This window comes from Corvus hawaiiensis, chromosome 15, assembly GCF_020740725.1.
Source record: "Corvus hawaiiensis isolate bCorHaw1 chromosome 15, bCorHaw1.pri.cur, whole genome shotgun sequence".
Taxonomy (NCBI): domain Eukaryota; kingdom Metazoa; phylum Chordata; class Aves; order Passeriformes; family Corvidae; genus Corvus; species Corvus hawaiiensis.
In genome coordinates this window covers 2,528,786-2,670,489 of record NC_063227.1, presented here as the reverse complement: position 1 = coordinate 2,670,489, position 141,704 = coordinate 2,528,786, and the positions used below count along the sequence as shown (strand labels likewise).

General features: G+C 47.5%; 6 protein-coding genes across 8 annotated transcripts; 1 reads left to right on the top strand and 5 right to left on the bottom strand.

Annotated features, from left to right (window-relative positions):
* Positions 1-7,562: 7,562 nt before the first annotated feature.
* NKX2-5 (NK2 homeobox 5) lies at positions 7,563-10,037 on the top strand. The gene is made up of 2 exons (XM_048319966.1): positions 7,563-8,032; positions 8,710-10,037. The coding sequence occupies exons 1-2, from the start codon at positions 7,735-7,737 to the stop codon at positions 9,315-9,317; spliced, it is 906 nt and encodes a 301-aa protein (XP_048175923.1). The 5' UTR covers positions 7,563-7,734; the 3' UTR covers positions 9,318-10,037.
* Positions 10,038-26,342: 16,305 nt separating this feature from the next.
* On the bottom strand, positions 26,343-31,268 carry BNIP1 (BCL2 interacting protein 1). The gene is made up of 6 exons (XM_048320237.1): positions 31,161-31,268; positions 30,988-31,080; positions 30,565-30,656; positions 29,606-29,707; positions 28,782-28,900; positions 26,343-26,971 (listed from the first exon to the last, which is right to left on the bottom strand). The coding sequence occupies exons 1-6, from the start codon at positions 31,242-31,244 to the stop codon at positions 26,775-26,777; spliced, it is 687 nt and encodes a 228-aa protein (XP_048176194.1). The 5' UTR covers positions 31,245-31,268; the 3' UTR covers positions 26,343-26,774.
* A 916-nt stretch (positions 31,269-32,184) lies between these two features.
* Positions 32,185-58,701, bottom strand: CREBRF (CREB3 regulatory factor). 3 transcript variants are annotated; one of them, XM_048319792.1, is made up of 10 exons: positions 58,598-58,701; positions 48,993-49,170; positions 48,560-48,875; positions 47,914-48,039; positions 45,938-47,021; positions 41,623-41,817; positions 39,741-39,930; positions 39,214-39,287; positions 38,708-38,830; positions 32,185-38,097 (listed from the first exon to the last, which is right to left on the bottom strand). In XM_048319792.1, exons 4-10 carry the CDS (start codon positions 48,022-48,024, stop codon positions 37,982-37,984), a joined length of 1,893 nt encoding a protein of 630 aa, XP_048175749.1. In that variant the 5' UTR covers positions 48,025-48,039; positions 48,560-48,875; positions 48,993-49,170; positions 58,598-58,701; the 3' UTR covers positions 32,185-37,981. The 3 variants fall into 3 exon arrangements, with proteins under 3 accessions (XP_048175749.1, XP_048175748.1, XP_048175747.1); XM_048319791.1 differs by lacking the exon at positions 48,560-48,875; XM_048319790.1 differs by lacking the exons at positions 48,560-48,875; positions 48,993-49,170; positions 58,598-58,701 and adding an exon at positions 48,191-48,516.
* Positions 58,702-61,112: 2,411 nt separating this feature from the next.
* On the bottom strand, positions 61,113-71,714 carry ATP6V0E1 (ATPase H+ transporting V0 subunit e1). The gene is made up of 4 exons (XM_048320030.1): positions 71,571-71,714; positions 69,414-69,461; positions 64,227-64,354; positions 61,113-61,614 (listed from the first exon to the last, which is right to left on the bottom strand). Exons 1-3 carry the CDS (start codon positions 71,672-71,674, stop codon positions 64,261-64,263), a joined length of 246 nt encoding a protein of 81 aa, XP_048175987.1. The 5' UTR covers positions 71,675-71,714; the 3' UTR covers positions 61,113-61,614; positions 64,227-64,260.
* A 1,912-nt stretch (positions 71,715-73,626) lies between these two features.
* Positions 73,627-76,906, bottom strand: RPL26L1 (ribosomal protein L26 like 1). The gene is made up of 3 exons (XM_048319477.1): positions 76,739-76,906; positions 75,694-75,834; positions 73,627-73,798 (listed from the first exon to the last, which is right to left on the bottom strand). The coding sequence occupies exons 1-3, from the start codon at positions 76,904-76,906 to the stop codon at positions 73,670-73,672; spliced, it is 438 nt and encodes a 145-aa protein (XP_048175434.1). The 3' UTR covers positions 73,627-73,669.
* Positions 76,907-79,917: 3,011 nt separating this feature from the next.
* Positions 79,918-138,362, bottom strand: ERGIC1 (endoplasmic reticulum-golgi intermediate compartment 1). The gene is made up of 10 exons (XM_048319476.1): positions 138,240-138,362; positions 116,491-116,552; positions 110,276-110,348; positions 100,742-100,836; positions 100,005-100,129; positions 97,549-97,653; positions 94,340-94,400; positions 93,150-93,250; positions 90,371-90,493; positions 79,918-83,676 (listed from the first exon to the last, which is right to left on the bottom strand). Exons 1-10 carry the CDS (start codon positions 138,257-138,259, stop codon positions 83,569-83,571), a joined length of 873 nt encoding a protein of 290 aa, XP_048175433.1. The 5' UTR covers positions 138,260-138,362; the 3' UTR covers positions 79,918-83,568.
* Positions 138,363-141,704: the final 3,342 nt, after the last annotated feature.

Sequence of the window (141,704 nt, the reverse complement as noted above, 5' to 3'; positions counted from 1 at the left end):
AAGCTGCAGTGTCTCCCCAGGGACCTTTTCCCAAATCAGAGAGCTGGAGACACAGGACCTGGAGATGGGGCCCCAGTGGTGTTTCTCCAGCACCATCACCCCCGTGCTCTCTCTTCCCCCCACTTGCAGCAGGTGCTGCCCCAGGAATGTGCACTCCTGCACATAACCCTGGAGCTGCAGAGCTCTGGAGATGCTCAGCCGGGGGTTGCAGGGAAACTGAGCGCAGCAATTACACAAACAGGGGCTGGAGATCCCTGTCCTGGCTTACAAAATCAGCTCTGAAGGATTCCTGCCGCCTCCCTGCCCCAGACACCCCTGGGTGACACAGAGCCCCGCATCCCAAAGCCAAGATCCAGCAGTCCCTTCTCCTGGGCAGCTCCTCGGGATTCATCCCTTCCCGCGGATCCCCCCTTCCCAAAACCAGCGCGGCTCCCGCCGGCTCCTCTCACTAATTTTAGATTCCAGGGACGGAAGATGCGATGTAATTAAAAACCATAAGTAACTCCCGAGGACCGCCCGGGAGAAGAGAGGACAAAAGAGTAAGAAAGTGGCACCAACCAACCCCAAACCCTTTCGATTCTACAGCAAATAAACCCTGCCCGAGAAATTAAAGGGCGATTAACGTTTTGTGCGTTTCACTTGGATTTTTTTGCCCTTCAATTGGCAAATAGAAAAGGCGGCGGCTGGGCTTGATCCGGGCAGGGATCGCACAGAGCTGGCAGGGAAGAAAGCACCGAGGCACTTTTCCCTCCTTTCCTCCGGTTCTTTTTGTTGGATTGCCGGTGCTCCAAGACAAAAAAAAATAAAGGCTGCCGTTTAAAAGGTGCTTCCCCCTCTACCGCTGAAAAACGGGCTGATAATTAATGCAAAATTTAGGGAATAAAAATTCAGATCTGGTTTTATTTATGCGACATTCCTTTGAAATAATAATAATAATAACAACAACAACTCTCGAAGATATCCAAAACTTGAAAATTTTACCCAGAATAGGGAAAAAAAAAGTAAACATTTTGAAGAACTTTTGCAAGGTTTTCGTTTCTTTCTACCCTTTTCTTCTTGCCATGCACTTGAAATTTCTGTGTTTTATATACAGTAAATTACACATTCATCAGGCTAATGAAAACCCTGTCTCGTGCGTGTGTTTACGGGTTTCTCTTTCTTATCTATTTTAATTTTCCAGGCATTTCTTCCCAAATGCTTTCTTTCTGTAAAAGAAGCCGCGGGAGCACCCGGAGATTTTGCTTTCCGGAGAGGATGCAAAAATGGAACAATTCAGAGAAATCGATCCATTCCCCGTCAGACCTTTACAAAACCCAACAACGGATAATTTCCCCGCTTCCAAAAAAAAAAAAAAAGCCCGGCTCAAAGTCCTGATCCTGCTCCGGCCATGAATCGTCCGGGAGCCCCGGCGGGGCTGAGCTTTTCCCGATGCCTCCGTTTGCGGAATTCAGGAGTAGGAAAGGAGGAACCGGCTCTGCCAAACGTGCCCCTCAGGGCAAAAATAATCGCGGGTCCGAGAGCTCCGCGGTAGCGGGGGGTATTCCTTCCTTTCTTCTTTTTTTTTTCTTTTTTTTCAAATTTTGGTAGTTGTTGGTTTGTTGAATTTGGAGGGGATGTTGGCTTTTGAGGAAGGGTTGTTGTGGTTTTTTGAAATTATTATTACCTGAAAGAGGCGCGGCTCTCCCACCAGGACCGTCACCCTGGGGAGCGCTGGAGCATTTTCCAGGACAGCGGGGAGGCTCCCTCGGGGCAGCCCAGCGCCAAGTGCGGCGAAAGAAGCGGGGCCGAAGCGGGAATTCTCTTTTCTGGAGCAAGGGGACAGGCAGGAAAGGCAGAGCGGCCATCCCGACCAGGCCCCGCGGGAGCAGCTCGGCGGGGACGGGGAAGGGGACAGGAACACACACCGCTCCCGGCCGCGGCTCGCCCGGGACAGCCGATTTCATGGCTCTCCGGTTGTGGGTCACAGGCTGGGAGCAAAGGGGACACGGCCGGGAGACGCCAAAGAGGAGCCGGGGGTCACGGCTCTGTAACTCTACTCGCCCGGGTTCATCCTCCCATCCGTCTCGGCGGAGCTGATCCCTCAGGAAGGGGCTTTTCCAGAGGGTAGGGTCCGGCACGGATCATGCTGCGGGAGCCCCGGGGGAAGGCGCAGTCCCCGGACAAAACCTGCCGCAGCCCGGCGGGGCTGAGCCGGCACCCCCGAGCAGGGCAATACCTGGAACGCGGCCGGTCCCGCACCTCTGCGGGTGTGACTGGGCGAGGACAGAACACTTTTAAGACAAATAAAGCCCAAACATCGTCTCATGTTAAACGTGACCCGCCCCCCCCCCGGCCGGCCCTGCCCGCTGTCCCGGCCCGGCGCGGCCCCCCCGGGCTCCCGAGGAGCGCCAAGCGCGCACGGTGACATCGCAAGACGGATCGCATTTTACACGGCCAGCAGGAAGTATCCGAGAAGTCAGACCTTTTATCTCCTCTGGAAAACATCGTGCGGACAGACAAGCCGCAAACACCCTGAAATCTTGAGGCAGTTTCGGGCTTCCCGGACAAGAGCTGCTCCCGTTCCCACCGGAGCCAGTGGGAACCCTCTGCCCGAGGAAGGCAGATAGGGACAAAGTCCCGCCGCCCTTGTCCTTCGAAGCAGCCCAGACTTCACAGTGCCCGGAAGGGATTTCGTTTTTGAAACACTTTTCCTGTCCATCACCAGACACCGGTGTGCCCTGGCCGCGGGAGGCGTGTGACAAAGCGTTGTCGCATGAAAGTCTCTTCGGTCGTTTAATTCCCCGTCCCTAAAAATCACCGTGTAGGTCTTGCCCTGAGTGAGTTCCCCATGGAAACGTAACGAACAAGCGCTTTGGGGATTACCTGGACGCGTTAAAAAACTTTTTCTGGAGCGCAGAAAAGCGGCGGGTCCGAAATAAGCGCAAATAACGCGACCGCTGCCCAAGAACGGGGAGAGGGCGACGGGAAGGTTGCAGAACTCCCCCATCGCTCTCTCTTCACGAGCGAATCCAGCACAGTTACAGGCAGGGAAAAGAAGTTACAGGCAGTATAAAATTAAAGCTTTTCATCTATCTGCTCGGCTCCCAGCTTTCGCTTCAGCCTGGGGGCAAAACACTTCCAGCACCCGAGGTGCAAGAACCAGCTGAATTGTCAGATTCCAGGCACGGAGCCCAGGGCAGGAGGGAAAACTCTCCACGGAGGCATTTGCTATCCAAGTCCTCCTGCCCAACTCACCCCACCCGAGTCACCGACGGAGGCGGAAAGAGGCGACCGGGCCACCCCCGGGCGCGCCCCCCTGGCCTGCCTGGGAGCGGGGCTGGGGGTGCCCAAACCGAAACGGCACCGGAGAGGTTCATCCGCGCCTTTGCACCAATTGTCCTGTAATAAAGGAAAGGCTCTTTGGTGCCGTCCGGCTGCTGCGTTTCGTGCTGTGCCCTGACACCCGGCTGCCCCCGTGCTCTCCCCTCCGGTTTGCACGGAGGGAAGGGGCCCGATTATCTCCGAAATGCCAGGCGGGGTGAGCTGGGATCGGGAAGCGGCGGGCAGGGGGAGGCCGAGCAGCGGTGGCGGGGATGGTGGCGGGGGTGGCAGTGGCTCCCCTGGCTCCGGCCCTGCCGCCCGGTACCGGGGGTGTCCCGGAGGAAGCCCCGGGCTCGCAGCGCAGCAGTCCCGAGCACCGCGCAGAGGAGAGGCCCCTCTCCAAGGCCGGATTCACGTCAAGGTCAAAACTCTTTTTTTTTTGACGGCTGGAAAAGGCGAGCTTCGTTAGAGCTTGAAAAGACCGGGAGAAAAGAAAAGAATAAAAAACAAGTTTTTAAAAAATGGGGGAAGAAAAGGGGGGGAAAAATGTAGGAAGAAAAGGAGATTTTAGCTGAGGCAGAGTGAAGTGCCTGGACAGCTCCAAAGCCTTTTCCCTCTACAGAATTCGAGAGGGGTGAAAGCAAAACCTTCCCTGGCCCCAGCCGCCCCCCGGGACCCTCGGTGGGACCCCGCCACGCACGGCGGCCCCGCGATCCCGCCGGCAGAATTTATTCAGCCAGGGCTCGCCGGTTCGCAGCACCCCTTCCCAAGCGTTTGAAAGGAACAGCTGCCCAAAAGAGCCTGGGGAGCCCTCGGGGATCCGCGGAGATCCCGGGGTCCCGGCGGCTCCCGGCGCCACGATGGGAACCGGGAGATTGGCACTGGTTCTCGCAAGGAAACCCTAATAGGCTATTTCTGGACTACTGGCTCTTAACAAATCTATAGCACCTGAAGTGTTAGCACTCAATTAGTGACAAGGTTTCAAACCCCGGCGTTTACTGGCGAGGTATAAACAGAGTCCTCGGGAGATAGCTGGGAATTAGAACGGGAGGGGGCCCTGGACGTCTTAACCGGCTGGGATTAAGAGGAAAACTTTTTTAAAAGGTGCCATCTCTCTCTCTCTAAACAGTCCGAGGTGTCGAAAGCTCGGAGGGAGAGAGGATGTGCCCTCTGGAGCTAATTGCGGGGTTGGGAATTTTTTCTCTTTGTTTGGTTGGTCTCAGCAAGAAAAACCTTTGGTGTCTTTTTTTTATTTTTTTTTAAGAAAAAACAGCACAAAAAAAAACCCCAAAACACAAACCCCAAAATACAAAAACACAATAAATCCAGCACTAATCACATTTAGCAATCCCGGAGAGAAGCAACGAGCGGCTGTGGGCGACAAGCCTCGCCTGCGAGGAGCCAGGGCAGGCTCAGTCCCGAGGGGGCAGCGAGAGCTGCAAACAGCGTGAAGCCGGCGGGGGACGGAACAGGACATCCACATTTTCCCCTGACAGTCAGAAAAATAGCAGCGCGTTTTTCGCCCCGTCTGCCTCACTTACACCCCTGGGGCCTGGATCTGCAGAAAGTTTCAGGGCGCTGCTCGGGGTCCTGGCTCGCTTTACTTTTTTTAATTTTTTTTTTTCATTTTATTTAAACGCAATCAAAAACGAGCCCGCGAAAGGTAAAAGTGATGAGGGAGAGTTCAGGGTCCCTCTCCTCTGCCCCCGACCCGCGCCTCCGCCGGGACACCCGGGCAGGTCCCCCCGGGCTGGGCAGGACCCTGCGGGCTGCGAGCAGAGTCCGGAGCTGAGGGAAGCAGTCGCCCTTGTCCCTTCCGCTGGACAGCCGGAGCCTGGCTTCAGCGGGCTGCTGGAGAGCCCCGGGAAAGAGAGAGAGGGGGTGGGAAAGGGGGGAGGAATGGGTGCTGAGCCCCGACCCGGAAAGTCCGTGAGCTGCTGTATGTCAGTAACTTATTCATCAATCAGCCGGACACAGAGCAGACCTGGCCTCTCTTTGCGGAGTGTTTGCTTTTTCACCAATTATTGCGGCCCTGCAGCTCTTTTTGTTGATACAGTAGTTCTAAAAAGTGCTAATGTTCATTTATCAGGGGGCCGAGCCCGGGACTCCCACTAGTTGTGATTCTTCCAAAAATATAAACACGAAGAGAAGGGCTAAGGCTAAAGCCCCCATTTGTTTCTAAACTGCAGTATTAAAAGTGATGCATTGTTGAAGATAAAGCGGAGATAACGCTGTCTGTCTCCAATGAATGTCTCCCCGACGCATTAATGACATTCCAAATGATAGCTCCGGCTTATCGTTCAATTAATCACTTCCACCCTCTGCAGTCGGGCCCACATCGATCGGCAGCCACGGTGTGACTGGGGGGCTGGCGGGAGCCCGGCAATCCTCAATTAATCCCGGATTGTCGGCCGGCAGCTCCCGCCCCGCCGGGATGCGCTCCGGGCCCGGAGGGAGCCAGGTCGGACCCCGCCGAGTTCCCCGGGCACACGGAAACCTCCGGGGCAGGAACTGCCGTGCGAGCTCCGGGCCTGACCTGGGAAGGGCGTTTGGCCCAGGATAAAGGAAGGGAGCGCTGGAAGCCGTTTCTCCCATCCCGTGGGATGGGGATGTCACCAAGGCGAACCTGAGACGCGGCTCTGGTTTTGGGGAGGATCGGGATCACTTTGTTATTTTAGCCTGTATCTAACCCATCCCTATAAGCGTACAATAAAAAGGAGGCAACGAGGTTAAGAAAGCCCGCGGAGGGCCAGGGGTGCCGCAAACACTCTGCAAAGTCCCTCCACAGGTCACTCTCCCGAGGCTGCCTCCACCTTCCCCTTTCTCCTCTAACGGAGGAGCATCCATCCCCTCGAGCTGGCTCCCAGGGAAGTCTGCAGCAAGCGCAGCCGCGAAGATCGAGCTGGCCGCTTGGCCGACCCCTCCCCTCATTAAATCCCAATATTTCAGGCCTCTCCGTACACAGGGATCGCTCCGACTGTCATCGCCAGAGCCGGGGCTGGTTCGCCAACAAAGCGCTCCCAGCAGAGCCGCAGGCGGCTGCAGCGAGGGGCTGCGAGCGCCGGGGATGCTGCGGCTCCGGGCAGCACCGCCCGCAAAAACATCCAGAACTAAAGTGCCCAGAAGGGAGACCAAGGTGCAGCGGCGGGTCCGTGCCGGAGGAAGCAGCCCGGGGAGGGCAGCTCGGGGTGGGCAGGTGCTCACCTTTCCACCCGCCCCGGAGGGTCCCTTCCTGCGGGAGGAGAAAGGATTTGCACAGCTGTGACCCCGCCGTTTCCCGGCGCAGGGCTTAGCCAAGGGACCCCCAAACTCACCGCATCCCTTTAGGGTTTCCCCTGCTCTGCTCCCACCGCCCGGGGCCGTGGACCGGTAAAAAGATTTTTTTTTTTTAAATTTTTTTTCTCGCCCCCCCAACCCACAAAGCCCGGAAACGCCCCTACTCAACCTGATTTTGCTGCTAAGGTTTATTTTAGCGACTCCACGAGAGTTAAATGGATGAGCGGCCACCTCTGCCCCATGAACCCGAGCTGCGGGGACCCGGTGGGGACAGGAGCCCCGCGGCCGCTTGCTTGACTTATTCCTCTCTTACCCCTGTATATTTTGCGACACCTTCAACCCGCGCTTGTTTGGGTTGATTTTTAATTCTTTTTTTCCTCCAGACAGTGCTGGCTTTTTGTTTGAAAGCTTCACAAATAAACGGGAGGAAAACCCAATCGGCATTTCCCTCTCCAAAGCCAAGCAGGGGCTGCTCAGGGTCTCTCTCCTGTCAACTGGACATTGCAAACACGGTGTTGCTTCAGAATATCTGTATAAACCCTAGGGGCGGATTTCCCCTTGAGCGCGCTTCACACAGCAGTGAACTCCCGTTTTTTGGTTCCTGCCATCGGATATTGCAGATTACTAAAAACGAAACCTCCGTTCTCTCGCTTAAAAAAAAAAAAAAAAAATTAAATCAGCACATATTTGGTTGATGGTTTCCTCCCAGCCTGTTTATTTAATCTGACTGTATGATAGATAGCGTCAGATAGTGACTTTGTACACATTAGGCCATTCTGTTCCTTTTCTTTTTTATTTCAAATGGATGAACAAACTCGGCGCTGAAAAGCTGGATAAATGCAGTGCCGCCCCTTTAAAAGAGCGGAGCTGTTTTTGAGATGTATTACTATATTAGGTGACATGGAACTTTGCATCTCTCATACCATCACCGCAATGTTGGCCAATAGAAAGCTAAAGTCACCCAAAAACTGCCTAGTCCCTCCTTCCCTCGCCTTATGGTCCGCTCCTACCTGCCTGCAGTGCACAAGTCAAGGCTACTCTCGGGAATGCTATGTGCCCCCTCCGGGAGCCCACGCTCCACCACTGCTCCACCTTGGCTGCTCCCCACCTACTTTTCCATGACCCTGGGCTGCGGCCGCTGTCCCGCTGTCCTCCGCAATGTTTCCTAGCCCTGTGACAACGACCCCCTTCTCGGTGAAGGATATTCTGAACCTGGAGCAGCAGCAGCAGAGCGGCCTGGGCTCCATGGAGCTGGCGTCGCTGTCCTCCCCGTCCTGCATGCTGGCCACCTTCAAGCAGGAGGCGTTCAGCGCCGAGCCCCCGGCCCTGCCCGACCTGCGGGAGGAGCTGCCCGAGCCGCCCCCCAGCAAAACCAGCGCCGCCTTCCCCGGCTCCTACTACGTGAAGAGCTACGTGGAGATGGACTCGGCCAAGGAGGCCAAGGCAGACAAGAAAGGTAAAGCCAAGTGCTGCTGCCCAGCCGGTGCGGAGAAAAAGGGAGGGCAGGGGGATGGTGACCACCAGCCGGTGTTGGGCGCTCGGTCGGGGGGAACCAGGGCTGCGGGGAACAGGGAACAGTGCGGGGCTGCGCTCGGTCTCGGTGAGCAGCAGCATCTCCATCCCCTCCCGGGCCCTGCGCTGCAGGAGCGGGGCTGACGGCACCGCGGGGAGCGTCCCGCTGACCCCGGCCCGGAGACCCCCAGGCGGGGCCGGGGCTGTGCCCCTACCCAACGGGACGGGCAGAGCTGCAGGGTGACACGCGAGGCCTCGAGTTTGTACAGAAGCCAGGTGACAAATCCGATTCCTGACTCGCTCGGGGGTCAGGGTGGGTTTCAGCACAAAGCTACGTGCGATAAATCCAGGCTGGGGCACAGGCGGTCGAGACTCGCATCAGTGCACGGGGCACGGTTGTTTTCAAACAAAAAAGACGGAGAATTTGCTAAAGAGGTACTTAAAGAGCGGGGTACGGCCGGTCCTGTTGCCGCAGGAGTGGGCGGCCACGGCGGCCTGCGAGGCCGAGGAAGAGCCGGGGCTCGCTCACGTTGTACCCTGTTTATTAAATATTGATTTAGAAACTTTTTGCACTATTTTTTCCCCTCCCCCTTTTTCCTTGGCCCGTTTATTTTGCTGCAGAACTGTGTTCCCTACACAAGAGCCTGGAGCAGGAGAAAAGAGACCTGGAAGATCCCGAGCGCCCCAGACAGAGGAAAAGGAGGAAACCTCGCGTCCTCTTTTCTCAAGCCCAAGTGTACGAACTGGAGAGAAGGTTCAAGCAGCAGAAATACCTCTCGGCCCCCGAGAGGGACCACCTAGCGAACGTCCTAAAGCTCACCTCCACCCAGGTGAAAATTTGGTTCCAGAATCGAAGGTACAAATGCAAAAGGCAGAGACAGGACCAGACGCTGGAAATGGTGGGGATCCCTCCCCCGCGGCGGATCGCGGTGCCGGTGCTGGTGCGCGATGGGAAGCCCTGCCTGGGGGAATCCTCGCCCTACAGTTCGCCCTACAATGTCAGCATTAACCCCTACAGCTACAACGCCTACCCCACGTACACCAACTACAACAGCCCCGCCTGCAACGCCAACTACAACTGCAACTACCCCTCCATGCAGCCCATGCAGCCCTCGGCGCCCGCCAACAACTTCATGAACTTCAGCGTGGGGGACTTGAATTCGGTGCAAACGCCCATCCCGCAGGGCAACGCGGGCATCTCCACCTTGCACGGGATCCGAGCCTGGTAGAGCCGCCCCCGCCGCCAGCCCGCTCCCCCCGTGGAGCGCCGGGGATGGAGCGGCTGCGGCCGCGCCTGCGAGCCGGGCTCGGGACATTTCCAGGCTGTAGGGGGTGAGGACGGTTCAATGGAGCATCCCGGCGGAGCTCACGAGTGTGGTGGCCATGGACGGGGCGGGTTTGGGTATTTCGTGCGGTGGCTGCGCTCCGTGCGGGGCCAGGCAGGCCCCGGTGGGGTTTGCCCGCATTTCCCGGCCCCTCTCGCTCCCCCCCCCCGGGTCTTCACCCTGATAACTCCCCTCCTTCCTTCCTACAAAGCAGCCAGTAATTTCGCTTGACCTGTTCCCAACAACACCCAGCCAAAGCCCTGCAACTCTCTATTTTTTTTTTTTTTTTTAACTTTTACTCTATACTAATTATTATTGATATCCACATTTAATTTTTGCACTTCCCATACGGTCCCCACTGTTCGGTCAGTTCGGCATCTCGCCACCCCCAAGTCTCCCTTGCGAGGCTGCTACCGCCGGCCTGGGCAGGGATGAGGACAGACCCCCCAGCCCCCCACCCCCCCGGCCGAGGGACACGGACACTCCGGCCCGCCAGGTCCCGTAGGGTTATGCACTAAAACGTGAGTTAGTATGGAAATGCACTGTCCGCCCCTTCGTACGTGTTGCCCTTTGCTGTACAAGCTGACGGAGATCAGCGAGTTGTCATTAAAGAGAGTGGCTGAACCTTGGCGTCCCTGGCGTTCCTTGCGCATCCCGGACATCCCAGGAGGGGGACGGTGGATGCGGAGTCGCCCGTCCCGGGGGCTCTCCCGGGCCGCCTGCCCGCTCCGGGAGCCTTTCCCTGCCGGTCCCCCCCGGGTTTGTGCAGCCCTCCCGTGCGTTCGGCATTCCCGTTTCGCCCCTTACAAACTGTGTTTGTATTTTAAGGAATTTAAGAAATAATTTTTAAAGCCGCTTTCCGAGCTCACCGCCTGGCAGAACCGCTAAGCACTGGCCCCTGGTCCCGGGCTGGGGTTGGGACCGACCCCGTTGTTCCCAGTCTCTGGGAGCAAGGTACTGATTTCTTCCCTGCATAAAAAAAAGCAATGCAAGGAGAGGTACCAACACCCCAAGTCATAAACCAAAGCCCCCAGACTATCCGCGGGAGGTTTCCACAACCCCTCCCCATCCCGTTCCCATGGGGAGAGGGGCAGAGGACCCTGTGCCCACCCCCAAACTGCCCAGGGACAGTGAGAGGGGCTCCCCAGCGCCTGGCTCCTGCCTCTCCTCTGCCTCAGCCCCAGCCTCTCGGCCGCTTTTACAGTAGTCGCTATCAAATGTCAATTATTGGGAGTGAGAAACAACAAACATTGTAATTCAGCGCAGTCACAACATCCTCTGAGAGTGTCTGAGACTGTCCGGCCGGTGACAGGGCGATTAAGGGGACTTGCAACCCCTCCTGCCTCGGCCGTATCGGCCCCATCAGTAAACAGGGATGGAGACAGGGTGGCTGTGGCCCTGGGACAGAGGATGAAAGGCTGCCGGGGAATGGAAGCTGCCTGCAGCCTCCCTCCCAACCCCACGCAGCCCCCGAGGTAGGATGGCACAGATAAGGAGCTCCCACCTCCTTCCAATGTCTGCAAATGCAAGAGGAGCCCGGGGTGCTGCTCACAAAGCCCCCTAAGGCAGCTGGAGTGTAGGCCCCTGTCTGGGGCTCAGGGCTGGGCAAAGAGGGAGCTTCTGCCTCGTCCCAAAGAGAATCTGCCTCGAGGTGCTCACCCCAGAGAGCCAGAGGGACATGGGATCTGTGACAAAGGGGACCAGAGTCTGCCATCCTGAAGCAGGGCCATCCCTCACCTGTGCAGGTCAGGGAGAAGCAAAGGCCACTTGCCCTCATTTGGAGCCATCTCTGAGGCTCTGTGATGGCTTTGCCATCTTCCCACATGGGGCTTTGTCCTGGGAGGACGCAGGCTCCAGATGGGAGAGAGGCAGCAGATTAACCAGAAACTGCCCTGCCTGAAGACAGTCAAGAGTGTCCACCTTCCCAGAATTCTGGGAAAAGAGAATAGAGGGGGCAGGAGAGACCTGGGTTTAAACTGATGAGTGGTGGGGGGCAGTCACAGTTTGCCTGAGCTGTCAAATGGTCACAATGGTGCCGTCCCACTCTGGGCACCTGGTGTCACCACCACAGGGCCTGGCCAGGGTCAGAGCACACAGGGAGCCCTCAGAAGAAGGACAAGTCATGAGGGAAGGCATTAAGATTTAGCTAAAACTTGAACTTTCAGAAGCTGGCCCTGAGGAGGGCCCTTCACTAAGTGGACAAACAAGATAGACAGCAGTGAAATTCAGGAAAAGCCACAGGAAAAAGTAACTTCCCACATCAACATAGAACCCTTCTCACATACTCCCAACATCCTTTCCCTTCCTCAGACCCCGCTATTTTCTTCAAACACGTTTATATTTTCCTCCCATAATATCTCAGAGCTACAGCTACCAAGAGATCTGACTGCCCAGTGGGATTTTCCCTGCAGTGGCCGTTCTTGGCACCAGCTTTGGGTCCGAGCTCCAGGACTGCACTGTGCTCATTCTCAGCAGGGATGCGTGTCCTGCAGCTCCTGCTCATGCACTCCCCTCCTCCCAAGGCTTCCCAGCTCCTGAGGGAATTGCATCACGAGCAGATGCAGGGCAGGATAAGATGGGGGGGCTTGGAGCAGCAGCCGGAGCCTTGGAGCCCGTTCAGAAAGCGATTTAGGCAGAGGACACGAGCACAGCTGGCTGAGGCCAGGCAGGCAGCGCTGGCAGGGGCACCATCGGCCACGGCTAAAGACCTTCCATCAGCTGGATTAATGGGAAGTGCGAGGGAGATACAGCAGGAATTAACCCCCTGCACACTGATGTTGGCCAAGGGGGGCTTCCCTGGCTTCACAGACACCCCATTGCTCCCATTCCTGCTCTCCAGCTGCAGCTCCACAGCAGCTCAGCCCACAGGGTCAGGCCGGGGCAAAAGGTCCCCCCCAGGACTTCCAAGGCACCGCGGCTATGCTCCTCTGAGCCTCTCAAAGGCTCAGAAAAACTGCACGTATCAAATCTGGCGTGCTCCTGTCTGAGCCCAAAGTGTTTCCCATCTAGAGCAACACGAGAAAAGGTTGCTTGAAAAGGTTGTTCCAGAGGAAAGTGCAGGATCCTGGCGTTTCCCCAGGGAATATGAAATCAGAGATCCTCCCAGTGCCCGGGGGCATGCTAAGGGGTGTAGGAAAAAAGCTTTTAATAAGATTTGCGCTTGGATTTGATCTCGCTCTTCCCTCAGATTTTTTGGGGATTACGCAGCCTGGCACTGGCATTCACTGCTCTGTTCAAGCCCAGCTTTTTTTGGAGAATTCAGTGCTCCAGCTCCACCTGAAGGTGACAGGGCAAGAGCAGCTCGGTATTCTTGAGACGAACTGCACATGGCAAGTTTATTCAAACTATATGGAATTCACACAATTTGTACAGAAATGAGTTGTCAGCTGTCAGGGACGGATACCAAATCCCTTGCCAGTTTCGTAGGAACTGAAGTAATTGTTTTTCCCAAATAACACCCCTGCAGTGCCAGAATTTTATTCCTTAAGTTCAAGGAGTTTTCACATCGGAAGTTATTCTCTGGAGTCTGAAAACAAGATACGGTCCTGGCAGGAATTAAGTGTTTCAATGTTCCTGAGAAGCTCGGCAGGAAAACAACAGATCAACAACCCTCTCTCGCCAGCCCCTGCTCCTAATTCATCTCACTGACATCGCTTTAGATCAGTATCAGCAGTAAGTGATTTCTTGTTAATGGGGATTATTAAGAAGAATCAACACCTTTAAAATGCCACTCCAAAGCGAGAAAGGGATGGGCTTTCAGGCTGGAGTCCGAGGTTTCATTCCCAGGTGGTTTGTTATTGCCTAACCCACGAAATTAACGTTACATTTGGACGCAGAAAGAGAGGGAAGCAGAGATTTCTCCCAGCAGATCAAGCACGGGCAGTGCATTTGTGAAAGTTCATCAATCAAGGTTTAGCAAAGTGACACAGAATACATTACCTGAAGATCTCTACCTGTCTCCCGCTGTCATCTTAAACCCTGACACTCCAGCGTTTCATGCAGCAAGAAAGACCCATTTAGAGACAAGATCACCCCGAGCAGCCCATCAGCCACATTTCCTATTGTAGTCCTGCACAGACTGGCCCCAGACTGGTGCTAGAGCTGATGGGCTGCTGAGATGACCAAAACCAGGTGAGTTCCTCTGTCTCTGCAGGAAGGAGTTACTGGAACTTCAAACGAAATATAAATTATTTCAGTGGAATCTGGGTGAATGTGCTGAGATCGAAAATAAACTCTTTTCCTGGGCACCAGGGAGAGAAACTCACATTCAGAAGAGCAGAGCAAGGCATTTTTAATCCAGCTCTGTGTGTGAGCAGTTGGAGCACTGACCCCACTGAGACTCTAACACATTTCAAGTTATCCCTGCTTAAAATAACATATTTTTTTGTGTCAACAAAGAATCACGGTCAAATGGCTAAACCACAGGTCTAAGCCAGGAGATTGGGCACTTTTCCCAACCCCTTTAAAGGGGGGCATCATGTTTGCAGCAGGTTCAGCTCAGTCCTGCCCACTGTGAGCAGTCCAGGGATTCTCCAACATATTTTGCAGAATTCACTCAATACCTGCTCAGTTTAGAAGGCTGGAAAAATAAGTTATCCAAAAGAAAAACAAACAAACAAACTTGTAAATGGGAATAAATCTCTCAGTGGCCAAAATAATTTTATTCTTTAGGGTTGGTTGAGATTAATTGGTCTCAGGGAGACATCCCGGAGCTAAACTATTAATTATGGAGATGGGTGAGCTGAAGGCATGAATGACTGCTGTGGAGTTGGCAAGATCAGGACTTAACAGGCTCAAATAGGAAAAGAAAAGCAAATTTCTCAAGTATTTCAAACTCTGTGAACTGCTTTAACAACAACTTCGTAAGAAACAAACAATTTAGAAAGATGTTTTAGAGTTTTAGTCCTAGAACCAACAAATCTGGTTGTTGAATAAGTTAGTAACTTCCACAGTTCAAAACACCTGCTCTCAAACGTTTTCCAGGGGTTCTGTGCATTTGCAGCAGGATTTGGTGCTCTCTGCTGCCACAAGAATACACCAGAGTTTATTTTAGCACAGCAGACATTTCCTAAACAGATTGCATTTTCCTCCTGCATAAGCTTGGAATAAGTCACAATACTAACTCCTAGAAATTGCCCCCCAAATCCCATCTTCCTGGCCCAGGATATTCTTGTATTCCTTGTTATCCGTGCAGAAGAAAAGCTGCTGTCAGAGCAGTGGAGGAGCAGCACACAGACACGGGCACAGTGCTGGCTGGCAGCAAGAGGAGCCGTTCAAAAACAGGCCACAAAAAAAAAAAATTCAAACTCGTCTCAATCAAATAAGTAAGTCTCTCACATTTTTAAGCACCAAAAAGATGAGAATGAAAACCCACTGCCTTAACTTCAAATCTAATGATATTAAGGAGATGATTTTTGCTGTTTCAAAGGAGGAAGATTTAAATCTCGCTTGACTCGAGGTCTCGTGCTGCTTTAAGCATCGTGCAGCATCAGCTGCTGCTGCTCCCCTCTCTCCACACACCCTCAGAGCCAGGTCCAGATCCACCCTGCAATTACACACTTCACTTTACAGACATGGCTAATCCCACTGGAGATTCCACAGGGACACAGAGAGGGCTCAGGGGGAAGCAGACGGCCGCGCTGACACTCAGCCTCAGCTCTGGCACCCTCCCATGCCGAGGCTCCAGTGTCCTCCTGCTATTTATTGCTGGTTGTGAGGGTTAGAGGCGTTTTTGTATTTGTTCTGGGTTTTATTTGAGTTGTACCAGCCAACTCCCCGCCCAGATGATCCACAGGCTGAGCATCCATGGGGATTGCAGGAGTCCCCATCCCGGAGCCATAAACACACAGGCCTGCTCAGAACGTGGGGTCCTCACTGCTGTCTTTAGGAACAGCCCTTTCCAAGCAATGCCCAAAAGAAATTGCTTTACTTCTCCATGATTGTGAAGAAATGCAAGCATAATTGTTGCCAGAAAGAGATGTTCTGTCCTATCTCCCATCCAACACCCACAGGCATCCAGTGTGTCCCTCTGGAATCAAAAATTCACCTTTTAGATGCACAGAGAGATAAATTAATTAAAAAAAAAATCAGTGCGAGCTGCTGGTTATTGGCTTCTCTGAGAAGCCAGGCCTGAGGTGACCATTTGCCTGGTTAGACACCAGTTTAGAGCCCACCAGTATTTCACCTTGAGAACTTAAACCTAATTAATTTCTTACACAATGAGACATCCGAACTGGAAATCAAATTTCCCGCTTGAGTCCTCAGTGGCAGCTTTACCTACAGCGTTTTGGTTTCGAACACACCAAGATTATTTCCCAAGGAGAATATAAATACTCGATATTTTCCCCACCAAAAACCCCAAAAGTCAGGGCACATGAGAGAATCACCCCCCACGCAGCACATGGGAACAGGGACGTTTCCAGGTTAATTTCTAAATATCCTCTTCAATTTTCTTACTTTCCTGACCACCTTTCCAGTCCTATTGGCCTCAATATTCTGGCTGTGGAAACGCTGTGCTCTGCCCCTTTGATCAGCCCCTGCAAAGCCCTTTCATGTCCTGCTGTCTTCATTACCTCACGTTTTAATTGCTGGCCTTGCAGGGGACAGACAGGTGGTGCGAGGTCACAGCGGGAGATGATGGATGGATTTTGGCAGTGCCTGTGCAGATGACACACACCCAAAATCATCCTGTGGGGCAGAACCCTGGCCTTGGGCCGGGGATCAGCAGGGCACCAACAGCATCCCATGGCTGCAGCCAGCAAGGACCTGCTTTGGGTCCTGTTAGTTATTATTTCCTAACCACACTTCCTCGGTTCCTTCAGGTTAGGTTTTCTAAGGCCCCCCTCACACAAAGTTATTTATCTGAGCACCACCATCCCTGTAAGATACTGGGACCAACATTTCACACCCTAGGGAAATGAAACATCCAGAAACAGGAACTGAGCTCAGGTAAAAGGCAGGAGTGAGGCTCAGGCTGAGGCACAGTCTGGAGAGGCCATTTAAGCAATTAATTCCCACTTTCACCATCTTGTTGTTAAGATAACATCACAAATGTCACAGATTTTGGTGTGTACCTTCACAATTCATTAACCCAATGCTTTCAAAAAGTCTTCTTTGAGATCATTCCTGTTTTATCAACCAAGACAACATAATCTTATTCACTTCTGAGGGGCATGAAGGTAGGGGAGGTTCAAAATCAGTTGAGAGAAACAACGTGAGCCTCAGGTCTTCATTCTGTATTTTTATTTTTTCCTTAAATACAGAATTGATGACTTTGGATTTTTTTTTTTGGGGGGGGGGGGGGGGGAGGGGGGAGTCACTGACATTTTGTGGAAAACTTCTTGGGGAAAAGAAAAAAAACTTAAATAAAAGTCAGTCTGGGAAAACCCAGCTCTGCAGAGTGCTTGTTATTGCTACAGCATCCAATGCTTGTTGCTTTGGGGTTTTTTGGGTAAACTCAAGAGTTTTGGGATCTTGAAATACAGAAGACAATTTTAATTGTAGCTCTGACATTCGTTTGTGGAATCCTGAGATGGTTCTTTCACCTTGTGTGGCATTAGAGAGGCAGAGAATTCAAGTGAGGAGCAAGGATCCTCCATCACCTGGAAATGCTGCAAAGGCAGACAGAAATCCCTGCTCTGGAGTGCTTGGATGGAAAAACGGTGGGGGAAAGTGAGGGAAAGCCTTTGCACAGAGAGGAACTGACTTTTCAAAAGAGAAAAGGCTTTTGCTGCCCTGAGCTAAAGATAGGATGAGCACAAGCAGCAGCTTTTTAAAGCAGCAGATCCCTCCTTATCACAAATCCCGAGGAAGGAACAGCACTTCCATGGAATGTGGAGTTTCAGAGAGCTTTTCCTCCAATCCAGCATCGCCCACAGGGTGAGTCTCTGGTCCTCCAGGGACCTGGCTGGACCTCAGACACCTGGAGGGACCTTCCCTGAGCTTCTTCCCTCATTTTCATCCTGATTTGCTGCCTGGGTACCACCTTCCTTTATCATTTTGACTTTTGACCTTGGGACAGAGGGGCTCTGCTGTGCCACCAGCGCCGCTTCCTCCCACCCCGGGGATGCTTTACAGGAAGGGCACTGAGGTGATAGATCTGTCAAGAACAAGGGTCAAGTTTATGTTGATCTACAGGTGTTAGGAGCGTATTGATCCTCTGATTAAAGTCCCTGAGAGGTCGCCATAAATCCTCAGGGGGATGAAAACGCCACATAACTCGCTTGCAGATGTTGCAGAAGGAGCCAGATAAAGGAAAGCAGCCGCCCAGCAAGTGTTAACAGACACCCTCAGAGCAGCAGGTGAGGCCACGGTGTTGTTTTGCCCTAAGCCAGGGTGGCCAAACCTATAAAAAGGTGAAAACATCGAGCAATTCAGGCCTTTGTCAGGGCAAAATAAGCTCTTTCGTTATAGCTCAAGCTGGGATGGTTTTGGCTCGCCCAGGACTAGAGACAGCCTCAGTACAGACACTTTGTCCTTTGTGGTCAGCCTCTCCAGGCATTTCCCTGACAGTGGGGAATTATACCCGTGTAAGAAGTGCTTTTGTGCACAATCACAGAATGGTTTGGGTTGGAAGGGACCTTAAATATCATCCCATCCCCCTGCCATGGGCAGGGACACCTTCCACTGTCCCAGGCTGCTCCAAGCCCATCCAGCCTGGCCTTGGACACGTCCAGGGATCCAGGGGCAGCCACAGCTGCTCTGGGCACTCTGTGCCAGGGCCTCCCCACCCTCACAGGGAACAGCTTCTTCCACATATCCGACCTGCCTTTCCCCTCTTTCAATTTGAACCCATTCCTGTCACTCCAGCTCCTGATGCAGGGTCCCTTCTCCCACCTTCCTTCAGATCCTGGAAGGGGCTGTGGGGTTTCCACACATCCTTCTCTTCTCCAGGCTGAACATTCCCAGCTCTCCCAGCCTGTCCCCAAAGGGAAGGTGCTTCAATCCCTTTTATCACCCTCGTGGCCTCCTCTGGACTTGCTCCAACAGTTCCATGCCCTTCTAGAATAATTTTAGAATAGGATAACTCCATTGGAAGGGACCTACAAAGACAATCTTGTCCAATTCCTTGATTTTGCAGATAAAAAACCCCTTGCATCAGGTACAGCCACAGCAGATATGTAAAAAGAATCCCCTCCTCTGAACTTCCAGCTCCTCAGGCAGCACTGAAGTTCCCCAAAGCATTTGACAGTGACCAACACACCCCCTGTGACCCCTGGAGCCAGGGACCAGGCAGATCTTTCCAGCAGCAGCAGCTCAGGGTTCCTGTAACTGGATGATTTAAGCCCAGCAGCTCTGGCAGAGCGCGATGCTCAATCCCTTTATCATGTCTCCTCTCCCTTCAGCAGCCAAAGCCAGGGCTAATTTTAAAAAGCAGCGATATGGTGCTGCTGCAGGAACACACGTTGCAGTTGGCTGCTGGGAATTGAAATAGAAATGGGCATGGACTGCTCATGGACTGCTCTCCAGTTTGGATGTTGAACACTGACTGACTGCAGCCGAGGTAAAATGCACAAAGAGAACCTGCTAACTTGCTGAAGCCCAAAAGTCACAAAATAAACCTGGCAAGTTACTTTATTTGAGTAATTTTGGGGGATTAATAAACCAAAGACTGAAGTTGTTTTAATGAAAAAAAGTTAATGATCAAAACCAAATTTTTACCTGACTCTGTTCTTCTGGAAGAATAACCCTTTAACTTATTAAATCAAGATCAATACCTTGCATTTTCTCTCTGGTGAGCAGTGACAGGACCCAAGGGAACGGCTGGAGCTGTGTCAGGGGAGGGTTAGGCTGGATTTTAGGAAAGGGTTCTTTACCCACAGTGCTTGACCACCCTCTGAGGGAAGAGCCTTTCCCTAAAATCCAGTCTAAACCTTCCCGACAGCTTCATTTCTCCCACACCTTACTGTGAACCCAAGACTAGAGAAAGTTTTGAACCCATCCTTGCTGCCTTTATTCCATGTTGAGCCCAGCCACGCTGGGCCTGGCAGGTCTTTGTTCAGGGAAGCAGAACGTGGTGCAGAACTTTATTTCACAGTGCTACCTAGTGGCTTCTGCAATAAACGATCCGCTCCTCAAAATGCTTCTCCAGACAGAACCTCGTTGTGGAGTAAATACAAATGACAATAAAATATAAACTTCCACCACTGCCTGAAACGAGTTAAATTATGGGAGGGGTGAGGTGGGGGGGGGGGGGGGGGGGGAATTAAAAAAAGAAGGGAAAAGAAAGGAAAGCACGCTTGCAAACGAATCCCAGGGGTTTCTGACTGGATATCCACGTGCACCAACAACCCCATCCCAACCTCCTGCAGCTGTCTGGGATGCCAGGACAGGCAGCACCTTTATGCAACAACCAGGACTTTTCCTCCCTCACCACTGCCAGGGATTGGCACAGGACATGGAGCAAGAGGCACCCACAGCTCTTCAGAGACTGTCTCTGCCCCTTTCCCCCTCTCTCACAGTGCCAGTGGTGATGCCAGCTCTGTGCTTAGACTTTCCCAAATTTCCTGCCAGCATGGGGACACTCAGAGTGACAAAGCCTCCTCCCCTGCAAAAACCCTTCCACACCCCTCTCAAACTTTCCTTTGCTCCATAACTGAACCAACTTCTGCTCTGCTCAGGATCACCTTCTTCCTGCTGCCAGTTTATATGGATTTACATATTGATCCATATATTTTCCAGCACCACAGGTGCCTTGGCAAAGGAGCAGCTCTGCTGTCCTGTGTTTGCCCACACCAGACAAGGTTCAGGTGCTGCAGCAGCACAAATAAACGAAGTCCTGTTAAAATCTGACAGCTCAGACAGAGCCAAGGCTGGCAGGATAGAGTGGAAGATGTTAAATCCAAGCCTGAGACACAGCTGCTGGACGTGACAGTTTTCCCATATTTAGAAGGGAGAGAGCAGTCCTTGCTTCCCTGGGCAACGCCTTGGGATCACCAGATGAAAGGAATCATGTAAGTACTAAGTAGTATTAATAGTCCCAGGCACAATATATATATATGAGAATAAATGGCCAAACAATACTTAACAGTTATTTCCAATAGCAGCATTTGTATAATGCCATCGACACTCAACTGCTGATAAGCTGGACACACTTAAGGAATTTTAATAAGCCTTTGAAAAGCTTTAACTGATGTGAATTAAGCCCTGAGATAATTTAGACGCAGGGCTATCATTCTTCAGTTAAAAATAATTGATCTTGGATGTAAACGTCACATCTTGCACCCCGGAGTACAAAGGCAGAGAAAATGTCATTTGTCACCAGCAGTGTCTGGGGCTGATGGACACGTTCCGAGGGACCCCCGGGCTCTGCTCGCCCACAGGAACTTCTCCCGTGGGGTCAGGGACGAGGAACCTCCCAGGAATGAGGCTGAGATACGTGAATTAACAACACACGGGTGCTTATTGCTACAAAGTCACTGGGTCCAGTGCCCCGGGCGAGGGCAGAAAGAACTGCTGCTGTCTTTTGGCTTTAATCCACCAAAATAGCTCTGCTGCCATTCCCTGCTTGCAGGGGCAGAAGCAAAGTTTTCATCTGCAGTTTAGTTCTGAATATAAAAGTTTGTTCTCCTTCTGTATTTACTGCTTGTTGTTGCAAGTAAGGCTTTCCCAACCGGCAATTCCTCACTATCTTTTCTGGAATCCTCTGACAGACACATCTTTTTGACAAGGTGATAAGACTAGGAAGCTCTTGTTGAGATCTGCAAGTCTAAATATACACCCACATCTTCACAAAAATTAATTAACTTGTGTTAATGAGAATGTAAATTCTCACCTGTTCTCTTTCAGCATGGACATTGCCTTATTTATTGTCTACAAAGTCGTTTAACATTAAGTCTGAAAGATCAGGAACAAAGATTGGGTCAAAGCCTGCAACTACCAAAGACAAAACTATTTTAAACAAACCTGCAGATAAAGAGAATGGTTGTTTTGGTTTTCTTTTTCCTCAATTTTTAAAAAATTTATTTCTTATTGGTTGGTTTTCAATAAGCAGATTACTGGCACAAGCCAGTCAGTGAAAGCCAGGAGCCACTGACATTAAACTATTTTCATTTTTGCTGTAGCTACTTAAAAACATCATCTCTGACATTTAAACAAATGGGAATAACATGATGATTCCTAGCAGCATTTGCAATTTCATATCCAAATGAGAAGCAGCAAAAGCAGCACCTTTTAAGAACATGGCCGAGAAAGGAATCCTTCATTATTTAATCCAAAATACTCAGCATTGATATGCATATAACACATAACATATATATCAATATACAGAACAGGAGAGGGCTTGCTTATGCTGGAAACAGCAAGTTATATGTGGCATATATATATAAAATTATAATATCTCAATATACTGAGCAGGGGGACGCTTGTTTGTCTTGGAAACATCAAGTTATCATCAGACACAGGACAGGAGGCCGACCGGATCAATAGACTTACTCAATATAGAAAAATCTTATCTTCCTTTCAGGCTGGCTGGCCATAATGTCAGCACCCAGATGCCTCTGACAGAGTTATCTCTCATCAGCAGCGGCAAAAACTGCTCAGTGCTTGGGTGACACCTACGAAAAGCCAATAACCCAAACAGGAAAATTTTGTCCCGCTGTCCATTTTGAAGATAAAGGGACACCGAGCCGGCCCTGCTCGGTCTTTGAGGCTTTATCAGGACAACAAAACATCGCTTTGGGTTTGGGTTTCACAACCCCATCCCCTCGGGCCGACGCGAACTGAAGAACTCGCGGGGACAACGAGCCCAGACCCCGGCGGGGTCAGGTCCCAAAGCGTCCCTGGATGTGACACGCAGCCCTGCCGCTGTTGAAAAGAAGAAAGCGAAAAGCTTTCATGTCGTTCTATATATACGCGGTTCTATCTATAGGGCCTGGTGTGCGCTGATGCCCGCGGAGACGCTCTCCCCGCCTGCCCTTTGGGCGCTTATCGCGGGCCCCGAGGGACACACGCGGCGTTATCGCCGGGCCAGGCTCAGAGCAGCCGAGTGGCATTTTCCTTTCATGCCGCCACCGACACCCAGCGCGGGGCAGAGCCTCCCCAGCGCCCCGGCACAGCCCCCGGCCCCGCCCGGCACCTCCAGATAAGCGGGATGCAGGAGTCGGCTCTGATGTCGCAGCAGGAGACAAAGGTCGGGAGCGATAACATCTGATCAGCCTCATGTTGAGGTTAAAAATAAAAGGAAGCCCAAGTGGGAGCGGTCCAAGGCACGGCAAGGTGTCACAGCAGCCTGTGCGCTCGTGGGAGCGGGGATCATTGTCCCCCAGTGGCCCAGGGCCACTGCCTGCCCCATGGCACTGAGGCAGGAACAGCCAGGGCAGAGCCCAAAAGGACTGGATGGATCTTGGTGCAGTGTCTGGATGACCTTCACCAGATTTGCTTCTCAACTCAGAGTCATGGAAGACTTGAGTTGGAAGGGACCCACGAGGATTGTCAAGTCCAGCTCTTCAGTAAAAGGCCCACTCGGGGATAGGACCCACAGGCTTGGTGTCATCAGCACCAGGCTCTGACCAACTCCAGCCCAATTATTTTTAGTGGCGCTGCAAGGCTACAGGAGCCTCGTGATTCACTCAGCATTTTAGGGGCCAAGGCAACAGTTGGAGGTGCTAACCTGAGTGGAGATCTCCCTGGACACCACATGAAGGGCCAGGCTCTAAACCCAACTAAGTTAATAAAGATCCCAGTCCCTTCCTCAGACTGCAGCTCTCTTTACGTGGGAGAGGATCAAAACCTCAAGGCACAGTTACAGTGAACCACCACCTCTCAATCTGTCACCCAAAGAAATCAGCACAGAGTCTCCATCACAGGTTCTTGGGAGAAAACCAAACCTCAACTCAGTGGAACTGCTATTCCCTTTGTGGCACAGAGTTTGAACCATTTATATAAGCAGGCAGATAATAATAAACTTGTATTCATTCAAAGCCTCAGCCTGAACAAGTCCACAAACAGCTTTCTATAGCAGCAGGATGATTTAAGAGCCCCTGGATTTGGCATTTGGTTGTGGTACAAAGCACCTGCAGCCTGTTTGGAGAACACTTCTCACCTTTGTGGGACAGGAACACAACAAACTCAGGCACCACGGACAGAAAGGGCTTTGGAGCAATGTACAGTCACCAAGACACCACATCTGGGGAAAGAACTTGCTTCAGATTCTCTTCTGTGAGAATCACACCATTACAAACAGGGAGGTGAAGCAACACCAAGCTGATTTCCATCCCCCACTTTTTCCAGAGGAGAGCCCCACATATTTGCAGACAAGTATGCACATGTCCCCTGGATATTCTCAGCCCCCAAAGATTCCAGCCTGACTTGCCTGGCTTGCTCTGGGCCACTTGGCATGTGATAGCAGCCACACACATTTGGCAGAGACATTTTTAGAAACCTCCAAGCTATGAATTCACCTTTCCATTTTGGTAAAGTCAGTTATGTGGAAAGCATTTCAAAAGCACAACTTCAAATACAAACTTCATTTTCCCTTAATTCTTGGAGAGGGAATAAATAATATTATCCTCTTCATTTGTTTTCCCAGAGTTATCCTATAATATTTCTGTATTTGATAACACCACAATCAACAATAAAATAATTATGAATCAAATCAAGACAGTCTTTCTCAGCAGAGCTACAGTATGCTAAATTTCCAATTCTCCTCAGGTCCACGTTTATTGCAACCACTAAAAGGCAACTTTCCAAGGAAACAGATCTAAATAAATGCTCTGGAAGTGACCCTCATGCAGCAGGTTTCAGGGATGTAATGGACACCTGGCAGGCACCTGCTTCTGCCCACAGGCTTTCCACCGTGGCCATGTGGGAAGGGAGACCAGGATTGGACCCACACCCACAGCCCACCACAGCTAAATATCCAACAGCACCATCTGACTCCTGACACTCCAAGGGGCAACTTCAGGCACCTTCCCCTTTTTCCACCGGTGCTCAGAAAAAGCAAATTGCTCTCAGTGGGTTGGACTCCACAGAAGAACCTGAGAGCTCTAAACCTCTCAATGTGCTGAGACATCAGAGCTGCCCCATCCTCATCCCTAAGTGGCTCCAGCTGCACGGCCAAACACCCACAGTCCCTGCAATGGCTGCAGCCCCCTTTGCCTGCAGGACATAGTTAATGAACCAGCACTCAGCTAATGAGCAGGAGCTCATTAGCCCACAGCTGCTTGATTGCTGCCAGCTGCCTGTCTCAGCCCCTGAACTCCACGGCAAGATTTCAGCTCTTTTCAAGCTCCTAGTGGTTCCTTATGCCTTGTTTTAAAGTAGTGTTGTTCTTCAAAGGAAAAATACTTGTACTGCAACTGTTCTGTGACAGTAAATCCCACCTCTGCTTGCAGGGAGCACATCTAGCACCTGCTGCCTTTTGGCGAGGGATGGCTCTGGAGTAACAGGGGCACTCCTGTTTGCTTTCACTTGTGTCTGAGCCCTCCAGCACAGCTCTGAACATTTCTCCAAAGCCCTCTTTCTTTCTTCCTTCCCTCCCAAGCACTTTCTGCTCCTGCACTTCTGGAGTCCCTGGTCTCAGAAGGGCTCCAGCTCTTGGCCCCCAAGTCATGCCCAAGACCAAAAATGCTCTGGCCATTCCCTTCTCAGCAGCCCTGACAGCTCTGCAGCACAGACACCTCAGAAAATGCCACTCCCTTTCAAAAAAGCCAGCATGAGACCGTTTTTTACCTTTCACAACACAACCTCAGGCACACAGCAGCAAGACCCCGAGACACAACATCCTGAGCACAAATACAAACCCTCTGCAGGCCCAGAACAACTGCCCAGGCACAACTTCCCACATTCCCTGGACCAGACAACAAAAAGCCAGACACAACCACCTCCTCTTCCCACAGTGCTGCTCTCTCTCACTTATCCAAAAAAACCAAGAAATCGAGTCCTACCTTTGCAGCAAGAGCAGTGTCCATGGGCAAGGAACAAGGCAGACACCAGAGTGGAGTCTGCAGGGAGGATATTTGAGCACCACCCAGCCAGCCCCAGCTGGGCACTGTCAGGGCTGACTGGGGCATCCCACCGTGCCAGGAGGGATCCAGGGAATTCCACCAGCTGTGCTCTGCTCCAGCACCCACCCACCGAGCCAGGGTGGCTGCTGAGGCACCTCTTGAGGTGCTTCACCAAATCACCCTTCTCACCCCAAGGAGAAATAACATTTATCTCGCTGCCTCCACTGATTTTTTCCTTCCAGGTCCGTGACCCATCAGGAGCCGGGATGATTCCTGGCTGTGGAAGGAAATTATTCCAGTACCAAGTGCTGCAGAGCAACCTGTTGCATCCTGGAATTTCTACTCTTCCCCTCTCCCAAAAAGTCCAGCTGTCCTTGCTATTTTTTCCTAATTCCTTTGTATCTAAGGACTGCAAATTGACAGTTTATGCAGGTAGTTTTATTTACAAAAAGACTGGATTTTTGAAGCAGAGTAATTTCTCTTATTCAAACTCAAAATGTGCATATTGTCAATTTATTTCATTCCTAGTGCAATTCTGTATTTTGGGAAAGGCTGTGAGGAAGAACTGCCCTGAAATACAAGGAATAAACAATATGGAAAACCACATCCACTCTGTGCAGTCTGCCTGTTCCAGGGCTACAAAACAGAAGCAAAACCCCCCAACTTCCAAATGCACAACTTGGCAGTAATTTTGCAAACATAAAGCATGAAGTGAAATGATGTAAAGAAAAGGAGGGAAAAGGCTTCTGATTCTAACAGGTTGCCAACGTAGTTCTCATATCTATTGTGTGAATTAATGGTAACAAATGGGGTTCCCATTTTTGCTTTGCTCAGAGCCCTCCCAAGGCCAGTGGGACAAAGCCAGGCTGTGTTATGCTCCCAGAAAAACAACCCATAAGCAACCACTGCTGCTAAAGAAAAAGCAGAATTTTTACACTGAAAGGCTCTTTCAAGCCATCAGACTTTGTTTTTAAACAAAACCCTGTTGACATGATACAATAAATATTTTATTAATGGAATGTGTGACTTTTCCATCCTTCCTCTTACTCTCAGCACCTTACACACAGACAGCAGAGCAGTTTCCAGTCCAAGCCAAGGACAAAACTTAATTTCAAGACAAAAAACCAGTGAGGTTGAAAGTTCAAACTGGCACCTTTGAGTGCCCAGCCCCTCAAGTGTTCGATTCCCCAAACCCACAGGCAAATTGGCATTTCTTCTTTCCACAGCATGATCTACTAAGCTCTTCTGAGGCAGATCACAAGCTCCGTGGGGACAGCACAAATTCCTGCCAGCTCTAACACTCCTCCAGCTATTGCAATATCCCTTTATTATTCCATTTTAAAGCCCCACCGTTATCAACCATCTCTTTCTGATTTGTTGGGTTTTTTTTTGGAATAGTTCAGTGATTGTTGGAATTCTACAAAAATGGGAAGAGTCTCTTTTTCAGGATATAGAGCACTGTGGCCAGGAAGAGGGCAAGGGCCAGGAAGATGAGCAGCTTGTCCGTCAGCTCCCGGCGGTTGTACTTGGTGATCAGCTTCCTCCCCAGCTGGATCGTCCCAGACATGGACTTGAATTCCTCATTTGCTTCCAGGATGGTTCGGGAAGAATTGGCTGAAATTAAAGGGGAACAAAAAAAGATTTAAATCAGCAGGTTGTGCTTCAAAAACAAACAGCAAAGTGTGTAAGGATGAGATATTTGGCAACACAGAAAGAGCATGAGGGATCCTTCTGGGTCAGGCTGACTTGTGGGTGAGACAGACACACAGAGTTCTCACAGCTCAGGGGTGCTGATGTGCTGAGGAAAGTGCAAAGCGAAACAAGAGCACTGAAAACTTAAAGATCTGGAACTGAAGTTCCTGGATTTTGAATTTTTGGGTCAGCAGGTCAAATCTAGTTCAGGTTTTTCAGTCAGCACTGCTGGAAGCAGAGTGAAATAGGACTGGTGCTCCAGAGAGGTCACCAGCAGCAGCAGGACAGGGCATGATTTGAATATATTAATTGCACCACTGAAAGCGTTCCCCCAAGCCCCAGCAGTAAATCAGTGTGACTCAAATGGGCTGGCAGAATTATTCAGCTCAAATAGTTGTTAACAGTAATTTTTGACACACATAGCAATATTTTGCCTAATAAAAATGAGAAGGGTCAACTAGAAGTGTGTGAGAACACAAACACACGGCCCAAACTTCTCAGCCTTGCCCATTTCAAATTGCTAAATGAAACCAAAAGCCCTGGAATCCCCTTTTTCCTGCTTTACAGAAAGCACAGCCTGTAGGACACTGCATCACCCTACACTGCCCTGGCTGCTCACAGAAAGGTCAAATCCAGCATTATCTGGTTCACAAAAAAAAAAACCTCAGAGCAGAAATAGGTCTGTAGTATTTTGCAAAACACTTTGTCCCATCCCATTTCAAGAGGCATTTTGATCCAAGTGAAAACAGAAAACTTGCTTCCCAGAGTTTATGACAAAGCAGAACTTCCCTGCTCCACAGCCTCAAACATTCATTGCATCCTAGGGAAGGACTTGCTCAGAAAACAGGAATTTGCACTACTAACTCAGAATTTGCAGCTGGGTTTTGTAAATGACCTTTGGCAGTTTTTTCCCTTGATGAATTCCAAGTGCTGTTCATTCAGAAACAGGGTGAAAAGGTGCCTGCCAAACTGTCTTTTTAATGGGAGAAGGAACATGCTACTTCTGCAGCAACGAACTGTGCCCAGCTGCCACCCTCAGATGGAGCAGAAAGCAAGGAGGGCAAACTTGGGTTATTTATCCTTGTCTTTAAAGTTCCCTCTCCTGCCCAAAAGCACAGCTAGGAAGAGGCCCAGGCAGCAACTTCTAAATGCTCCATGAATCATCAGTTCTGACAGGTCACTTGATTTATTGTTTTAGGAGTAGAAGCCAAGGAACTGGGTGAAATCTTGGCTTCACAGGCCCTGATGCACTGCTGACAGAGCAAGTGACCTCGGGTTCAAGGCACTTGATCTCAGTGTCTCAGCCATCCCAGCTGGAGCCTGGCTGGAAGCAGCTTTCCAGACACTCCTTCCTCTGTGTAGGGACTTGTGTCCATGCTTTTGACTCCTTTGCCACTCCCAAATCCATGCCAGGACAGTGGCACAGAGTAACACCAAACACACTCTGGGCACTGTGTGAGCTTGCCTTGCTTTTGTAAGTGCTTTTATGTGAAACTAAACCTCATCTTGGCCCCTCTTCCTTCTCATGATCATGAAACAGAAACTCCAACAAACAGAAACTCCACAAAAAGTACACTATGATTTCCTGTTTATGTCCAGTTGTTACAGTTCTGCTGGCCAGTCCTTTAATCATCATTGGAGCACATTCTCCTACTCTGCTCCTTTCCCCATGCTGACAGAACTGACCAAAGGTGCTTCCACCACCCCATCCATGCCCGAATTCCAGCTGTACCTAAGGTCTGCATGGTCTCCTCGCTCTGCTGCACCTGCTGGGACATCATCCTGCTGATGCTCATCAGACTCTCCGTGATGTTGCCTGCACTCTCTGCCAGACTTTCCTTTGTTGTCTTCCTGAAAAGGGAAGAAAGCAAAGCAGGAAGGGGTAAAATTACTTTTTTTGGGTACTTTGGGAAAATGATGCTGATAGGGAGATTAGAACAGAGCTCGGCACTAAATGTCTCTCCAGTGTACAAAAGACACAACTGGTTTTCACTGCATGAGAAATTCAGATTGTCTTCACTAAACAATAAAAAATAATCACAAAATATGAAAGTCCTGAGCCCAAACAACAGCCAGTGGCTCAGAATCTCACAGGGGCCCATATTTCACCACTTGTTCACCCAGAACTGTGTAACTCCATGGGCTGCTATGGAAGCACTACCACAAACTACCAATTTATTATCCTGAGTATCCCAGTTGCTGCTTTCAATTCACAGCCTGCACACCATTACATCCAGATCTGCATGTGAAAACAGCTTGGATAATGATCCAGTTCTTGTTTAGAACCTATCTGGAATTATTGTAAAAGGCAATATGTAAAGCTAGGAATGTTAATTTATCCTCTTTTCTGCTAAGATAGGCCAATGCCAAGAAAACCTGAATTTATCACAACCCTTAACAGTTCAAATCTCCACAAAAGGGAAATGCACTCATAAAAGAAAAGCTACACTCCAGATATAATGAAATAACTTAAAAATATGATGTCACTTCCATTTAAAACTAGTGAATATAGGAGACACTGCTTAAAGCCCACAGTACAGTGGGACAGTCCCATACCTTTGTCTTAAGACGTCTCTTCCCTGCAGCAGCTGATCTTTCTCAGAGTTGTCAATAGCAATTTTGCAGGCCAGATTTGCCTTTCTCCAGGCTGCCTGGTTGCTGAAATCACAAGAGCAGAGTGTTGTAATGTGATGGTAACACCTTGCCAGCAGGACAATTTTCACAAAGCAACCACCACTGTAACTGGACACCCTTGATACACACAGAAATATTTGGGTTGGAAAATACTTCCAAGATCATCAAGTCCATCCCGTGCCCCATTCCCACCTTGTCCCCAGCCCGGAGCTCTGAGTGCCACCTCCAGCCCTTCCTTGGACACCTCCAGGGATGGGCACTCCAAACCTCCCTGGGCAGCCCCTGCCAAGGCCTGAGCACCCTTTCCATGGGGAAATTCCTGCTGCTGCCCACCCTGAGCCTGCCCTGGCCCAGCCTGAGGCCGTTCCCTCTCCTCCTGTCCCTGTTCCCTGCCAGCAGAGCCCGACCCCCCCGGCTGCCCCCTCCTGTCAGGGACTTGTGCAGAGCCACAAGGTCCCCCCTGAGCCTCCTTTGCTCCAGGCTGAGCCCCTTTCCCAGCTCCCTCAGGAATTCTCCAGCCCCCTCCCAGCTCCCTCAGCCACTCACTTTCCCTGTATTACTACACACAATAACACCATTCTATCCTGACATTCCTCAGTGTAGCATTTATGCAGCAAGGGAAAAAGAAAACTGTGCCAGCTGTCAAACAACAGACTCCTAAGCCACCTTCTTTGAGCTTAAGTGCTCAAAGGGACAGACCAGAGTTAGGAAATCAGGACAGGAGGAGGGAGTTGTACCCTTTCTGTCCCTGACCCCTTGGTCTGGGGCAAAACACGTGTCAGTGTCTTTACTTCCAAACCAGACTCTGACAGGTGCTGCACCAAAGTCAGACTTTCTCTGGGCAGAGGGGACTTGGGAACAGCACCAGCTGCCAGGCCCACCTGAGCATTTGCTTCTTGTGGTTCTCCACCTCCCACAGCAAGGCTTGTTTCTCCGACTCCTTGTCCTGCTCCTTCGCCATCTCCTCCAAGTCCTTCGGCGGAGAGCACAAACACCAGAACCTCATCAACCACCCGCAACTCGCACAGCCCAGCTCCGGCCGGGGAGCGGATTCGGGGCAGAATGAGCTGATAAACCCCCAATCCACGGCTGCGACTCACCAAACCACAGCCGGGACCCCCAAACCCAAGGCCGGCATCCTCCAAAACACAGTCAGAACACCCCAAAGCCCGGCAGGAACCTACAACCGGGATCCTCCAGCCCTGGGCCGGCACCCTCCAAAACACACCCGGGACCCCTAAACCACAGCCGGTGGGCCCGGAGCACAGCTCGGTGCCCTCAGCAACCCCGGGCGGGCGCCTCACCTGGATGCGGCCGCGGAGGTGTCGGAACTTCTCCTTCACGGCGGCATTGAGCTCCGTGAGGGCGCTGAGCGGCCCCGGGCAGTCCCGGATATCCTGGAACACAACGGCGCGGTCAGCGCGGCCCCGACTCGCCCCGCGGCCGTGCCGGGGTGTCCCGGGGCTGGCGGCGGTACCTGCACGGCCGCCTTGATCTCCAGGTCGAACTTGACGATCTCCTGGTGACAGACCCGCAGCGGCACCGCCGCCGCCGCCGCCATCTTGGCCGGGCAGGGCCGGGCCGCGCCGCGCGCGGGCGCCCCCTGCGGGCGGCGGGAGGGGACTCGCGGCCCTGAGGGGACGTGGCGGGGCCGGGCGGGCGGGGACTGGGCCGGTCCACAGGGAGCGGGATAACAACAGAATTCCAGAAACACTGAGGTTAAAAAAGACCTTCAAGTCCATCGAGTCCAAGCTGTGCCCCATCCCCACCTTGTCGCCAGCCCAGAGCACTGAGTGCCACCTCCAGCCCTTCCTTGGGCACCTCCAGGGATGGGCACTCCAAACCTCCCTGGGCAGTTCCAAGGCCTGAGCACCCTTTCCATGGGGAAATTCCTGCTGCTGTCCACCCTGAGCCTGCCCTGGCCCAGCCTGAGGCCGTTCCCTCTCCTCCTGTCCCCGTTCCCTGCGAGCAGAGCCCGACCCCCCCGGCTGCCCCCTCCTGTCAGGGACTTGTGCAGAGCCAGAAGCTCCCACTGGAGAAGTTCCAGGTTTACATCCAAGAGCCTTCTTGGGTTTCTGGACAGGCCAGGCTGAGACTGGTTGTGAGCAGGGTGGGGGAACACAAGGCCCCTTCTGTACCCCTAAAATGAGAGGCAGGGCAGTGACCCTTTGCTTTTCCCGCACATTCCTTCCGTGGTGCCGTGTCCCTTCCCTCCTGCCCTCGGACCCTTTGGACAAAGGTGCTGGAGACCATTTCCACAGCAACTGCAGGGAGCCGGTTTCTCCAGGCACTAATCCCGGTTCTCCAGATGGTCCCACAGGGACCCAGCAGCGCTATGAGGCAGCTCTGAGCATGAGGAAGGAAAAACCAGATTATTTCCTTTCCTAGCTGTCATCCCTTCCAAAGGAAAGTTCCTGGAAATACCAGGAGACTGGGGACTTACTTCAAGGCAGCAGCTGCCATTCACTATCACTCCACACATACAATGATTCGAGACAGTATCTCCTCCACAATTTTTATTTTAAATTACAAAGGATGTTGCATACATTGATGAATTTGTATCTGAATAGAAGTGCTAGGGATCAAGGGTGACAGAGTAAACAAAGTCAATAGTTTAATTGTGCCTCTTTTCAAAAAAATAAAACTGCACAACTATTAACCAACATTTAACATTGCAACTCTTAACAGATCATGCTTTGAACAAGGTAAGTTTATTTTCTAACAGAGACAAGACTTTCAGTAAGTTTTTCTGAGCTCCAGTTGGAAGTTGATTATAGAATATCAAGGACAGCATTACAATCATGACCCCAAGCATAGGCAGAACAGGATGCCATGTTTCATTTAAAATGCCTTTTTCTTTTTTTGCATCTGCATGTGCCATCAGCCTTAAGAGCTCACCCAACCACAAATACTAAGCAATAAGTTTTCCTTGGGCATAACATTCTGGGAGGATAGATGATTCCAATCCAAATGTATGAATAGCCATTACATTATAAGAGAGATTAAAATTATTAAGTTTTCTTACTAGGTTCTGTTTCCTAATCAGAAGATTATGATTGGCTGGGATGTGCTTTTGCCAATACCAAATCCAATCCAGAAGTTTTTCTTGCAGGAGTGAGTGAAGTCACCCAAATTTGACTTAAAAAGATACCCAACTACAAAATATTTTAAACTCCAGAAAAACTCTGACCAGTGACGTTATCTAAAAAGTTTGGAGTTTTATTTCTTTTATGGGGGAAACAAAAAAAATGCACGTGTGGATTAAAAGAGCTCTGGTTCCACTTTTAGCTCCACAGCTCATCAGAAAGACAATAAACGCAGAGCCAGTATTTGCTTGCTCCCATGGAAGTTCCGGATGTCTAAGAGGCTGAGGATTATAATTCAGAGTGCACACACACCTTCTAGAAGCACTGGGGAGAACACATGGCATATTGTGAAATGTAAGTTGTAGAAGATAAGAGATTTTTGTTTGCTGCAAAGAAGATGCAGTCTAAAAGTGCCATCTTTGATTAATGACATTGAAGAATCCCAATTTCCACTGGGAGATATTCAAGAGTGGTGTTTTCTCAACAGACTAATGCCCTTAATACAGTTACAAGAAGGATCAGTCACCCAGACAGCAACTGTTTGAAATGTACTTCACACGATCCCTGGGGTAAACAAAATAAACCTCAGCTGTGTGCAAAGCTGTCAACAAGCCAAGACCCCATCTAGCAGCACCCTTCACTAGGTGATTCCAACTGAAGCCTCCAACTTCAAAAGGAAAGAACATCATGATTAGATGCACTCTTGAAACTCAGGTCTCAAGGCCAAATGCAGATCCTGACATTCACGGTCCCGAACTGGGTTGTGCCTCAGCAGAATTTCAGGAAGACGAGCAAGCACAGAACTGCATTTGCTATTTCTGCTGGAGGCAGCTTGGATGCAACCCTTGGAAATTCTCCTGATAAAACCTTTTAGAGCTTTAGAAAATAACCAGCTATGTTTAAATGATTTACGGAAAAGAAAAGCACATCCAGTCATTACAGTTTGTGAATAAGCTGTTTCATTAATGAAGGCAAATATTAGATAAATATTGGGGGGGTGTCTTTTAAAAATAAACTTTAAACTGACACCTCTGTATTTCCAAAGTGTCTGTTTTCTTTTAAGCTAGTTAAAAGACCCTTCATCCATTTTAGGTTGGTTTTTTGTTTGTTTGTTTGCTTTTTTAAAAAACCCCAACTTTCCCCTGGCCCTCTTAGTATGGAAAAAAGTCAATCTATAAATTAGGAACTGAACACAGCTGAGCCTGACTCTCACATCAGCTTTACAGCAATGCAGCTTTATTAAATCACAATGATTTCAACTGGTATGATAAGAAAATCCAGCCCATCCACACGTAAACATAGCTTTAGCAGTTAAGTCTCTCTCATCCCAAAAAACCAAAAAGTACTCACCAAGTATCAGTAAATGTGTTCAATAAACCATAAAAGGAAGCGTTAGCAAAAGGGGTTTCGGGTTTAAAAACACCCTTCAGGAGCACCCCCACGTTTTGCAAGGCCATTCAAAAACTGGTCTTCCATATAAATACAAAAGGACTACTGAGAGAAACTGAAATCAGACCTACCCACACTCGCTTCAGGACGCTTTAATCAGCTCTGATTCCATCTCAGAAGCTTTGACGAGTTCAGAGGGAATGAATAACATTTAGTTCTAGATGTACAAGTAAGGCACAATATAAAGCCACATCATCATCTGTCATGAAGGGAGGGGGAGGACGAGGGTCATACATGGTACAGCAGAACAAGCAGCCCATCGATTCCAAGTGTGGCACCTACGTTCAGACTGACGAGATCTCGACAAGAGCAGTTATGACAGCATGCTTTTAATATGGAAACAAATCCTAGAGAATCCAGTGTATCAGAAAAAGGAAGAGCTTCTGTTTGTAGTAAATCAAAAAATATATCATTGTTTTTGGATATAGGATTAAAAGTGAATATTCACAATGCCTACACTCAAAAACAAACCAAAAAAACCCAGGACTTCGTTAAGATCCACATACTATGTATGAACACTGAAAATCTTTAGAAAATGGTCTTCTCTAAAGATCACCCAAAAACGCATGCCACAATTGCCAAAAAACAGAACATGTACATTTGTTGGTTTTTATACCCTTATAAGATTTTTGTTTGTGATAAGTATACACTAAATGTATATATTTTAATGACACTAGAGGAAGCAGATTGTTACTGGCATTAAAGTACAACCATTTCTAGACGGTTTAAATGCCACAGAGTCCCCTGGTTAAAATGTAAAGCTGCACAGCTTGCCTATGTCACCTTTATGATAAAGTTAAACCAGCAAAAGGTCTTACATTTACTCTACATTTTACTGCCAGGTTTTATTTATCTCAAGTATCGCTGCAGCATTCTGACCAGCCCAGAGTTAGCAGCAAGTGGCAGGAATCATATAAAACGCAGTTTCTTTTTTTTTTTTTTTTTCTCCTCTTTTTTTTTTTTTTAAACAAAGTGCTTTTCTAAGATATACATACATATAAATAGTTACAAAATAAAGTGTCAACATTAAAAAGCTCAACTATTTCAAAGCTTTAACTTAAAATAATACATAGGAAACACTGAAATGCGAGGGTATGGAACTCACTAAAGATTCAAAGTCTACTTTGAAATGCGAGACCAAAATCATAGTCTGGTTTTCAGACAAAAATAAAAAGCTATAAAGTTGTGTGTTGCTCAGGATTCCCGGACAGTAAAAAACAGGGGCTTTTAAATACCTTGTCAGTTGAATTTGTCACAGAAGTTTTTACCTGATTTCAAACTGCTCTCTCTCAATGTTCAGAGATGCTGCCTCGCCTGCAGGGCTTGGATGGAGCACAGGGACTGCCCGTGGGGAAGGGACAACCTCTGTGTGCCAGCCCTGCTCAGACATGGCCTGCACCTCACAGGACACATTCTCTGTCGGGGTTTTAGGGGCCCTGGGCAGCTCCACAAGAACAAGAGGAATACACCAGACCCACCGTGGAAAGCAGCAGCCAATTCTCACCTCAGCCAAACAACAACAACACAAACGCCTCAAACGAAAACACCCACATTCCACTCAGATTTTGCAAGTCTTAAGTGGATTTACAAAGTTTTGCCTAAATTGCCCTGGGTATTTGTTCAGTCTCTTGTAGGAAAGACTTTCTGTACAGCTCAGTAGTGGTATTTTGGCCTCCTCCTCCCTTTTGAGTCTTCCAAAATATTTAGGTACAAGAAAGCTGTGAGTGTGGCAGGGCCACCACCTTCACCAGCCACTCTTCCTGCACTGTTACCAATTCAGGCTTTTTTCTCTTATAGTACAAGTTTGGATATAAAAATAATCTACTTATAAACAAAAAGGAATCACAGTACAAACAAACTTAGACAAACTAGAAATGAAGTGGAGAAATTCCCCAAAGGGAGTGGGGAGAAAGCCTTCATGGACTTTTGCATTTTTTTTTTTCAGCAGCTACATTTGAAAATATTTGGTATTTCTATTTTCAGTAAACAGTGTTTTGTCATCTTTAAATAGGGAGAGAAAGAACAGGGAGGAAAAGGGGGGGGGTCCATGAAACCAGAGAATGATCTTGCCTTGAGATAAAGGACTTTCTCATCAAAGGCTAAAGCTTTTAATCTGTACGTTAACACTGACTACAAAGCCAACTCTTATTAGCAGAAGAGCAAATAAGAACTTTGTGTTAATATTCCTCAATCATAGAAACTACTGAATTAACAAGAATAAGTCACATATAAGTCTGAAGAAGCTAGTTTCGAAATACCTGTACAAAAATATAAAAGTCTATAAATTTTTTTGTTTTGTTTTGTTTGAAGCCTGTGTTGATCCTTGGAAACATCACATGCATAATAATACATCAACTGGAAAAGTGGCAACTAAGGAATTAGATATTTGTAGCTCTTTTTTTTTTCCTCTTTACATATATACACGTTACAATAAAAATAATTTTATTTTGGTTGTTTGGTGGAAGTATACTACAACAAGCTAAATACTTTTTTTAAATTTTTTTTAAATTCTCAAAGTCGAAAACTATTTTACCAATAGCTTACTAAAATCCAAATATATTAAAATCTCCTACAGTAAGTGCAGAGAAAAAAGATTTAAAGACTCCAAGACGGCCACCAACTTATCTACCATGGAAGCGAACTACAAGAACAGCAAAATAATATTGTTATGTATGAATGCTCCTTCTGTAGATAATTGGACCCAAACAAAAAAATTCACAGTTCAGTAAGATCCCTAACCCTGACCTTTAGTTTTTTTTCTTTTTTTCTTTTGTTTTTACATTCAGTACAGTATCATATAAGCTGTGCAAAACTTTACTTAGACTGGCAGTTCGCCATATCAGTTGCATTTGTCTTTGGTACAAAAATAAACAATCGCATTAATGTGCAAGTATTTGTTTTCTTCCGGCCAAAGTACCGAAATTGAGTTTTCTAGAGCCATCTTTTATACAATACATAGACTCTGTGGCATATATCTACATTTTCAACATATTCCTATATACATTCAAAAATTTTTAAGAGCTGGAACAAATACATTAAAACCTAAAATCTCACCATCTATACAGCTTGGTTTTGCCCCTCAGGGTTTTCTTCATACAAAACTTTACCAGCTTATACTGATAGCTCTCCCCACAAAATACAAGGCACAAAGAATATACTTTTTTTTTCTCTTGCTTGCACAGACATTTAAATACTCTATTAAGCTCAGAAAATTAAAGTCTTATATGGCACACTAGCTCTAATGCTGCGTGTGCTATGTACAAGTTAATGGTTGCAAAGAAAGCTTACTGGTTCTTTTTAAGAACAAGAAAAGAAAATCCAATTATTTAAAAAAAAAAAAAAAGGAACAAAAAACTCCCTACATTGACAGCTTCACCAAAAAAATGCTTCCTCTTACTTCACTTGGACCATAAACCTGTCACAATGTCTGGCAAACGCTAAAAATTTTCACTAGCCAAACCCACATTTTTGCTTCTAAAACAAAAGTGATATATTCTGGTCCTAGATCATTTGAAAGAGAACTCTCATTTCTGCCCTTGAGCGTAAAGCAGCTTTGAAACTATCTGGTTTATGGTCCAAAAATGCTCTGCAGCATTTTCTACCATGCTGTGATTTGTTTTCCTACACTGTTACTTGAAACCAATGGAACCTACTGGTGAGTGTTTACAGAATGCTAAGCTGACATGCAGACCAGAATGCCATTTACAACGAGGAACTCGACAGCACAGGTGGAACCTGACCCAGGAGCAGCTCAAGTCCTGTCCTAAACTTTTGCCATGGGTATCCGGAGCCCCACGAGGCCGCCGGTGGGGTCCCCCTCTGCCGTCTTCTCCAGGACTTGGTTCACGAACTCCGACGTCTGTCCAGCCACAGGAAGTCCTGAAAGGGGAGGGGAAGAGAAGCTGCTCTCAGGTCACTGCTCATGGCACATTCCTACGGGTGACACAAAGCCAGGGGACACTTTGGTTGGGACAACTGAAATCAGGAAAGGGTTCATTCTTTCCTCTATTTCAGAAATTGTTTGCATTTCAATGTAGTGAGATCAGAGGGCTGGAGCAGCTCTGCTGGGAGGAAAGGCTGGGAGAGTTGGGATTGCTCAGCCTGGAGAAGAGAAGCTTTGGGGTGACCTCATTGTGGCCTTCCAGTTCCTGAAGGAGCCAACATGATGGAGAGAGACTTTTTATAAGGGCCTGGAAGGACAGGACAAGGGGGAATGGCTTCACACTGACAGAGCGCAGGGCTGGATGGGATATTGGGAGGAAATCCTTCCCTGTGAGGGTGGGCAGGCCCTGGCACAGGGTGCCCAGAGAAGCTGTGGCTGTCCCTGGATCCATGAAAGTGTCCAAGGCCAGGCTGGACAGGGCTTGGAGCAACCTGGGATAGTGGAAGGTGTCCCTGGTGGAATGAGAGGAGCTTTGAGGTCCCTTCCAACTCAGGGCATTTATGATTCTATTGTCTTCATGGCAAATACATGGAGTTCACTGCTTACCAAGAGTGTCTTTAATAAGTATGTTCAACTTTTGTTCCATGTTGATTCCTCTGTCATCTTTAGGTACCTGCACCCGATTAACTATTTCTTGTTTAATGGAGTTGATGACAAAGAGTAAATTATCTGCAAAGAAAAAAAAAGATTAGTTTTACAGCACATTCCCCAGGAAGAGAGTCACAGTTATCTACACACAGCTATCTGTAAGTGCCAAAGGTGCCACATCACACGTATTGTAAAATTAAATGGAATAGGTTACATCAAATATTACCAACATTTTCAATAATATTTACAGCACATGCATACATTTACATAATTTACATCTGCAAAGTAGCTCGACATTGCAGGTAACCCAATTTACATTCACTTTAGTCAATGGACTGGTTTTGTACCAACAGAATTGCTGGGTTTGTACCCACTCTTTTCTCTATGAGCCAGGTTACATCATGGTGCAAAACACAGACTTGTCCAAATAAAAGAAAAACTAAGATGGGAAGAGTTGTATTTACCATATTCCGTGTTGAGACCCCAGAGTTTTACTTTATTGGCTTCATACTGGGCTTTCTTTTTTAGTCTACAAGCCCTGTAGCAAGAAGAGGGGAAAAATTAGAACACTACCAGAAATTGCAGAGTAGTAAGAGCCACATGAACTTACCAACCAAACCTCCCAGAGCTGTGATGCACAAACTCATCCATCCTCACTCACCTTCACTGAAAACACTCTGCCACCTGCATCTGCTCACATTTGACACTTGTGGGTTTTATCACTGTGCCAGCTGTTTGCCCCACAGCTAAGGAAGCCAATTCCAGTGGAAACACATCTTTATCTACAGGACAGACAAACCACAGCTCCCAAGGTGCCAGCTGCCCTGCTTTTTGATAAGCTGCTAATTCCCATTTGATAAACAGCAACTCCCATTGCAGGAGCTGCCACATGAAGAAGGATTTCTTTGGGCAAAAATTATTATTTAGATCTTTATCATTCACTTGTAGCAACCCAAATTTTCTCATCCCTGCAGCTTTTCCCAGTGCATACCTGGAAGCCAGCTTGTTCTTCTCTTTCCTTGACCTGGGTCTGGCAGTTAAGGGAAGCTCACTGACGGGTGTCAGGTCACTGATCACCTTATTCAGCTTCCTCAGCTCGTTACCAATCTGGAGGAGTTTTCTGGGGTTGGGAGTCAGGTCTTCTACATCAGTCCTCCGTGATTTCTTTGCTGCATACTTTCCTGTTTTAAATATACAGAAAAATGGGTTGGGAAGTGACACAATACATACATAAACTTGTGAGAAAACACTCTTAAATAGGCATTTTTTGGGTGCAGTTTAGGTTCCTTTGTTCCTGACAGGAGAATGGGCCGGAATCAGGTGATCCCTGTGGCCTCTCACAATAGAAAGAGCATTTCCAGACAAAGAGCTTTGTACAATTCATATTCTATCTAAATCAGATAAGAGCAAATACTGCTGGCCAGGCCACTGGATGTGACAGAGGGCAGACACACAACTGTGCTGAAAAATGTATGTCACAAGTTCAAACCCTGTTGTTTTGCTCCAGCTGTAAACTTGTTAACTCATAGTCAGCCAAAATATCCTCCTGCACACTCAAGTGGATTAAATTCCCAAATAATCTTATTGCTAAAGTTCTGTACTAAGAAAGAGTGCTGAGGCCTGGTACTGAAACAATCTTCAGTGATGCTGAGATGAAGTGATCCACATAAAGGCCAGTTAACCCCTTTTATTGTATGTATTTGACACTATTTAAGGCCTGGTTCTGCACTTGACTTAAAGGTCAAGTGTCCAAGTGTCTGGTGGGACTGAGTCCTGCAGGCATGTTTGGTTATTTGTTGTTTAGTAATAAATATAAAATAATGCAATCACAGAACGGCTTGGGTTGGAAGGGACCTTAAACTCATGTTTTTCCACCCCCTGCCATGGGCAGGGACACCTTCCACTAAACCAGGTTGTTCAGAGCTCCATCACGAGAAAGAGCAGTGTTAGGGACTTTAAGTACTGATATTTCACTACAGGATAAAGAAGCATTTAAAAACTAAGGAGATTTGAAGAAAAAAATGCTTCCTTCCCTGAATAAATCTACAAGTAACAATAAAAAAAAATAAATCTTTCAATTTAAGAGAAAAAAGTTAAAAGCAGTAATTTTCAACTCTAAGGGAACATTAACCTTACAACCAGGGAAATTGGTTTAATTTGCTTCTTCAAAGCCAAAACCAAATGGAGCAGCCTAAAAGAGGTCCTGTGACAAGAAAACAAAAATACCCCTAAGAGTGGTTTGTTTTGGGTGATGTTAATCATGTTTGTGGTGCAGTAATTGCTCACTGGGAATAAATCACAGTTATTAGAGCAACTGGTTTAAGTTTCTAAGAGGGCATCTTAAGGAAATAGTTTATTCCCAGAGGAGTAACTGCTTCACTGAGCTGCATTCACAGGGGGAAAACAAGGAGGGAGCAGCAGGGAGAGACAGTTGTGCCTTAGTGCTTGTCCTCAGTTCATACCACAGTCCCCCTGAACTTGGCACCCCAGAGCCCTCCCAGCCTCCTGCTAACACAGGCAGCACTGACAGGAACAGCCACGAGGAGCAAACATCAGTCAAGCCACCCATCCAATATTTACAGTATTGCACTGAGAAAGCTTTGAACTCTCGGGGTTTCCACTGAGAGCCCTTGGAAGTCACAATTCTCAATTCATCCACACTCCTCTGGAAGAAACCACACTGAAAGTCCCTACTGTGTGTTCACTGTGCCTCCCTTGGGCACTGCAGAACGCTGGTAACAGAGCAACAGACTCAGAGTGTTTGAATTTTCATGGCCGAAACACAACTTCCCAGCACTTGCAAGGAGGGGAATTTGGCTACTGAAGGTGTCACAAGGAGAAGAGTGTCATTTGTGACCAGGACTCTCTCTTACCATGATGGAGCCCGTTCTTCTGGTACATGTTGCTGGGCAGCGTGTCGCGGTTCCACTCGGATGGCCTCAGCATCCTCTCCTGCTGGGACGGTGTCAGCTGCTCGCTGTACTCCCAGAAGTATCTTCGCTTGCCTCTCTTGCGAGAGGATATTGCAGTCATTTCTTTTAAATCCTCCACAGAATCGTTTTCATACCCTGAAAGGATGCAGGGGGTTGTTTATGTACTGGTGACAGCATTGTTTGTAGCCTTTTAGCAGCAGACTGAGTATTCAAGTTAAGAGAAAAACCACAGACAGATCTGTTCTGCATTATGTAACAGACTTGGTTCCAGCATCAACTGCTCCTGGGTACTTGCCTTAAATCCAGGGACAGACACTGAGCCACTGATGGGGCTTCATTAGTTGAAAAAAACCGAATTATTTATGCATTTAAAGTCCCTTTATGCTGTCTGACCCCCTAAACCGTAGTCCCCCACAATCCCAGCAGTGCCAAGTACAGAAAGCAGATGTTGGACAGTGTTCTCCCATCCTGACAACTTCCTCCGTGAACTGGCAGGAACACAACCCTAACTCACCTCCACATTTGACAAAAAGCATGGGAAGAGAAGCAGATAATAAAGACGGATTAGCAAAAGACAACAGAGAAAAAAATTATTCAATTATAGAATACTCTGAGTTAGAAGAGTCCCTCAGGATCGAGTCCAAATCCTGCTGTTCCTTGAGTCCAAAGACCTTCAGGGAATAAATCCAACCACTGATCCCTCCGAGGCTGGAGAAAGGGGCTCTGTTATCAGGACAGTGACCAAAGGGCCATCTAAGCTGAAGGGATTTGGACACCCACTGTTCATCCTCTTCTTCCTCATTACTGGGATGAAGAGAAATGATCCATGGTAAAGCTATACAATATTCTGGAGGTGAATTATGATGCACCTGATATGATGAACTGCTCATGAAGGACATGGAAATTGTAATGCCACTGTCCACACCACAGAAATATTTTACCATAACTATGTAAACACAAACCACGGGTTTTCAAACCCCAGATATGCTTTAGAAAATAAAGATAACCTATACTAAGGTTAAAAAAAAATCTCAAACCACTGCACTGCCTTTTATATAATATGCTAATAGTTTACATTTACTTAAGAAAGGAACATTTCTAAACATCACATACTCCGATGGAGCTTAAGGAAAAGCCACCCATGTATGGACTGCAGGTTTAGCAAGCCTTGACCCCATATGCTTCAGCTCTGCTTCATCTTCCACCAGCACAAAGAACACTTTCTTCCTTTTAAAACAGTCCATTCAATCAGTCTGTTTGCACTTGAAAAACCAGTTGAAAGAGGAAAACCAAACTTTCTTGCTTTGGTCTGACTCTCACGTCATAACCCAATGCATGAACAGAAGTCAGGTACACAGAAGGATGAAATCCATCCCGAAGTTCTGTTTCTCATCATTTCATCAACTCATTTACTTTGATTCTCTGGTTTATTGGAAAGACAGGATTTTAAAGGCAGATCAAACAATGAAATATGCTTTATAAAACATGTGTTGTATAGCCAAAATTATTGACAATTTACATTAAATACAGTTTCAAATACCATAAATATTTGTAACTGTAGCTCCATTTTACTCAAATGCTTTTTGACATAAGTATCAAAATACTCTCAAAAAGACCACTGACTTTCCCCCTAAAAAACAAGCTATGTGATTCATTATATAGAAATATATAAATTGAGCCCATCTTCATGATAACACAGAATTAATCCAACCACTGAAAACAAATCTCTGTAAGAGCTGAAGTGGACAAATGTACAAGAAGGTTAAAATCAGGACTTCCTGTTTGCTTATTCAAACTGTAATTAAGTTAGCAACTTCAATTACATTGACTTAATACATCCTGCCTTGCAACCCCAACACTGACCTGCTACCATTATAAAGTTACATAAAATAACCCAGTGCAGTGTCCTAACCTAACACACAAACTTGTCCAGCTGCTCTGCACTGTATTTATTCCTCCTCTTAGCAAAGATCACACAGCAGGGCAGGCTTCTAAGAAATCTGAAAGGGTTCCTGTATTTAACTTTGAAGCCCTTCACAAACCTCTCCTGAAAGTCTTTCTTCACACTGTGGTTTCGGGTTTAAATTCACCAGGGTTAAATGAAGTAGAACAGAGAACAGTGTGCACATGACTGCTGCATCTTACCAGGTGAAACCCAAAAATAGCCCCACTGAAACAAACCCAGAGAGCTCCTCCTCTTAACCACTTCACCACAGAGACTTCTGGCAAATCATTTCGAGTGGTTTTCCCCCAGCTGATGGTCCAGGTGCCCAGAGCTGATCTAATGCAGCTTCTTAAAACAATCTCTGTGTCTCTAGGAGCACTTTTCCACTAATTTCTTCTCCAGTGCTACTGACAACTGAATAAATTGCTGCATTTCCCATTTCTGGAATCTCCTGACTACTTGATGGCAGGAACAGTCATTTAAAAGTCCTTCTACTAAATGAAATAGGAAAAACATACTCAGTAATAGCAAAACCCATCACATTTAAATGCTAGAAAAGGCCTGGGCTGGTCATTCCCATAATAAACTACCTTTGCAGGGGAATAAAATTGCTAAATCTGTGTCATGGTGATAATAAAAACACTGTTGTCCAAACTTGCCTGAGAGCCAGTCACATTTTTAGCTATTTCTCCTTCACTGTATCTAAATATTTCCTCAGATAACACTTGAAGAAAGCATCTCATTCACTCTAAAAACATACATGAAGAACAAGCAAAAGCAAATCATGTATTAAAAAACATGAGAGGGCCAGCAATAACTGGTAGACTTTTGTCCTTTCAGTAAATTACATCCTCACTCAAAATACCAACTGATTTTGCTTTCAGAGCTCTGGAAGGTTTAATTTTCCTGTGCTGCGCCTATTTTTAGATACTTTACCCATAGTATTCACCTTTAGAGGTAAAAAAGCAACACCAAGTACAAGAGTGACATAATTAGAATACCTGGAGATGTTACCTTCTAAAATAGACAAAATATATGATAAAATTTTTAACATCACCACATTTGAGGTGCATGGCTTTAGGCTTCATTTGTGGAAGGGTTTGGCAAGCTTGGATAAGCCGAGATCCTCAGTTACTGCTGCAGAATGTGGATTGTTGGTCAGTAAAATAGTTCATTAATTAATTCCACCCACAGCATTTAATACAACCTCTCTGTTTCATGGATCCCAGGCTTCCAGTGCAACACATCCCCCATGGGCTGCAGAGCTGGAACAGCTGCTCAGGGCCCCACAAAGCAGAGGGAGTTCACTCCAGAAGGGAGGAAGAGGCTTTAAAATGCTAATAAAAATGTGTTGTGTGCATGTGAAAGTAACATAAAGGGCATAATGCTTAACGAGTTTAATGCCTACTCAGGAAATTTAATTAGAAAATAATTTCATCTGAGAGTTCATTATGATAAACACTGACAAGCTTTAGGGAAGCTGCTCTTCTCAACAAGAAAAAATTCAGCTGCTTTGTCCCCTCGAAGTAACATATTGCCTAATGTCTGAATATTTTCATTCTTGTACTCTACGACAAGACATTTATAAGATGTGAATATTGTAATAATTTCTGAAATGAAATTAATACGTGGTTACAATCCTGTCGCTTTCCCTGCCTGTTTTATTTTTATACAATGCTGCTGTGTTGTTACCTTCTAGGTGAAGGTTAGTTCTTATTTCTGCTGTTAAAGCTCCATTTCTGCAGGCAGGAGAGAGGAATTCAGTATCCTCTGAAGACCCACTAAGTGTTACTGCTGAAAACCACCAATAAATGATTTTATTAGTTTCAGTGGCAGCCATTCTTTGGATTCTGTGGGAAAACTGTACCTGCAAGCAGGACTTAAGTAATTATGAAATCATTTCACTCAGGATATGATTTCATCCTGACAGACCCAACTCTGAAAAAATTCACAGCTACAAGAAGTGCTAGAAAGCTCTACACATCCTACCAGAGAGCCACAAAAAAAGAAGGTCACACTTACAGGCAGCTTCTCTAGCCTCAGCCTATAGCTGGGCTTCCTGTATTCTCTATTATTATTTTTGTTGCATGACCACAGTTTATGTAGTTTTTCACCAAACAGGGACACAGAGACCTTGTACACTTTGAATTAATTGCATTTTGCAAAGCACTTAGAAAACGTGGGAGGAGAGTTCACAATTTAAGATCAGTGCTGCTCATCTGTAACTAGCAGGAGTTCAAAAGCTTTCCTTCCCACTCAGAGGACAATTCCATCAACCTCCACGTTCCCAAAGCCCAACAATGCTGGTACCTGGTTCTGAGAAGGTATCGCTGATGTCATCGTCCTTATCGTCCTCGTAATCTTCTTCCTCATCATCGTTTTCAGACAGCTCGTGCTCACTGCCAAATCCTTCATCATGGTCCTCGTCTTCAATATCATCCTCATCCTCCTCCTCTTCCTCAGGGTCTGCTTTGGCTGACTGTTCACCCAAAGTGTCTGTTACAAAAAGAGAATAATTGTGCTCTTCTTTCTTCTGCGAGGAGTCCGACACGGACGTGCTGGCCGAAAGACTGCTCTCCCCCACAGCCAGCCCTGGGCTCTCCTGGGGAGGGCTGAGGAGCAGTTCTTGAGTCTCTTTAAAAGGCAAAACAGGAGGTGTGCTGTGACCATGGGGGGACTCGAGTCCTTTTCTCTCTTGTCTCTTTGCTACAGCCCCACAGTAGCAGGTGTTTTCCTTCGCTGCGTCAGCGTGCGCCTGGCTCAGCACGGGCCTGCTCTGTGGTAAGGGGTTGATCTTTACTTTTGCCTTTTTAACATAGTCTTTACATTCAACATGAATGTTCACCTTTTCATTGCTGTACACGTTGGTCTTGACCATGATCTGTGTACTGGAAGCAGGCTGGCTGGCAGGCTTGCTGGCCTTCTGGGCACAGTCCGACAGCGCGGCCTCAGCCTGCACGTTCTTGGAGGAACAGACCGGCGCAGCTGCTCTGCTTGAAATTTTTTTGCCAGGTAACAAAGAATTTAAAGGGTTTTGTTTAACACTAAAGAGCAAATCAGGGTAATAGAGTGAATCTGAGACAGGCTGGGAGTCCTCGCTGTTCAGCTGAGCCAGTGTGGGTGTTTTGCTTATCACCTCTTCATCCTGGTACGGGCTTGAAAAGTCATCAAGGCCCAGGTAATCCACCTCTTTTGTTCCCCAGATGTCACAGCTGGTTAATTTAGTGTACTTAGTTAGGTCTTCACAGTAGGTATCCCACTGCTCCCACTTGGAGGTGAAAGCAGCTTCTTTGTCCAGGATGTCTGTAAAAGACTCCAGGTTCTCAAGCTCTTTGCAGTCCTCCATGAAAAGCAGGTTGTCCCTGGAGCTTTGCTGATAGTCCATTTCTCTGTCCTGTGCACAATAAGAGAAGTTAAAAGTTAATACAAAAAAAGTATCCATCATCTCTTTCCTCTACTTAATCTGGTATGGAGAGCTCAATTCCAGTGAAGAGTGAGAGAATGGTGACATAGGAAGAGACCTCAACTTTCACCTAAAAGCTTCCTTTGAGGGTCAGAATGGAGCTCAGCTTCTGTGCTTGAGCAACAGATCCTTCTGAAGACACTGCTCTTCCAATGACACTGTATTTCCCTGCTATAGCAAATTCATCTGCTCATCAGCAACTAAACCAGTACCAATATCCATGTATTTAAAATATGAACGACATCACAGGCATCTCTATAATCTAGGTCAATCTTTGCTGTGTTCTTAACAGAATATGCTTGAGTTTACCAGTTCCTGGAAAACCTCATTCTAACACAACCAATTAATGACCACGAGTGACCTTTCTCCTTTGATGCAGGGAGAAAATAAAAAAGGGAATGCTCACATAAGTAGTTTGTGAGTCAACTTTTATTTTCCTTTCCCTGCATTCACAGCCTGGGTGAAGTAGAACAGAGCAGGGAAGAAATCCTTCCCTGTGAGGGTGGGGAGGCCCTGGCACAGGGTGCCCAGAGAAGCTGTGGCTGCTCCTGGATCCCTGGCAGTGTCCAAGGCCAGGCTGGACGGGCTTGGAGCACCCTGGGATAGTGGAAGGTGTATTTGAGCCTGTCCCAATGGCCACTTTGAAGAAGTGCCTGCTGAGGAAGCATCACATTTGCTGGACAAGCAGTCCAGCTCTTCCCTAATTAGCAGCCAGCAATAATGAATAATCTTCCAGCATTCTTGCACAAACACCCCTTTATCACTCCAGGAACCTGGTGTTAAGTCAAGGAGAGGAAGTTCTGGACACACACAGGTGACCTACCAGTTCATACATGAAGTCTGGATCCGAGCTGCTTGCCAGGAGATCCGTGCTCATCAGAGTTTGCTCTGAAAACAGGTGGCTCCGAAAGGCATCCCCAAAAGGAGGGTCCATTCCACTCACACTGGGCTACAACACAACGGACAGATGTGTCAAAGATGATATAAAAAGGCACATTTTCATCTTCAACAAACAGAAAGATGTTTTGCTTATCAGAATGACTGTTTCAGTCAAACAGAAAGAGGATCACCATTTCCTCTTAGTCTCTGAAGGTTTTTACCTCCACAGATAAGCCCATCATTCCCCAGAGCCAGAGAATGCTTTAAGAGCAGCTGACAACATGTGGGAGCAATCAAAGGACACGTTTCTATTCGCCCCAGAGCTTCAAGAGCACTCACTGCTGCTTCATTCTTCCCTGTTGGTTTGAAAGTCTTATGCTTGCCAAGTTTTGGGATATGCTGGCATTTGCAGAGGATGAGGGCCAGTCCTGGCAAGATCTGGGAGTATCAGTAGGCAGGGTCTTCCCCCTAATACAAATCATCCTGTACTAAAGCAGTGTTGACTGTGTTTAGAGCCATTAGAACTCATAAAACTTCCATATAAATTGTAAGGAAAGCAAAATCTATGACAACTGAATGAAGATTGTTACCTCTCTCTCAAGAACGAAGTGAAATTTGGCAGAAAAGCATTATGCAGGATGGCTGGGCATGCAGGGAATGGGCAGCAAGGCCTTCTGCTACATTTAATTCCAGACCTCAATTTCTTTTCTAGACACTCTCACCCTGAGGGTTGGGAAGGGAGAAACACTGTGCTGCTGAAAGTCATTCAGTGTGCTGATGTGTGAATCACTGCAGTAATAAAAGGCTGTTCTGCTCTCCAGGCATCCTCCCTCACCAAGAGACAATTTGGCTGCGGCTTGAACAAATACAGGACCAAGAGCAGCACCACAGCTTCCAGCACAGACCCTACAAAATATACATCCTTTAATATCTTATACATTCTCCCTGCTAGTGCTGGTCAAATTTGTTCTTAAACAGAGGCAAAATTCTTTACAGAAGCAAATAAAATCCTAGCAGACTTACCTGAGGCATTTCCAAGCCCAGATTCCCCAAATCCAATTCCAAACTTGTTGTTTTATTCACTTGTAGATTCCTTTCCAGCTTTACTTCAGTCTCAGGGAGTTTACACTATCCATGCAATGAAATTTTTCCTTAGGATAACTTCAGTTCACCCTGATGGAGCTTTTCTATTTGTAGATTTCTGTGCAGAAGAAACACAGCAAACCCCCAAGGAGGTGAGCAATCCTTCATCAACAAGGTGAAAGCTTAAAAAACAGCCAAAGGCAAGAATTTCCCCTGAAAATTGATTTTTCCTCATGCTGGAATGTATAGAAATTTTCTTCCCCTGCCATCTTTCATTGAATGAAAAGCCACAGATGCTACAGAACAGAGTTGCTGCAAAACCATTTTTGGCCAAGTTACATTTTGTTGCCTTTTTTCCTCACTGCTGAGACCAGCAGCTCTATAGACACACCTGAGGAGAAAACCCTGCCAAATTTGGAACAATAATCAGCACACTGCTGGGTATCCAAGAGAGAGACAATCTTTATGACTAATGTAACAGAGGCAATAAACTCTAAAAATGTCTTAGGCAAAAGTCTCAAAATACAAATTTCAGAACAGGCAAAAATGCTGCTTCAGTGGTATCTTCTTTTCTTCAGGGATGAATCCACCCAGCATCAGATAAGATTACATCAATCACTCACATAGCAACATCTAGTGGTAGAGGATCACAGAAACCATCCGGCAGCAGAGTGGAAGAGACAGATTTCTCCAAGAGAACAAATTAAAAACTGTGCCAAACTCACAGCTGTCTAATAAAATATATTCTCTATTAATTCAAATAAGGCATATGTTGAAATTGGACCAATTTATCTACTGGTAGTTTTACCAGTTTAGGAGTTTCTATAGACCTGCTCTACTTCAGATGTTTGTCTAATGACTCTTTGGAGCCTCATATCCGGCTTATTCCTGCATTTTGAACAGTGTAAGGAAAACCCTCACTCAGCACTGCTCCTAAGTCAGACTTTGGTGCAATCTGCTCAGGCTGTGTTTATTCTCTTCTTTTGAAAAACAAATAGTAAACTCTAAGTGTTCTCCCACAGCTCAGAATCCTCCCCCAGCAGCACATGACAGCATCCCCGTGATTATTCCTACTTTCAGATAGTATCTCAGCGAGTTTGTCCTCTTTAGCATATGGACCATCAGACTGTGGTAAAAACAGACACTATGCAAAGAAGTCTTTACTTATCAAAACACCCTGCTTTGCAAATAGCAGCTGGAATATAAAGAACAACAGTTACAGGTCCAGTTACACAGGGGCTCTCAGTTGAACCCTCGCTACCCCTGCCAGAGTGGCCGATCCTCACAGGGCCCTGCGGTGAACGATCCAGTTCCTTGTGAGAAAAGCTCCTTTCTGCTCCAAAACCTCCAGGGAACCCTTTACTTTACTTATTTAAAAGCAGCTTTTAAGTGAAGTTCGTGCCTCAGCAATCCCCATCTCCCTTCACCCAGCAAAGGCCACACCACAGCAGGACTGGTCCTCCCCACCTGGGGGTTGGCAGGAGTGACTGAGTCACTTCTCAGCCTCACCTGGGCTAGGAGAAAGGGCCTGTTCTTTACAACAAACATATGACGTTCTCAGACACAAAGAAAGACACAAGAAGGTTATGATCCCAAATACCTGAACACTTTCTTTCCACGCAGATTGATGCTTTTTTCACCAGCACATCAGATTAATACTTTGACAGCACCACCAGACCACCGCCACCACCTGCGTTCACAAGGAGACTGCCAGAGTTCTCCATGACACAAAGGGGAAAGAAAGGAAGCATTTGCTGCTTCTTCACTGGTTATTCTTCGTTGTGTTTTTTGGTAGAACATGGCCCTCAAGCCATTCCACACACAGCCAGCAAGGGGGGTGAAACTTCATCTGTACTGACACTGATTTCAGGAACAACCAACCAACACTTCCAGGTGCCAGCTTCTGGATCACTTCCAAATCCTCAAAACGAACATTAAAGGCTAAAATACTTTTACCATCTCAAAGGCTGGAGTGATAAACTTCTTGCACTATTTGAGAACGCCAGTGCATGTCCTCCCAGGTCAGAGCAGTGTATCAGCTAATCCGATTATTCCTGTAATTCTCTTTATATTTCATTCTTGACATTTTATAATATTAATACTTAAATGTGACTTGAATCCCAGTAGGATCTAGTCAACTATTCCACAACATAGGATTTTTCTTAGTAGCTCTGTGGAGGGGGAAAACACAGTGAGGCCATGAAAAGAAAGACACTGCCTCAGGGAGCTGCACAATCCAGGCGTCCTTCATGCTCCCAACAAAGCAGCCCTACTTCCAACTGCTTTCCAAATTTCCCAGAAAGATCAAGATCATCATTAAAAGACTCCTGGTGTTTATACTTAACTCCCAGTGTTTCTACACGAACCGGTAAATAAAGATGTATGGCACAAGTCAGTGACACATATGGAAGCACAGGTGTAAACTTGGAACTTGCTGCGAAGGAAAGTAATTTGTAGGCTGCAGTTAAAGTCCTGTTTTTACAGAATTCATCATTACTGGCACTTTCAGCCCAAGACTGAGTTGGAAAAGAATAGTCCAGCTGTTGTGTTATCGATAATGAATGCAGCTTTGAATGAACTAAAAGAGCTGTGGCAGAGCTCAAGTACAGCAGCACTAAGAATTATTGAAGATAAATATAGCAGGAATTTCTACTTCAGGACAATTTCCATTAATGCCTTCCATCAGCCCTTCCCAAATGCAGAGACACAGGTGGAATACAGAGCCCGAGGCAGCGGGCAGGGTGCCGGCTCCTGTGGCAACAGCCTGCAGGGAAATCACATTAAGGTGATTAAGGAGCCAGGCCCGGAGCTGGTTCTGTGTCTGCAGATGTGAAGTCACATCAGTGCCAAGCTCTGCTCCCGCTCCTGCTCCTGGAGGAGGGTCCTTCCTTCACTGGGGCCTGAGGAAGGGCAGGGCACCCGAGATACAATACACATGGAGAGGGACTGTTTCCAAGGGCCTGGAGTGACAGGACAAGGGGAATGGCTTCACACTGACAGAGAGTAGGGTTAGACAGGGTAGTGGGAAGGAATTCCTCCCTGTGAGGGTGGGGAGGCCCTGGCACAGGGTGCCCAGAGAAGCTGTGGCTGCCCCTGGATCCCTGGAAGTGTCCAAGGCCAGGATGGACGGGGCTTGGAGCAGCCTGAGATAGTGGAAGGCATCCCTGCCCATGGCAGGGGATTGAAACTAAATAATCTTTAAGGTCCCTTCCAGCCCAAACGATTCCATGATTCTGTGGTCTCAGGAAGAGTTACGTCCATTTAACATTTAAGAATTTGATGGAAGCATGCACATGTACGCTGGTTAAAATCCCATCAGTCATCAACAAGGAACCAAAGCCTTAGAGTTAACACCTAATTAATCTAAAGACAAATCCTAATTAAAAATAATCCCCTGTATATAGTATTTACTTTCTGAAGAGGAATGGTGGTTCCAAGATGCCCGGAAAGACTGAATTTCACTCAGGGGAGCAGCGGGTGCATTACCTGGGGTTACTGCTCTAACCCAGCCCACAGCAGGAGCTCAACTCCGAACATGCAGCACTTAGGACACACAGGCAGCTCCTGTGCATGTGCTGCCTCCCTGGGCCACTAAAACACCCTCCTGCCTCACTACAGCACCTCCAAAGAAGCCCCTAGCAGAGAAAACCCCAAAATGCAGCTTTCAGCCTGGCACCTCAAAGTCTTCCTCGGTCACCTGCGTGAATCATTTGTACTGTGGCTGTAACTAAAGTTGCTATTTCTGGCCCAGTTCAGCTGTGTATTTTGTACCACTGGAAAGGCACATGGAGCGTGGCTGTGCTGTTTTGTTGGCTGCACAGCGCTTATTATCCCAGCAGCTAAATGCCTGCTGTAAGTGCATTACAGGAACAATTACACTTTCATGATGGTGACTGCATCACGCAGCACAGCTTGTTGAAGTCACAATTTTGATGCAGGTATAAAAAAATAGCTCACAAGAGCCTGCCAGTACTAAACTTAAAAGCTCAGCCCAAAACATTCATGGTCAACTCTGAATTTCAGAGAAAGCACAAAAACTACGCCATGTGCTTGGAAAGAACCATTATGTACCACGCACTGTTCGCTGTATCTGGACATTTTATGAAATACGGGAGTTAGAGATGCAAGAAGTTCTCCTGCATGTCTCTTAAAAACATTTTTTCCTTCCACAGTTCATGCCAACTTGTTTTCTATTATAGAACACCCTCTGCTCAGGGCAGTCTTCACACTGAGAACGTGCAGACTGCCTGGGGTGGAGTCCATCCCTGGAGGTGTCCAGGGAACAACTGGACATAGCACTCAGGGCTCCGGTCTGGTTGAGAAGGTGGCAATCAGCCACAGGTTGGACTCGATGGTCTTGGAGGTCTTTTCCAATCTCAATGAGTCTGTATTTTTCTTACTTTTGTTTCTGAATAATGTTTCTTTTTTTTTTTCTTTCTCCATGATTCTTCAATTATTAGCCAGACTTTAAAAAATTCTTTTACTTTTCTCCCCCAGCACAAAGACACTACGTTCACTAGTATTATTATTATTTCACTGCAGTGAGCAAAGACACTCTTTTAAAATGTCTTCCTGTACTTCCACCCACTGCAATCTCATTCCTGGACTCACCGAAGCAGCCAAGTCCCTCTACTTTCTTGGTGATGGATTTCTATTAAAATGCCAGCACGACCATCTAAGGCATTATGCTCTTTGCTTTTTCTGTCCTGGAGAGAAAACATCTGCTTAAGACCCTCAGACCCTGAGTCTGATGGAGCATTGCCACTTAGAAGAACTAAAGATCCGCAGACTGTTTCACTTCTTCTAAGCCTCTTCCCTTCTGGAGAGGGAAACTGTTACTTCACTGTCTCTGTTCCCTTTCCTCCACTGACCATCCCTTCTTCCTCTAGTGTTATTTTTCCAATCCTACTTGCCCACAGCAGACAGATTGCAAGACCTGGAAGTGATACCTCTAAAGAGAAGCTCTGGTCTGCAATCACACACACAACACTTCAGGCAGCAGAGCCCATGAGCCCCCAGGACACAGCACTCAGGTACCTTCCATGCCAACGCCAATTCCCAGCTCTGGGGGTGCTCCAGCTGTGCCAGCAAACAGGCAGATCCCACAGACTGATGGAATCACAGTCACAGAATGGTTTGGGTTGGAAGGGACCTTAAAGATCATCTGGTTCCACTCCCCTGCCATGGGCAGGGACACTTCCCACTGGCCCAGGCTGCTCCAAGCCCCGTCCAGCCTGGCCTTGGACACTGCCAGGGATCCAGAGGCAGCCACAGCTTCTCTGGGCACCCTGTGCCAGGGCCTGCCCACCCTCACAGGGAACAATTTCTTCCCAATATCCAATCTAAATGTACTCTCTGTCAGTGTGAAGCCATTTCTCCTTGTCCTGTCACTTGTAAAAAGCCCCTCTCCATCTTGTAGCTCCTTCAGGCCCTGCCCCAAAGCTTCTCCTCTCCAGGCTGAACAATGCCAGCTCTCCCAGCCTTTCCTCCCAGCAGAGCTGCTCCATCCCTCGGATCATCCTGGAGCCTCCTCTGGACTCTCTCAGCAGCTCCAGCTCCTTCCTGTGCAGGGCCCCAGGGCTGGGGCAGCTCTGCAGGTGGGGTCTCACCTGAGAGGGGCAGAGGGGCACAATCCCCCCCTGCCCTGCTGCCCACGCCGGGGGATCAGCCCAGGGCACGGGGGGCTCAGGGCTGGGGCAGGTCCAGCTCTCACCCACCAGCACCCCCAGGGCCTTCTCCCAGGGCTGCTCCATCTGTGCATCCCTAGCCCGTGTTTATATCCCTGACTGTGTTGATATTGACCATCATGCAAGAGGCAGAAGCACAAAAAAGTGACTATTTTTTAGACTAACAAACATTCTGCATCAACAAATTTTGTAACAACTATGCCCAGATTAATATATTCCTACTAGAAGCACTTTTCTGTATGTTCTGGAACAAAGACCGAGATTTTATTCTTATTTTAGTGCCAAGAGTGGGATGTGCAACATGTTAAACTTATTAGGACTATATTAACAGACTTCCATTAATTAAAAACTTGTTAAAGTTAAAATATTCATAGCATAAACCTTTATTAAAATAACACTGCAGAGTTAGGAGAGTTGTTTGCACACGAGAATTAGTAGTAAAACTAACATTTAAAATTTTTTTGAGCCATAGATTTCCTGTGAAGCAGAGTAGGGTGAAAGCAAAGACAAAAAACAAAAGCAAAACTAAACAACAATTCGGCTTCCAATCTTCAGCAATATTCTACATCCTGACAGGATAGCTGTTCCTACATTTTTTTCTGACAGAGTCTTTCAGACTAAAAGAAAAATTAATTCTGTAGTTCCCAGGAAAAAAACAAGAAATAACGCAAGTCTTATGATGAAGGGAATGGTACAGTCTGGTCTACTCTTCATACCGTGAAATTATGATTGTTATACTCTTGTTAGAAATGGGGCATCTGTACCGAATACTTCAAAGCCAGCAGCAAATCTAAAAAATGCATCAGTCAAAATTGCCCAAAAAGTAAAAAAAAAAAAAAAAACCAAAAAAACCCCCCAAGGCTTAACAGTTTAAAACCAGAAGGATTTTAAAAAAAAAAAAAAATCAGGGAAATTATTACAGCAAGGTAGAAACCTTAAATTTACAATCTTCAGAAAACTTTTGGTTTGACTTTTACACCAATGCCAACTCTCAAGCACTTCTCGTGCAGTGCCAAATCTCCTTATCAAGCTTTGATGTTAAAACATTTAGTTAAGCTTCCCAAACCACAGAGCATGGACACGAGGCCATGGGAATCTAAACCTGTGGGTTCCCTTATTTATCCCACACTCTCGGTCTATTAGTGGGACAAAAGCTTCTGTTTGTTCCCAATTAATTCCTGCTAATGCTGAAGGGACTTCAGTCTCTGTCCCTCACAAGGCTGTTTGCCTCTCTCATTATTTAAAAACCACCTGGGGAGGATGCTCGGTGGCCTGATGCCTCTGCTGCAGATCGCTCTTATCAGGGAATACTCCCACCAAACCCAGAACAATTCTTTCTTGGCTCAGGTAAACTATGGACACTTTTTGAGGTCTCTGTTATTCGTGCATCTAAAAAGGAATCTCACCGAGATTGTTTTAGCAGGAAAGGTTTCTTGCAGAAGAATTATCACACCCAGAGAGGCTGCGGCTGCCCCTGGATCCCTGGAAGTGTCCAAGGCCGGGCTGGATGGGGTTGGGAGCAAGATGGGCTAGTGGAAGGTGTCCCTGCCCATGGCACGGGGTTGAAACTAAATTGTCTTTAAGGTCCCTTCCAACATAAACCATTCTGGGATCCTATGATTTATTTTCCATAGAAACTCTGACTTCTCATTTAAGCTGCCAACAATAAAAATCGGTAACATTTCTAAGGCACCTGAGTCTGCTCCTTTATAATTTTTACTATGAAAACACATTTAATAATAATCGTAATTAACCTTCCCCACAAGGATGCTCAGAAGCGACCTTAGAGGCCTTTTAAACGCAATCTTTAACACATTTAGAAGCGTTTGAAAGACAATACGACAATCTCATTCTGTTTTGCACGTTATGCGGAGCATGATTTCAACAAGTTACCCCTCGAGAGGCAGCAACAGAAAGATCACGATCACTTTAAGTGAGAATCGCACATTTCAGCTGGCAGCTCGCAGTGCTCCAAGCCGTTCAGCCTGTTGCACGGGGAAGGCTGAATAAACACCGTGCGTCTTATACCGAGTGTGACAGAGAAATTATCCTGGATACCGGATCCCTTCCAGCAGCCGATGCCCTGAGAAATGCCGTGGGCTGCGGGGCTGGCAGGGACAGGGGGAGGGCACGGCAGTGATGCCGCGGGCAGGGAATAACGCCCAGGGTGCGGACCCTGGGGACAAAGGGGGAATAATAAAGATTGGGTTTGAGTCGTCGGTGACACGAGGGGGTTTCGGCAACGTGTTCCCGGCTCGGAACCCGCGTGAGCCTGGACCAGACACGGAGAGGTGTTCGACACCCGTGGGGGGACACGCTGAGAGCCGTAGGCGGCTCTTGAGGCGGCCCGGGGAACTCACGGATGTTTTATAACCCAAATCTGCGGGGACGGGCTGGGAGCAGCAGACGGGAACGCGTCCCGTCCTCCCCTCAGCGCGGGGAGCGGGACCCCCTGTGCGCGGGCACCGCCCCGGGCCGGTCCCGACGCCCAGGTGGGACAGCCCCCCTGAGGCAAAGCGCTGCGGAGGGACGGGGCCGCGGGTGGCCCCCGCAGCCACAGCCCCGCGTGGTGCCCGTGCCCACCCCGCGTCCCCCGGCCCGGCCCTGACCCACTAACACACCTCCGGCCAACATGGCCGCCCCGCCGCCCAGCGCCCAGCGCAGCCTACCCCGGCCGCTGCCGCCCCGCCCTCCACGCCCGCTCATTGGCCGGCTCCTGCGCCGCGCGCGCTCCCATTGGCCGCCACGCCCGCCGTTCACCCGCCCAGCGGCCCTTTCAAGATAGGGTGAGGCGACATGTAAACAAACCCCCTCCCGCCGCGCCGGCCGCGGCCCCGCGACCCCCGCGCCCCCCCCGCCGCCCCGGGGCCCCGCCCGGCCGCCCCCGGCCCCGCCGCGCCGGACACACCGCCCAGGGGCCCGTGTCCCGCGGGGGGCGGCCCCCGCCCGGCGACCCCCGCCAGGGCTGCGGGCAGCCGGAGCGCACCCGCGCTGCACGGGAGAAGCCCCTTCCCGGGGCCGCGGCTCGCAGCGAACCGCCGTCCCCCCGCCCTGTCGTTACATAAACGCCGCGCCGGAGCGGGGACGGTCCCGTCCCACCCTGCCCCGCACTCGCAGACCGGCGACCGCTCTCCGCCACCTCCACCCCGCAGCCTTTGGAGCGGAGCCGCCCTCCGGGCACCAACGCGCCCGGGCACACAGACCCCGCACGCCCAGACCCCGCACGCCCACGGGTCACCCCCGGCCGTCCCGGGCATTCAAACAGGTCGCAAGCAGAGGAGGCGACTACGAGCCCGAAAGGCAGAGGAGTACAGGACCTGCCGAGCCTTCCTCTGCCTTCGCGGGCAGCCCCTCCGCCCGCACGGGCAGAGCGGCCGGGCTCCACGGCAGGACGGTGCTTTCCTCTCCCCGGCGCTCGCTGCGAGACTCGCTTTCCTTGTAAAGGCACGGGCCGCTCCTGCCGGGCGGAGGCTGGAGAGGACAACGCCGACAACTCTCCGCTCAGCCCGCGCTCCGTCCCTGCTGCCCGTTCTCATCGCGCCCACCCCGGCAGCGGGCCCCAAAGCTCCGCTCCGGGACCGGACACCCCCCGCGCACCGCTGCTCTCCCGCGGCCCCAGCAGCCACACCCCCTCGGCGGGCGGGCGAGCGGAGCGGAGGGGCCGCTGGCACCATTCCCGTCCCGCTGCCCTCGGCAGCCGGGCGGACACCTCCGCCCCGCTCTCCCTCCCCTCCTTGCAGCCCCCTGCCCGGCGACACCGCCTCCTCCCGCTGGACCACCCGGGCCCCCCGAGCCCCGGCCCCCCCGGTGCCCCGCAGCCCCCCGGAGCGCCGCGGCCTCCCCGAGCCCCTCACTCACCGCGCTCAGCGGGGGCCGCCGCCCCGCGCGCCCCGGCCCGGCCCCTCCATGCGGCCCCGGGTTTGTTTGTTTATGTCCCTTCCTGACGGGTTCCCGGAAATCGCGTGACTCGACCCTCACGTGGCCCGAGGGGGCGGCGCGCGCGAGAGGCGGGGGGAAGGGGGGCCGCGCCAGCCAATGGCCGGGGGCTGCCCCCATCACGTGACGGCGGAGCGCCGCGCGGGGGGTATTTAAGGCGGGGAGGCGGGTACCCGCGGGCAGAGCGCGGCGGGGCGGCGGCGGCGGCGGCTCCTGCGGCTGTGCCGGGCTCGTGTCCCGACAGCCCGGAGCTGCTCCTCTGCGGCCCTGCGTGTACTTACCCTCTGCATCCATCCATCCGTCCATCTTCTACCTGCTGCTCTGTATTTTTCCAGCTGTCTTCAGCTACATGCACAACCACCTTTCACAGTGACAAGTGGCTGGCCTGGACTGCTTCAGACACAACTGGAGAAATTATTACTAATAAACATAATAAAAAATAGACCCAGCCGTTCTTATCTTGCTATTTGTAAAGAATATGGCTTCTAGTCTTTAAAGAAGTTTTTTGCATTTCACCCCATTTCCTCTTCTTCTTTTGCCCCAGAGACTCCATGACGTTTAATTATGGAAACAAGGGAGCAGCCACCCACCTCTGACAACTCAGCCCTTCACAGGAGTAAAATGGTTCCATGATTCCCACTAGAGGAAAAGTAAACTTCCATAAACGCTCCAGAACAATTTCTTGTGAGGGGCAGAGATGCAAATATTAGAATTTCCTAAACAATACGAACAAAAGCAGAAAAAAGCATTTGAAATGACCCTGACCTAAATTCTCACTCTGCACATTGCCAGAGTTTATGACTTAAAAGTCTTCACAACTTGACTGCGGAGTCTGTTTCCTTCAATTTCCTATTTTTTTTTACCCAAATATCTTTCACCACAGGCACAGGTTTTCCATTTCAAGCACAAATTTCTTTCTTTATTACTTGAACATTCCGTGTTCTCTTCTGCTGTCAGAAAACAAAGACTAGTGCATGATAAAGGCTCTGGTACCTGCATTGTTTGTTAAACACCAGTGGCTGAATCCCTCTGTTCTCATTTCCTGCAGTCATGCAAAAAAAGAAATTATCCCAAGCAGTGTTAATTCCTGGCACACGTGGAGCAGACCATTCCACAACCACCATGCAGAGAGAAAGTCATACATCATCTACAGAACAGACACAATCCATTATTATTTCAGCTTCTTCAGTCATGCCACCACCTGGCATCTGCTTCAGAGGAAATATTAACCATGCTGAAAAAGGGGAATTTCTTTCTGGGAAGCACCTAAGTTTGAATGACTCTGTGGCTTCTTGGCGTGGAATAGCTCTTTCCATTAAATTCAGCACCAGTGAGACCCCATGGGAACTCTGGGTTACTTCTCTCTTCTAGAGCAAGTGAGAGCTTAGAACCTAGAATAGAAAGCTTGTTAAAGACAGTGGTAACACAATAAACTAACAGCACTGTTTGTCACTGATTGTTTTCTTCTGGGATAGTTCACTTTAGGGTAAATATGACAAGCAGATCAACCTATCTTAAAATCTCAAATCTGTCAACAATGTCTTGAAGTATTTCTCTTCCCCTCCTCATACAATGTCAACATATCTCATTCTCCACAAAAGTCAAACAACAACCTTAAGTTTTTATGTGATCACTTGGTTTCAATTTTCCTAGGAATTATTTGGTACAGACTGTGTAACATGACTGTGTACAGCATCTTGCATGGTAAAATGCAGCTCTTAGACAGTAACATAAAAAAATCCACTATTCCAGTCCCAACAGCTGTTATGCTTATTTGTAATAACGGGCACATTCTTCCTTCTTTTGCAATTCACACTGTCCAGTTTTGGATCACTGCAAGTTACATGTCAGGATCTTGGAATTTCCTGTGTAGTAATGAGTGCTGGCCCACTGAACAAGTTAATGGTGCTATCCAAGAGGGAAAAGCAAATAAAATATTAACCATTCTATTATGTCCTTGGGCATAACAATAAAGGGAATAATTGTAATTTATCTGGACATGAGGTAAGGAAGCATTCAGGAAGCAGCATTTACATGCTTTGAAGCTACTCCTCAGCAAACAACTGACGAGATCCATCCCCAACCCCACAGACTCGGCTGACACTGAGGAGCCTCAGGAACCTCTTGCCCACGTTGTCATGTGCATTCCCAGGTCTGCAATTCCACATGCAAGTGTCAGGTCAGTACAAAACAACTGTAATGTTTGCTGTTCAATTCAAGCCATTTGCTCCTATAAATATCCTTCAAATGTGCCAGGGAGGAAATCAGCCTCCTGTCAAAATCACTATGAGGTCTTGATACAAGCAACAAGCTGCCCATCTATTCCCACTATTTAACTTAATTACAATTTATCCACATCACCTAAATTTCCTCAGCTCAACTCCAAGTATGGGATTAAACCCACAGAAAAGTAACAGTTAAACACGGCACGAGAACATTTTGTATCAAGCAAAAGATTAGTTTTATTTCCAGACATGAGAAATTTAAGGCCAGATTTCTCAAGAATACAATTCATTTGGAAAAAAAAAAAATTGCCATCAGCACATGGTAGCACTGTTTCTCCTCTCCTCACAGTTTATTGCACACATTTTTGTCCAGTGCAAACAGAACAGGGGTGAACAGCACAATGACAGACAACCTAAGACCTGCAAACAGAAAGTGTTATTACAGATAAAATGAACAGGAAATGTGATTCCACGACCCGTAAAAATAGAAATTTTCATCACATCTGGAGTTAACAGTCAAAAATTGACAGTACCAAAGAGGAGTATAAATTGCATTAGGCACACTGTTAAATGGTATAGTAGGAAAAAATACAGGACTTTGAAGAAGCCACTTGAAGAACGTTAGAAAGGTTAAGGCATTACTGCCAGGCTTCGCATCCAACAGCTACGGAAAGGGCACCTTTGGGTCAGTGCAGTTTTTCATCTCTTCTTCACCTGCAAAGCAAGAGGCAACTTTATTATTCCTTTCCATGGAGACAGTTTGCTAATTGAAAGCCTGGCTGTTAACCACAGCTATTTCCATTCCACAAACGCACTGAGCAATGGTCAAGAACTGGAGATAATTCATCTGTGTGGATGTTTTCTTGGCAGTTTCATTTCTGAAGTTACTGCAAGTAGTTTTAGTTACATTATAAGCTGGTAGAACAACTATTTCCCTCAAATGTTTTCACTGCTCTAACGCCATCCAGTGAGCTGGATAACAGCCCTTCTTGGACTTGCACAAAGACAGTTCCTGCTCTGAGAACACAGACTGTGAATTCACTGAGTAAAGGAGAAAAGGCGGTGTTGGATCACAGTTTGGAAGAGTCCACAGCCCGGATTTACCACGGCTACAGAGCTTTGTGTGCTCTTACACGCTGCCATCCAAGCTATTAACTTGGTGAAGTATCAAATGAATTACTCTAAAATCATCCCTTGGATGGGAGGGAGACTGCCTGAAAACACAGAGCAAACTTGTGTAATTTGGCACAGATCAATCAAGTCAGCATACGCAGAGCTCCTCAGCAGAACACGAGGAGCTCACTGGAGCATTTTCAGCTTGCTCAGTTGGTAAAGTAAAATGGGTTTGCTTAAATCATCCTTATTTTTAAGGATCTTTCCACTTTGGGAGTTAGCACTTCATTCTCTTTGCATTTTCCATACTAATCCACCCAAACCTCAACTGAAAGGAACAGGAGGCAGAAACAAGTATAGTACATGTTCCTTGAATGCTGGAAAAGCACATCTCAAAATCCAGAAATAACTGGTTGCTACACTGATGGGAATCCATGCAGTGTCAGAGAGATATCCCAACTGTTATCAGATGGAATCTCGCTCACAGCTCCTGTCTAGTCAGAAACTCCATAGGAGCAGGGACAGGACACAGAGCACCTCCCTCAGCCCTGCAACAGCACTCAAACAAGACTGGAGTGCTGTGACCTGTGACAGCCCATTTCAAACAACAAAGAACAGATATTTGAGGATTATTATATGCTTTTACTTTCTTAAATAATTCTTTTTCAGGGACAAGAATCTTAATTTTATTCGGAAATCAAGCCAATGAAATCAGATGAAAGCTTAAAACAAACTCCTTCATGTAACACAACACGTGCTATGCAGGGCTTAAACACTCCATCAGTAAGTTTAAGAATGACAGCTCCTCACAAATTCTGCAGTCATCTTCAAACATACAAGTTCCCTCTCTGCTTTGGTATGAATTTAACTCCAGTTCTCTGGAAAATCCTTCACTGAAATGGAAGGGGAAAGGCCTGATTCTGTTAGCAGGAGTCCAGAGGTTGTGTCTCACCTCCTGCCTGTCCTTGCTGGCTTCAACATGCAGACCATGAAGCCCAATTTTTATGTCCAGATAACTCCATTTCAGTTTCAGATCTCAGGCAACTGAATCATCCTATGGGATTCAGGGATCTGGGTGCCCATTACCAAAACACGCTGTTCTCTGTTTTAGCTAACTAATTATATGTTAGCACCCAAGCAGTGAAAATGCTCCGAGGAAATTCTGCTTGACTGACTTAGCTAATTACAGGCCTGGAGTTGAAACAGGGCCAAGTCTACCTTTAGCTTCTGCTTGGTGCTTAAAAGGAGCTACAGACACACACATGGGCTGCAGTCTGACAACATCCCAGTTCACATGAAGCCTTCTCTGAAACTGGGGAGCAAATGTCCAGGACACTTCACAGAAAGCATTTAACAGAGCTATAACATCAACTGTCACTGCCTGCTGCGCTGAACCAAGACTGCGTTGTACAAGGACAAAAAAACCTGTGTTTAATTATTCAGTTACAAGCTAAAAAACTATAATCGTGGGTGCTTGTTTCCACATTTCCTTCATTTGAACCTTCAATTCCAAACGCTGCCCTCCTGGACAAGCCCAACAGCATCAAGGTACTTTTAGTACAACGCTTTATTTTTGCTGGCCCTGTCAAAAAGCCCAGGAACTGCAAGAACCACATTCCAGCAGCACTGCCCAGACAGCAACCACCAGGCTCACCTGGGATTAAAGCTGCACACAGGCTGTCATTAAAAACAAAATAAACCATCAAGCTGTGAGCTCGGGGCTAGTGCAATGTATTGACAAGAGATAAAGAACATTCCTTCTAATGGCAGTTCCCACTCCAACTTCCCAAATGAATGAGGCCAACTCTGTGCTGCCTTGGAAAGCAGGGCAGGTCTTAGGTGAAATGGTAGCAGGCTTGAGGAGAGGTTTAACAATTGGTAAAGATCAGGAAATCCACTTATGTTAGCTATTAAAAACACCCCAGTCCAATTACTTTTTTTTTTGGAAGAAATATTTTGTTCTCCTTATAAATCCCTGAACACAGCACCACATGACAGGATAGAAAGAAAAATACTGTCAATAAATAATTCAGTTCAAGCTTTTCACATATCCAGTCAAGACTAACATCCAAAATGTTTTGTTGCAGCCTACAGAAAGACAGATTTCTCCTACAAAAGAGCTGCAGTAGTTTGAGCACACTGCTCACACTACTGCTCAATGTCTCCTGAAGCTTTAACACACCGAATAGATCATTAAATCTGAGCATACTCACCTAGTCAATGAACTGCAGCACAGCACAGACATCCTTAAGGCCAGTGATATCTAAGATACCAGATTGTTTCATTGCTTAACTGCGGCCCAAAGAGAGGGTTGAGTTGAGCCAGAATTGCAATCAGCCAACTGCAAGACAACCCCCCAAACCAACAGAGACAACATCAGGCAAATGACAGAGCTTGTGACAAAGGAAAGGTTGTCCAAAGCATGAGGACTATCAGAGAAGAAAAGGCTATTTCAGGAAGGTCTAGGATCAAATAAAAATTCTAGTCAAGCTCATACACAAGGACCAGCCACCAGCAATGAAGTTATGGCACCAAATCATTCTGTAACTGAAATAGATTGTCCTGTTCAATTGAAAGCAACACAAAACCACCTGATAGCATTTCCTTCATACTTCTCTTTTGACAGGAAAGTGTTTTAAGACACATGAGACTCAGGTATTTGGGGGCTCAGAAGATGGAAACATAAAAGAGACAGACCTTTTTTCAGTGCCTTTGAAGCATCCTTTAAACAACAACCTCTGAGAAACATCCTCTCTCTCGTTTGCTTTTCAGTGTATGACAACCTGCCTTTGTAGACATGGTATATTTTTCAGAGACTGAATAAAAGTGAATTTAAACCTGGCACAGAGGTCAAGAAACAGGAGCTGAAGCAAAAGGGTACAATGCTACAGGAACACCAAAAAAAAACCAGCAAAAAACAACCTCACAAGAACAACCCCAATATGATACAAACCCCAGATCATCAGCACAGCAGCCTTGTCACTGGAGCAGAGCACAAACTAACACTGCAGAAGCTATAGCCAGAACTGAGAACAAGAGGAATGTAGTTTGTGGAAAATATCCAGGAAAGCTAAACAGAAATAAATATTCCACTGTTAAAAGATATATTTGCTTTGTAAATGTTACAAGAGTCAGAAAAAGCAATGGATGCTTCCATGGATTTAAATTTATGTTAAATACTAACTATATAAACACATTTAGTGAACACACTGGCTCATCTGTCTGCTATTTCTAGAATGCTTTGTAAGGAGGAGAAAAAGCAGAGCAGCTTTGTAATGGGAGCTGCCACAAATGCATCAGAGTGCTTAGGCAGTCATGGAAAATTCCACACAAACCTTGATGCTCTGACCAGCAAACCAAGTGCAGGTCGGCTGCAAAACGCCTGGAACAGCCACGGGCGAAAGATGCGGGTCAGACTTAAAGAAAACACATCAATCCTCTTAAAATTTCCCAATATTTCTTTGTAATGCCTCTTTCAGTTTTGCACGGGGTAGAACACCAGCTAAAACAAGGAGCTGAGCCTGCAGCAGTCCATCAGTCACACAAACCTTGGAACACGTAGCAGGCTCTACAAAGGAATTAAAACATCAGCAAGGCATCGCTGAGAGCAGCCAACAACCTTTAGGTTGACACGTTTCTACTTTGCTGTCCAAAGCAGTGACAACAATGTCTTTTGAGACCATATTAATCATGGTGTTAAATCTACTTAAGGGAAAAGCACATCAGCTCTTGAAATGATTACGGAATTTCTTTCGTGAGGGTTAATTTTCAGATCCAACAGACAGATCCAAAGGTGCCAGAGCACTGTGCCATCTGCCTCCAGCATCCTGAAGTAACACAAGTGGGAGGAGGGTAGAACACTAAAAGCCTGTTAAAGCACATTATTCCTTTTGTCACTGCAGAGCAGGAAGGAACTCCACGCACGAATCTCTCACCTCTCGCTGCTTCCCAAGCTCAGGCCCAGCACGGCTGTGAAATAAATGAGCTGGGAGCACAGTTAGAATCTCAACCTATGTAACCAGGCTTTGGGAAAAGCAGTGTGGAGTTTTCAAAAGGCATTTGTTGGGGCCATGCTGGATACCCGAGCTCTGAGCCAGGGTGGCATTAGGGCAGCAGCACATTCCTCCTCCCTGCTCTGCGAGGGCTGAGGAATTTAAAGCAGTTGTTAGGCTACGACTGCCTTGCATTCAAGGTAAGTCATGAAAAAGCTTTTCCCATGTTTTGCTTAAGTGATGCTGCTTTATACAATAATCCAGCATGACACCACCAAACAAGATGCAGCATTCAGAGTAAAGCAAACCTCTGTATCCAAGATGCAATGTTCCAGAGTTGCTAAATGCAGGTATGGCATTCGAGCCACCCACTGGTCCTCAAATTCTACCAGATCCCACTTAGAACAGTTACTGTTAATTACCCAGCTCAGACAAGGAAATTAAAGTCCCTTCTGTTGTACCAGAAAGATTTTTTAAAAGGTCTTCCCACCACAACTGCCATCTGTCTGTGCTTGTGTTACAAATTAAGGCCCTGCTATCTCTGCTTAAATGTCAATTTAGGTATCCATATTTTAATCCTGTTAGAATCAGTAGCAAATAATATGATTTACCAAGCACCCTGTCCTCTGTTAGGACATGATGGCACTGTTCAGGAACTGCTTTGTGCACAGCAAAATAGATTTATACTCTGGCAGAACCTCACAGTATGGTGTAACCTCTAATTTCTGCAGTATCTCCTTAGACTTTGCCTGATATTTTATGAGGTTCCTGGGAAGGCTGCTGGGTACAGGATCTGTACACAAATTAGGCACCTACTCATGCAAATATCTTCCATAGAACAACCAAATGAATCCCATGTAATCAATAAGGTTATTCAAAATTATCACTGCTAAATCTAAATATAGAAGAAACAGCTTTAAGTTGAAATGTGACTGACTTCAGTTCAGTGAAAATCAATTTGTCAATCAAGTTGTATTTAATGAAGACAGGAAATTGTTTTTTCCCTATTTTCAACTGGAAAGGTAACTCATAGGTATGACAGCAGGTCTAGCAGAGACTAAACAGCTCTACAGAGGAGCACAGAACAGCAGCAGCCACCTGCTAAGGACACACCAATACCTGGGACAGCAGAAATGATTTTAATCCTAACATATCCAGCAAAGAACCCTCAGACACGATTCTTTGGGCTTCCTTCAAGACCGGCATGAAAAATTAGTCTCCTTCGTTAATCACCCAAAATTAAGGTCCGAAATGTTTTCAATGCCTCCTCCCCCAAAAGGAGAAGGATACAAGAACAAACTTCCATATGTTCGGATAAAACAGAGGAAAAAAGGTTGGACCAGATCTTCCGAGGTCCTTTCCAACCAGGGCTGTTCTACAGTTTTATACAGAATAAATGAACAAATAAAAAAAGAAAGACTGTGTGATGAGGCAAGTTCTATCTTGGAACACGAGGCGAAAAATCTGCTTTTTGTTGCATTCTGGCAAGCAGACACTACAAATGCAGTTTATGTGGTTGGGTACAATTACTGATGGTTGAAAACATCCTAAGATTTTGCTGCTTCTCTTTTTTCAATGTATAACTGCAAAAAGCCAAAGGAAATTCAGAAAACAAGTTAGAGCCCACAAAACTACCCCCAGGACATGCAAGAGCAGATTATAAAACATGTTAATGACAATAGGGTTTATAATGGGTCTGTTTACACAAAAAATCAACTAAACTTACAAGTGAAATACCACTTTACATTTGAAGAATTCCCAGAAGTCAGCTAGAAGTTAAGAAATTCTACAACAAATACATTTCATATAATAATCCAGAGGATGCTGCAGATGCCACATGGCCTCTACTTCAAGAAAAACTGACTTTCAAACAATAAAGACACCAAACCCTAAGCTTCAAGGCGTTTAGAAGAGTGGGACATTATTTCTGTAGAAAAAACCCAAGCAAGAACTTTAAATTTAAACAAAACCAAAACAAAGCTCAACCCTCCTCCTAATTAAAAAACACCCAACTCTCTGTAACATAAATGCAGCAAGCCAGTAAGAATCACCAAAAAAGCTGCCCTTTCTTAGCCAAACATTTGGGACCTATTATGAGACTGGGCTGCTACACACTTCATGTGCGGGGCAAGGAGACCTTCATAGCACTGAGATTCCCAAATTTCCATCCCAAATTCAAGCTGCTTGCACTGCAAAGCTCTTCTCAAATTTCTATATCCACTCGGCAAAACTTTAATTTAATAACTTCCACGGATACAAAACAGAACCAAGTTTGCTGGACTTTTACAGTTAAGCAAGAGTGAATTCTTAGGAGTTCACATACCAAATACTCTGAATAGAAATAGATTTTTTAAAAGTATAAACCTGTATTAACCTTGAATATCACATTACTAACCTAAACCAAGCCTGTTTAAGTTGTACCACAGTCTAACCCAACAGGCCTCTCCTGGAACATGTCAAAACTGAGATGCATTTCTCTAAATATTCATTTTCAATTCCTTTGATTAGCATAACTAATGCCTAAATCGTTCAAGAAAGGACAAATACTACTCAGGTCCAAATGGAACTCTAAATAATAATTTTTATTACAAGTTGACCCTTAAGATCAAACCAGATTTTTACCACTTTACTCTCCATAACAAATTCTTTCAAAGTTATTTCTTCACAGCACTTTTTTTTTTTTTTACAAGTCTCTATAGTCTTTAAAAAGAGAGAGAGAAAAATACAAGCAAGCTTTGTCTTGCAGCCTCCAGCTACAGCTGGCTTGAATCCTGATAAAAACCATTATATGAAGAGCTCTCAACAAGTCACTTTGTTATTGCTACTAAATCTCCTACAGAAAGGAGGCAGCCTCAAAATATACTGTGCATTTAAACAGAAATAATCTTAATATATCAAAGTCTCACTAAAAAAACCACCATGCAGAAGTTTTTCCACCCACCACTCTACCAGAATGTATTCAAAGAATCTTAAAGAAAACTGTTCAGTGGGTTAGAATTAGAATTACCTCAGAATTAAATGTAAAGTAGAAAGAAGGAGGCAAAAAAAGTGTAAGAAGCAGGAAAATCTTAGAACTGACCAACTATCATTATACTTGTGAGCAAACGAGGCAGCGAACTGGAGAGGAGGAATAGCAAGTCCATGCAGAGGACAGCTCACAGTGATGTGTCAGAGTATAAGAGGAATTCAGGTTCCTTTTAATTCAGTATTTTCCAATGGGAAAACGTTTTCTTCAGCACACTGAAGGTCTTTAGAACTCAGAATTTTAAGAGCTGTCAAAGAATAGCATGTCTAAATCACTGTGACACATCCAAAAAGCTTCTAACTGTTCTGAGGCTATAAAAAAGGAACCTGTGATTGCAACAGCAGTGGGCCTTGCTTAAGAGGCAGGACATTGTTTGTACTTACAACAGGTAGCAGCAAACAGCACAGGTCACCAGCATTGTGTTGATAACACTGCCAAGAGGAAGGAGAAACAGCTGATCAGGTGTGGTGTTGTGACTGACCACAAGATACACAGGGAAAAAAACCCACAGCAAACAAGAACAAGTTTAACTTTGATCATATGAAAGATGACTCAACATGAATGTTCTGGCTTCTTCCAGCTGAGTAAACTGCAGAGGCTCAGATCTGCAGGACTGACACAGCTCTGCCAAACAGTTCACAGCTGTATTTAACAAAATCACTGGGAACAGGAGCAAAATCTGGTGCAGTGTCCTTCATGTAAGTGAACCACTGAGGCTGGATGGACACAATAAACACTTTCCCCATTTTCAGAATTCTACTCAAAGAAAGCTTTAGTGTCAAATTATCACTTTTAATTTTATATAATGAATGAGGGGTTTACAAACGGAATACAAAATAACATCTCAAACAAGCCATGTGAAATCAGCTGTACTGGAAGATTTTCCTTTCTTGGTGAAACACAACAATGTCAGAAACCACAGGAAAGCTGAAAAGAAGGAAGAACCAAGCTCTTGAAACTGAAAATGGTAAAACTGCAGCTACACACATACAGATGGGCTTGAAATGGGAGGAGAAGAAATGGGATTTTCTATCAGGCATCTCTGCAGCTTGTGGAACTCAGTGGCAAAGTGGAGTGGTTTTTCCTTTTTAAATTATAAAAAGGCATTTCCCTCTATGTATTTCCTCCCCCAACTGTGTAACAAAACCTCATGGTAGGTCAACAAGAATAACATCCAGTATTTTTCATCTACCAATACACATGCACTTTGTCAACTTCCAAAGGAATGCTACAAAGCCAGCAATCAAGCTTCAGCAGCTCTTCCAGGGAGTCCCACAGCCACTGACTGGGAGTTTTAACCTAAGCAATGTGAATTCTTAGGGCAGTTAAAAGTTTGCACTAACTTCTTTTGTTAGGAAAAGAACAAGCCTATTCAGGAACAGGCTTTGCATAGAGGATTTTTGGGTATTTTTCTCAAGAAGATGAGAGGTGAACAGACTACCAGGTATTGCTGCAGCACAGCAATGCACTACTCACACTTGTTAAACAATCACATTTTGGAATAATGACAGGACATCTATTGGTGACCCACAGAATTCCCACACTTCCATGCCTGGAAGCCATATTTCCAAGGTATTTCTGAGGACAGGCAAGTTTCCAGGCATAAAACACCCATTATGTTTGAAAGTGAGGCAGGAAATATTAGAGCTTGAGGAATATTGAGGGTTTAGATAAAGAACTGACAGAAAAGACAGTTGGTACCTGTGGAGTAGAGGGAGTGTCAGAGAGAGGAAGAGAGATTAAGAAGCCATTATCTCCTAGAGAAAAGAGAAAGACAAAAACTTGTCTGCTTTTTTAATCTGAGCAGCCACAACCACTGCAGGAAAAACCTCTGCTTAGAAGCGCTGCTGTTGTCCTCAGCCACAAGGGCACCAGCACACATCTAACCCAGAACTGAGGTCCACCACAGCAACCTCTCCAGTCTCACCCAGTGTGAAACCAGAGGATGGTGGAGTAAGTTAGGAAAGGTCAAGTAAGGAAAGAAAGAGGAAGTTGTTGCTCAAATATCGCCTGACAATGAACCACCTTGACACAGGACGTTCTGTCCGCAGAGGTTTCACAGAATGGTTTGGGTTGGAAAAGACCTTAAACCTCATCTCGTTCCACCCCCCTGCCATGGGCAGGGACACCTTCCACTAGCCCAGGTGGCTCCAAGCCCCGTCCAACCTGGCCTTGGACACTTCCAGGGATCCGGGGGCAGCCACAGCTTCTGTGGGCACCCTGTGCCAGGGCCGCAGGGGAAACCCAAACCCGTGAGGGGCTCGGAGGCGCGGGGACACCGCCCGGCTCTGGCGGCCCCAGGGGCGGCTGCTCCGCTGCACCTCGGCCGGGCCCAGGCTCGTCCGCGCTGCGCCAGCGCTGCGCCGGGAGCCCGCGGGGCTGCGGCGGCCCCGGGCTCGGCGCTGCGGGGCCTCGGCGGCGGGGCCGGGCAACCTCGGGGCGCCTCAGGGCTCCGGGGCCGCTTCCGCCGGGGCCTCCCCCCACACCCGCGGGGGACGGAGGGGAAGGTGGCCGGTGCCCGCCGCTCCCCGGTCACTCACCCGCGGTTCGGCCCCTTGGGTACAAGCCAGGGCAGGACGCCGCCGACCACCCCCCAGAACACGCTCATGACGATGATGGGCACCGCGAGGCCGCCGTACGCCATGGCCGCGCTCTGAGGGGCCCGGGGGGCGGTGCTTGCTGCCACGCCCCGCCCGGCGCCCGCCAATCGGCGCCCGCCACGTCACCGCGGCCGGCGGGAGCGCGCGCGCGGCGGGAGCGGAGGGGCCGCGGGAGCGCGCGGTGCACGTGCTGTGGGATCGGGGATGTGCGGTGGGACCGGGGATGTGCCGTGGGACCGGGGATGTGCCGTGGGATGGGGGATGTGCCGTGGGACCGGGGATGTGCCGTGGGATCGGGGATGTGCCGTGGGATGGGGGATGTGCCGTGGGATCGGGGATGTGCGGTGGGACCGGGGATGTGCCGTGGGATCGGGGATGTGCCGTGGGACCGGGGATGTGCCGTGGGATGGGGGATGTGCCGTGGGATCGGGGATGTGCCGTGGGATGGGGGATGTGCCGTGGGATCGGGGATGTGCGGTGGGATCGGGGATGTGTCGTGGGATCGGGGATGTGCGGTGGGACCGGGGATGTGCCGTGGGATCGGGGATGTGCCGTGGGATGGGGGATGTGCCGTGGGATCGGGGATGTGCGGTGGGATCGGGGATGTGCCGTGGGATGGGGGATGTGCGGTGGGATGGGGGATGTGCCGTGGGATGGGGGATGTGCCGTGGGATCGGGGATGTGCCGTGGGACCGGGGATGTGCCGTGGGACCGGGGATGTGCCGTGGGATCGGGGATGTGCGGTGGGATCGGAGATGTGCCGTGGGATGGGGGATGTGTCGTGGGATCGGGGATGTGCGGTGGGATGGGGGATGTGCGGTGGGATGGGGGATGTGCCGTGGGGTCGGGGATGTGTCGTGGGGCCGGGGCTGCGGGGTGCGCTGGGACCGCCGGCCGGGCCCAAACAGGCTGCCGGGTAAGAGGACACGGAGCTCCTGCCAGGTAAGGGCTGGCTCTGAGCTCCTCAGGAAATTGGGGTGCGGGACACGCTACCACAAAGCAGCTCCGCACCAGCCCCGCAGCTGGAAAGGGCCCGGTAAGGAACGAGTCCCATGGACTTCCTCAAACCGACTCAAGGTGAAGCAATCTCGTATTAAGCGGCACGAGCTGGAAGGACAAAACATCCCATCCTACATGAGAAACCCACTCGCAGCCCACCCAACACAGCTCCACCGTCGTACTGCTTTAGAATGGCTTCTAAAATGCAATTTTCTTTGATTCCCAGCATCCGTTTTTAGATTCCATTGTTGTTCAGGCAGATGAATTTCTTTCTCTCTGTACCAGCAATCAGAGGGCCATTCACTGAGGCAGTAAATTAACTGCAGGGCTGTTTCCAACACACTGCAGCAGCTCTCAATTACGGAGGTACAAAGTGCCAGGAAAGATTTCCCCCCACAGAAAATTCATCCAAAATAGCACCACCAACAGCACTGAAACTGCTTCACCCTTGCCCTTCTCAAACTTCAACTCATGAGCACTGGTCGTAAATCCCTCTGTCCTCAAGCTCTGCCATTAATATAAGACCTGAAGAGACGACACAGCAAATCAAGTGCTGTGTTTGGCCACAACGTGCCTGGAGAACGTCTAAAATGTTATCTTTAACTGTCAAATTGATAAGCTGGTGAAAAAGTGTAATTTAAGAGGATTAGAGATGCACAGCCAGCATTAGCTTAGTTCAAATGTCTGATAAAATATTACATGTACAGAGTGCACAGAATTAACGTGATCATTTATAACCATGGACACATCGAAGATGAGACAGGAGTGTGATGGCTGCTAGATGGGTGTTTCAGGATTGCACTGCTCTTTTTAAGGTTGGCTGAAATATTTCTTTACAGGGAAAAAAACCTTCAGTTTTCTTAAAAGTAAAAACAGATATAAAAAGCTTTTAATTTAGCATGAGTATTTTTTACCATCATCAAAACACAAGGAATATTGCTATGTTGAGCAGGACACACCACATCAGTATTTTCTAAAGGAGAAGGCACACAACAGGTTGAATTTTAGCAGTTTTTTAATGGTGTCAAACAGGAAACCATCTATTCTTGCATCTTCTCGATTGTTTCCTCCTTGTACTTGCCCTTCTCCTTGCCAACCTGGCGGGACTTGGCTTTACGCTCCAAGATCTTCTTGCGGTCCTTGTCCAGCTTTAGCCTGGTGATCACCACCTGGGGAGAGCACAAGGAATTCAGGGTCCCTGCTCAGGGTCAAGGACAGCAACCGATGCCAAATCCACCTGGAACCACAGCACAGAGCTGCTCTGGGCACCCTTTGCCTCACCACCCTCGCAGGCAAGAATTTCTCCAACAATTCCTGTTCATGCTCCCCGTCTTTTCTGTTCCTGCCTCCTCAAACTGGCAAAGAAATCGATGTGTTGGTATTACTGAAAGCACTACTTGGAAAAGACAACAATCAAATCCTAGAAATCCCATACAGGCTCACTTCTCCTCAGTTCCTTGTGCATTTAGGTCTCTCTTAATTGTAATTTCCACCTCTTTACCCAGGAGAGGCAGGAACTGTTCACACAGCCCAGTGCACGTTGGTAACTAAACATTCCTCTGCTCCTCTTGCACGAATAACCAGAATCTTTATGCAAAGCTTTATCAAGATCTAGTTCCCAATTAATGAAAATTTTCACAGAGTGAAGAACCAGCAGAAAATTCCATTTCTCTCATTCAGCACACAAGTACATGCACTGGCTCCACCACAATGTCACCTTGTCAGTCAGATGTTGTTGCTGCACACAAGTTGTGATGTTTTGGAATAATTCTGCCCTCCCTCTGCTGAACACACCAACCATTTACACCAGAAAACCTGTTACAACTGGATTTTTTCCACCAACACTTCCATCTTTGTGCCCACATGGCAAGGCTGAAGCAGACTGAATTCATCTGCTTCAAACCAGGTTTTGGCAAGTTCTTGTGTTTAGTTTGAAATGTTTCCTGTTATGATCTAAACAGGCTTTGCCTGGTTTTCACCAACTCTGAACACCTCAGGCTAAACCCAGATTCAGTTCACAACAGCCTGCAAGAGCAAATCACAATTCTGAGCATCTATTTAAGCCTTGCCAACACCTCAGCCAGTGCAAGTGCCACACAGCAAAGATGAAGGACTGTTCTAAATGATCTGTTTAGTGCTTTGAAAACATCAATCTCTTCAAAGAAGCACTTCAGCCAGATCCCAAAGTCTCCAGCAGCTTTCTACTCCTAGAAACAGCGAGGAGTTCTTGGTTTCAACTCACTTCTCTGCTCATGACACCATGACACAAGATGCTTTCCTTGATGCAGCATCTCCATTCATTATTCACAGAACCACAGAATGGTTTGGATTGGAAGGGACCTTAAAGAGCATCCAGTGCCAAACCCTGCCATGGGCAGGGACACCTTCCACTGTCCCAGGCAGCTCCAAGCCCCGTCCAACCTGGCCTTGGACACTTCCAGGGATCCAGGGGCAGCCACAGCTTCTCTGGGCACCCTGTGCCAGGGCCTCCCCACCCTCATAGGGAAGAATTCCTTCCCAATATCCAATCTAACCCTATTCTCTGGCAGTGTGAAGCCATTCCCCCTTGCCCTGTCCCATCCATCTTTCCTGTAGCTCCTTCAGGCACTAAAAAGCCACAGTGAGGTCACCCCAAAGCTTCTCCTCTCCAGGCTGAACAATGCCAGCTCTCGCAGCCTTTCCTCCCAGCAGAGCTGCTCCATCCCTCGGATCATCCTGGAGCCTCCTCTGGACTCTCTCAGCAGCTCCAGCTCCTTCCTGTGCAGGGCCCCAGGGCTGGGGCAGCTCTGCAGGTGGGGTCTCACCTGAGAGGGGCAGAGGGGCACAATCCCCCCCTGCCCTGCTGCCCACGCCGGGGGATCAGCCCAGGGCACGGGGGGCTCAGGGCTGGGGCAGGTCCAGCTCTCACCCACCAGCACCCCCAGGGCTGCTCCATCTGCTGATCCTGGGGGCTGCCCTCACCCAGAAGCATCCCCAGCACTCGGTGCCAAGTTCCACCCATCCCAGAGAGCCCATGAGCCCCCCAGCTCTGCTGGCAGGTGCCAGACCCCGGGTGCCACCGTACCTTGCTGGGGTGGATGCCCACGTGCACGGTGGTGCCATTGGCCTTCTCCCGCTGCACGCGCTCGATGTAGATCACGTATTTCTTCCTGTACACCTGCACCACCTTCCCGATCTGCTGCCCCTTGTAGTGTCCTCGGACCACCTGAACACAGCAAACACACTGAGCCACGCTCCACAACCTCCCTTTGAACAGCCAGCCCACCTTACAAACCACGACTGAATTATCCAGCTGAGCTGCACAGGCTGAAACCCCAACTCTGCTCCTTGTGCACGCAGCCACAAAGACAGGAGGGACTTGCCAATTTCAGCATCACGAACATGGAAAATAGATCAGAACTGTGCTTCTCCCCCATTTTCCCTGCAGTAAACCCTAATGAAGGAGTTCTGTAGCTTTCAGCCAGGTTTCAATTTTCAATAGTTTTTACCCTAACTTTTCACCTATAATTGAGTACTATATAAAAAAGCCACTTAACTTGGATTCATTTCTAACCCAATCTTTGAAATATCATAGGTAGCAAACAGTCTATAAAAAAAACCCCGTTCTTTGCTTTGTGCTTTCTTGCTAAAGTTTTTAATTCAGCATAATAGACAATGTAAGAAACTGAACTGCAGCAAAATCGCCAGCACCTTTCTGCTCCTGCTATCTTCCTCGTCACTGAAGTGAATTTAAGGAACTCAACAGGCCAAATCATAACTCGATCAACTTGGATTATTTCTGCACTGCTCAGGGCAGTGCTCCAGCACCAATGTGAATTTGTGCCGTGCTTCCCTTCTGCACAGGCTACATACGGAAGGAGAATCCCAGAATCATTTGGGTTGGAAAAGATCTCCCAGCCCATCGAGTCAAACCTATGACCCATCCCCATCTTGTCCCCAGCTCTGAGTGCCACCTCCAGTCATTCCTTGGACACCTCCAGTGATGGGCACTCCAAACCTGCCTGGGCAGTTCCAATGCCTGAGCACCCTTTCCATGGGGAAATTCCTCCAGGAAACTCCACAGAGAGAGAAGTTCAGGTGTGACAGAGCAGCCTGGGGCAGGGCAGTACCTGGACCTCGTCGTCCTTGCGGATGGGCATGGAGCGCACGTTGTACTTCTGCCGCAGCTCCTTGGACAGGGGCGAGGACATGATTTTCCTGCGGATGTGGGAGGGGGCATTGAAGTGCCTTTTGCGGTTCTTGCTGCGGTCCGAGGTCACAAAGGGGTTGAACTTCATTTTGGCTGCATAAAAAAACCCCATCAGTTGGAGAGCTGCTCACAACACACACACACTACACTTCACCATCCACGCCCACAGAATCTGCTAAGGCATAAAAGAGCGATCTGAACTATTCTTAATGCCACCACTGATTAACAAACCCTCATATCCTGGAGTCCAAAAGAAAGTTGAAGGCTCTTCCCTGACTGACAGTGACTCTGCGACTGACACACGTGCACATCAGACCATCCCATCCAAACCTCTGCATTCCCAGCACTCAGGACACCTGCACCCTGACCACTCTCGTTTACATACATTTATAAAAATGTATCTTCTGGGCTGGCAGAGGGAACTCGCACTGCTCCTGCATCTCAATAAAGCTCCTTACCAACGTGCACAGGTAACACCTCTACAACTCCAATATATCTCCGACCTTTCCTAAACAACTGCGCTACAGGACTGCCTGTAAGGATACTATTTATCCTCATGCCAAAGGATAACCCAAATTAAGGATAAATTAAAGGCTCTTTTTGCTCAACTCCGCAATTTTGAAGCGCACACACTGGCAGGGCTCGGCTGTGTTAACTCTATACCGCACCAGCAAAGCACAGACTGAAGCAGGCCGAGCTCCCCCCGGAGACCGAGCTCTCCCCGTCCCGCAGCTCCGCGCGGGCCCCCGGCCACCCGAGCCCTCTCCCGCTCCCTGCCGCTGCCCCGCGGAGGCCCCGCCGGCCGGGGCCGGCCCCGGATGACCCCGATGGCCCCGGATGGCGGCTGCCGGTGCCTCACCCGCTGCCGCCGCCGCGCCGCCCGCCCGGAAGAGGAGCCACGGGCGCTTCCGCTTCCGCCAGCGCCGCCGCGTCTCGCGAGAGCCGCGCGCCCGCCGCGCCCCCTGGCGGCCGGGGGTCAGCGCTGCAGCGGGACCGAGCGGGGACAAACCCGGAGAGACCGGGAAACGACCTGGGAACGGAGCCGGGATACAGCGGGGACACACCCGGAGAGACCGGGAAACGACCTGGGAACAGAGCCGGGATACAGCGGGGACAAACCCGGAGAGACCGGGAAACGACCTGGGAACAGAGCCGGGATACAGCGGGGACAAACCCGGAGAGACCGGGAAACGACCTGGGAACGGAGCCGGGATACAGCGGGGACAAACCCGGAGAGACCGGGAAACGACCTGGGAACGGAGCCGGGATACAGCGGGGACAAACCCGGAGAGACCGGGAAGAGACCTGGGAACAGAGCCGGGATACAGCGGGGACACACCCGGAGAGACCGGGAAACGACCTGGGAACGGAGCCGGGATACAGCGGGGACAAACCCGGAGAGACCGGGAAGAGACCTGGGAACGGAGCCGGGATACAGCGAGGACAAACCCGGAGAGACCGGGAAGAGACCTGGGAACGGAGCCGGGATACAGCGGGGACAAACCCGGAGAGACCGGGAAACGACCTGGGAACAGAGCCGGGATACAGCGGGGACACACCCGGAGAGACCGGGAAACGACCTGGGAACGGAGCCGGGATACAGCGGGGACAAACCCGGAGAGACCGGGAAACGACCTGGGAACAGAGCCGGGATACAGCGGGGACAAACCCGGAGAGACCGGGAAGAGACCTGGGAACAGAGCCGGGATACAGCGGGGACAAACCCGGAGAGACCGGGAAACGACCTGGGAACAGAGCCGGGATACAGCGGGGACACACCTGGGCATCATCCCTGGAAAGGACCTGGGACACGGCTGGAACAGAGCCGGGATACAGCTGGGACACACCTGGGCATCACCCCTGGTACCCACCTGAGCGTCATGCTCTGGTACCGACCCGGCATCAACTCCTGGTACCCATTTGGGCATCATGCCCAGTACCCGCCTGGGTACTGGTCCCCAGTACCCACCTGCGCACCCTCCCTTTCAGTCATCCCCTCCTATTCAGCAGCAGTTCCTTCTCTCCATGGCGAGCGCACACACTGGCAGGGTGAGCGAGGGTGAAAACAGGAACACTCCACTGCTTCCTCCTCCACAGCCCAGCCCATGTTCCTCAGCCCAAAGGACACCAGTGACACCAGTCCCATGTTCCTCAGCCCAAAGGGACACCAGTGACACCAGTCCCATGTTCCTCAGCCCAAAGGGACACCAGCTGCCTGGGACTTCTGCCAAGTTCAAATTCCCCTGCCCAGCCCCTGCTCCTGTGTCACTGTCGCCTGCATCCCTGTCCCCACAAACCAGCTCGCCTGCACAAACCACTTCCCTTTCAGGTAGACGTGGTCCTAGTACAAATTTTCAGGACACAGACTGATTTATTCCCCAGGAAAATTGGAAGAAATGAACCGATTAGTTGGCTGAGACATAGCTAGGTTGGGTTTGGGTTGGGTTTTTTTTATAAAGATAAGCTGGAAAAGTTTGGGACTGAGTTGCAGCAGGCTGAGATTTGGACAAACACCTTCCCCAGAGCCTTTATTTATCATTTATAGAGGAAGGGACCTTCAGCACCACCCATCACTTGTGAAAATCTGAGTTCCCATCACTGGAAGAGGCAGGATCTCTTCCTTCACAAAGATGTTGTCCAGCCCACACCAAAGTAAAGGGAATTGAGTTCTTAAGATGGTGCAAACTTGAGCCCAAACTCAGTGTGTTGTAACCCTTTACTGTTTAATCTTTAATAATTGCCTCAGACACAAGGCTAAATGGACATTGAAGGAGGAGGGCACAAAAATTGGGTTATTTCATGTACCAAGGAGCACAGTGACTAAAGCCAAACCCAGCAAGTCCCAACCGCAGTCCACTCACCTTCCCTTAAAAAAGGAGAGGTTAGGACACTTGGTACTGTACAAAACCAAGCACTGAATGTCCAGACATGACTCAGGGCCAATTACAAAAGAGCCTCGTGCTAACTTTCACCACAGTGACCTGGCTCCCAGTGATTTCACTGTGTGATAATGCTCAGTCCACTGAAATCATAATTAAAAACAAAAGGAAAAAAGCCCCTTTAGATTGATTTTGCAACCGGAGTGCAGCAAGAAGCCAATCAAAACACGTAAGAGTTTTATTTTTAATTATGGAACTATAAAGGCTAATAGTTTATTAACATAAGGTTGTAAATTAAAGACAAATGCCAGAACTCCTTAACAGTCTCCACTGTAGAAATGTCGAAGACTTGTGCTTTAAACGTCGCTGTACCAGACACCGCAGGGCTGCCCCTCCTCCCTGCCCCCCTCTCCCACATTCCAAGGAGAAACCCCTCACTGACACCCCCAGTTTGCAACTTCAAACAACCCTTCTAAAGCAGAGACTCATCCCAGCCACTGCCAGCCCCAGCAGCCCGTGTGTCACACAGAGAAAGGACATTAAATGAGAAGGACTCAGGAACTGGTGGCACACAGGGCCACCTACATCGCAGACCTCACTTCTGACAGCGCAGTCGAATGCAAGTATTTGAGAGATCAGATCAAACATTCACAGATGCATCTCTCCCGGATTTTTGTACCCCACTTTCATTTTATTTTCTTTAAAAAATCCTCTTCAGCAGTCCAGATACTGCCTAGAATACACCTAATAACTTTCCCTAGAGCTACAAGTTTTTAATTCCACCATTGCAAAGCATTCTATGCCTCAAGTTCGCACCATAGGGTGGAGTCTGGAGTTACAGGGAGTAGTTTAAAATGGGAGTTTCAAATATTTTACTTCCTACAGAGATGTCTTTCTTGGAAACCCAAACACTTCAATGAAAACACTGACTTGAAAGGGCAAAGTCAGGAAGAGGGATGAGCACCTACAACCGAGGCTTTCCTTCTGCTCTGATTCAAAATTCTTTTGTTTGCAAGGACATCTAAAAGCACAACTAAGCTCATCTTGTCTTCAGAAAATTAAAAATGGAAGTGAAATCTCATGGATGCAGAGGCAGTAAATGCCTTGCTTTCACATTTGGAGAGATGAAGAGCAGATTCTTCTGTAAACACACGATGCAGTGCCACGGTGTGACCCGAGCCAGCCACGCCTGAAGGAAAAGCTCAGCCCAACTTCCAGCAGCCCCAGAAGGTGGCCTTGGCTTGGTAGCACTCAAAGGCTTAGACCTGGTTTAGAGAACCAAGGTACAGACTATTTCTCCTAACTTGAGTACAATTTGTTTTCCACATCTAGCCAAAAAAAAAAAAAAAAAAAAAAAAGTGATTTATTACCTTATTAATTACCTTATTACTGGGGATATTTTGGCAGAGAGAGCAGGCACGCTGAAGTGTTTTATTTCCAAAAAAAAAAAAACCAAAACAAACCAACCAATTTCACTGGTCTGGTTCAGAGAACTGGCCTGGACTACACAGGAGGCAGTTTAATACAGATGGGGAATGGGGAGCAGGATGGAAATAACACACCAGGGGACACAAGGAATCTGCAACCCACTTTGTCTGTGTCAAAGAAATTGTACTGGGGGAGAAATTTCAGAAAATGAAATTTTCTGCAAAGATCTCCCCTTGCCCAGCTCAGGAGAAGGGTGCACTAAATAAATCTCAGCATAAGGAAGATGCTAAAATATTAAAAATTTCATCGTTGTAATCCACTGTTCCCAAGCTGTCAGCAAAGACTCACCAAATCCAAAAGGAAAAACTAGGACATTTTAGCTGTGAGCTTCAGCTGGTCACAGTGGATTAGAGGAAATCCTTCAGCCAGCAGGAGAAGCAATTGCCATGGAAAATCCCACATCCAGAGGGTACCGCTCGCAGGCACACAGACACGTGCCCCAAATGAACATAAGCATCTCATTTTCAAGTTCATTTTTGTAAATGGAAAAAGAAAAAAATGTAAAAAAATCTATCCATACATGAAGGGGTCCAGGAAGTCACACAATCCAGTTTACACCTAAAGTAAGAGCAATCAGTCCGGAGTAACAACAAGGGAAAAACTCCAGTGCTGTCGCTTGTCCGAAGTCACTACAGGGCAGAGCATGGCAGGGGGAGAGCAGCTGGCTGCTTCTTCTTGGTGGGTGGATAAAACTGGCTGCACCTTCCCTGGTTCCAAAGCAACGAGACAATTTCAACAGACAATCAGGAATTCTTCTGAAATGCATCTGACTCTAACAGTAACACTGAATATTCAACGATTTGTATCATCACAGCATAAAGTTTGGATAGTCTGCCTCCAGGAAAAGGCAATGGGTATCACCCAAGAGAAACTCTGCACCCATCTTAGAATTTACAGCACTGAGTTCAAGATTTTTATTTTATGATTTATTTTTTTTCTTCTTTTATCCATCCTGGAACACTTAAAATTTGTGTATCCTCAGCTCAGACATTCACAAGGCATGCGGAGACTGTCACTACTCAAGGAACATTGATGAGGCTCTGGAAAATGTACTGGCGGGCATTTGGTCTCATTTTTGTGACCTCATGCCCACCACAACATGCAACACAGCCCTGGCAGGAGTTTTCCCCTCACATCTCCGTTTTTTGGAGGCTCCAGAAGACAAGGCTTGAAGGAATGGACAGGGAAGCTCAGGTACCATTTTAAGGAATCAAAGAAAACTCCCAGCAAGGGTCAGCCTGTGGGAATGCTGCCCTGTGTACCTGTGGGAGAGCAGTGTCAGTCCAGGGCTCAGAAAAGATGCCTGACTGAGTTTTAAAGGAAAAGGGAGGCACCTTAAATCCTGAAAAGTCAGAATTCCTGTGTTTGACAGGTGTGTTGAATACACACACACAGAGCAAGAGGGGAAGCTGTGCTCATCCACCCAGAAGGCTGCACCATTTTTCTGAGCACAGAGAATGTACAACCTCTTTTCAAAAAAAAAAACGATAACAACAATAATAAAGCAGAAGTGCAGAATCCAGACTTTTGGGTGGTCTGTGTTTAAAAACAGAAGAAATAAAAGCTAATGCTGTAAAGACAACTATTCCCTTTCAAAGCAAAGGCCACATAAAACTGTGTTGCTCAGTTTGGTTTTTACTTCATGCCACCTGTAAACACAAGACTGGATATTCAGTTAGTGGGAAGAAATGAAACCACTTTTACATCCAGAGTAAAAGAAATGCCCTCCACTGCTGGGATCACAGATTACCCAGGAAAAGGTAGCTGGGGAAGGCTTCCTCTTCTCCTTTGTTCACTTCATTAGAAAGGTTGTATCTGAACAACTGAGCTTTCAATAAAAGCATAGAACATTTCTTGATACGTTATTTCTGCCCTCTGTCTCTTAGGTTTGCTGTGGGGACTAACACTTTCCATTCCTCACCAACAGATACATCACCTTTTTGGCACCATGGGTGGAATTTCTTCCTCATGTGTAATTTTGCCCTATACAAAAGTCGATTGTCTGATCATGCAAATCCAACAGAACTCCAAAAAGTGCCACAAGACAGTTCAGCTCTTTGCCATCTACTCCCTAGTCTGTGCACTGCCATAGCGACCTCCCAGAGGACAGACTGTCATCCTTACTTAGATCTGATATGGCATTTCAACCTCTCTTTCTGGGGGGAGGGAATCGAAATCCACACCCTGATTCCACTTATTTTTCCCTCTCAGAGCTCGGAAATGCATGGAGATTTCTTTGATTTGTTGAAGACGTCTTCACTGAACAGCCTGATTAGAGAAAAACATACTGATTCAATCAAATAGAAAATAAAGACAAAAACAGGTAGTGGTAGATCTCTCAATCTTTGCTCCTGTCCTTGGAGTCGAGGGTAGAGTTTCACTGCTACTGCATTTTGCCCAGCTGGATCTTCTTCCAGGCCTCTGATGCTGTGAAAATGCAGGAGTCGAGGATCCCAGCTACAGTAAATGTTCCTCCAATGATGGCACATATCTGGAATTACAGAGAGAGGAAAGACATTTGTCACCAATGAGGGAAACTTTCACACAGCTCAAACTTGGAGGAGGGATCCTGCTGCTGGGGTATTTTCTGGAAGCACAGAAGGAACTGGGTGACAGCACTGGGGATGGAATTACATGAGAATCATTCACAAAAAACATCCCCTGCAGTGGAATAAATTAGTCCTGAACTCTTCACAGCCTGAGCCCATCACAAATCCCAGCTCCCACAGCATGAACACTGCTCCTTTCTGGGCTAAACCCCACCTAACTCAGCTTTCTAGAAGTTCTATAGATGTTGCTCACATCTTCCTGCTACTGTTTTCTATTATAAACACCACAGCCTTGTAGTCTTTTCCCCATTTCACAAGATAATAATTCACAAACAGGCGAAAGACACTGAAATAGCACGTGAAGGGCAGTGACTAACAGAGAACCCAGCTCCCAGCGACACCACAGCTCACCCTGTCTAACACTTTCCATGACAAGGGCTGCTGACAGCAGCCAACTTAACTCTTTGTGGGACAAAGTTTTCCACACAAGATGTCTTGGGGCAAATTAAAACATGTAATCACTTTCAAGAAAAGAGTTAGGGAAAAAGTTAATCTCCTGATTAGCATTAACAGCCTACTTCACTTCCCACATGCTACGAAAACACAGAAATATTCTGTGTATTCTGTCAAACCAGAGTCCCTGTGGAAACAGAATCACAGAATCATTTAGGCTGGAGAAGACCAACGATACAAAATATTTCCCTGCTACACTGGCTCACTGGTTTGGGATTAGTCTCTCCTTCAGCTCCTAGCTCATAACAAATCCCCTTTTTCCAAGGCAGGCCCTTGTCAGGAGATAAGCTCCATATCTTGTTCCCTCCTCACAACCCAGTGTTGTTATTCTCAGAACCACCTCATCCTACACAACGTAAAAGACCAAACTGAAAGAGCATCACAGTTATGAAGTAAAAAAATGTGGGAGTTAGGAAATTAGAACTGTGTAATTAGCACATGGCTGGTAACGTTTTTAGGTTACGTTGTGGTGTATCACACTTTCCGTGTGAACGCTGCCTGGTGGCACCCTGGGGCTTTCTTCCCCTCCTGTGGTGTTTGACTTCTGCCTCCTCACCAGCAGGTGGTTTGTATTAACCCAGTCAAACGTTTCTGTATCAAAAATAGTGTGGCAGCAGGAGCAGGGCAGTGCCTGTCCCCTGTGCTGGGCACTGCTGAGGCCACACCTCAAGTGCTGCGTCCAGTTCTGGCCTCTCATGGAAAGATGGACATGGACAGGCTGGAGCGTGTCCAGGGAAGAGAATGGAGCTGGAGCCCCAGAAGTGGCTGAGGGAGCTGGGAAAGGGGCTCAGCCTGGAGCAAAGGAGGCTCAGGGGGGACCTTGTGGCTCTGCACAAGTCCCTGACAGGAGGGGGCAGCCGGGGGGGTCGGGCTCTGCTGGCAGGGAACAGGGACAGGAGGAGAGGGAACGGCCTCAGGCTGGGCCAGGGCAGGCTCAGGGTGGACAGCAGCAGGAATTTCCCCATGGAAAGGGTGCTCAGGCCTTGGCAGGGGCTGCGCAGGGAGGTTTGGAGTGCCCATCCCTGGAGGTGCCCAAGGAAGGGCTGGAGGTGGCACTCAGAGCTCTGGGCTGGGGACAAGGTGGGGATGGAGCACAGCTCGGACTCAATGGCTTTGGAGATCTTCTCCAACCCAAACTATTCTATGCTAAACATCATAAAACTGCAACACAGCTGGCACAGAAGGGAACTGGTGCCACACTACACGCACCATGCCACGTCTCTGCTCCCACACAACACCCCGTGGGCAAAGTCACAGACAGAAAAACAACGTAAGAGCAGCAGCAGCAGCGCTGAGGGAAAGGAACAAACAGCTCACTGACGGTGAGCAAAGGCAGTGAGAACTACAGCTCCTTTCCATGTGTATTTATAACCAAGATATGAACATTTAGTGAGCTCAGTGAAACAAGGAGCTGCAGGAAACGTGGCTTTTGCAGGACACTGAGCATTCCAGCAGATCAAGGCTGCTAAAACCAGAGCACCAGCCTGAGGCAAAGTCAGGATTTTTAGGGGACAAGTCTAGCTCCTGCCCCTGTGGCCCCCTCCCTGCTGTCCCTCAGGACGTGACACAGGGTGACTTCCCAGGGAAAATGCCCACCACGGAGCTGGGTTATTTCAGTTCAGAGCAGCTCAGCTGATGGGAGATGTCACAGCACAAACACAAACCCCGTCCAACACCCAGATTCTGCATCACACGGCAGGAAAATCTGACTTCAGTGCAGCAGCACAAGGGGCTGGGGAATTGAAAAAAAATATATAAATTCATCTGCAGAGCTCTGTAGTGCTGAGTGGGGATGAGTCACACACACCTGGCACTGGCTCGGGGCCTCCTGCACACAGAGCTTTGAGTCCTGGTGACGAAAAAAGGGCTTGGAGTCCTTGTGACCAGCACTGGGCTCTAGGTCAGCACAGGAGCTGCCCCACGGTGTTCCTTTATCATCACAGCTCTCATACGTATGGGAGGCTGGCAGCAGGCACGTCTTTAGATTTAATGGAATAAATGACTGGGAATGGCCTGGGTTTAGCTCTGTGAGGTCTGTTTTACTCAGGCCCAGCCATTAAAGGATGAAGGGGAAGAGACACAGATGTGGAATAATCCCAGCAGTGAGAGCCCATCCAACAGGAGGAATGCACCTTGAGCAGAAGGTGATCACAGCAGAGTGGGATGCAGGCTCATGCCTGAAGGAAAACACGAGTGGATATGTAGGAGGAGGCAAGGCTGCAAGCAAGGTGACAGGCAAATGTCAGACACACAACTGTGCTCCTCTGGGATGTCCTGAAGTCTGAAAATTACTTTTAAGGACAGAGGGGATCAGTAGGACACTCAAGCAATTCCTAGTAAGGCAAGCTGCAGAATCCCACCCAGAGCTTTTCAGCACATCTGGTAGAACGCTGTCTTGGCTTGAAAAACGCCACAGGAATGAATCTGTGACACCTCTCAGTACCAGTCCCCAGGGCTGAAATTACTCTGCCTGCAACCACTCTGTTCCAGCTCCCCCCCCTCATTATTTCCAGTTTAATTCTTTTTCACACCTAGAGGCCAGATGAGTCCTCTCACACCAGGAAAAAATATTTCTTTGGATTTTGAATGCTTCAGCAGAACTTTGGCTGCTTTTCTCCCTGCTCTCCCTCCCAGACCCTACACTGATCTCATGATAAAACATTCTTTCAGTCTGGCCACTCACAGGAACTCATGAATTTTCAGCAGTGAAACTTTTCCCCTTGCTCCATAACCTCAACCAGGAGGTCTTGAATGGCTTCTCTTTATGAGGGAGGAGTTGATTTTAAGTAGTGAAGTTTGACATGCAAAAAAACTTGTGTTTAACACTATGCCAAGTGTCTGGTTAACCCCAGGCAAACTCATGGAACAGTGACAGTGGCAGCACTGATCCACAGTACAAAATCTTATTTATTATTGAACTTTTTGGAGCACGACATGTAAAGTAAAAAAAACCTTATGCTAAACCAAAGCCTTTGCACAGGAAGCACCTCTCAAATCATACAGGAAATTAGGGTAATTCCCCACACCACAAAGATCTAAGGAGCAGGCATGAGATAGAATAGGGACAGAGAGGATCTGGGAATGCTGCTACAGGGCTGGAATGCTGCTCTTAGCAGTGCTGAAGTTTTGGAGGGCAAACTCATTAGTGACAAAGAGCATCAGATAACCTTGGCAGCAGCAGCAGGAGATGCCTTTGGCTCTCTGCTGAACAGCCAACACCCCTCTCCCGTGGGATCATCCCTCCAACACTGCCACCATCACCCCCCTAAAGCTTCTTTCAAGTCCACAGGATCACCCCCCATCCCCAGGACAAATTTAAATGTCCTGAAATCCACAGAGGGGCCCAAGTAAACAGTGAAGGAGCCCCTATCCCAGAGCCTGCCTTGTGGTTTTTAAACTGAACAGCTGCTGCTCAGAACAAGCTGCTGCTTTCCATGGCCAGGCAGTGACTCCACATGCCCCAGCCCAATCCCTGCTGGCCCTTAGCCCAGTGCTGGTCATCACTAACTGGTCTCCAGAGCAACTGTGATGCAAAAGGCCACGCTGGAGATACAGGAAGGGGCTAAAGAACAGATCATGTCATCCAAACAGGGCAGGGAAAGCAAGGCTGGGGAGTTTTGATCCTCTGCAGCGCTGCTCCCTCTTCCAAGCTGTTCAATGCCACCTGCAAGGCTGTAAAGCTGAAATGCAGAGCCAAGGCTGCCCTCCTGTACAGCAATCCCGGCCCAAAGGAGGGCCAGAGCAGCTCACCAGGGCCAGATGGCCCAGACTGAGAGCCAGGATCCAGCCCCCGGAACAAAGCTCTGCCTCCACACCAGGAGTGTCTGTCACACCTGGGTGACGTCCTGACACAGCTACTGCCAGCACCAGCATCATCCTCACGCCTCCAGAGGAAGGACATTCAACTGAAATGGCCCTCAGTGAGCTGCTTGACACCACAGCCATTTATAAGACCAAACAAAGCAGCCAAAAGTCAACTGTAAAACTCTCCTTAAGCAGCCCAGCAGCCAGAAAGTGCCTGGCTAACTTTACAGACAGAACAGGGTGAAATTCAAGCAGGGGCCAGTGATTCAACACTCAGTCCAATGAGGAATATGGTGTGTGGAGAGGACTGTTATTTTGGGGAAGAGGAGAAACTGAAATTCTTATTTAATGAAAATGAAGCAACCTTTAAATCTTTTCAAAAACAGAAGCGGAGCTGCTGTTCCGTTTGTGGATTCTGAGTAGGAAACACACACTTCAGTTTTTGAGGTGATGGGATACGAACTCAAATGAGATACAAACCCAAAATGTCACTGTGGCAACCAGGAAGGAAACCCTCTCCTGTGGTCCCTTAGATCAACCCAGAAGGAGGGTATCAAATTCAACAAAGATGCTATTTACAGGCATGCAATGGTGCATCAGCAGTGAATCAATGCTGACAATAAAATTAAAGAATAATCACAGCTATCAAATCATTTCCCATGAAAACACCTCCACAGCCTCACCCCCAACAAGATGCGTGAGAAACCTCTGGTAGCATAATTTGAGGGGAAGAAGCAGAGGCAGAATGAGATGCCAAGTCGTGAAATGCTGATGTTTGACCTTTTTTAGGATGATGTTTTGAAGCCAAGCAGACGTGCTAAGAACAGAAAGTCTTGCACCACAACATTTAGATTTTGCTCCAAGTCCCCTTCTCTGGGTATTTGTGTATTCCAGAGGTCACTGTCCAAAGTTCAGTGAAGGGAACTTGCTGTTTATCAGAAGCTGCAAAATCAAAAACCTGAAGTGCAACTCCGCCACACTGTTTATGTGACGTCCAATTAAAACAGTCAAACAGTTTAAAAATCAGAATTTGAGGTCTTTGCTCCAGTCAATTTACCAACTGCTTCACATTCCACCATGCCTCGCTGGCACAGCTCACTGCAGCTTCAATTTTAAGCCAACTCCCTGAGGACACATTTTTTTAAAGTTCTGGAGGATCTTTAAATAGCTCTTTGCCTAATGAGCAGTTTGGCCAGCACAGCATTGTTCTGGATGCTGAGATCAGGACTGCAGGATGCTCTCTGGACAGATCCAAACGTAACTCGTCAGGAAAACACCCCTGGAATTTGATAATGCAGCTCTTCTCCACTTCTACCCAGGAGTAAATGCCTGGAACTGGCATTCCCATATTAAGCCAAGCAGCAGCACTGAGTAAAACAACTGCCCTGCATTCAGTGCCTTGTAGGAGAGGAGAGATGTGGCTGCTGGTGAAATCTCCACTGCCAGTTTTCTTCCTATTTACTGTAAAAATCACCCAAATACCAGCAGATAGCGAGGACAGGCAGCTCTGTGTCATCTAACAGTTCTCCTTCCCTCACCTGAACAAAGGAAAACCTCTCTAGGTGAGAACAGGATGACTTTGGGATGGAAAAGGGTGCTGAGGCCCTGGCACAGGGTGCCCAGAGAAGCTGTGGCTGCCCCATCCCTGGAAGTGTCCAAGGCCAGGTTCGACAGGGCTTGGAGCAGCCTGGAAGGACACTTCCAAAAGACATCCTTTGCTAATAATGAAATAGATCTTTTTGCCTTACATGTCACCAAAAACAACATTCATGACCATGGAAATGCTGGCTCAAATCATAATCTGAGCCAGAGAAAGACTGTTGACCATGACAGGTCAAGACTTTGCAATAATTTATATACCTTTAAAAAGAGAGTATTTTCAAAGGTGTCACTGCCCATGGCAGGGGGTGGAAAGGCATGAGGTTCAAGGTTCTTTCCAACCCAAACCATTCTGGATTCTCTGCACATTTGATCTCATCATTACTGAGCAGTTTACTGCAGTTTTCCTGCTCACCACGTCAGCTTTACTTCCAAGCTTCTGACACGCTGCAATAGAGCCCATCCTGCCTAGACAGAGCCTGGCACTTCTGCAATAGGTAAATTTTCCTTCTTTTTGTGCCTAGCTGTTAAATGAAGTTGTCAGAGCACTGGAATTACAGTCACCTCACACTCCAGTACCACCCCAGGGACGTGCTGCTTTATCTCCACCATATCACAATGCTCCGAGGCAAAAACTCGATTCCTCTGGACAAGAAAGGCTCAGGAGAGAAATGAAAGGCAGGCAGAGGAAGGGAGAAGGAGAGGTTTAGGGTAACTCACCGATGTGATAAACCTGTACAAAGGCTGTCTCCTCTCTGTGTATTTCACTGTGATGGGGCTCAGGTCATACCGGAACCAGATGGCCGGGATGATGCGGCCGGTGTGGCTGTAGGCTACGTATTCCTGGGAAAGAAAGGGAGAAAATGGCACAAAGTGTGAGCAGTCTCATTCCAGAGAGTGTCTGCCATCAAACTGCCTCTGTGGGGTTTGGCCCTCACCCCACTGTTTTGGACCAGGGACCAGATGGAAAGAAGCAAACAGTGATTCCTGCGTGACTGCCCACCTCCAATCCTTATCAGCCAGGAAAACAAGCTCTTTACAGCCTGATGATGAAAGAGCTGGGACAGAGAGTGATGCTGATTACTCTCACCTTTATTCAGAGTTACAGGACTAAACAGAAAAGCTGTCATTGATTCTCTGTCATAGATCTGCTCTGTTTAAATACAAACAGCCTGGCTGCAGGTGAAGTTTTGGTACTGTAAATCACATGTATGTCTATATTTTGTATATAAACCATTCACCAAACAAATGGAATTTAGTTCTTAAGAGCCTGGAAACTCCTCCTTGTCCTTGCATTCCTGTCAGGCCCTCTTCCCACTGGGACCAGCAATGGGAATGTTTTGCCCTTTCAGTATGAATCATCTGCAACCACGTTCAAACCATGTTAAAAACTCCTGCTGAAAGCCAGGATGAAACTGTATACAGAAAAATATTGGCAAAGGCTCAAAAATTATCCCAGGCTGGTTTGAGAGAGACATCTTTCAGACTGCCAGTGACAATCTCCCTTAATCCACTTGTTTCCTAACAGGTCCAGTGCCATCCACGGCCACAGGACAGCACCAAGCAGGACACGCTGCCCAGCACCAATACCAACACCAACTCAGTAACTAAAGTCACATCTTCTTGAAATAATATTTTGTCTGTGCTGTCAGTGGAGATAGATACCAGTTTTCAAGGATCAGGACATCCACAGGCTGAAGAAAAATCCAAGGAAAGCAGGCTGGGGACCCAGCAGTGCAAGGAGAGCCATTGGCACTAGCGTGGCACAGGCTGCCTCTCCACCCAGCTGCTCTTCCCTTCCCCAGCCCTGTGATAAGCTGCCAGCTCAGATCTCCTCTCCTGGTTCAATTTTCCTTCACAAAGAGGCAAAGACAGCCTCAAATACTTCAGAAAGATGGAAAAAGAACAAGCAACAGGACACTCATGAGCAAGTTTAATTTTGCTCTCTGTGAGCTAGTGAAAGAGCATTTATCTTCAGTAATCTTATATAAATCCCAAGTTTCCTTATTTTTAGGGGTTTTATCCCATGATGACAAGAGAAGGAGAAGTCCCTAGTCATGTCATTTTCAGGGCTTTTACTGGAGTTCTGCAGCACATGTGGGGACAGCGGTTATGTGGGAAGTGAGAAAGCAGAGGAGCTAAGAGAGGAGACAGAGTCCACACTTCAGACTCTCCTCATCTCCTCACACCAGCCACTCTGTGCCAGACTATGCCCATGGCTTCCCATTTCTCTTTCCCACTGCTCAGTGTGAGAGTAAAGGTCTGGAGCCCCACGAGAAGAAAGCGCAGAGGCAGCAGCGCTTCTCAGCACCTCAGTTTTGACAGAACTGACCTCATTTTTTCCTTCCTCTCCCCTTCTCCCCACCAGCAATCCTGCCCTAATGAGTCAGACTTGGCTGAACGCCCCAATTTGCAGCCAAGCTCACAGAAGTGTCAAAAGCTCCTGCTGCCTATTTTCCAAATTACTTTCAGAACTCCTATCACTGGAGTCTTATCAGAACAGCAGTTGTGACATTAAGCAGAACAAATACATTGCCATCTGAGCAGAGGGACATGTCCAAATCCCTGGGACACACCACACAAACCAGCCCAAAAGCCACTGGGCAGGAACATTAACCTGAGAACTAGTCTGGGAGAGTGTGTGCTTGATTATCAGTTAGGGCAAACTAGCAGGAATTAGATATTACAGGTTCTGGACTTTTGTTAAGCACTTGAATGGCAAATAATTTTCAACTGAAAGATGCTTTCTACCTTAAAAAGTGAACAGGGTCTTTTTTTTTCCTTAAAAACCAGTTCAATACATTGAATTATTAAAATGCTGAACGTGGAACTCAGTGCTCTGGGCTGGGTGACAAAGTGGGGATTGGCCACTGGCAGGACTTGGGGATCTTGGAGGGCTTTTCCAAACTAATGGATGCTGTGATAATTCACCATCATAAAGCAGGGATTGTGAAATATTTGCTGCTACAGTTCAGTGGCCTAATGCCTGAAATCAACATTTGTAACAAGCTAAAAACTCTGCTGATTTATTTGTCTGATACATCCATCACAACTGAGACTGTTCTGCTAAAACCAGGTCTAAGTGATGTTTTGTGTGTTCAGCTGGATTACAGTTTCCATTCAGGTGCACCTTGACTGGCACAAGAGGAGTTCCTGCAGCCTGTAAATACCTCCCACACAAGTTACAGAAATCCACATCAGCTGAACCGACAGACAAGAACGCCAGGAGGAAGAACACCTTTCTCAGGAATGAAACCACCACCACCACCTGCTTTGGCAAGCCCTCACAATCCCAACCCCGGCAAATGCCAGCACCAGGAAAAGCCCCACTCTGAAGAGCTTCAGTTCCTCCTTCTCCCAGCAGAGGCTACTGCTCACCTACAAACTCATGCACAGGGCACGGAGCAGAGCAAGAGGGGAAGGAATGGTGGCTGAACATCCTCCATGCATCCCCTGGGATGCAGTGAGGAGCTTCCTGGAGAGCCTCCTGCTCTTTTACCTTATTTGCCACCGTGTACTGGTAGGAGTACCGCTGCTTGCCGCTCATGTCCTCGTACACCGTGGGGACAATCTTCAGGATGTAGTCGTGAGAGGCAAGGGCTGTGCTCCGGGAAGGAAAGGGAAGGACACATTAGCATTGAAAGAAAGGAGTCTGCCTACAGAACAGTTCAAAGTGGAGCAAGTCACAAAAAAGGGTGTCTCCCTCCTCCTTATCTCAGTGACGAAGCGACAGCTTCAAACCCCACATCTCTGCCCTTTGCTCAGAACTCTGTCAGGTACCTGGCTGACACCAGAAGCCGCCCACCACTTCCGTAGGACCACAACTCAACCAGGGTTTAGGTTATTTGAAGCTTCCTAACTGCTTGCAACTATAAATGGTAACACTTTTTATCACCACCACAAACAGCGTGGTTAAATCAGGAACTGGCTGAGGTTGGGACTGCAGCCCACTGAGATCATTTTGACAAAAAAACCTGAGGTATCACAACCTGTGTACTTCCATCTCTTTCTTGCTTTCTTATCTACCTTCTCCAAAAGCTGCTTAACTCTTTCTTTTTTCACTATTTAAACAGCTCATTCCATTTTTTGTGTCTGCTAAAATGGTTCTAAAACAGAACTCTAAATGACATCTCTGCAGGGTCCTCTAGCCAAGTGTAACACAATGACATTTGGCTCCTGGAGGTAAAAAAAAACCCAAACAACAACTGTATAGCTTCAGGAACAGCCATAGAAATTTTGTTCCAAGAAATGGAAACAGGACTCATATCCTGCAGGAGCCCGAACTCTTGAGAGAAAAACTCTCTACGCCGAATTGTAGCATGCATTGGCAATTTCCTTTTTGTGCTGGGCATAAAGAAGGGCCACGAAAATGTCCCTCTCGCCATCCACAGAGTAGAAATTTAGAGGTAATTTGCAACACAAGGACAGGGAAAAGTTCTGGTGGAAGTAACAGCAGCAAAGGGATGCTACAGGAACAGGATAAAAAACTCCATAAGGACTGCAAAGGACCTTTTGGGCCAAGCCTTTTCTGCAGCACTGGAGGAAATGGAAATGTCAGCCAGCAATGTCTGGATCATTTGGGCTGAAGAGGCAAATTAAAGACTTCTGGATACACCAGTGTTGCATGAATGGCCCTGCTTTCCCTCCTGCAGAGGGTGGCTGAGAGCTGCAATCCCCAGGAATACCCACGGTTTGAGCTGAGCTTGTCTGCTCCCTCCAAGGCATTGAATGCTCCGTGAACGTTGTGGACCTGGAAAGCAAAAAGGAGCATGAAGAAACTGTGCTCTGACTTGATACTCTTGACCTTTGCTTCCCTACCTTGTGACCAGGAGATCAGCCTGATTCAACCTTTCCAGAAAACAAAGCCTCAACCCAGTAAAAGATGACCCCAAATATCTTTCAGTGACCATCATCACAGCGGTTTGTTCCAAGTGAAAAAGCTGATTTCACAACATCTTACAAGATGAAACTCCAAAACCACTCCAAAGCTAGAGGAATTGCAGTTGGAAGAAGCCAGTTGTGAAATTTTCACCGTGAGCTATTTCCTAAGAGCTTTGCAGAGTTAACTGTGAAATTAATTTATCAGGCTGAAAGGGAAATAACTGGAAGTCACACTGGGGCTAAAACTCTGGAGTTCTCCTCTAAACGTGGTTCGTGTCAGAGCAGCTGGGCTTGTACAACTCATCAGCCTTGGAGATGGGAAGGACGCATCCCAACACTGCCATCCCTTCAGCTTTTCCTGCAGCTGATCCCAGGCCTGAGAGTATCTGTTTGCCCAGAATAACAGGATTTCCATCCCTCGCAAATGCTGTGACCTGGAGTCTCATCTCCACCAACAGAATAATCCATGTGTGAACTCTCCAGACAGGGAAGACTTTCCAGACAGGGAAAAGCCCACAGCAGGAGCTGTAGGTCAGAGGTTGTGCTGCTCACAAGGTACAAAGAAAGGACAAAGAACTCCACAGCCTAGAAATTCCTGACCTTAAGTCAGACAACAGGGAAGAAGAGTTTGGAAGGAGGATTTAGTCATGGGTGTGACAGTTTCAGCTCACCAACAGGGCAATGCCATCTCCTTCCCAGACCCTCTCAACAACTGGCAGCACGTGGATGTATCTGTCTCATCCTAATGGACATTTCCCTATTCCCAGCACTACAGAGTGGATGATGGAGGAAGCACCAGTGAACCCGTTTCAGCTCAGCAGAATGGGAATTCTGGGGAGACAAAACCATCAGCAAGAAGCTTCAGCTTCAGCTGGAAGCTGCTGGGAACAGGAGCAGAGCAAAAGCAACAGCTGATCCTGCTGCAGGGCCTTTTGCTCTGCTGGGATTTCACACAACCATGACCATTCCCAAACTACATCTGCAGGCTGTGCTTATCCTTTACTCACTGGAAAAGGCCCAAGAAGAAAAAGAAGCCCCTGGAGGGGGCTACAGAGTTATGTTCCATTCTTGGTAGAGCTATGAAGTCAGTCTCTTATAGAATATCTGGGCCAGAGACTCTAAGGTCCACTTCAAAATTTTGGTAGATTTTTCCCTCGTGTAGATGAGACTAAAATTCAAACTAATGAGTTCCTGCATGTCAGGTAATGCAGTAAAGAGAGAGATGTAGAAAGCAGAAGATGATGCATTTTCACTGTCAGGGGCAGACAACTCTCCTAATCTAGCACTCAGTAGAAATTATGATTAAAAATGCATCATCTCCTACTTCCACATCTCTCTCTTAACTGGGTTATCTCACATGCAGGAACTCACTGGTTTCATTTATGATCTCATCTAAATGAGGAAAAAAGCTACAAAAAGTCTGCCACTATTGTGCACAAAGTACTGATGAAAACTCAAAGCTCATTCAGAGCTAGATGACATTTAAATCTCTATTTCAAAGAGACTGGTTTTTCTGGAGAACGCAGCCTGTCCCTTAGTGGATCATTGTGGCAGAGTCAGTAACAACCTACAAAGAACAAACTCCCAGCACATGACACAAGTGAATGAGGAGCTCCTCACACTCTTTAAGGAATATAAGCATGTATTACATCAAAGCAGGTGGAGACAGCCCGAAGTATTCAAAGGTGCTTCTAGACAGATTTAAAGCTCTCCACACTTGCTGGCTCTCACTGCTTGCTGAGTAGCAGTGGTGGTAGCACCTGTTTGGTGAACACATCCTTCTTTAATTTGTGCTGCTGAACTGCTGTTTGCCTGCAGGACCAGCAGCACCTACGTGCTCCCTCCTTGTGCATGCAGACGATGAGTAGTTACTCTGAACTCTGAAAATACTCATCTGAACTTGCCCGAATCAGGAGCCAACTCCACGTTTGCTAGACAGGTTTCTCACCACCAGCACAGAAGACACTTGCTGCTGGTCTGTCCAGGCTCCTCCTTCATGCTGATTCACACTGCAGCTGCCTTACTCCAGGACTCCGTGATAAAACAATGGGAATGCTCCCTCAGAGCGCCGATTTCCCACGCAGGCTGCACAACTCCCTATTAGCACTTACCTAATATTTTTCATAATCTCAGTGTGCTTTACAGACATTAAGCCAAGCTTATTTATATGCTAATATTTCCCCGTTCCCACACAAGATATTTCCTAAAAGAAGCCGGGAGCAGAATCAGAAGACTACAAAGCAACGCTTAGACTTGTTAGCATGAAAAAGGGTTTTGGAAGTGGGTGTACAAGGAGCAGACTAATGAGACGTCTGTGCTGAGGAAAGAAGATTACAGAGAGACTATGGGTAAGCAATGTTTAGGGTGAGTCTCAAGCTGGGTGTGCACATGTGGAACTCCCACCTGCGAGGCCAGCTCCTTGGAAGTAGGCTGGAGAAGTGCTGTAATCTGTCCTTATTGAGAAATCAGGTAATATTACATAACTTGCAACACCTGGTGAAACTCTATCCACTGGGCAAATGCATACATTCAGCTTCTTCCCAGCAGGGAATTGGCAGTGCTAAGTCTGACTTGTGTTTCACAGAACAAATTTGACTAATAGGTGTCTGCTATACAAGTACAGTGAAGTGAATTAAAAAGAGCTTGACTGGTGCTGTGGTAAACACAGTAGCGAGCACACATCTTCCCTGAGTGCATCACTGCTCCTCCACAAAGGCAGAAAGGATTGTTTGCTGTGTTCATACTAAAACCAGATTTTGCTGAGCCACAAATCCTCATTTCTACTCCCTGCAGGAAGACAGACACAGAGTTTTCCAAAAGCCCTTTGAGTTTCAGAAGAAAACAGCACAGCTCTTCTGTGACTGGACACTGCTCCTCCCTGAAGTGGTGGCAGCTGTGAACTCTCCCAGACTGAGCTTACGTTGCAGGGACACACAGCCCTGCCATGAAACCAAAATACCTAATATTAAACCACTCTCACTGCATTCCCCTACAGCCAGGGAATTTTCAGGACTCACCTGTAACTTGTCCCCAAATGAGAGCTTGTGGATGACGTGAGTCATGTCGGGGTTCTGGGGCTGCGCCGTCGCGCTGTGCGTCGACACGTGGAAGTTGCCAGGGACCTAAAATTAGCCAAGACAGGGAAGACAGGATTTCACATTTTATCCCTCAAGGCATTGCTCGGCTCTGTGATGTGACATGGGAACACCTGGGTCCATCCAGCCAAAGGAAGGCTCTGGGATACCCTCCTGCACCTGACCAACACCACGGCACTCAGGTCCTGCAGCTCCGGAGTCCAGCACCCCCACACTGCTGATGTCCCTGACCAGGAGTTGATGAGTGGATCACTCCCAACTCCAGGGATTTCCAGCACTTAAGGCTACGTCTTTCATCCCTACTAAAATAAAATTCCCATCTCTCTTGCTCAATGTCTCACTCCCACATCTAGCATTTGCAAATGGGCTCACTGCTGCAGAGCAGCCCAGGAAGATGTGGATATATTCTTCTTCTTGTAGTACCAAACTTCACCTTTGACACTGTGTGCAAGGATGAGTTTTATATAAAGACAAAAACCAGCACCAAACCCAAGTGAGCATCCCATACAAACCAACCTAGATCTTCCCCTTCTCCATGTGGCAGGAGCCAGCAGGAGCCTTTCCTTTTAATTTTTTTAATGGAGGGAAATACAAAGTTCTGAAAAACTCAAGTTTCACCTAAGGACTCAGTTCCAAGACAGAAAATGAGCCCTGGTGTCACTCTGATGACACCACTCTGCAAGCACACACTTTTCAGGTCACTAGCCCTGACATCTTTCAGCAGATACAGCTCAATCACTGTCATGGAGGGTGCAAGAATATTTTCCTGTTGAGAAAAGGTTGTGAAATGAAGCAACACTGAGGAGCAATCTGGCACAGCCCAAGGCAGGAGTGGGAGGGTGGTTATACAACTGGTACCCAGCGTGCTCTCTGCAGAGACACCTCACCAGCAGGGCCACAGGAGGCCACATGCCCGTTCCATGTGCTTTGAGGAAAGCTGATTTAATGACTTGAGGAACAGCAGTGCACTCCTGGGAACACTTTCAGGTGTGGACACAAGCTGTGTCATAAACAAGCTCGGCAAACAGGGCGTCAGGCCCTGCAGCAAGCGGGACACACGATCATCTCACTGTCACCTTGTCCTCCCTCGGCAGATGTGACAGCAACACCCAAGTGCAAGCCTTGGTCAAGTTTCCAAGCCTGGCCAGGTCTCAGTCCAGCTCCCATCTCAGACAGATGCCTGTCCAATTCCTGCCAAGGGACTGCAGACTTCCAGGTCACATGCAAGAGGTTCAGGTTTCCAGAGCCAGAAGTCCTGGGTCAGCTCCTCTCCCTGGGACAGCTGTCCCAGCCACTAAATGAGACACAAATCAGCAGTGGAGGAAGCTCCTCACTGCCACGTTCTGCACCCCCTTTTGGAGCTGCTTTGGCGAGCAGGACACACCACATCTCGCAGACAAACCCCCAGGTACCTCAGCTCTGTGCTCTGGAAATTGTCTGAGCAAGAACTACCTTTCCAGAAGCCCTTTCCCAGTTTTGTGGACTACCAGCTGCCAGAGGGTCTTGGTGGCTTGGACATGAGGAAAAAGTCCTCTTTTTAAATCCCTAATCCTTTCCATGACACAGAATCAGGACAAGGTTCTGTCTGTTATTTTCAGATGTGCTTTGACATGACCTGGGAGGAAAAGAAGGAAGCAGGATTTTGTAGCCTGTGGTACATGAGGAGGAGTGAATAAAGGGTGTGCCCTTCTTAGGACATCAGTGGGTCCCACCAGTGCCTCCCCCACCCCAGCAAGTCATCTCCAGCATTACATAGCAAGATTATTCAATCTTGAACACACCCATCCCAAAGAAGAGCCTCCTCCAGGCCTGGATTTTCATTCCTTGAGCCAGAAGTGGAGCACCCCACGAAGCATGCGCAGAGTGCTGTATTCCAAACATCCCAGCACAGAGCTGCTGGCACCCTCCAGTAGGGAACATTCCTGTCATTCTGCAGCTCTCAGAACAAAGGAGAGCTGGGATGCAGCCATTGCCAAAGACCTCTCCACAGTGACTCACATTTTGGAGGTGCAGAAGTCGGGAGGAGTAAACACAGAAGCCGTTTGGCATCTGTAGGGTTTTCACACATCCCCTGAACATCGGGCTGCTGTGCTGAAAGGCAGCACGGGCCACTGCACAGAGCTGCTCTCTCTGTTCAGCAGTTCTGTCTCCATTACCTGCTTTGGAGAGTGAAGAAAACCCCTGATCTAACACATTCCCTGTGGGGCTGGCCATGCAGCCTCCTCTCCCCACACTGACTTAACTTTCTGTCTGATCAGGGACATGAACACACACACTGCAGGACAGACACTGAGATTTTCGAATTTTCCTTTTTCCAAATGGATCCTGCCAGCATTTCCCCAGCCAGCACAGCCTCACCCACTGCCACTGCCACTCACCTTGTTGATGCTGAAATGGCCCTCGAACCTGCAGCCATCCCCGTTATTGAGAGGGATCTTCATCGAGTTGTCAATGTGACCCACTTCGTGCCTTCCCATTTCATCCTGGATGTCCAGTCCAACCACTGCAGGGGTGAGAGGGAGAAGACATAAAAAAAAGTCAAAACAAGGTAAGTAACAGGAAGGTTGCATAGGAGAAGCATGCATTGCTTTTACCTGGAAAAAATCCAAACCATCTTTTTTCCTGACGTTTGACTAAACTGTCCTTCATCAAATATTGTTGTATCAGAAAAAAACTTTATAACTAAACTTTTCGTTATGTCTATTTGACATATCCCATATCCTGCCAGCTGACTGCAATCCCAATCACACAAACAGAAAACCTTCAGGCACACAAGGCAGGTGACTTGGGAAGAGCCAACAACCAGCTGGTACATTCGGAGTTCCGAATGGAACTTGGGAGGCTTCTTGCTCCCAGACACAAAAAGGTTGCTGTAAAATAAAAAAAAAACAGGAAATGAGATTTATAAAGAAGCCAGTGAGGGAGATCAGCCACTAACACATGGTCCAAGAAAACAGGTGCCTGGCCTGGAACAGAAAGCAATGGGATATTGGCAGAGGCTGCAGCTACTTGATTTCCATCCTGTTACAGAAGAAGGTCCACTGTACCAGTCTGGGCCCATTTCAAGTATTACTTAGAACACAAAGAAATGCTGCTAAGTGAAAGGGATACTCACATTCACAGTGCAGGTTTGGCAAACTGATGTTCAGGTTCACTTCTATTTTACCTCCGCTGTCTTTGTCTGGGTCATCCACATAGAGCTCATTAACTCTGCAGGGCAGAAAACACAGGTGGGTTCAGGCACAGGGCTGCTTTCCACAGGGAAAACCCAACAACTTGCATGGGGAAGGGGAAAAGGAGACTGGAAAGAGGGGGTTTGATTGTGTGATGGCTACAAGAGAGTTACAGAGAGCAGGGAAATATCTCCAGGATGGAATGGGGGCAAATCACGGCTTAATTCGACTTCTTGCTTGGCAAGTGCAGGAGACTTTAAACAAGTTCTGCACCAGCAGAAAACAAAACTTCTGCTCTATGCTTCCTGCACCCTTCTCTACCCTGAGTTTTCAGAGGTGCTACAAAACAAGACCCTAATGCTGAAGAGGTGGCAGGTTTTTGAGCTAACCCTCCCCTCCCCTGGGCTGCTACTCCTTTTAGGAAGGAGGGAAGCGTGTGCTTTTCCATTTGTTCCATAAATAGTTCTAGAGAGAGACTGCTCTCCACTACCCCCCAGGAAAGCTTATTTGTGTCACTAATTGCCTTTTGTTATTGCCACCCAGCTGACAGAGCAGCAGCAAGAGAAACAAGGCAGCACAGCATATTTGTATCCTTCTCCTTAATATCACACTTCAATCTATGAATGGTAACCAAAAGCAGTGACTAAAATTGAGGAGAAGAGGATTTGAGCCAGGAACAGATGGGAAGAAACATCCTGGACAGCAGGATCTCACACACTCTGCACCAGTCTCCCAAAGAGTAATGTTGTCTCATAGCACCCACAGCGCTGGCACGCATTTCACAGGAGACAAAACACAGATAGAGAGGCAGAGGAACACAAGAGTATAAATATTTATTGTTGGCACATACAATCCATCCGACACAGAAAAAAATAAACCAAAAAAACCCCAGTGCTGAATTTACTGAATGGTCCTGGAGAACCCACCCTGGGGAAACTGACCCCATTGAACTGGGACAATGCTGAGATTACCTAGCAACTCTTTACCCTGTTCAACAAGTAAGAAGATTTGACAATTTATCTTCCACTTGGACAGATTGTAAAGCTATGGAAACTTAGATTCAGGCAAATTATATAAAATAAAACTAGTAAGTGCTCTGCAGCATTTTTGTTTTACACTCAAAGAGCACAAAACTCTTTGACAAGCCCCACTGGAAAGTCCACATGCTAACAGTCAAACCAGACTAAGGCAGCTACAAGACAGATTCAAAGTGATTTTGCTCTGGTGATGCCTCTCTGGGCCACAGTGAACTGTTTGCCCTGTGGATTCAGAAGAAACAAACCTTCACACTGAGAAACACACATGCTGTCAGTTTTTTTGGAGGCAATTACTCACAGGTCAGTGGGGTTTACAGACACTCACTTAAAACCAGCACAGCATTTGTCTTCGGCTTCACAGCCCTACCTTTCTCTGTTTTTAATCGGCTTGACAAGTTGCTTGCAATCATTACTCAACCTATTTTTCAAGTGATTAATAAAAATGACACAGAGGGAGGGGAAAGATTGCTCATCAGTGACCTAGTTAGCAGCTTTTTGGCTGAGCCCTCTCCTCCCGGGTGGAATGCATCCTCTCCTCTACTCGCTCATTACTGACAGATTGGGCAGTGATTGGATTAAGTCATATGTCCAAATAGGGCCGGGAGGAGCAGCTCCAGCCAGGACAGGCATTAATCCCCCAGAGCAACGCACCTCTCAGTGCTCCCCCATCCTCCCATCCATTTCCCAGTTGCCAGCCAGCCCATTTCATAACCCCTGGCTCCTTCCCAGCGCTGTGCTGTCCGAGATGTGGGCCATGCCCAGCCAGTGCTGCGGGCACCTCGGCGCTGCTGGCAAAAGGAGTGTTAGCAGCAGGGCTGGCAGAGCAGAGTCAGGTCCAGCAGCTCAGCTGAACATCCCAGCTCTCTGGAGAAAAGCCCCAGCAAGGTCGGTGTTTGGATTTGCTGATTTCTAACCCTGAACCTGTCAGAAATCGTGCAGCAGGAGCCTTTCAGTGATGAGCGAGTGAGAGGTGGTTGCTGGCAGAAATCAGAGGATGAACTGTGCACAGGGAGCCTGTGGAAGCTCTGACATAGGAAGGCAAGTGTTGAGGTCACCTGGTTGCTCGCTGGATCACTGAGGCACAGAGAAGTAGGGCAGCTTGTCCAGGTCACACAGGCCATTAGCTGCAGATAAAGGAAACTGGTTTCCTGTCCCGCAGTCCGGTCACTGGACCAATGGTCCCCAACCCGTCCCTTGGGCAAGGCCCACAGCCACTTCCTCCTCCTCCTCCTCTTCACCTAGTAGCCCCCTGCCCCTCTCCTGCTCAAGTTCCAAATTTCATAACCCAATCTGTCACTTCTGACACCTGACAGCTCGTGACAGTTGATCCTTCCTTTCCTTCCCTTCATTTCAACCCGCAGCGTCACCTTCCACGGAGCACCCATCCCGCTGGATCCTGCTTCTCCCTCCCAGCTCCAGCCACTGCCTCCTCATGGCAGCATCAGCTCTTGCTGAGGGCCCAAATGGACAAACCCAGCTCCAAAGTGCATCCTTTGTGCGTCACTGATGTTCCCTCTCACTGTGGGGAACCAAGGGCACGGCGACAACACACCACAGGCTGCACTTGTTGGGGCAAACCTCACAAGAAATGTTGTTTCCGACAAATTTCTCTCCTCAAATATCCGGAGTATTGGAATTCTGGGAACCTCACAGGTAATGCAAACTGCCAGGGTCGAGGTTACTCCTTCCAGTGAACCACTGGCACCCAGGTGTGGATGGCAGAGGGCTGGCACTCATGTGTCCCTTGCTATCCTCCTCCCCAGGGCCACGAAGCCAAATTGCACACAGCTTTCCTACCATTTAATCAGACAATCCTGGGATGTCAGGAAAAGTACTATCTACCCCCTCTAGCCACTCTCCCTGGAGGAGTAATGTCTCTGGTGGAAGAAAAGAAGTTGGCTCTAATTTATAGCTGTGCCTCCTGAAAAATAAAGTGTCCCAGGAGTAACAGTGCTTTAACAGTAAATCTGGGATGGTCACAAGGGAAATAAAACCTGAGGCCAGGCAGAGAGAGGCAGTGATATTGGTCACATTGTGACTCCAAAGCTGGGGTGTACCTCCTCCAAACACCCCAAACATTTCGGAGTTGGTGTTTTCCTGGCTGCTGCTAAGGACTGTTTGAATAAAAGCAGCACAATAAAGCAGGGTGAGGGTGCAGAGCTCTGGAAGTACAACGAAGGCAACACAACAGGTGAGAGCTGGACCTCTCGCCCCCACAGAGCTCCCACACTGACCCAAGGAACGAGAGGACAGTTTCTCCATGATCCACACATCAAGAATCTGCTTCACTTCTAGAAAGAGCCACTTGGAAATACTTCACATTCCTGAGTGATGCTGCTGGGCTGCTTCTCCCGTTTGCTTACAAACTTCCAGCGTTCCACGCAAAAAGCTGGAGGGACCCTTTGGCCAGATCATGCCAATGGCACGTGAGAGCGAGGGAAAGGGGGCCACAGCAGCCAGAGGGCACGGCACAGCTTCAGGATTTTATCCAAACAAAGTCAGACCTGTTCCCTGTGCTTTAGGTCTCAGATTTACGACACAACAGCTTTCTTTCCCCAGAAACAAAACTTCCCCAGTAATTTATTTCCGCCCAGCAGCCCTGGCCACTACAAGCACTTCAACAGCTGAAGAGCCTGCAGCGCTTTGGATCCAAGGGTGGGCACTGCATCCACCTTCCAGAGCTTCACACACTGCGTGGGTGCTTTCTAAAGACACCTGCCTTGTCTTCTGTCTTCCTTGTCCTAAGCCCCCACTTCAAGTTTTAGCCTTTTTTCTCCCTTTTCACAGCAAACAGCCAGGCAGCCTCCTCCCCAGTCATCAGCCATAGAGAAAATACAGCCACTTACTGCAGAAAGCTGCACTCTACCTTGTCCTCCAACTCCCAGGAGGCACCCTCTGATCTCCAGGACCCCATGGCTAAGATGGAACATAGTTATTCTTTCTTGAGGAAGCCCAAAGCTTCTCAGAAGACTTTCTCAGGTGAGCTCTCTTGGCTCCACTTGCCCTTCCAGCTCTCATCAACCACCTTCCAGAAACACAACCCTCCCGAGCCGAGATTCCTGCACTACCACATTTTCAGTGGTGCCAGACCAGAGAAGCCCCAACATTAGACACATCTTCTTTTCAATTTGTGTGAAGAAACAACAAGCAGGTCAGCAAACTCTCTCTACAGTGTCATAAACTGTGCATGTGTCTGCTGCTCTGATATCTGTCATCTTCTGCATCTCAATCGGTTCTTCCCTGTGAAGGTCCTTGTCCCAGATCAGCTGTGAAGCACAACAAACACGCTGCCCTACAAAGGAAGGAATTGCAGCTCTTCAGGAGACAGGAAGACGAGAAGGGTTCGAAAGACGTCAATGTAGACTTGAGTCAGGAATTGCAAATGACATCATGACACGACCTCCTGCTTCCTGCAAGCCCACACAGGGCACAGCAACCCCGCACAAATGTCTAACACCTCGCATTAGGTAATCTCCACGCTGCTACGCAAACATTAATTAAGCTTCTTACCTGCCTACCTCTCTCAGGGCTGCTAAGGATTACATCCTTCTGCAGAAAAGTGTCTGTCTCAAGGTCAGTCCGTGGTAGGAGCAGGGTTACAACTCCCATTCCTGTTTGCCTACGAGGCTGTGCTGCCTGTGCTGGGCTGGTTTGCTCCAGCATTTCATCTGCCTCAACTGGATGAGCCAGTAGGGTTGGAGGTGCATCTCCAGCTTAGTGTCAGGACACAGGAGTTGTGGCATCTGCTGGTTTGTGCTCCCAGATTATGGTTTGCAGCAGAAGAAACCCCCCTGTTGCAGCAGCAGCATCCCACTCTGCTGGTTGGTACCATTTTCATGGGCTGAGAGCCACAACACACATCCCACAAACTCTGGAAAGCTATGGGATAAAAAGCCTCTGAAGACAGGTTTGGTGACAATTCTGCTGCTCTGCAGGATCACTCTTGGGCATGCAAATGAATCCAGTGTGGACAAGGAACGCTGGTCCCTGAAACTCCTGGAGTTTTGCTTCCTCCCACACTCCTGACCACCTTCTTGGGCCTGTCCTGTTTCAGGCCAGGAATTGGGCTTTGATCATCCTAGTGGGTCCCTTCCAGCTCAGGATATTCTATGATTCATGATTTACGCTTTCATGCAAAGGCAGTCATTTTATTGCAGATATTCTGCTTAAGTAATTAATTGCCTTGCAGGGGGGCACAGCTTCCCAATTAGCAAACTTGTCACTTCAGATAGGCTTTTGTCTGTTATTACACTAAAAAAAAAAAAAAAAAAAAGAAAGAAAAAGAAGAAAAAGAAATCACTGTCAGGAACAGTCTGCTGCTCCCTACAGTGTGCTGTGGCAGATGAATTAGTGTTGAGCAGCAACATTCATACCACAAACACCACATTCATACCCTCCTACCCCTTACCCTGGCTGCCAATGCAAGGCAGACTAGATTAGTTAATTACATCTTTAATCCTTAATGATGGAATACTTGGAAAACTATTATTGATCTTACAGAACATAATTCATGACCTAATTACAGTGATAAAACTGCGAGATTATCATCTTGCCAGCTATTAACGTCTAGCACTGATCTGAGTTAATTAGAAAAGAGATGGGTGATTTCTATGCTTCTGGTTTGCAACACAGCAGCAGAGCAATGAGGAGGCTGCTACAGGCTGGACAAGTAGCCCTCAGACTACTCTCAACTCAACCAACTACTGATCTTGCCCAGGAAAAACCAGACACATTCAACCCTTTAGCTTCATTTCTTCAGTCATTTGAGTCATCGGCTCAGTGGGACAAGAGTGCTTGATGCTGTTCAACTTTCAGAGGTTCAAATGTGGAGCAGAGACGTCCTTTTCTTTATCTTTTACAGAATTGAGGAGATTCATCAACGTTCTTGGTATGGAATACTTAGGTTAGAAAAGACCTCCAATATTACCGAGTCCAAGCTGTGCCCCATCCCCACCTTGTCACCCAGCCCAGAGCACTGAGTGCCACATCCAGGTGTTCCTTGGACACCTCCAGGGATGGGGACATTCCAACACCTGAAGTTTGGACTAAGTCTTCAGTCACTCTCAGTCTGGACTAAAAAAAACCCTAAAAATCAAGTGGATCCTTGACTTCCAGAGTTAAACTCGCCCTCCCCTTAATGGCAATGATGAGTTGTGACTGAGAAAAGCAAAAAAACCCTCTTCCCTCATCAGCCCTTCACTGTGCTTTTCCTGGGAAGGATGCAGCCCCACCTAAGTGCCAAGCTTGGATTTCCTTCATGGCTGCTCAGAGGCCTGTGAGGGTCACACGATAAACCTGGAAGATGAGCAACTTGGGAGTTTTCTACCCTTCTCAGGGCTGGTCTCCCCAGGAAACCCGTCAGCAGCAGAATAGGACGTGCCTTCAGAGTGTGTTACCTCTTCCATGGGCTTCCTGCAGTGTCTTGGTTTGACTTCCTAACTGGAGTCAGCTCCTGTGCACAGACACAGCCTTGGCGCTCATTAGAAATGCCCACACGAGTTATGACACAGCTGCTGTCCTCCCCACACAGGTAATGTTTGGGTTTAGGGCTATGACTGTGATCCTCGAGATGAGGGTGTCATTTCTTGGCTTTCTGCCACCCAGACAAGTCTTCAGCAGCTGAGACTGTAAATGCTACGACAATGGGCTGGTCAAGGAAAAACAGCTTTGAAGTTGGGCAAGAGCAGCCAAACTGAGATTTCGAGTAATACCAGGCACTGAGGCTGCTGCATTCAGGTGAATGTGGAAGAAAGTCCAGCAGTGGGCAGAAGCCAGTGAGTGTTTGGGGTTAGTGTGGTGCAGAGCAGACCTTCTTTTCTCACGTTGCAGCACGGGCTCAACAAACCACAGCAACCTCTTGCTGTAAATGCAGCTACCAAGGGAACCTCTCGGTGGTGAGAGTCAGACAGCGAATCCTGTGAATCCTGTGGGCACCACTGCTGAGGTTGCCCTGAAGGAGCTGGCCCTGCACACACCCCACACACAATTACTCGCTGTAACAGGGCTCTGAAGGAGGCAGGAGTGCCCAGCAGGGAACCTGCCCCGTCTCTGATGTAAAACATCAGGCCAAGTGCTCTCATTTCACCCTGCCATCAAAACTGTGCAGCTCTCCCCACCCAACCTGGCTCTGACAAGTGCTTTAAGGGAAATACGGACACAAAAGGAGAAAGAGTGATGCAGTCTCACAGCACAGCTGGCAGTGACAAAGCAGGAAAGTTCATCCCATGTAGCTGCACACCTGTTAACCATTCAGGTCCTGGCTGGCATTGGGAAACGTCAGTCTGGGTGAGGTATCTGTTGTAGGAGACTCTTAATACAAAAAAACCTTGAAGCTTGCATTGAAAGTTGATGAGAATTGAACAGTTTGCATGTAAGGAATCTTCCATATCTTTCTAAGTATTTGGATCACGGGCAAACAAGGCTCAGAAACCTTTTTGAGACAATATTTCCCCTGTTATTTGCTATGACCAGTTTAAATGGTGGCACAGAGTTCTCACAAGTTCCAGACCACGCAGAGCTACCAATTCTTACTCCCAATGATGAGGCTCTGCTGCCTCACAGCACACTGCCAGTAACACCTGACTGAAAGGGAACCACAAGAGGCTCACAACAACTTGTGCTGGGTTTCTCAGAAGAGAAAACAACGAGTAAGAAACGGAAAAAGAAAAGTTTACTCCAGCTTTTGAAGTCGCTGAACTGGGAAGGACTTGAAGTGACTTTCTGAAGTATTTCCGCTGTTCTGGGAGAGCCTTTTCACAAGTGCTGGGGGTGAACGTTCCCAGCAAGAGTCTGATGACTTGTAACTCATCAGAAGGAGGTTTTCCTACTCTTTCGTGTGAGCTTTTGTGTTGGACAGACCATGACGAATCAGGTTCCTGCAGTCATTTGTCCCAGGCTCTTGAATAACATCCCCTCTAAAATTTTACTGCTTTACTGCCTGCAAACACCTCCTCCCCACGCAGCTCCTGCTGGGAAAGGCACTAACCATCCCTCCGAGGTTTTACTGAGGAACTCGCCAGCTGAGCATGCTTACAGCACTTCCCAATACTTTTGTGGAAAATGCATCATCTTCTTAAGGAAAAAGCAAGAAGAGGCCTCAGAGAATTATGCGATTGTGCAGTTCAAAGAGGAATTTCTAGTCAGGAAACCGCCACTACATGGGCACTCAAATAACTGATCAAAACTAGGTATCACTAATTCCTCCTGTAAAGCATTAACTGAAAGAAAAAGAAAACCAGGCAAGAGAATGAGATCTAAGAGGAGAGCAAGAAAAAGCACCGCTTTACTTGAAGCAATCTGTTTTTTAAAACAAGAAACCCAAGAAAACTCCGCTCTGTGAAGTGCTCCATAAGGTGACCCCGGATTTCACAAGCAAACACACGAAACTGAATTCAAAGAAACAGTGAGCAAGCAGGAGATCTGAGATACCATCTCTGAAGCAAACGTGCAACAGGCACAAAAAATGATCTCCAGCTTGATTACACTCCTGCCTTCAGTTAAACATTAGTCAACATTAACATTATTCCTGAAATTATATTCTTGAGCCAAGACAGAGCTGCACAAAAACAATGAGAGAGCCTCCTGCTTATCAGAATAGTCAATCTGATCACGGCCCAGGAGCCCAAGGTTGCAGAGCCTTTTTGCTCAGCTCTGACATCTGCTGCTATCAGGACCATCATGTGAGCCTGACAGAAGTTCCACCCTTCCCAGCTATCCAGGAACTGTGCCTCACACTCAGTGAGCTCACTGCCACATCAGCAGGGTGATGGAAAACGTTTCCTAGAGCCCCAAACAAAGGTAGATGTGTTAATGGTTACTAAAAGTTTTCTTTGAGGCAGGAAGAACATGAGAACAGGGGAAAAAATAAAAGTCTGATTAACTCAGTGTTAACAAGTGCTTCATGCTTGTTCAATGAGCAATTTTTAAAAGTAGAAATTATTTCCATTTTTCTCAAAGCTGTCACCACCTGGAGCAACTTGTCCTCAGGCACAAAAACTGTGAACAAGGTTTCCTAGTAAGGCTCCACAGAAGAAGAAAAACTTCACACATTAATAAAGCTGCCTGCATGAATCAGAAATTCAGCTCTGACATTATTAAAAAAACCCCCAATTATTGATATTAAACTAATAATTCTTATTTTATGCAATCCATTTTTCCATGCTGCTAATTATGCAATCCAGCATGCAGCTAATAAAGGATCAAGCAGGTCTGGAACAGCTTCCTCTATCAAAAATAGTTCAGAACCGAGTTTGCCTATTAATTTTAGCAAATTAAAAAGCTGAATGGATGTCTGAGAATTTGGACTCAACCTAAAGGAATCCCAAACCCATTAGGCAACTAAGTGACCTAGTGAAATTACAGGAATATTTCTCTCAGATAACAGTAAAGCTGTAAGGATTCACATCCACACAAACAAGGGCAAACATGACTTTTACTTACATTTCAGTGGCTATGAATCCGGTGAGCTCCGACAGGAAGAGAAACAATATGAAGAGACAGCAGCAGACAGAGACTGGAACAGAGGGAAGGAGAGGAAAAGGTTAGTTCTGTATGTCTAACAAAGACAACAACTGTTTTCACACAGCCATATCCCCCCATACACACCTGAGAATTAACAATTTTTTAGAGCCCATGACCCAGAGGAGCCCACCAGAGCAGTGAGCTCAATGCCATGCCAGTATCCACACATCTTCATTTTTGGGTCACTTTTTCTATCATGATTTCCACCTCCCCACAGCTCCTGCATTCTCCATCTTCAGCACACAATGCTGGTCTGCCAGCACTCCCTCTTCTTGACAGAGCTTCTTGACAACACAACTTCTTTGGACCCTTGGCTCCCAATTTTATTACTATTAAAACCTCCAGAAGACAAAAAGAACCAGCACCTCCTTGCTTTGACAGCACACAGTCCCCTACCATGGTGTTTTGGGGATGAGGACACATTTTGGTTCTCTGTCAAGTCCCAAAGCTGTGTAAGTCACCTCACAGGCTGCACTCCTAGAGCTGGGACAGCAGAGACATGGCAATACTGGACTAGTGCAGCCAGTGCCTCACTGCTCTTAATTTCTCCATTTGCTGACATATTGACTCTTCAAAGAGGGGAAAATCCCCACTGAAGGAATTGTGAAGTACCCAGAAAAGTCCCATGTCTTTCCTAAGAATTCCAACCTGGAGCTGCAAGGAGGGAACCCAAAGAAACTGGAATGTTACTGTTTACTCTTCACCAGGAAATTATTCAAACCATTGACCAGGGACATTCAAGCAGCAGTGACAGAGTCACCCACACAGGAGGGGCTGGAAGGAAGCACAGCTGTAAATCCTATGGATCAGGGATGACTGGAGCAGACAAGGATGAGCCAGCTCAAGGAGACAGGGCTGCAGAGTGTCTCTCTATTAAATACAATACCCAAATTCACCATGAATCACTCACAGGAGGGTAAAGCAGGAACTGACAGGCTCTTCCAGGGCCGTGACAGCCGGAGCACAACCTCAGCACAACCCCTTGATCCCAGCACAGCCCTCTGTGAAATGACCGCTTCACCAGAGCCACCAATTGGGGTTGAGAAATACATTAAAAAAAAGCCCTGTTCCTCAACTTTATTCCACATGACCTGTACAGCCCCAACTGCCCATTATTTCGGGAAGCTCAAGCAACAACAGGCTGGGAACAATTTTATCACAAAACTGCCCCGGTCCAAACTCCCTAGGTAGAGAATGCGAGAGGCACGGGAAGGAAAGAGGAGCTGAGGGCAAGTACTGAGCCAGACCCTCGAGCGACCTAAAGCCTTGTGCTTCATTCTTCCAGTCCTGAGGAAAGAGGAATGCGTTGCTTCCCCTTCCTCATCAGAATTTCAGCTGTGGATTCATTTAGTGACTCTCTCGAAAGTGCAAGGGATTAACAATGGATTAAAAAAATCCATTCGCTAGGATAGGGAAAGAGAGGAAAAAGCCCTGAAAACCAGTAGGAAAACAGGAAGCAAGAAGGGATACTAATTCCTGAAGAGAAACCTGAGATGGCCACACAGTTGCTTCCAAGTCTTGGCTGTCAGGACACAGAAGGTCACCAGGGCTGTGACCCAGCTGAGCCCCTGGCACGGGGCACCACAGGCTGGGGAGGAGAAAGGTCTGCTTTAAAGCACAGCAGCAAATTCTTGTGAGAACATCCACACCTACTTAAGAACCCAGAAAAAGAAACCAAGGCAGGAGATGAGTAGATCCAGTGTTTGTACTGTTGATCGCTGACAGAGAGACACGAGATCTCTGATCTCTGGCAAGGGAGAGTGTTTGACATAGACAAGGCTTTTTTCTTTAATTGCTTCCCATACTCCTTGCTGCTTGTTATAATCCCATAAAGGCTTTCCACAGCATCAGCCAGACCTCTCTGCTCTCCAGCACTTCTAGGAAAGCCTGGTACTACTAACTCTCTTAACCGAATTCTCTCCCAGAGCTTCGTCTCTCTTCCAATTTTGAAACTTTCTTCTCTGCCACTTATATCATCAAAATATTTCCTTTTCCAGTACTTGCTTCCTCAAGCCCATCTTTAATTCAGCTCTTGCAGTGAAGGTTCCTAACAATACTTACCAAATACAGCACAGTAAAATTCCACTAACCTATATCTAAAAAACCCTGCCAGAATGCTCTGAAGTGCCTGGCAGGGGCTGACTTTCAAAGCTCCTCAATGCTTTTCCCAGTCTTCAAACCATGAAGGCAGTTTTGAAGCTGTAAAAGAGATTACTGAGTGTGGACATGAGAAGGAGACATAAAATCATGAGCAGCCTGAAGGAGGTGAGTGGGGAACAACCACTCACTGTCTCTTCCAGCATGGGAACAACAGGGAAAGGGGAGGTTAAAAACAAGAGAAGGTTTTCCGTTACGCAATGCTTAACTAAATTCTGAAGATTCTTGACTATGGATGCTGAGGATATTTAAGAAATAAAATCAGATTACGAAAAGGAATCATACATGCCCTGAGGAAGAAATCCATTGAGGAACATGAAACCCAAAGGAACCAACTCCAGCTTAGGAAGCTCAGAAGCCAACTGAGCAAAGCCTGGTGAAGTGTTTAACCTGCCCCCTCCTGCTCTTCCTCGGGCACATGGGAAAGAGGACAGTGGACACTTGCACTGACTGTTAAACTCCTCCTATACACACACATTTTCAGGGCAGGGGGAGTTTTTGGCATGAGACTCATGTGGAAGCATTATCAGTTACTCTGTCTCCAGAGGCAGTGTTTCCTCAGATGCAGAACAGGAGCTCCTCTCTCAGAGTGGAGCTGCAGGCACAGACAACGTTCCCAGAGCAGGAATTTATGCACGGGGTGCTTCAGCTGCTTCTTTCACAGCAAAGGCTTTTACTTGCTTCCATGCAAATGTGCAGTCCTACCACCCACATTTGACAAGTGTATGATATTTGGAAAAGTAGATTAAAGGCTGGGATCAGACAGAATCAAACAATTCATGCATAAAGCTTCGTTTAACTGCAAGAGCACGGCGACGTTCCCACAGAGCTCCTACAACATCTGAGACAGGTTTTTTAAAGCTCTAATGTGATAACATGATCGATATATCAAAGGTTGCTGGTGTAGACACACTGCTGTTGGCTAATCTGCAATCCCAAAAGGATGGGAAACTCTGCCAAGGTTTTTATGCCTGCACTAACCTTTTTGTACAAATCCCTTCTACTACATACCCCGTCTACGTACATTCCCGGCTCTGCCTCCCCACCCTACAAGAAATGAGAGAAAGGCAAAGTGTTTAGCACATCACACAGGCTGAGAGAACGTGGAGCCATGTCTATATTAAGGCATAAAATTAATAGTATTTATTATTCAGTGGAGCAAACTGTTATGAAGCACAAGGAATGGGTCCTGTTACAGGCGCCGTGTGAATCATAACTTCGATATTTCCTGATGTGTATTTAAAACTCCAGCCCCCAAAACAGCACAGAGTATTTCTGGATAACATTTCCATGTGTGCATACAACATGTGCACGCAAACTATGCATCCACACCGATGGCTGGATAGCAGGATCGTGACAGCAGCTGCCTGGGCTGCAGGCTCCTCTCCAGAGCCCCGCTGCTCGTGTCCAGCCAGATGCCAACTGTCAGCCAGCCAGCAGTGCTGCTGCTGCTGCCTCTGTACCCAAACATGGCCAGGTTGTCACCACGTCTGTCACACTGGCACCACAGACATGCTACACAGGGTGGGAAGGCCTGCAAAAACTGGTGGAAGAGGGACAACAGCATGGCTGGGTGAGGGCACAGGGGTGCTGCCTGGAGGAAAAGGAATGAGTAACTTCTACACACTTCCCAGAGAAGTCCACAGCAGAGTGGGTGTGTTGTTCTGGAGAAACCTCACTTGAAGTAAACAGCAGTGGATTGCTCTTGGTTCCTTTATTCCTACAAAAATTGTTTGTAGCTGAGTGGGTGCCACACAGACCTGAAGTACCTTGTATGCGGCGTTCACTGCAAATTTGGGAATCAGAAATCCATACTTAATAAAGCATTGATAACCCTCCAGGTGTTTTCTGAACTTGCTCATGTTCGAGACCACCTGCTTTTCTCCACCAAAATCCCCCAGCACTTACTGTCCCCTAGGTGCTTCTTCCCTAAAAGCCTTGGCCCATTCAGCCCAGGCTCCTTAAACCCTCGTGGCAGGAGCAGAGCTGCTCTTTTCCACCTCTCTTCTTCTGTAATCTGCTGTGTGCCTTCTTCCCTAATAAACCTCAACCCTTTTTTGAAAATTGACCTTTTTACAATCTAAACCCCACTGTTGAAATCCTGCAGTAAGTCCATTCCTATTCCAGAAAGCCTTCAGCACCAGAAGTTGATACTGAACTAAGGTTTCAGCAGAAATCATATGGAAAAGACCCAAATTAATAGTTGGATACTGTGGGCTATTTTATATCTGCTCTGTAAAGCTTAAAGAAACTTAAAGGAAGGACTTAAAGAAAGCCAAAATAAAGTTGCAGTCGTAGTAATTTCACATAATTACTAAACCTTAAATCATTTTTTGAGAGGCAGAACCTTCCCCTACACTCAAGCCCCCAATGTTAACACAAGCTGACTTCCCTAAAGCATTTTATCACCAAGTCATGCAACCTTCCCAGGCTTCCAACTGGCCTGGCAATGGGCTGGTCTCATCCACGGCCTCCTACAACACCTAAGATTAGTGGCTTCCAAATTACAAGCCTCAGGTTTGGTCAGACAGAAAAGCCCATTAGGAAAGCTGCTCACAAGATCCTCACAGGCAAAGCCACCAGTTTCTTGGCTGCCTGTGTGGTTCAGAAGCTTCTATCAGCCTGTCTAAAAACACTCAGAGAAAAAGAAGGAGAACCAGTTAGAGAAGAAAAATCAAAGCCTGAGAAGCTGCAAATAACAATAGAGAGAAATAAGTCAGCTAATAATTTTAAGTAAGAGTCACAACCTTCAAGCCTTCCCACAACAGACTTATCACTTGAGCTGTTTACTGCAGATCAGAAAGCCTAAACTGGACGGCCTTTGATGGGTTTTTTTTTTGCTTCTAAAATACTCTTTTGCAGGTGATTCATAACAAGACAAATTCTCAAAGGGAGCCCAGTTACAGTGTGGGAACTCTTAGTTTCCAAAACAGAAGAGAAGGCAGGATCACTCACAAGTTCAAAGTGTTCTTTCAAAACACTCAATCTCATCCGCCTCTGAATTCCCAAACAGTTTGAGTCAAGCCCTTTGTTCATAACTTCAGCAAACCTAAAAGGGAGTCTGGATACAAATAATTCAGTGGCCAGGAGAACTCAGGGGACAAGGACTCTGAGGGTAAATATTTAGGGAAATGTGTTATCTTCACAGAAGCACAGGATAGTTGAGGCTGGCAGGGACCTCTCTGGAGATCATCCCATCCCACTCCCCTGCTCTGAGCAGCTTGCTCAGGACCAGCTCTGGTTGTTTTGAGCATCCCCAAGGACAGAGACTCCACACCACCCTGGACAACCTGTTCTTCGACCCTGCTCACAGCGAGGAGTTTCCTCAGCTCACAGAGGGCTTTCCTTTGTGTCCTGATTCACTGGAACTGACTCAGTCCTGCGTGCTGTCACCAGGGGATGTGACATCACTCACGTCAGCAATGACATACAAGACTACTGACCCATCTAGCAGAATGGCTGACTGGAGCACAGCTCCCTGATCAAAGGAAGTCCCTGTTCAATGGCACAGGAAGGCTGCATTCGGAGGGTAATTACAGGCCTGGCAGGATCAGCCTGATCGATGTTTACCAAGCCCTCTGCCCAGCCAGCTCGCTGCACATAATTGTGAGAAATGGCATTACTCAGCCTCCAGCCTCCCTCAGGAGCAGGAAGGAAGGACAAGGGGCCCAAGGCAAGAGATTTGTATCAGCCAAAGTCTGTGTTATTGATACATGGGAGTGAGAGTGGATCGCTATCGGTGGTTGGGACTGGAGGCTCTTTAGGGTCCCTTCCAACCCAAACCATTCTGTGATGCCACAATTCTGAATTCACACAAGCTGTGCCACTGTTTGATGGGCAGAACAAGCTGTCTCAGCAACAAAGGACTTTCCAGTGCTTAATATCCCTTAAAAAAAAATTCCCTGCAGACAGAGAGGCCAAACAGTCTTTAATTTTAGACCAGGGCTATGCAAGGACATCAAAAAGAAGTTACTTACTAATGGCCCCTGTGTAGGTTGGCTGTGTAAGGTCTTTTGGCACCTTCCTGTAGATGTCAAACCTGAAAGAGGAAAAGCAACAGCCATAAAACAGGTGGAACATTTCAATATATTTCATGCCCCCACAGGGATGAACGACGCTGAAGTTTTTTCCACCCAGCTTTCCAACACCATTTTTTCAGTAGGCAGGAGGATATGGGAAGGAAAAACAAAACAAAAAAAAAGCCCTTTTCTTCTGTACAATTATGTAACTGTGCTCTGTCTTGGCTCCCGTTTCCAAAGCACTTCCCTCCGCCTCCCTGTTGTGGATCTGTGCAATCTGAACTGTGAGAGGAGCCAGGCAAGAAGTCATGCTGGACAAGTTTACAGACCACTGTAAAAGGGAAAGGATACTCTACAGACTCCTGAATAAAGATGCCTGGCAAAAAAAACCCCCAGTGAAACACAACCTATATTTCCCCTTGTAGTCTGTATCCTGACAAACCAAAAATAGACAACCCCAAAGTCAGAAATCCAGGTGTTGAGACAAAAAAAAATCCCTTGGACATTGGATACAACAACAGAAATTAACTCAACAGGTTTGTTCCTCCCCCAGCAAAATCCAGGTTAATATTAGACCGTTGTTTTGATTCAGTCATAGCTTTTAATATCCATAGGGCTCAGCTTTGCTATTTTAAACTGCCCATGGTTAAACTCTCCCTGCCCTCCTGTGTTAGCTGTATTATTTCCTGCCACCTTGTGCTCCTGCACGCCCAACCGCAGTGCAGCTCTGACATCAGTTTTTCCACCACTCAGTAAAAATTAATTAGTGCATTAAAAACACTCACCCACCCACCCTAAAGAACGAAGTGACCATTTCTGCCCCAAAATAGACTTTTTTGGATATGCCACAAGTGGGTGAGAGCTGATGCTTTTTCCAGCCCTGGAGAGGCATGAGAAGCACCAGCTTCCAAATTCCCAGTCTATACTGCACCAGCATGAAACACCCCTGTGTTTACTAAGTAGTTCCTACTACACCAAATATTATAGTGGGAGTTTAAAAACTAGATCATTGTTCTTTCTTTAGTCTTCAACTGCTAAGATAACGGAGGCACTGCATGAACAAAACCCCATTTGCCTTGCATGAGATCAGAAGGATCTTGTGCTTCACTCAGAAGCTGAAGCTGGAGGAAGAAATGGAAGAGAGGGAATGAAGAGCAGGTTGAAAGATATTTCACCTGCCCAGCTCGAGCCCTGAATGAGCTGTGCAATCACTTAACACCCCAACAACCCTCTGTGAGACACCTGACAGCAACACTGCACAGGAGCTGTGTTTTCATGACCCTTCCCCCTGCCACCTCCTACACAGCCCAGCAATATTCCCCAACCAAACAATCCATGTAGGGTTTTCCAGCTGCCCTGAGAACATCTGGAAAGTGCTGCTTGCATTCTTTCCACATCCACCAGAAGCATCAGGATGGTGAAAGAACCCAAAGTAGCTGATGATGTCACGGTCTCACAGGCAGAGGAAGCTGCTGCTCTCCCAGCCCATTAAATGCTGAAAGCTGGCGTCGTCTGGCCAAAGTCACAATAATAGATCAACAAGGCTAAAAAAGCTGAGAGAGAAACACAGAGGGGGAGAGAGAGACAGAGCACGTGAACACCAGGAGCTGCTGAGTGTGAGCGAACGCTCAGAAATAGGAAACAGCTCCAGGCTGGATTCAGTAAAAACAGCAGTGTGTGGATACTATAAAAGGAAGTTTGTTCTCACAACCAGAAATATTTGCTAGTATTGAAATGATGGCCCATCATAGCATTAAAGAAAAAGAATTCTAGCTTTTTAAACAACTGTCTGGAAAGCTGATGTCACATGAGGCAGAGTTCTCTCCTCTGATTGTCATTTTACTCACATAAGTAACACCCAACACCACAAATTAACTTTTACATGGCCTAAGTAAGCTTGGATTAGGCAGAGACACTACAAGAAGTGCTCAGCTAAGGTTTTATGGATGAAAGCAGAAGCCTGAAGGATGCCATCCAAAGCCTGACTCAAGAAGAAGGGAAGGCAAGGAGGGAAGGAGTATTAAAGCTTGCACAAGGATGCTGAAATGATCACAACAATCAACAATAAAGGAATGGAAAATGACAAGTTTGGAGTAAGAGGCAAACACTGCTGCTTAAATTTTGCTCACTCATGTGTGATACCAGTAAATCCAAATGACCACCAGCCCAAAAGAAAAAAGACTGGCTATGTGCAAGTCTCCTGGCAGAACAATCAATTGCTTGGAAAAGACATGTTCTGAGGGTTCATAGTCTGGCAAAGGAACCACTAATCCTCAGGGTTCCAGGCAATTGCTCATAAGGCATCTGATACTGGCCACAATTTATACAATTTCCTCAGTCTGATCCTGGTTAGTGAAAAGAGCAGTGGGGTTTATGCATTCAGAGAAGGGCAAGTGGGAAGCCCGAATGACATCAAAGTTTGAGGAGAATGATGAATGATGGCATGGCCAGGACACAGAGCCATCTTGTTAACTCTGATTTAAACTCCAAGTTAGAAGAAGATATGAAATGTAAAGGATTTAATGACAGCTTGAAAAGTATGTTTGTGATACACCAGAGAGATTAAATGCTAGCAATGAGGACAGAAACCCAAAGAAGGCTTCATTAATTACATATAATTGCAAAAATAAGTGAATCAAGCAAATGTCTCAAACAAATCTTTGAAGTTGACAAGAGTTATTGTAACGGGAGACCCTAGGTCCCAAGAAATGAGAGATTTGTGAAAGCTCCCATCAGACCTAAGGGTTAAAAATCTGCCTCCACTAGAAAAACCTTTCTCCTTTTGCCACTGGCTCCTTGCCTACCTCCCAGAACCGAAAGCAATCCCAGGAGAGCACTTACACTGTCCCCGGAAGAGAAAAGAATGAGGATTAGACACCAGAGATGATTTGTAATGCATGAGGGAGGAGGCCATGGAGCTGTGTGCATGGCAAAGGGGAACAGGTTTTACTTGCCCTCAGGTCAGACGTTCCTGCAAGCACCTGCAGTAAAAATTCCAACAAGCCTCCAGGTTCCTGAGGCATTGGTCACTCAGAGGAGTATTTGTACCCTGAGAACAGAGAGGAACCTTGTGCTCTGTTGCAAAAGCTGCCTCCCAGCTCCCTGCTGTACTCAAAGCAGTGGAAGGTATTACTAATGCTGCAGGGAGACGGGATGTTCAGAAGGGCTGTACCTGCCAGCTCATCCGGCACAGACACCCTGTGCCACGCTGAGCATCCACTGGGAGAGTCTGGGAGTCATCCTACATGGCCACGAGAAATCAGGCTGGAGATTTACAGCTGCTCAGTGAACTCCCTTAACCTGCAGCTTCTCCTGCTTTAGGAAGGGAGACATCACTTCACACTCACAGAGCAGGCACATGTGCATTTTCCACTGCACGTTGTTTATATTTAGCTTTCGGCAACTTTCTTCCTCCCCTCAGAAAGACAAGACTTGTAAGGCGAAGTTGTATCTTTGAGTTAATCAATTAACATCGAATCAGAGTGGAAACAACAAACTTGCTGCTAGGAAAGTTCTTCCTCCAGGCCATATGTGTTCTCATAAAGGGAAGGCTGGGCCTTGCAATTCCAGAATATGAGCCTAAAGATAGAACCAGGCTGTCATCAGCAGGAATTTCCTGACACATCTATAGTGTCTTTTCTTTCAATGGAGAGCAGGGCTGCAAACAAATAAAAAAAGGCTTTTTGGCAATGTCAGAGGTTCGCAGGAACCAACATTCATAACTAACATGAGGGAATGCTACGATACTTTTTTATCAATCCAAGAGTTGAAAGGACACGGCAAAAACCTCTCACTTTCCCGGTGGGAATGTCAACAACTGGTAAAACAGCATCACAGAGATGAGCAGGGGTGATTCCTAACTAGGTTCAAACAGAATTCACAAATCTTCGTGTGATTAAACCAGGTCTGGGGCAGAATTTCAGCTCTCTGATGGACAGAAGTGCCATAGTCTTCTTGGAAATAGTGAGGGTGACCTCGAAGGAGCCAAACAAAAGGGTGGCAAATTTCAAGCACCAGTAAGTGTTAGAAGGATTTCAAAAGTTGTACCTAGATTAATATGAGCTGCTGCTACTCAGATTTTTTCTTCAGACAGAAATATATCACAGAATCACACAACAGTTTGGGTTAGAAGGGACCTTAAAGAGCATCTCATTCCAAGCCCTGCCATGGGCAGGGACACCTCCCACTAGCCCAGGGTGCTCTGAGTCCCATCCAACCTGGCCTTGGACACTTCCAGAGATCCAGGGGCAGCCACAGCTGCTCTGGGCATCCTGTGCCAGGGCCTGCCCACCCTCACAGGGAAGGATTTTTTTCTAATATCCAATCTAACCCTACTCTCTGTCAGTGTGAATCCATTCCCCCTTGTCCTGCCCCTCATCCCTTGTCAATAGTCCCATCCATCTTCCCTGTAGCTCCTTCAGGCACTAAAAGGCCACAATGGGGTCACCCCAAAGCTTCTCCTCTCCAGGCTGAACAATGCCAGCTCTCGCAGCCTTTCCTCCCAGCAGAGCTGCTCCATCCCTCGGATCATCCTGGAGCCTCCTCTGGACTCTCTCCAGCAGCTCCAGCTCCTTCCTGTGCAGGGCCCCAGGGCTGGGGCAGCTCTGCAGCTGGGGTCTCACCTGAGCTGTGACTGACAGTGCTGGATGAGTGGCAGGGAGGGCAGGGGACCCAAACACTGCAGTTTTTTCTAGAGTTGATGCTTCACCTGCCTGCCCTGAGCAGGGGATGAGCTCACTCCCCCAGCAGGAGCTGCCACAGGCAGGGCTTCCTGCCAGGGCTTTATGTACACTTGAACAGTTTCAAGTTTGGACCCGAAATATTTCAGGAAATGAAGTAATAAATACATTATTTCACTGAAGATTTCCACACCTCCAAACAGAAAAATCCTCTCTGACATCTCTGGAATTTGAAAAGAGCTTTCCTAACAACTGTGTCAGATGCTGTTACGTTTTTCATGAGCAAGAAGCAAAGAACATGAGGCAATTAAAAAACTCCAACGACTTATAAGTAGAACTAACTAGACACTGGTTAAATTTGAATGTCTTGTATCAAAGAGAAACTCTGATACCCAAAGGAGTTCATATCAGAGAAGGAAAAACACTAATTCCTCCTTCAGTTTCCAGAATTTGCCCACCCCTCCCTGGCACAAAGACAGGAGGGATGCACTGGCCATGGCACCCAGGGATGAATTTCTCCCAAAATTACTGATGCCCTGTGTGGACTCCCTGCAAAGACACAGCAGAAGCTCTGAGGAGCTCTGAACCACAGCTCTGGAGTGGGATGTTTTCATGTGCCCTTCTGCAAGGTCTGGTTTTACTGATTTACCTGAGGGGCCAGGGAAAGGCTGTCTTGGAGCTCTTGGACTGTATTTTGGATTCCAGTTAATCAAGCAGAACTGTAACACATTCTCATGTGGCACTTGGTCACAGAACAGAATTCCAGCATTGTAAATCAGCAGCAAAAAGATTAATTTTTGTCCCTTTCCAGACAGAAATTTAGCATTAATGCTCACAGATGGGAAAAATGGTTTTGTTCTTCGGGAGATGATGTTTTTTCCCCAGGAGAACCAAGTATTTAAACATCAGTCTTCTTTTTGAAGCATACTGGCTCTATTGTAGTTACTTCAGCACATCCTTAAAGTTAGAGGATGTGAGCAAATTACATTTCTGATGTCAAAGATGATTAAAAAAAATAAAACCCCAATCAGTATCATGGCTGACATTCCACTTTTAGCAGGTCAGTGGTGGTGTAAATACACCATTGTCATCTTGTCTCAGCAGAAAGGGTCCGTGGCTGTGATTCACCCAGAAGAATGTGGGTGTTGAAACAACACTTGATTCTCCACCTCCCATATTCACCAGCTTGGAGAAGTGGCATCTATTTTTCAGCAGATACCACATTTGGAGCTGAGGTCACCAATTCCTGGTGACATTACTCACTCTCAATAACGACTCCAGCGTAGAGTGAACAACTACCTTCATTTTATTACACATCAGTAGCTTTGAGATCTCTTTGAATAAAAGAGACAGCCTGGTGCTGCTGAACCAATTTGTTTCTCTAACAAATAATTGGACTTGAAGTGACTTGCAGGGACAACACGTTTTCCAGCAGAAACAGAACTTCACTGTGAAGTTCACCAAACAACTGGCAATTCTACAGCAGAAGTGACTAAACTACACAAAGGGGGAACTATCAAATACAGAGAGAAAAAGTGAACTTTGAGGGCGTGGAGCCTCCCTCACTGGGGATATTCCAGAACTGTCTGGACACCAAAGGTTGGACCAGTGACCCACTGTGGTCCCTTCCAACCTAATCCATCCTGGGATTCTGTGATTCGGAAAAAGGAGGTTTAGGGTCAGTAGAAACGCCATCCCTGACTGTTTCCTTCTTGGTAAGAACCACAACTTCCCTGAGAAAGAAATGGGCTGCAGGTTGAAAAAGAGAAAGGCAAGGCAACTATGACACATAGACATGGGGAGGAAATAAAGAATAATACACCTTTCTAGGCTGAGATGGCTTCCTGGATCAACAAAACCCCTCAGTTAAGCGGTCCAGTTGGAAAGACAGCACGAAGAAGCTGGGAAGTAACAACTCCTCTCTTCAGCCCTTTGGTGGGAGACTGATTTGGGACACACCATTCAAGATTTCTGTGGAGATCCCTCTTCTCACACAATATTTATGTATCTGCAGTACAGTTAATTCACTCCCACGGCAGCTGCCTAAGTCAGAAGGCAGGAGTAAGTCTGTCTTTTCACAGCCCTTTTGAAAACACAGCTGTCACACCAAAACCTCTCTCCTTTTTTGCTCTAAACCTGACACAACAGCTAACCCTGCATTTTTAGGCAGTGTCCTCTGTTCTATAAAGTGAACAAGGCTAAGCTGGCCTTTGAGGAACTATTTCATGCAAGAACTCTTTCCTTGCCACTGCACAGGGGAGTAAAAGCTGGTTAAAGCAGTTACTAAACGTTGTTTACCCTTCTGCTCGTTTGCTGGTAATGCCCCTCCCCATTTATCAGCAAGGAGCTGCAAACTGGAGATAAATTCTAGTGAAGTACCGCTGCTGGTTTTCCCCATTTGTCAAGTCCTCCTTGCAAAGGGGATCAGAGCGTGGCTGCAAACCTCAAATCTCAAGAAGGCATGAGGTCACTATTTCTCCACACACACACACCAATTCCTGACTAAACAAAGAGCTTGCCTGTTCTTTACAAAGTCCACTCATTAAGTTCTCACCAGTAAACCCAGTTACAACGTGGAAGAGAGAATTTCTACCGTTACACGCTGAACTTGCCACATTCAAGAAATGACACACAGGCAGCCCATGCAGACATTAAGTTGTAAAAAACCCTGTCTTGAAAAAAAAAAAAGGGAGCTTTTTGTGAAAAGAAGATAAACTACTCTATTTGTTACACTGGTTTTCTTCTTCAGGTGGGTAGAAAAACTGCTGTGCTGTGCATTTCTGGGAACATTCATTCAAAACAACAATCCCAGACTGCTTTTGATGAAAACATCATTAAAAAAACCTACAGCACTGTGGAAGATATGCAGAGAGCAAGGCAGGTGCCAAACACAGCCCTCGACAGTCAAGCCTATGCCAGCATCCATTTGGTTTTTGATAAGAGTCACTTTGAGGCAGGTCTGTCTGATAACAGGCTTGAAAACACCCACTGCCTTTTCTTTGAGACCGTCTGTCAGTTAGACATTCTAAACAAATTCATTTTTAGGCCGCATCCCTCAGAATTACACCAGCCTCTCTAATTACTTCATGTAGGTATCAGTCAATCCAGCCAGCTACAATTTCTATTTAAGTGCCTTTAAAGAGACGAATCATCCTCAACTTTGAGGATTAGTTTTCCCTGGAGACAAGGACATAACCTTGGGATTTGTCACTCAACAGACTTCTGTTCTTCCTCTTTCCATTTCCTATCTGCCTCCTTGAACCTTTTTGTTGTTTTACTGCATTCCAGAGAGCAGAGATTGTTGGTTCCATCTGCTTTATTTGGGTTCCCCACAGGACCTACAGATCTGATGCAGAGACAACCAGCTCTTCCCACAAGATTTGTATAACTGGGTCTGTTCTGAAGTCTGATTTCATGACAGAAGAGCTGCAGTAGCAATTCAGGAAACCAAGGCAGGTGTGAAGCAAGAAGAGAATGAGCAACCTCAGCCCCACTTCAGGAAACACGTCTGAGTGCACATGAAATGAGCTGGAACGATGGTTCTGAAGAGTCTCCCATAGCCCACAGGATGGGCCACCACACAGCTTTGTTTCCTCATATTCTTCCTGCTCCCACCTCTGGAAGACCCTTCCCTTGAGACAGAAGAGTTTATGGACTATGATTCATTCAATAGCTGCTACTATTAAGGCTCTTAGCAGAGACACCAATTCCAGCTGAGAACCCACTCTACAATAAAAACTTCATCCTTTTTAAGGAGGCCATGGGAAGCAGAGAGAAACTCAGTCATGGTAAATATACCTTGGATTAAGTCCATCTGACTTTCAAAGATGACTGTGCACAAATAGACTCCATTTTTTCTCTCCACAAACACTTCAGAGGAGGTTGGTGTTACAAAGGTGAGATCAGAGTTTAACCACCGCGTCTGTCTCAGAAGTTTCCCCTCTCCCCCAAATCAATGCAGCTTGGAGGCAGAAGGGGAGGAAAAAACCCAGGCCCTATTGGTTATTTTCCATGTGAATTCATGGTATCAGAAGGAAGCTCTGCCTGCTGTCAGAGCAGGATCATTCAGGCTGGAGACACGGCCAGATGGAAACGCCCTGGCTTTAATCCCCAGCGGTATTTCTGCAGAAACCTTCCCACCAGAGGCATGCTGCTTAGTGACAAGGAGCATTTCTATCTGTGTGCTCTGCTGACTTCTCAGGCAGCTTCTCTGGTCATCTGAGCAAAGCTTGAGAATTAGAAGTGCCCAGGAGAAAACCTGGCTCCCTCCAGCTCCGGCACGGTGGGGTCTGTGATCAGCCACTGGAACACCCAGGGATGGCACTCCCCATCCTCTCCCCAGCATCCATAACATAAATATGAAGTAAACCAGGTTCTCAGGCTGTAGCTTCTAGATCAAGAGTGGGGACCTGGAGCTCCTGGAGCGGGGCCGGCGGAGGCTGCGCAGCTGAGGAAGGGCCTGGAGCAGCTCCGTGCCCAGCACAGGCTGAGGGAGCCGGGGCTGCTCAGCCTCGAGAGGAGCCCCAGCTGAGAGGGGCCCTCAGCCCTGGCTGTCCCTGGCTGCAGGGAGGGCTCAGGGCAGGGCCCGGGCTCTGCTCCGGGGCCCAGCAGCGGCCCCAGAGCACCGGGCAGGGCCTGAGCCCGGCAATTCCCCTGCACAGGAGGCAGAACTGCTGCCCTGGGCAGGGCCCGGCCCTGAGCAGAGCCCAGAGAGGCTCTGGGGTCTCCTCCCTGGGGATATTCCAGAGCTGCCTGCACACATCCTGTGCCCTGTGCTCTGGGATGGCCCTGCTGGAGCAGGGAGGTGGCACCAGTGACCCACTGTGGTCCCCTCCAACCTGACCCATCCTGTGAAACTGCTGCCCCTGGACTCGAGCTCTTGAGACAGACCAAAATAAAAATAGATAGTGCTAGAAAAAACCAAGAGAAGCGAAGAAGGCACAGAGAATACTCTGGTGTTACTAAAAAACCAGATTTTTAAATAAAAAATCGAATCACTTAGCTAAGAGCTTCCAAGTTGTTTAACAGGCAGCAGCTTGGGTCACTGCTCCCAAACAATGACTTTGGGACAATTGATCCCAGCTTTGTCAACAAACTGCTGGGCAGCACAAGCCCAAGCACACCAGCTGAGGAGCACAAGCCAGAAGGTGGCTTTTAAACTCTTCAGAGGCCATTTAGCTCTAAATAAAACCAAGCAGGCTTAGACACAGCCTCACTCCACCAAAGGCAGGCAGGTACTTCTATCAGAACACACTTTTCTGGCTTTGTTCCCTCCTACAAAGCACATCAGACACTCGTGCTAAGATTTTGAAAAGCAAAGCAGTTACTTCTGTAAAATAGATAAATCTAAAGCCACCAATTTAGCTTTCAATGTGACAGCTCAAGCTGAGGGAGATGCAGAGGTAGAACAAACAGCACAGCTGAGTCACGTTTGCACACATGGCGCTCTTTTGATTAGCAAAATACCACTTACTTAAAAAATAAGAATAAAATCCCAGACACCTGTCTGAAGTAATTGGGGGGAGTTTCACTGCTCACAGTTGTTTAAACCATCCCTAGAACTCCTGCATCCAGGACCAGAGATAGATTAACCTCTTGACTTGTTAAATTGATCTTATTCAGCAATGTAACAGCTGGGGTGTGCAGAGATGGCCTGAAATATCAGTTACCCCATCCCATGTGCCTAAGGACAGAATATGTGAAATGAAACAGTAAAGATGGCCTGGGAGAACAGCTGGGATCTGGGACACAAATAAGGCACAAACAGGACACAACTCCCCTCTGCTTAGTGACCCTGAGAGGGGCTGGGCATCACCAGACTGCCCTGGGAGAGAGGAGAGGAATCAAAAGCAGGCTGGGCAAGGGACACAGACTGCTCAGCAATGCCCTGGGCTGGATTATGTTCCCCAGGTGCTGGAGAGCTGCTACTGGAAAAAAAGTCACACCTGGTCTGACCATCATTTTGGAGCAAGTCTCTGAACTAGGAAAGGATGGACTTTAATTGGGGAAACATCAAGAAAAGCCTGTCCTTTTTAAGCAAAGCCTCTCTTACTTTGCTCGAAAAAAGCACTGAGTTCCAAGGCCCTCTGCATTTTCAGTTCCTGTGGTCCTTGCTGTACCTGTGATGGGCAAAAATCTCCAATTTTGTTCCACAAACCTAGCAAAGAATTTCTACACATAGTAAATTCACTCTAAAACAGGTGAAGAAGTAGAGCTGCCGTATTCTTACACCTTACTCTATGCATGTACAAGAAGCATTAATTTTTCTATTTTCATTGGGAAATATTAGTTCAAGGTTTCATTCTGAAATCCTTTCTTTAGCTGTTTTTCTTCCCACCCAAAGACAAGTGTGTGTTCTGACAACTCTGCAAGAACACTTAGCTCCTACAACCCAGCACAGGCAATAAACAGCAGGAACTCTGAAGAAGAGCTCCAACCAAGTAGGTAAATCTGTTTAAATGAACAACAAAACAATGGTAGGAAGTCAGCAGCAGCGGCAGAAAATAGGAACTACTGACTTTGAGCTCTTCATTCTGTTAATTCTTTGTTTAGATGACATTTCTATGTTTCCTGTCTGCTGGAAGATGAGAACATAATGTGCAGAGAGCAGCTCAGGACAGCTCTGGCAGAGCCAGGCTGCGATCCTGCGGACGGGATGAGCAGTGGGAGCCAACAGACCTGAATTTGTTCTGCTCCCGGCACTGACTCACTGTGTAATTCCTGTTCCACTCAATTAAATCTTTCTTCTTCAGCTTGTTCATTTTGCACAGCAGCACCTGGTAACATCTGCCCACCTTTCCTCAAGCACATGGAAAACTACAGATGGAAAACTGCAAATACCTGAAGCGAAACAGGGCAAAGCTCCAAGTTCTACCTGAAGGAATGGCTGGGGTTGTGTTGGGGGGATTTTAGCTTGGATATCAGGAAAGGCTCTTCCCCCAGAGGCTGCTGGGCACTGCCCAGGCTCCCCAGGGAATGGGCACGGCCCCGAGGCTGCCAGAGCTCCAGGAGCGTTTGGACAGCGCTGCCAGGGATGCCCAGGGTGGGGTTGTTGGGGGGTCTGGGCAGGACCAGGAGCTGCACTGGATGATCTTTGTGGGTCCCTTCCAGCTCAGAACATTCTGTGATTCTGTGATTCTTTGAAGGTCTGTACAAGGAAAGCAGCAGGAAGGTGGCTTTAGGAAAACAAACTGGATGTGCTCTGCAAGAGCTGAGCTTGGTTCAGTACCAGGGCCGTGGCTGGAGAGCTCGTTTGTGAATAATCTTGATGGTTTTGTGAATTGGGACACAAACTTTGAAGCATGTGCAAAGTCAGATAAGTGATCCTGCTAATCTCAGTTTCAGCAGGAAATAAACACTGAATACACAAACACCAAAGCTTGGCCCTGAGTGTGAGCTGGAGATGCAAATACAGATTCAAAGCCGGACTAATAAGCCGATACTTGTAAATACCAAGCAGCTATTAACACATTTTATAAGATTAACACCCGCAGAACAGCAGATAACAGCACACATCATTAAGCAATCAGCCAGTCCTCATTCACACACAATGGGTATTAACACACAAAGTGCAGAACCTGAGCTTTACTGGAGAAACTCTCAAGGCTTCAGAATTACATCGGAAACTGTTTAATCCTCAATTACTTCGAGCAAGCTCTGATATGAGAAGGACCAGACAGGGAGGTGGAGAGGCTGGTGGAGTTTTAAACCAGTTTATCTGGACTGCAAGCAGGTGAAGGCTGCAATTTTCAAATGCTGTATGACTGACTTCTCACTCACAACATCACACCAGTTTTCAAAGCAAACAGGATTTTTTTTGACCTGCTGACTCTCCACACTTTTAAACTCGGGAGTGAAATGTAGGAATAGGTTTCCTTGCCAGCCAGCTCCTCCCTCTTTAATTCTAGTTCCAAGAACATAATGAAACTAACAGAGGAAGTGTCTGAAACAAGGAGGAGTACTGAGAACAAGAAAACAAGGTTAGGCCAGGAGGACTGTCATTAATTATATAATCCAGCCTTTGGGTAACTGGACGTTTAGGGAAAGGGGCTGAGAGAACCTTGGAGGCACCAGCCCCAGCACATTATGTCATCTGGCCTGCTGGTTACTTAGCAGGTACACGATCTGCATAGGGGCAGAAAAACAAACCCATTTATTTCTAGGACAAAGCACTATGAATCCCCACAGCAGGTGCTGAAAAAAGGCACGAAAACTCATACACTCTGCTCCCACTTCGACTGATTCCTTTCCAAGGAGCCAGTTCTCCATTCTCCTCCCTTCTGCCTGCTCTGTGGTTCCATTGTGCTGTCCTGCAGAACACCTTTTTGTCAACCATGTGCCAAACTTGGTGCTTTTATCCTTTCAGTGCATATCGAGCTTGTTCTCTCAGGAATACACACACAATTGTATTGCTGCAATGTGCCAGAAGTGCAACTATTTGAGGTGACACTGAAGGATAGAAGACAGGAAGCGGTACATCACTCTTCTTTTTCCCTCAAAATAAAATGTTAGGCTCAAACATATTCCAAAGGCAATTAGCAGGAGGAGGAAAGTATAATCTCAAATACTCAGAGGTGGAGTCCTGCCAGCAAGCATTTTATTTCCTTGTAGGCAGTGAAGCAGGTGTCAAAATGAAGGATGGAAGAGAAATGTATTTTTAATAAAGTGAGCAAATTACGCTCTGCTTCATCAAAACAGGAGAAAAGTGTCATGAAGAAAAAAATGTTCAAGTAAGGGGACTGGTATTTAAAGAGATCCAGCCCTTTGCTGGACTGTAAGAGCCATTGCACTCCTGAGTGGGAGCAGCATTTTCTGGAGAACAGAGAGAATGGGGAAGAGCATTAAACATATATGGCTGCTCCCCAAACTAAGCAAATTGTTCAGATACTTGAACGCCATAAGCTGACTGTAACCCTTCCTGGCCCAGCGCCTTCGACTCAGAGATTCTTGTTCCTGCAGCTCCCCAGCACATCCCAGCACTTCCACCCTTCGTGATCCCCTTGGTCCTGAACATTTCTCCTTTTCCCTAAGGGACACCTGCCAGCTCAGGGTTCCCAACCTCCTGCCACATTCCCTTCCCACAAACAAACAGAAGTCCTGATCTGCAGCAGGCACTGAACACAGTGCAAAGCTGGACTGTGATTTCCAAGAATTTACATACACACAACCAGAGAGCTATGGAAAAAAAGAGCTGCACCATAGTCTTTCCCACAGCTTCCAGGAATCACAAAACATTACGGCTCTGCTGGTGCCTTGCACTGCTGAACACCTTGAAACGAGATCTGGTAAGAACTATTTTAGCATCAGAAATGTGCAGGTTTTATTTGTGGAAGCTCCTTTCTGGTTTAAGTCCCAGCTGCACTTGCTCAGCACAAAAATCAGAGATTGGTACAAAAGAGCATGAACAAATGTAACATCTGGGGAATCAAAAAAAGGGGGGAGAGAGGGGTGTGTGAAGAAAACAACTGCACATTCATAAGGCTTCCCTCAAAAGCACACAGGCCAATCCACACCTATTGCACAACAGAGATTTCTCCATATCAGTAAGGGAAACTCCTACCCAATACATGGGATTCAAATATATCGTACTTTTCCAGAGTATCAGTCACTCTGCAGGGACTGGCTCAGGTTCTCCTGTTTCAATTCCAATCTAAGGAGACAACAATTTCTGTACAAGCTTCTACAACTCAGTTCTGTTTTTATCTGCGTATAAGTGCGCTACCTACAAGCAAGTACAACTCTTCTGCATCACCTGGCTTCCAAGTCAAGTTCCTGGTTTGACACAATTTCCAAGAAATATCTGCATGGATGCCCATTAGAAAACCATAACTGATACAGACTCAAGAGCTGCAACTTGTAGCTGGGGATCAGGTTTACCACCGGTTTTTAGTCCAGGTATAATCTGTTATAATGCAGAAGCCAGATTGAGATTTCAGTGCAGTAGGGTCACATTTGATTTAGAATGACACAGAATCTAAGCAAGGCTCCAAGACTTCACCTTTAACAGGAAACAAAGTCATATTTACATTATTGATGTTTTAGGGGGCACACAGTGGTCTACAGAGATGGACAATTGATCTGCTGATCTGTTTTAGGATATAATTGTTAAATAAGCACTAAAGAATCATGATCTCCTGAAATCCTGTCAGCAGTAATATAGGCCTGCACATTTTAACACAGCATTTTGAAGGCTCTTCTGTTACATGCCAATCTTTCTGGATTCTCTGAATTAAACTAAATACATCTCGTTTGGAAACATCCTTCAAAAAAAAAAAAAAAACCCAGGCAGAAAAGCAAACATCTAAACACACAATTCAAACAGTGAACTGCACTGGCCAACTGCATCTTGTGTGTCTGCCATGACTACTACTGAAATACTCAGACATTTCACAATAAAGAAGATCTACTACTAAAATACTCAGGCATTTCACTATAAGGAAGATTTTGTAGATTGTGGCAAGGCTGTGGTTAATTTTTTTTGGCAGACCAAGTTTTCCATTTCGAGAGCAGCTGGCTCTGTGCAGGAATACCTAGACATCACTTCAGGGCTTGTGCTTGGATAAAAGACAAGAAAAACAGATGATTCTCCTTCTCTTCTTCCTTCATTGCGAGACTATTCTCCCCACCTCCACCACTTGAACTACACGGCTAAAAAATACACCAGCACACTTCAAAATACAAGCTCAACAACGTCCACAGCTCCCAGTCCAGGCTGGTGGCATTGCTTCAGCTCTGTTTACAGTGTGATTCAGTCATTTTCACAGCAGTGAACTATGATGGCATGAAGGAAGCATCTGTGTCACCAAGGACTGAACAAAGGAGGACAGCTGAAGTTCAGAAGGAACAATGCAAAACTTTCCTACAAAGCCAGGCCTTAATATTTTCCTACTTACTCAGGAGAAAAAAATCTCCATTCCAACAGTATTTTGAGAGAAATGATGCACTAGGGAGACTTAGAAAGAAATATTTACATACATGCACACCATGTATAATCAGTTATTTGTGGCACAAACATCAATAGACTCTGTCTGTACAGCTCTGCTTGCCCATCTGACTGCTGTGACTGCAGAATAATTTCTCAGGTGCCCTCAAAGGGCTATTGTTGAGACAAAGTTAGTCATGGCACTGCCTGGCACCCAAATCCACGTTGGTCATTACGTAAGGTGGCAGCAATACCACTTGGAAGGGTTGTTTACCAGTGGCATTGCACAATGTGAATTGGAACGGGCTCGCCAGACGTGGCTGCAGGTGGGGATGGAAATGCCCCTGCAGTTACTGCTGAAACAAGCTCAGTCTGTCAGAGCATGGTGCTAATAATGCCAAGGTTGTGGGGTTGATCCCATTCACTTATAAACTGGACTCGATGATCCTTGTGGGTTCAACTGAGTTCCAACTGAGAATATTCTGTGATTCTGTAATTCTATAAATATGTAACTACCCAACACAGAGCTGTGCTATGGCCCCTGGACATTAATTTAGGAAGTGATGGCTACCAGCTCAATCACATACAGGAATTAATATTTTGGACAAAATCATTGCAACCTTACTGCTCTTAGGAGTATGTTTGGGTTTAAATTAGACTGAGGAGTTGTGATGATGAATAGACAAACTGATGCTCAGACTTGTGACCTGGCACAGTTGTGAAATCAATTTCCAACCAGATTAATGAGTACAAACCAATAGATTTTAGGTGATTTTGAGTCTATGAAGGAAAACCTTTTCCAAACTAAGCAACCCCTTGGACACCTTCTCATTCACTTTGAGCTTAAGGCACATAACTCGATTCTAGTATACAGGCTTCAAAAAGAAGTCTTTCATGATCCCCCCATTTTTCTTTTGGCAGGCTTGGGAGGATCTTTCTCTAACCCTTCAAATCTCCCTTCAACCTGTCTGGGCAAGTGGCAGTGTCTGTGGCACAGCTCAGGGCAGGGCACACGCAAACCTTTGTGGGGCCACTGCTGTGCTCAATCCAGCAGCACAACCCAGCAGCTCTGAGCTGTTTGTTCTCCTCCTCCCTGCTCTGCTTCAGCCAAGAACACACCCACCTGCTGCTACCACCCTGTACCTGCTCACAAATAAGCTCAGGATGCCTCTCCTCCAAAGTTCAGCCACTAATTCAGCCCAAGGAAGGAGTGTGTGCTGCTGCAGGCAGTTAAAGGAAGGTGCTGGGACACAGCCAGCAGGTGCACGGAGCACCAGGATCTGATGGAAACACGGCACTGCTTCACTCTGCAAATGAGAATTCCTGAGCAAACATGGACATTTCCACTGACATTTGACATTTAAGATGTCAAGTAGTCACCATTTCTGCTGAACAACTGGCAAATGTTCAAAATGTTCAAATGTTGGCAAACAATTCCAGGACAAGTTGAAGGCTTAGAGAAAGATTTTAGTTGTAAACCTCCCAAGTCTGCCAAAATAAAAATGGGGGCATCATGAAAGACAGGTTTGTTCCTTCTTTTCTGAAACCTGAAGACTAAAATCAAGTTATTTGCATTAAGCTCAAAGTGAATGAGAAGGTGTCCAAGGGGTTGCTTAGTCTGGAAAAGATTTTTCTCCATAGACTCAAAATCACCTAAAATCTATTGGTTTGTACTCATTAATCTGGTTGGAAATTGATTTCACAACTGTGCCAGGTCACAAGTCTGTCTATTCACCACCACAGCTCCTCAGTCTAATTTAAACCCAAACATACTCCCTCTCCTAAGAGCAGTAAGGTTGAGGGTGTCAGCTTTGGTTAAGACTGAACAATCTGATTAAAAAAAACTCTTCAGGAACAAAAGCGAAGACCTGCCCATGTCCCAAAACAATAAAAATGATCCATAGGTCTGAATCAGCACACCCACATTAAAATATCATTTATCACAGACATGCCAAAGAACAGCTGACAGTGGGGGCCTGTGCAGACAGAGTAAGAGTTTTTACCTTCCACTCTAGATCAGCATTTAAATCTAATCCTTTCTAAGCCTGGCTCCTTTCCCATGACCTCCAAAATCCGGGTACAGCACACTGTTACTTCATACAGGTTATCACACTGTGAAAAAAAAACAACCAAACCCCAAAACCAAACAAGGAACAATAACAAAACCTTAATGAAAACATCACAATGATCAATTGTGGGAAATAAATTCTGAATTTCTCAGCTACACATAAAAATAAGGATTCACAGATATTTGCCGCTCTATGCCAAACACCTGGCCAGGGCACAACTGTGAACTACCCAGAATTAGAACAAAAACTTGATTTCAGAGTGGCCTGTTTTAGTTTTTCTCAGTGTAACCAACTAAAGTGACCACAACGGTTCAGAAGTTTCAGTATCTTGCAAACCCATCAGTAACTCTTCCATGCAAATAGGCAGGTGCAAAGAAAAGCCACCAGAGTGAAGAGAACTTGCAGCAGTGCTTCTCTGTACCACGTCCACCTCCACTGCAAGGGAGTCACTTCATTTTTACATCTGTAATTCTCATTTTCACGGTGTCATTTTCAATACCTGAGCAGTCTGAAGTCCCAGCACGAGCTCAGCCTCCTGCTAACTGGATCACACAACATGTGGGAACCCTTCTGGCTGGCTCACAATCACCATTCAAAATGGCCCAGGCTTAGAGTTTAATCTAATTGCGATTCAAACCATCCTCAGAGCTTGCAAGTGTGCAGGTGACACCAGATCTTAAAGGCTCAAAGAGGAAATACCCTTTCAGCTCCAGTGAGAGAACTCAAAATCCCCAATCAAACACATAGAAAGCTGCTTTGCTGACACAAGTTCTAAAAACCAGGAGATGGGCAAGAAGGAAAAATCTGTCTCTCCCATTCAGCGAAATGGGTGTTAAAAAACAGGAAAGAACCAGACCTTCTGGAAATACAAACTGATTTTGTAGTTCTGTAGGAGGGCTGGTGTCTTGTGACATGCACTGAACAGACCTGTACTGAAGGCTCCAATGTGGAAGCTGAAAATTTGGTTCTGTACCAACATCGCAGCAGGACTGGGGGGATTAGTCTGAATGAAATGCTTTGAAAAATGAAAAGCATTAGGTAAATACTGAGTATTATTAAAACCTTAAAGATACTTAGGACAGAGTAATTACTATTCATGTGAGATTACTGTGAAAATATTGCTTTATTTATGAATTAAATGCAGTTTGTATTAGGAAAGGGAACCACTGATAAGCCAAGAAAACAGAAGTCCTACAGAAAAAAAAATTGTACAAAAAAGTACAAGTAACAAACCAAGCAACTTCCATGTCAGACTCTGACTGATGGACACAACTTCCAAGAAAGATTTTTAAACACTTTTGGTCATTTTGGCTATTTCTAGAAGAGAGGAAAGAGACTGGTCCCATGGAAGTAACTTACTTCCTTGAGTTCTAGTTGGTGAAGAATAAGGACATTTTTGGTCCTGGGCTGTTTTAACTACTTGTCATTTGCGTCTCTGTCATCTCCAGATGAGATCCAGGCAACCTATTCCCCTTAGAGCTACTTTGTGTGGAAACAGAGCTCAAAGCCTAAACTTCCAGCTGGTCTGCAATGCCCCCCTCTATACCTGATGTCAGCTGTCAACATCCTGCCACTCTAAAACATCAAAAATAAAACTCTAAGTGAGGGGGGGATACAAACACAACAAGACCTTGCCTTCCCAAATGTCCTTGGCAGAGCAGCAAGGGACAGGATTCCTTCAGATGCAGCCTGTGGAATGTGTGGCCTCCAGAACACACCACCTTTCCACTTGGAATTTTGGACTCTTGAAGACATGCAGGGGCACTTTTAAAAGTTTCTTAACAATCCAAGCCTCTAATCATACACAGGCATATAGAACCCAGGGTGCCAAACTGTACCTGCCAAAGGGAACATCCAGCTGAAATCTCTGAGAGAAGAACCTTGTATTTTACATGGTGAAAATGTCATTTCTTCATTCACAAACTTACTCAAGGTGGTGACCTTATTTCTCCAAGAGCCTTGTATTGCATGTTCTAGAGTTGTCAGGAAGTACCTGTACATTTTTTTTAACGTGTGCATCATGCTTTACCTACAACAGTAAAATTTTCCAGCCTCAGCAGATTTTGTTCCACTGCCTGCACTCTGAACAAAACCCACAACAGCTAAAAAGGGCTCTAACCTTTGCAAACCTTTTGGTCCTGAACTCTGTTCGTGCTTCTAAAACAGGAAAGTGGTTTGTTGCACGTGACAATAGTTCCTCTGTACTTTAAATATAAAATTCCTGTTATCAATGGCAGCCTTTGAAAAACTCATCTTTGCAGAAAAGCTGAACTTCAGCGACCTTACGTTGTTTGAGAAAGAGCTTTGAAGTGTCTATTTCTAATCCTCCACTCTGAATGACAAAGAAGTTATTTGCAGTTGTGAATCTTTAAAATGCAGATCTGAACTGATGTCTCTGTTTTTGTAACTCATTAACACAAACCCTGCAATTCAGCTTTCACTGAACGTCTTTGTTCCATTCCAAACTGAAGCACTAGTGCTGTCTCTCAAGATGATTATGCTCTTGGTGAGCCAGTGTTTCCACATGCACATTCTGAGACCCAACAAAAATCACATTTTCAAAGACACCAGAAATAACATTTTCTTTATCTGCTATTACAAAGTGACAGCCACAGCCCAGGATCTCTTATTGTTCATGCATTTTACAAGGCTGAAAATGGATGGCAATAGGATTCGCAGCTGGCAGAATGTCTCCAAAGCTGAGAAGAATTTTTCTATCAAATTTTACACAAAAGCAGAAACGAGGCTCTGGGCCCCGGATCCCACATGATCCAGCAGATGCTGTTTCCAGCTTCAGCAAGTTTTCATTCAGAAGCAACTGCCTCCATGTTCAACAATGCCCCATGGATCACACAAGATCCTGTTAGCCTGTATAAATGAGAGGCCTGGTTTAGAATTACAGTAAAAATATAATGCACAACTCTTTGTTTGGGAGAACTAAAACACTGCACTATCACCATTTCCCATCTCAAGGGGGTGCACATGTAGGGGTCATGATGATCCTACATGGAAGGGACTGTAATTAACTGTATATTCCCAAAAATGTACATATTTTTTATTGTAGTATTAACGTTGTAGTAAAATCTGTACGAGAAAAGTCATCTGTGCATCTTCTCTTTGGCGTCTCTGAACTTGGAAAGGTGCAAATTGTTGGTTCAAGAACAGCTCAAAAGAGAAAATTAACCCACAGTTGCTATTTTGGCTCCACTGAAGTCAGAGGAGTCTTTCTCACTTCTGATTTGGCACCTGACACTGCTACCGCCCAGGGGATGCAGGAGCCGCACAGAAAGGCCAAATCCTACAACCTGCACCTGCTCTAAATGGCAAAACCAAAGGTGGAGGCACTGATGCTGGTTCCCAGCCATCAGACACGTGGCACGGCTTCAGCACATGAAGCCTCATGTGGGAGCCGCGCTGCAAAGAGTGACCCCTTAAAGATGCTCTGGGACCTCCACCCTAAGCAGTGACCCCCTAAAGCTGCTGTGGGAGCCCCACTGTGATCTCCTAAAGCTACTGTGCGAACGCCACCATAAGAAATGACCCTCTAAAGCTGCCGTGGGAACCTCACTATAAGGAATGATGCCCTAAAGCTGCCATGACCTTCGAAAGGTGCTGCAGGAGCCCCACCAGAAAAAGTGACCCCCCCAATCTGCTGTGAGACCCCAGGAACCTGCGGGAGGAGCAGCAGCCCAACACCCACATCCATCACCCCCGAGGTCCTGCTGCTCTTCCCGTCCTGCCCGGGGAACCCAAATTCCACACAACCCCTTGGGCTTGATGGAACAGCATTGTGGATCAAGAACCGCTGGCTGGGCAGAACCTCCCCGTTCCCACGGCCCTTCCTTGCGCACACCTCATCCATCCATCCATCCATCCATCCATCCATCCATCCATCCATCCATCCATCCATCCATCCATCCATCCATCCGCCCATCCTACGCGCACCCGCGTGGAGGAGGGGAGGGGAGCGGCGCGGGGCGGTGGCGGCCGGTCCCCGCGGGGCGGGCGGGCTCTGTCGCGACTCTCGGCGACACTCACCTCCTGAAGTCAAAGGGCATGGTGGTGGCGGTGCTGGTGGCGGGCGGGCTGCGGGAGCCGCCGCCCCCGGCCCCGGCTGTCGCCTCGCTGCCGGCGGCTGCAGGGCCAGGAAGTGACGGCCCCGGCCCCGGCCCCGGCGCCGCGCAGCCCCAGCCCATTGGGCGGCCGGGCCGGCCGGGGCTTCCGCCGCCGGGTTACGGGAGCGGCGGCCCCGCGGTGAGGGGTGAGGGATGAGAGGTGAGGGGTGTGGGCGCAGGGATGCCGGATTCGGGATGCGGGATTCGGGATGCGGGCGGCCCCAGGGCCCGCTGAGCTCCCCGCGGGGTTCCCGCAGTTTGCGGAGTCCGCTCGATGCTCCCCGTGCACCGCTCAGCCGCGCGGCTCCGAAGGCGCTGCCAGCACGGAAGCACGGAATTATTTCGGTTGGAAGAGAGCTCCAGGATCATCGAGTCCAAGCTGTGCCCCATCTCCACCTTGTCCCCAGCCCAGAGCTCTGAGTGCCACCTCCAGCCCTTCCTTGGGCACCTCCAGGGATGGGCACTCCAAACCTCCCTGGGCAGCCCCTGCCAAGGCCTGAGCACCCTTTCCATGGGGAAATTCCTGCTGCTGTCCACCCTGAGCCTGCCCTGGCCCAGCCTGAGGCCGTTCCCTCTCCTCCTGTCCCTGTTCCCTGCCAGCAGAGCCCGACCCCCCCGGCTGCCCCCTCCTGTCAGGGACTTGTGCAGAGCCACAAGGTCCCCCCTGAGCCTCCTTTGCTCCAGGCTGAGCCCCTTTCCCAGCTCCCTCAGCCGCTCCTGGGGCTCCAGACAGGAGTGTGGCCGCTCACAGGGGCGAAGTGTTTCAGGCTTTGTCCGGCATCTTTTGCACTCTCAGCATCACAGTAATAACAGCGTGTGTCAGTGACTGCAGTGTCTGGAGACAGAGCCAGGCCATGGTGACAAACAGGAGAAAGTCTCACACCTCCAGGTGCCCACGTAGGAAAGAGGAGCACCCACCCCTCCATGCCTCTGCACCCTTTAAGTTTAGCTTAGATATTAGGAAGGAATTGTTCCCTGTGAGGGTGGGCAGGCCCTGGCACAGGGTGCCCAGAGAAGCTGTGGCTGCCCCTGGATCCCTGGAAGTGTCCAAGGCCAGGTTGGACGGGGCTTGGAGCAGCCTGGGCTAGTGGGAGGTGTCCCTGCCCATGGCAGGGGGTGGCACTGAGTGATCTTTAAGGTCCCTTCAAACCCAGGCCATTCCATGATTCTGTGATAAGCTCCTTTAGGGCCAGCACAGCTCTTTCACCTGCTCTTGGAAATCCTTTTTTTTTGCAATTTTACTGGAGACAAGGAATTAAAGTAAGAAAAAGCTCCCCATTCGTTAGGTGAGGCATTTCCCCAGTCTTTCCGTTTTGCCCACATGCCTTTTTCTGGCTGCATCCCTGTCAGGTTCAGTGCAATGCACGAGGCACTGCTCCCTGCACCATCCCCATTCCTTCCCACAATTGTGTCACCAGCTAGCAGCATCCCTCAGGGAGGTTTTGCTGCAGGTAGTGTGACTGCTGCTGTGTTCAGAAGCGCTGTCACTCACATGCAGTGCAGGTTAGACTGCACTGCAGGAACAAAACACAGCTCTTCTTGACTTTTAGGTCTAAAAGCAGGGCAAGAGAAAAAAGGAAATGGCAGCAATCTGAGTATGCAACATACTGCATTTTTAATTGATTCTGCACCTTTCTTCTTCCTCCTGCTGTCATAATTTCTTTACTTAGAGATGCACATCTTTCCATTTTTCTCCTTTCACACAGAAACTAGGCCCATACCTGGCTAAAAAAAAAAAGAAATTCAGATTGAAACAAGCAGGGGAAAACTACTGAAGAGACAGAGCTGTTAATCAATACCATTTTCATTCAAAGAAAGAGATAATAATTCATGCTGGGAATATTAAAAACTAAACTGGAGGAATCCCAAGTATGAGGTAACACAGCATAATCCCCCAGAAGCCCAGAGGGAATAGATAAAAATACCTAATTGGTTTGGGTTTGTTTTTTTTTAATCTCAGACACCTAAATTATCCATCTGCATTGTGCGAGCATATTCAGCAGATTGCTAACAGATCAGCCACGAAATCCTGCTGCACTTTTGCATTGTGCTCCAAAAGTGAGCAACCCACTGAAATTAATGAGACAATTCTCATCTCTCATGAGGTCAAGCGATTGCACAGGCATAGCCAGCGGGGACGATCCATCCGTCGTGGAAAAAACCAAAACAAACAGTGCCTGTCGAGGTGGTTACACAACCGAGCGCTCGTCGGGCTCCTGGCAAGGCCCCGACATCATTAGCTGTTATTAACTGTCCTGTACAGAGGCATCAGCTCTCTCGGGAGCCAAGAGAGTGCTGAAGGGTTTACAAAAGCTCTTCAGTTGTACAGTAGATAAATCTGGAGGTGGCCTTGAAGAGTTCTCCTCCTGCAGGCTCGAGTCTCAAGAACACGGCGCAGCGAGAGCTCACGTCGTGGGGATTTTATTTTCCACTGAAAGGTCAAACTGAAGAAAGCAACGGGCTCAAAGCAGCTTTGCAGTTGGGTCCAGCTCTCTCACATCCTTGCCAAGGGAAGAAGAAGTTAATGCCCTGAGATAAGACCCTCGTCACAATATTGTTTAATTACATAAGGCTTCTATCGAGGTGGAGATAAGAACAGGAATTTGTCCCCAGTCCAGCTGGGTGCGGCAGCTGAGCTCATGTTGAGTGTTAGAATGGGAACCAAAAGCAAGGGGTTTATTCGAGGTGGTTGTCACACCATTAGAGCTGCAATGAGCAAACTGATACTGACAACTGGTGGCAAAGGTAACTTTCTTTTTCATGGGAGCAACAAACCAACCTTTTTCTGGCAACAGTAGCCTTAAAACTATTGTTCCTCTTCAAATTGCTCTGGAACGTTCATAGAGCCAAACTGCTACTCTGAAACCAGTAAGTCCCTATTTTCAGACCTCTTTAACAACCAAGAAACCAAAGCAGAAGTATGAATTGACTCACCTAAGACTACAGAGTAAGATCAGCTTCAGTTCTAAATTAGCAAACAAATCCCTTCAGTCCTAATTCTTTGTTCATAATTCTTCTTGCAAAAAAGAATATTTTCCTCATGACAGTTCGCTTTCTTACAGATAAATCAGATCATGGATGAGTCTATCTGAATTCCTGACTAATGCCTCACAACAACAAAACTGGTACCTCCTTCCTATGAAAAAAATAGTGCCCAAAAAAGTGCTTTATTTGAATCGTCTTCCTGGTTATTTATTTAATAAATTTGTTTATGCAGGTAAAATGATTCTTGTCCAGGTTTCTGAGATATTCTTCATTTCTAGATGATACACTATTCTTTAGCTTTAACTTCACATTAATAGAGTTAATATTGATTTATAGAGTTTATATTAATCCTTGATAATTCAGCCTGGAGGAGACTGAGGGGAGACCTCCTGGAACTTCCTGC

Bases quoted from the DNA above. Each gene is read 5' to 3' on its own strand.
- BNIP1 (XM_048320237.1), bottom strand. From the start codon at position 31,244: ATGGCGGCGGCGGCGGCGGTGCCGCTGCGGGTCTGTCACCAGGAGATC. The intron at 30,657-30,987 runs GTGAGGCGCCCG...TCTCCGCCGAAG, and splicing joins ACCTCCGCGGCCGCATCCAG to GACTTGGAGGAGATGGCGAA. The intron at 26,972-28,781 runs GTACAGCTGGAA...CTTTAATTTCAG, and splicing joins GGAGACCATGCAGACCTTAG to CCAATTCTTCCCGAACCATC.
- CREBRF (XM_048319790.1), bottom strand. From the start codon at position 48,211: ATGATGGGCTTATCTGTGGAG. The intron at 48,040-48,190 runs GTAAAAACCTTC...GTTGTGTTGTAG, and splicing joins TGATGGGCTTATCTGTGGAG to CCCAGTGTGAGTGGAATGGA. The intron at 38,831-39,213 runs GTAAATACAACT...TTTTCTTTGCAG, and splicing joins GGGTCTCAACACGGAATATG to ATAATTTACTCTTTGTCATC.
- NKX2-5 (XM_048319966.1), top strand. From the start codon at position 7,735: ATGTTTCCTAGCCCTGTGACAACGACCCCCTTCTCGGTGAAGGATATT. The intron at 8,033-8,709 runs GTAAAGCCAAGT...ATTTTGCTGCAG, and splicing joins GGCCAAGGCAGACAAGAAAG to AACTGTGTTCCCTACACAAG.
- ATP6V0E1 (XM_048320030.1), bottom strand. From the start codon at position 71,674: ATGGCGTACGGCGGCCTCGCGGTGCCCATCATCGTCATGAGCGTGTTC. The intron at 69,462-71,570 runs GTGAGTGACCGG...TCCTCTTGGCAG, and splicing joins CCCAAGGGGCCGAACCGCGG to TGTTATCAACACAATGCTGG. The intron at 64,355-69,413 runs GTAAGTACAAAC...GTTGTCTTGCAG, and splicing joins GCTGTTTGCTGCTACCTGTT to TTGGCTGATTGCAATTCTGG.
- ERGIC1 (XM_048319476.1), bottom strand. From the start codon at position 138,259: ATGCCCTTTGACTTCAGGAG. The intron at 110,349-116,490 runs GTAAGTAACTTC...CCTCTGTTCCAG, and splicing joins AACCTACACAGGGGCCATTA to TCTCTGTCTGCTGCTGTCTC. The intron at 93,251-94,339 runs GTGGGTATTCCT...CCCGGAGCACAG, and splicing joins AGACAAGCTCAGCTCAAACC to CCCTTGCCTCTCACGACTAC.
- RPL26L1 (XM_048319477.1), bottom strand. From the start codon at position 76,906: ATGAAGTTCAACCCCTTTGTGACCTCGGACCGCAGCAAGAACCGCAAA. The intron at 75,835-76,738 runs GTACTGCCCTGC...TGCTGTGTTCAG, and splicing joins GCAAGGACGACGAGGTCCAG to GTGGTCCGAGGACACTACAA. The intron at 73,799-75,693 runs GTACGGTGGCAC...TGCTCTCCCCAG, and splicing joins TGGGCATCCACCCCAGCAAG to GTGGTGATCACCAGGCTAAA.